The following is a 144,179-nucleotide window of genomic DNA, read 5'->3' on the forward strand; positions in this document are numbered from 1 at the left end:
TTCTCTCAACACTAGCCCTCAGGCTCTGCTGAGGCATTCTGATGTTGAGATAAAGCAATGAGAGTTGATGAGAAATATAGCTTTTTGAGTTCAACTGTTTTCCCATTCATGTTAGTATAAATTAACAGCTCCTATTGGCTTTAAATCGTCTGCATCATTAACTGAACCCTCAGCTACATAGCAGGAGTTTCATCTCCAGGGGATGGATGCGTTGATGCAGTTAGCATCAATCTCTGGAGGTGACCCTCAGACCACCAGCCTATGGTGATTGGAAGCTGCCCTGTAGCATTGGGATCATCTACCCTGGGCAAGGTTGGCATAGGGTCTCTCAGAGGAAGTGGGGCAATTTGTTGGGGGAGGGGGACAACTATTCAAACTCCCAGAAAACATGCCATAGTAGAAATAACTTTGGTCCAGGAGCAGAGAGACCTGTGTTCTAGGCAGAGCTTGGCTAGTGGGTGACATTGGCCAAAATCCCTTTTTATTTGCTGATTCACTACAAAGAGCTGGGTTCTCCAGCTCCTTCATACCAGAAGTCATAGAATCAAAGTGACTCAGGATTTAGAGCTAGAAGCAAAGTTGGAGCTCCTTCATTTTATTTTTAAAATGTTTTACTGATGCTTTAAAAAAGTCAATACCATCTTTTCCAACACTGCCTCTCCCCACCCCCACCCCTCATAGAGCCTGTAACAATGGAGAAGCCAAAAAAAAAAAGTGGTGCCGTTGTCCATATCTGACAGTGCTTACAGCATATTGTATGGGTGGTCTCCCATCCTTTCCTGAGAGAAGGGGCTTGGATTTCATCATCATTCTTCTGGGCCCAAGCTTGGTCACCTGCATCCTACTGGCTCCTAGGGTTGTTTTCACATATGTTGTCATGTTTGGTTCTGCTTTCTTCACTCCATCTGTTCATACAAATTTTCCCATCATTTGCTCAGTTCCTCAAATTCAATATTTCCTACAGTGCACTAATATTGTACTCATCTGCCACTGTATTGAATCAGTCCCCAGTTATCAGGGACCTGTTTTGCTCCCAGTTTCTTGCTACCACAAAGTGCTGTTTTGAATATTTCTGTGTGTACAAGATGTTTCTATTATGGACCCTTGTCTTACAGATTGGGAAATTGAGTGTCACAGATAAAAATGACTTGCCTAAGGTGATGTAGCCAGCTAAAGACAGGAACTCAAATTCAGTTTTTCTGATTTGAAGTCTACTGCTCTTTCTTGTAAGAATTTGATTTTTAGCAGTGGATTTCCCAGGATATTCCACTGTAATAGTGAGTGGAGATAGGAGTTGTTTTATGGCAGCCATTGAGTAGAAGGCTGTTGGCTGTGCTCCACTACAACAAAAACCTCCTTGAGGCTTTACCAAAGCTTCAGGAGTGCTCACAGGGCTCTGGAGCTAGCTGCTGGGGATGGTAGAAGAGCTGAAAGGATAAATGGAAAACACGCGCTAGTTATTTATTACCAGCCGTCAAAGACAGTAAGGAAACTGGGCTTGGAGGAGAGGCACACAGCCTGCACTCTGGGACGGGAGGGGGAGATGCTAAAGGCATTTATTTAGCCTGATCCATCTAGAAGTGCATGTTGCCTACTTCTAGGGGAGGAAAGGGCAAGGCATCAACAACAGCCTGAGTGGGTCAGGGAAAGAGCTGAAAATGCATTGATTAGCACCATAGCCCTGTTGGTTTGGGGCAGGGTAGTAACACTCCTCCTACCCCACCCACAGGAAGAAGTGACAGTTGCAAATGACAATTGTAACAGAGGATACCAGTAGGTTGGTAAAGATCACCACTCCCCTTCCCCGAGACTTCCCGGACCAAAGCTCCCTTCCCTGACTGGAGCTGCCCTGGTCTCTCTCCAGAAGGAATAAAAAGTGGGAAATGATCATTAGCTGTCACAGAACCCCAGAAGAACCTTGAAATTTGGGATCGTGAAATTAACAGAATTTTGAAGTAAAAATAACGGCCATTTGAAGATGCATGGCCAGCAGGTGGTGCTACACTCACAAGAAACACTTCCTCCATGTTGAGTTAATATTTCACAGAAATAACAGCTGGACAGAAGATCTAGAATTAAACTCATTATTTTAGATGAGAAAATTGAGGCTCAGAGGGGAACACATGTGTACCTATCAAGTGACAGAGTCAGGAACCAATCACAGGCCTTTTGATGCCGGTTTTAAGCGTTATTTCTCCTGCCACTGCCCATTGATTGGCATGACATACATCCCTATGGGCTTCTGCCATTAACTGGTTTATTTTTATTCCCCAAGAAAAAATAAGGGGCAGACTTGAGGACCATTAGCTACAATATATAAACCTGTTCATCTATCTCTGTTTTGAATTATACAAATTTCAAAGACTGACAGCATATGTGGGCTTCCCCAATCTGTGTTAATCTGATAGGTTACACTCAGTTTCATAGTTTTAGAGAGGAATGAGATCCCTGAGAACATCTCATGAATCCGATGAACTGAATGCAGGTTGAAGTATCCTTTTTTCCACTTTACTTTTCTTGCTTTTTAAAAAATAACATGGCTAATATAGAAATGCTTTGTATGACTTCATGTATACACAATTGATATCGCATTGCTTGCCTTCTCAATGGACGGGGGAGAGACAATTTGGAAATCATAATTTTATTAAAAAGAATGTCACAAATAAATAAATAAGGGGAAAAAAGAAATCACCTCATTCCATCCTTTTTTGGGTGAGGAAACAGACCAGAAAAGTTAAGTGACTTACTTACCTGAGACCACAGAAGTAATAAATGGCAGTCAGAATTTGACCTCAGGCTCTCAGATTCCCAAACCCATATGAGGGAGTTGTCAAGGATGATGGGGATTTGGAAGGTTAGAGAGTCAACCTCAGTGAGAAATTTGTGTGGGGTCCACACTGTTTATATAGAGGGGACAGAACTAGGAGCAGTTTTGCCTCCCAGACTCTGGTCCACAGTGCCCACTGTTCTAAAATCAGGCTCAAGGCTTGCCAGTATGTTGGGAACCAAGGATAGAAGAAGAGTCTCCTAAGGAATGGGGGTAGGCTTCTAATGGGGGTTAGTCTATAGCTTTAAAGCTTTCTTCCATTTTAAACTCAAATTAAACATATGGAAACAGAGGTAAAGGGGAGAGGGAGGCAGGGTTTACTCAGAATGAGTTTGGGGAAAGGTTGGTGCCAAACTGAACCCCAGGTGCAGCTTGAGATTGAGAGGGGATTCTAATGAAGGACAGATAGAGTCATATTCACCAGGATGGACATGCACACATATTAACAGCATTCCCTATTATCCCCCAAAGAAGCTATTGTAATATATGAGAACAGTCTAGGGCAGAGTCATTATTAAGAGTTTGGGGAGGCAGAGGATATTTTGGGAGGTGGGACAGTAGTGTTATTGGTGGTAGAAATTTGTGCAACACAATGCAGTGATTTAAAGAGACCAGAAAGAGTCAGGGAAACTGGGGGTTTGCATCCTGGCTCAAATACTTCCTTGCTTTGGAATGGAGTACATCATCTTCTTTTCTCAGTCTTAGTTTCCTTACCTATATCTTACAGGCATGTTATGAAAAAAGCAAAGAAACAGCTAAATCTCCTAGACCATAAGCTTCTTGAGGTCCAAGGCTATGTCCTCCATACTTGAATACACATTTTCACTTTTACCTCTAGAATCTTTAGCTGGGCATATGTTGTATCACCTCAGTGAGAAGTACGCTCCTTGGAGGAAGAAGAACTCTCTCTTGGCTTGTCTCTTTATCTTTGGGGTCCATCATAGCAACTTAATAAAAGTTCAATTGAGTAGTTTAACAAGCTCAATAACTTCTCCCATTTCTGTAACACCTTAAGGTTAATGAAGCTTTCCTCATAACAATGTGAGTGGGACAAAGATTTCTGTTCTGATTTTACAGATAAGACAACAAAACAAGAGGAGGGGAGCTCAGGATCATCACAAAGCTAGGAAACGTCAGAGCATAGCCTTAAACCCAGGTAACTCCCGAATCCTGAAGGCACCTTGGATAGCACCACCTTGTGGATTCAGGTAAACATTTGCTCCTTAGAATAACCTTGATCTAACCTAGAAGCATTATCAAGCCTCCAGACAGACTTGCTTTCAACCATCCAAAAAAGAGCTGCTTCCTCTTCTTGGGGAATGCGTATCCAGCCTCTCCTTGGAAGGTCTTTCCCATGAGGGCTGGAGGCAGCTGGAGATGACTTCAGGCACTGATATCAAATTGTTATCTGGTTGTCTGGCCTCTTACGTGGTTTTTAAAATAAAATGTGCATGTGTGCTCGTGCACGTGTGTGTATGTATATATATACATATATGTATACATGTATATATATATATATTCCAACCTGTCCCTGCCTCCCCAATATCCCTAGTGCCAAATGCAATCTGGCAGCTGCTGAAAATAGCTCTGAGCTACAGCAGGAAGCCCCTGAAGAGTCAGCAGTACTGCATTCAGCAAGGGGAGGAGGGGAGATATTTTTATATCCTGGGGGGGGGGGGGAGGTGTGGGTGTGAGATACATAGATACTTCTTAATTTCACTGACCTTGGTATGCCAAGCTGCTGCTGGGGCTTCTCCATAGCTTGTGCTATGTTCAGCAGGACATCTGGCTTATGCACTGAGGTGGTAACTCCCCAAAATGCTTGTTACAGGATGACAAGCGGGAACAGTCACCATGCAGGAAAGGGATAGTCAGTGTGCAGAAAGGGCAGTCGTTCCCCAGCCCCATTTCCCCAGCATGCTGCTGCGCACTCTGGGAAAATGGATAGCAGCTAAGCTCACGGCTGAAAGGTCAAAGAAATACACAGCACTCGGTGGAAAATGCTAAAATACAATTTAATAGAAATCAGTAAGCAAAACTCTCAGTGGCTTTTTGACAAGGAGCTGGTAGGTGTTTTCTAACCTGTGAGGGCCCAGGCCAAGAAAAGGGTTCCAGGGCACACACATCCAATCCACCTGAAGCTTCCTTATAGCAAGTCCAAGGTAGATTTCTGTGTCCCTGCTCAGAGGTCTTCTGACGGAGGGAGAGTCCTTTGGAAGCTCAGGCTGACCCCTTCAAACTCTCCTGAAGTTTTAATTAACAAGTCCTTAGCCATAAGCCAAACTTTTAATTCAGAAAAGGAACCACCTGATTAAAACAGGGCAGGATGGCCCAACCCACACTGCCCCCCCCCACATACACACACACACACACACACACACAATCAGTGCACAAGAAGAAGATAATGTCATCTTCCAGTCCAAGAAAGGACCTGAGTAAGGAGAGATAAAAACCAAATTTACACATATATGCATAGAAAACAGTTTTCTCCCTGGGTTTGGTTAAGACAAAGGAATTTAGCTGGTATTCTGTCACAGTGACATTTGGCCAAGTTGGAATGAATTAAAAGCATCCTTCACCACCAGGCCTATCTTCAAACCCACCTAAGAATCCCCTCATCCCAGCCCCACCTTTCAGATAGAGAGACAATGACCAGGAAAGCCCCAGAACACAGGTTTTGTGGGTAAACCCACAACACTCAAGATGAGTGAAGAAACATTTGGAATCATCCGGGACTGGGGTAAGGCAAGAGGGCTACAGTGGTGGCCTCCTCTCTTAGAGTGTCTTCTAGCTGAAAGGGTCCTTTGGGACAAGCCTCAGAGACACAGCAGAGGAAAAGCAAGTAGCTTTCCTTCCCCGCGCAACACCTACCCCCTTCCTTCACTCCCCACCCAGCAGTACCAGACAATGTAAAGAGAATGAGCATGGCCTGAAGGGAAATTCTGCAGTCCAAGTTTTTAAGAGAGAAGGAGAAAAAGAGGAAGAATGAACAGAGAAAGAAAAGAAGCAGAGAGGGGGATAGGAAAGTAACCACCCATTCAGAATTCAGGGGTCTCAGACGCTGCATGTGTGCTGACCCTTAGTCATGGCGGAAGGTGTTTGCTCTGAAGCCTAGGTCCCTTCTCCATCTGCCAATTCCCTCATCTGCATGTGAGGGCAGAGGGGAAGGGACTGAACAAGTACAGAATTTGGAACTCTAGCTTCGAAAGTGGAGAATCCATATGGAAACAGTCCTGAAAAATCAGTGTGGTTAGGAAAACCCAGAAAAGTAAAATGAGGGAGAGGAAAAAGAAAAATAAAGCCACTTCTCGATGAGCTCCAGCTCCTCAGGGCATTTTGCTTTGCAAAGGTATTTCAAACTAGACAGGTAGGTACCTCTGTCCTTGAAAGGCTACCTGGGGAGTAATGGGGGCACTGAGGTGAGAATATTCAGCCCCTTCCAAAGAGCCTGGAGAATCACTCCCCCCACCCCCAAATAACTAACTCCTTCTGCTACGCACAGAAAAGATCAACTAAAAACTTTGGCGAACCTTCTCTCTCTTGCCTTGGCACATTATGGCTAAAGCTATGGAGTTCCAAATACCATTATCATTGCCACCATTTCTAAGTTCAATGTCACACTTTGTTAAAACAAAACAACCCCTTTTCATGTAAAAGGTCAAATGCCCTAAACCCTAATAGTCCTGAGTCTTGGCAGAAACCCGAATCTGTCCTTGCTTTGCTTCTGCCAGGCCTGGCTCCCCAACTGTACGAAGCTTAGCCTGAGTTATGCCCCAAGGAATGGGGGAAGATGAAGTCGGGAGCTGGGCTGCCAGGCAGCACTCACTGCCCACTGGCCCCTAAGTCCTCAGGTCTCTCTCTCGTTCTTATTGGTTGTTGCAGCCTGTAGAGGATGTGGAACCACCAGCCTGCTTCTTCCGTCGTTTGTTAAGAAGGCGGTTGTTAGAAGTTTTCAAGTCTTTGATTTTCACCTGGTCATAATCTACCCGCATGGTGGCCAGGGCACTGGTCATCTCTTCCTGCAGTCGGGAGATTGAGATTGACAGAAGGAAATGGGTGCACTTGATACCATATTAAAAAAATTATTAAGAAACTTTAAAAAAATTAATGAAAATCCATCTTTTTTCTCTCATTGAAAAAGAAAAACAAAACCTTTTTAACAAAGCAAAACAAAATCCCAAATTGGCCCCGTCTCAGAAAAGATTTCAATCTGCACCCAGAACCCACCGCCTCTCTGTCAGGAGGTGGGCACATGGATCTGTTAATCCAAGGCCGTGAATCTATCTAGAAAGGGGCCTGAGGAGACACAGAGTCTAAATCTATGTTCAGCAGATGAATATTCGAAAATAGCCGGGTTCCTCTGCAATCTTTTCTTCTCTGAGTCAAGCATTGCCATCCCCTTCATCTGGATGCTGTATGACATGGCTGATCTCTGGCCAATGGTTTGCCAGTGTTTTAGGATGTCAGCAATGCCATCACTTGTTCCCTGATGGCTCCTTGGAGGCAAGGAGCATATCCCTTTGAGCTTAGTGCCTGATGCATATTAAACTCTGAATAAATGCTTACTGATTGACTGAATGATTGGCTCCTCTAGGCAGGATCTTATGGTGTTCCTCTTCTTAGTCTAGGCTACCACAACAATCTCCAGGCCTGTCTCAAGACCTTCAGCAGACACTTACCTAGAGCTGGGAGTCTGGATCTGTTGCCAGAGAAAAGTCAACTGCCCAGCCCACTCTCCAAAGGCTTGACTAGCTAGTCCCAAAAGTAAGATTAGACTACCGACTAAGGTCCTTTTCTTAGCTTAGAATATGGGAGGCCCAGCCTTTCCCCCTCAAGGCCCCATTTCCCTGGGGGGTGTAGGGGAGAGACAGAAAGACAGACCTTTACTTCATCCCAGTGGTCTTTGTCTTCCTGCAGGACACGAGCAGTGTGAAGAGGTGTCTGTGGTACCACCATTGATTGCTGGAAAAATCAGAGCACACGGATTATCTAAGCTAGAAGGGAGCTCTGAAGGGATCTGTTCACCCCTTTTTTTTACTGGTAGGTCAATGAAGGCCTGGAAGTGATTTGCCCAAGGTCCCATAGCTTGCTGGTGGTAAGACCAAGTCTGAAACTCATACTTTCTAGGTTCTTGGGATGGGATTCTTTCTATTATAACCCTCTCCCACCACCACCACCCCTAGCCCCATATATGTATTATCCCACTCCTCTTCTAAGCATAGTCCAGGGAAGGTCAGGTCAACACCTTCTATTTCTTAGCTTGGATCTTTGGTGTTTGCCCCAGTGGAAGAAAAAAGCCAGGCCCTTCTTCTTGGCTCTTGGGGCTGCTAAACCTCCTAACTTCCCCCATTCACTCCTTGCTCCCACATAGGACTCAATGTGCAGGGATGCTTAGGGCTTATTAACAACGCCCAAAAGACTGAGCATGACTGCACTCATTTCTCCCTCTTATTGAGACCAAGTTGCATATTTCCCTACCTTGGCCAAGGATGAGGGCAAAGAGTGGGGCCTGTGCTCCCAACCCCAGAACATAAGAGAATGTTAACTGCTATCTTTAGCATTTCTCTTTCTTGCCATGAAGTGAATATGGATCTCTCAGCCTAGGGATGTGAGTACTCAACGGTATTTTGAGTCACTCCCTTGCTGAAAGGTGAATGAACTCACATTAATCCAAGGATGGTTCATGAACTGAGCAATGGTCATTCTTTCTGTAGGTTCTGTCTTTAGCAAGAGTCGGATCAGCTGCTTGGCTGGGAGAAAAGATAAGAGAAAAAAGGTGATAAATGAGAAAGTAAAAAGAGGGAGGGGAGGAAGAGAGAGAGAGAGAGAGAGAGAGAGAGAGAGAGAGAGAGAGAGAAGAATTCAAAGGAAGAGAGTGAATGTGAGACAACAAAGAATGGAGAAGAGAGAAGGAAAGAAGAGGCCAGAGAGAAAAAGAACACAGAGAAAGAGGAAAATGGTAAGAAGAGAATGAAAGAAAGGAAGGAAGGAAAGGAAAGAGGACTTGTTGATCAACATTTCAATATTGTGCAAACCAGGTTCTCCTTTTACTCCTCCAAAGACTTCCTTGCTGGGAAGCTACGGGAAACCTCTTGGAAGGAGGGAGAATAGTGCACAACCCATAACATGAGTGACCAGGCCAAACATCATCAACTTTCACATGTGAATTATTTGCAGAAAATCTTTAACCCTGAGTGTGTCTGGCCTTCTCTTCCCAGAAGAATCTGCCATCACTGAATACTTTCAAATTCTATTGGATCAAAAAAGCTAATCTGCTTTTAGCCAATAATCCTATAACTTAGTCTCAAAGGGAAAATCTATGATTTTGGTATAACCTCCTGCTCTGGACCACCTTCATATCTTCCTCCCTGACCCCTACTTCTCTTGAAAGCTTGAAAGTAAAGGTAATTTGAGAACTGCTTTCTACTCAGGTAGTGTGCACAGGGGCTTCCCATGAGAAAGACACACACACACACACACACACACACACACACACATACACACACACAGAATGTTGAAGGAGACTGGATTTGCTAAGTAAGGATCATGAGGCCAGCTGGGTAGACTTAAGTGGCAGCTGCCCTCTCCCCCCTCACCCCACAGGGTAACCCAGTGTTAGACTATAGATAGCAGTGGCCAGGGTTTCCCCTAGCAACTCCAATGCCCGACTCTGTGGGAGTGAGGAGGGATTAGACCACAGCCTTGGGCTCCAAGGACAGGATGCTAAAGTCTATCCGAGAATGTCAGAGCTGGGAAGAACCTTAGAGATCATCTATTCCAACTCGATTTAATAGAGTAGGATAGTGAGACCAGAGAAGGGAAGACACCAAGTCAGTGGCTGAGCTAGGACTAGAACCCAGGGCTTTTTCACACTATACCAATTGCAGATACCATGGTCTCAGCCCTTGGTGACTCTTACATGGGGTGCCGGGGCTATTCACGAATGCATGCTTTCTTATATGGTCAAATAAATGCTGTTATAACTCAGTTCTGGTTTAGCCTCATGTTGAGTGAATTCCCCTGGAAAACAGATTATATAAAGTCAGTCAGTCTAGAAAGCTGACATGAATTGAGATCTCCCCCACATCCCCCAGCCAGCTGTATTATTGAAGGGCCTGCAGCCCCACTGAACCATGCACAGCATTAAGCCCGTGCCAGTTCTACTCCCAGTAAACAAGTGAGAAACAAAGCCACGCATTCCTATAGTGCTTTAGACTTTCCCGTCTATTGCCTCTTCTGATTCTCACAACGCCCGGTAGGGTTAGGTGGGGCAGATATTATTCAGTCATTTCCATTATGTCCGACTCTTTCTGACCCCATTTGGGGTTTTCTTAGCAAAGATATCGGAGTGGTTTGCCATTTCCTCTTCTATCTCATTTTACCGAGGAGGAAACTGAAGCAAACAGGGTTAAATGACCTGCCCAGGGTCACAAAGCTAGTAAGGGTCTGGGGCTGCATTTGAACTCAGGTGTCCCTGACTCCAGGTCTGACTCTCTAGCCCCTCACTGTGCCACCCAAGCTGCCAGGGAGGACAGAGGCAAGTGTGATAGTGGAAAGACCACAAGACTGCCCAGTTGTTAATGCTTTCTCTCTCCTCAAACGACTTTGTCTTAATTGGTCTGCTTTCATATTGTATCCTCCAGTAGAATGTAAGGCCCTTAGGGTTTTATCTTGGTTTTCTCAGTGTTTTGCACACAGTGAATGCTTAACAAATGAAATTCAAGTTCAAATCCCAGCTCTGCCATGAAATAGCTCTGTGAGCTTGGTCAATTGTCTGCCTTTGTAAAACGAGAAAGTTGGACTAGATTGTGCCTATGGCCCCTTACAGTTCTAAAGTTCTATAATCTATTATTGCACTTATCAGATGAAGAAACTGAGGCCCAGAGAGAGAGGAAGCTATATACCCAGCCACCCAATGAGCTGGAATTGAGAAACAGGTGCTCTGCTGGGCTAATGGCATTTCCACTCCACCTCGCTGCTTCTATTTTGAGTTGGCATCCTTGGTGGCTGTTCTGCTTTTAAGCAGAAATTACTGGTCCGCCTCCATGGCCCTTAGAGAAAGCCCACCAGACCACATCCCCCACCCCAAGGTTCAGAATATTACAGCTGCAGCTCCAGTGATCGGCCTGGGTGTTGGAGGAAGGAAGATGCTGAGCCTTTGGGTCCAGCTCTTTACTTAGCTTCAGTAGTAGTTCTAACAGAGAGCAGAGGGTGGCCTATGGGCTATTTCAGCAGAGCATTCCCATTAAAGCAGACCATCCCTTAAGTTCTTTGAGAGCTGAATAAGATATCTGCCTGTTAAAAAAAATGTCTTTTTCTCCAGGGCATTAAACATCTGCTTTCCCCAACCCAGCAGTCTCAGAGGAGAGAAACTTATCTCAAAAAAAAAAAAAAAGTCATCAATTTACTCCTAAATAGTGAGGATGAGTTATGAAAGCTGATTAAATCAGAAAAAGGAAACCAGAGGAGCCCAGTCCCCTAAGGAGCTGGGATTCTTAGCATCTGTATGCTGGCTTTGTCACAAACTTGCTGTGTTACCTCAAAATAATCTCTTTCTGTCTCTGTGCCTTGGCTTTCTCTTCTGAAAAATGAAGGGTTTGAACTGGATGGTGATAATATCATTCACACCTGTAGAGTGTTCTGAGATTTGCGGAGAGCTTTGCTCACAAATCCCCTATAAGATAAGAGGGGCAAACCATTTAATCACCAGTTTACAGATGAGAAAACTGAGGTTAAGTGATTTGTTTCTGGTCACAGTTAGTGTCTGAACTGAACCATGGCCTCTCTTGTCTTCCCAGTAATCCCACTCTGGGATCCCTGCCATCCTTCCAGGCATTCAGGTCTGTGACTTCAACTCTCTTCCCTTCTGTCTCCCCTTCCATTTTCCCTCTCTCTCCTTCCCAACCCCACAGCCTATCAGTTGTGGATTCTACCTCGTTGGCATCTCTGGTATTCATCCCCTCTTCTCCACTCCCATGGCCACTCTCCTAGTTCCAATCCTCATCACACCTTCCAGTAAAATGTAAACTCCTTGAAGACAGGGAATTTTCATTATTATCACATCTCCAGAGCCTAACACAGTGCCCGGCACATAAGAGATGCTTAATAAGTGCTTGTTGAATGATCTTACAATTCCAAGGATGTAGTAATCATTATGGCAGCAAGGGAGGACAGTGCACAGAATGCCAAGCCTGAAGGCAGGAGGAGAAGAGTTTAAATCTGGCTCAGGTACTTACTTTGTTGCCTCAGTTTCCTCATCTGTCAAAGAGGGATAATGATAGCACCTACCTTGCAGGGCTGTTGTGAACATCAAAAGAGATAATAATTGTAAAGCACTTAACACAGGAACTGGCAAAAAGTAAGTGCTCTATGAATGTGAGCTAGTGGGACTGATTATTATAACTGTAATAACTGGTAGGAGGTAAAATACAGAAGAGGGGCGTACCTTCTTCGGAGACATCCGACCACTCAGGATTGGGAAATCCATACTGTCCCATCCGAATTCTTCTCTTCATGCCAGGGGAAATGGCTTGGCCAGTATTGGAGTAGAATGGAGGAAAGCCGCAAAGACTATGGGAGAAAAGACTATCAGAAGTTGTTAAGCTTATCTCTGGGGAGGGGGGTGCGGGGGGGGGGGCGAGTTTGGAACATTGGTGAGTAATACCCAAAGAGCTGATCTGTAGCCCCTTCCATGACCGCTCACCCAAAGAAGCACATTTAAGCAGCTCCAGCAATGGGCCAGAAATGGGATCCCTTAATAATAATATAAACATTTGGGGATTCGACTTGTTTTCTTTGGCCCCAGAAGGCTGAACTAGGAATATCTGGGAGGGAGTTGCAAAGTAGCAGCCTTTAGATCTAAGAGAAACCATCCAATCAATCAGAATTATCTGAAAGTGGAGGCAGAAGGCTCCCTAGCACTGGAGATCTGTGAGCAGAGGCTGGAGGTAGGTTCTCTGGGAATGCTGCAGGAGGAATTTTGTAGAGGTATGGGTTGGTTTGGGTGCCTTCCAAGGCCCCTTCCTGCTCTTCGGCCTTTGATTTTGGTCACAGGGGAGCTAAAAGTTTCACAGTTATAAGAGTTTATAGGACCTCCAGCTGGAACGGAGCTGAAAGCTCATTTAATCCAAGCCCCCTTGAGAAGATCCATCCCATTGAGATAAAGTGACCCGTATTATTGGGTCAAGAGGTGGCATTAAACAGCCAAACTGGAATTTGCACCCAAGTCCTGTAACTTCCAGGATAGTACTCTTACTAGAGATGGTGAAAAGAAAACCAGGACATGAGCTCATATGCAGACCATTTCTTAGACCAGAAAAGCAAAAAGAGACTCATTAACTTGGGGAGGGTGTGTACAGCATCGAGGCACTGGGAAATGGAGAAGGGTTTTCCAGCTAAGAGGAATGGCTCTCAAGTACCGTCTAGTCTTACTCTCTCATTTTACAAATAGGAGAATTGAGCCTCAGAAGGAAAAGACACCAAAATCACCCTGTTCATTAGGAATACAGAAAGAATTAGAACCTAGATCTTTCCGACTCCAGGTCCATGATGCCTTACGCTACAGCAAACCATTACTTAGTTCAAAGCCCCATAGAGTTAGAAAAAAGAAGGGAGAGGGAGGTGGGGGTGAAATGGGGAGAAGAAGGGGATGAGTAAGAAAGAAACAGCAAAGGAAATGTGGGGGAGAAGAAGGAAGAAGAAAGCACAGGCAAGAAAACAGAGGAGAGAAAGAGAGGGGAAGGAGAACTGTTGGACATGGGAAGTACATTCTGAGCGGAAAGTCCCAGGGCTGGCTCCCATACTCACAGGATGTACATGATAACTCCAAGTGACCACATGTCACATGACTTGTCATACTTCTCAGGACCCAGGACTTCAGGGGCTAGAAGGAAATGAAACAGAAAGGATGTCCCATGAGCCTCCACCCCACACATGCCAGACAATCATTCATGCAATGGGACAGGCTGTCCTTGAGGAGACAAACCCCTACTATAGCCAGCAGTCAGGGCCTGACAGGGCTGTCTGGTTTTGAAGAAAGAGAGGGAGGTAGGGGTTGTCTCCCTCCTCTGATTGCATGCCATATCATATACCTCTTAATAACTAGTTATATTTTTCTTCTGTATTTAGAAGCAGTTGTGGTTTAGGGAAAAGAAAACTGGATTTGGAATCAGACTAATCGCTAGCCTTCCAAAGGTGTGCTAAAAAGCAAAAAGCTTTCTGTTATCTTGTGTGATTCTCACAACAACCTGGTGAGGTCGATGCTATTACTTAACTTCATTTTACAGATGAGGAAACTGAGGCAGGCAGAGGATAAATGACTAGGCAAGGGTCATGCAGCTATTAAGTGTCTGAGTGAACTCAGGCCTTCCTGACTCCCAGTCCAACACTCCATCCATTGTGTTACCTCATCAGAAAACTAGGCCCTCTCATTAGCTGTGTCACTTTGGGCAAGTCACTTTCCATTCTACACCTTAATTTCTGTTCTTCCTGTTCTTCCCACTGTCCAGGGCTGCTACAAGAGCCAAAGGAGGTGATATACGTAGCCTGGTTTACAAACTATCAGGTGCTATACAATGTCAAATGAATATCAGTGCTATTTTTTGGTTCAAATTTGTATTCTATTTTCCTGATTCATCTCTCACCTTCCCTATCAGACCGTAAGCTCGTTGAAGACAAGGAATGGGTCTAATTTAATTTTCCCCTGCTTCCCAGCAGGGATTTGGTGTACTTTGTATAGTGAGTGCTTAATACATATTTGCTGAATTAATTAATGAAAGCATCCAGAGGAAATGAGAAAGACACTGAACCTTGCCCAGCTGGGAAACCTGTTTTTGACTTCAGTCCATGCAGCGTCTCTCACTATCGCCAAATTTATGCAAGAATAGGGAAGGGGGGAAATAGGTTTAAATATAGAAAACCTCTCCTCTTCTCAGATAAGTGGCTCAGTTAGAAGGCGATGCCAAGAACCGTCTGTTGGGGCTGGCTGACGAGAAGAGGGATTCCAGCTGATGTGCCAAGTGGCTGAGGGGGAAGGGAGAAGGCAGAGGTGGCCTGAAGGAAGCTGGGGGGAGGGGGGAAGAGTCCTAACTAGGCAGGAAGGTGTTGGCCCACATGCCCATAGGCTCTAGGGGGTGGGAAGGGGAAGAGCAGAGGGAATTAGGCACAAAGGACCCAGGCCCCAAAAAAGGAACATGTAAATCTAATTTAGTAAATATAGATTCCAAGTCAGAGAACAGAGAACCAAGTAAGATAAGAAATGACTCCCATTTCTAGGGCACTTTTAAGGCTTCAAAGCACTTTTCTTCATCCTTGTCTGGTGAGTGATACAAATACTGTTATACCCATTTAGCAGACAAGCAGTCTCCAATGGAAGGTGATGCGGCTGAGTGAGGCACAGCCTTGGGGTCTAGAAGAGCTGAGTTCAAATCCTCCAGCTGCTCCAGTGTGACTGGCAACTCTCTGAGACTGTAAATTCTAAGTGAGTCTGCAACTGTGAGAGGTCCCCATACCATGAGCTCCCTACATGGAGGAAATCATAGGAATGGCCTAAGGGTCGGGGGGTGGGGGGTGGGGGGAACTAACTGAGGCTTGGAGGAACGAGTGGTCTGCCCAAGTCCATCCAGCTAAGGGACAGAGGCTGTCTTCAAACCCAGGTTTTCTGACTCAAATCTCTTCTTGTGTACACTCTGCTTTCTCTCAATGAAGCAAACATGTCTGTTGCTCCGGGAGTGCTCTACGAGCATGAGCTGGTCCTAGAGATATTCTCGAGGAACACACACCTTAAAAGACAAAGCCTGAAGTACCTTTAGGGAATTCTTTTGCAAGGAGAAGAAATCTGTAACACACAGCAGTGGCCCCTCATCTGAATCTGTTCAGTAAAGTGGTTCTTCTTTGAAGAAGGTTTTACTCCAGGGAGACTCACTTGTCTTTCTTTGCTACCTTGGTTTCTCCAAGTAAATGTATCCAGCCCTTCATCAAGCAGCCTGTGTGTGACTGACCCCCTGCCCCTGCACTTCTCCTACAATCATAGAACGTATGAGCTACACAGTGTTTTCATAGCTAGTACCCAAAAAGAACTTCATAGTGATAATGAGATGGTTAAGACTGCTATATCCATTTAACTGCTAAGGAAACAGATTCAGAAAAGGGTAAGAGATTTACTCGGTCACACAGCAAATAAGCATCAGCTAAGTGGCACAGTGCCAAGTCTGGAGTCAGGAAGACTCATCTTCCTGAATTTAAATGCAGTCTTACTCACTAGCTATGTGACCTTGGGCAAGTCACCTAACCCTATTTGCCTGTTTCCTCATCTGGAAAATGAGCTGGAGAAGGAAATGGCAAACCACTCCAGTATCTCTGCCCCAATTCAGGTCACAAAGAGTCACACAACTGAACAAAAAAATGCTTTCCCCCCTAAACATTAGAGACTATTGCACTGAACAGGCCAAGTCAATGCTAGGGAAAGCTAAGACATGGAAGGGAAGGCACCTTTTCTTAAACACATGAGCACAGACAGAAATGTTCTGGGAATACTGAATCATGCTCTCCCCAAATACCAATGGATTGGCAAGGAATGAGTGGGTGTTGAGGGGATGGGAAAAGCCTGTTGCTCAGAAAGTCAGAGTTGAGGCTGAGGCCTGACCACCCCACTTTGTGCTTCCCTTTCCCCCACCTCCACCTCACTGAAACTGTTGGCTCAAGAAAAACAACATTAAGGCCTCAACATTACAAAGGCCTCAGTTGCCCAAGCTTTCAATACAAATGCAGAAGCAGACTTTTCTCTGCAGAATGGCTATGGACTAAGTCACCCCATAGCCCACAAAAACTGCCCAATAGGTTAGAAGAGAAGGAAAAGATGAGTCTGCCCTTGTAGTGAAAAGAATACTGAGGAAGAAATTGGGAGACCTGGGTTCAAGTTGTGATTCTACTGCTAAATAGCTGAGCAACCTTAAGCAAGTATCCTCTCCTTTTTTGGATACCCACATTTAGAGAATCCACCCCAAATGTTCACATAGACTATTTGTGCCTGACCCGTGGCAGGGCGTTCCAAGCTCGCGTTGGTCTGATCAGCCACAGTCGGACACACTGAAACTTGACTTCAGCATAGTGACGTCATTTTGGTCTTCTTTGATGATGGAGAACACCAACCAACCAACCAATCTCCCTCCCCCACTTCTCGTCGCCAGAAGGAGTTTCCTGTCCAGGTCTTATTTTAGGTAGAATCCTGTGTGTTTTTCCGAATATAAATTTCAGACAAAAATTTTAAAGTATGAAAAACACAACCCAAGTTTGGTGTTAACCCTTTTGGCTGCTGGGATTCTTTTACCATGTTTCAAAAGCATGATTCAGAGCCAGGATTTTTCTTATTTGTTTTCCAGTTATAGTCCTAGAGACAGACTGTGTCTGTTTTCTGAGGACCAGCCTCAGCTAAGTGAGGAGAAACTCAACACCAGAAAGCTAGCCATTTGGTAATGAATTCTTTGGTGATAGCAATCCATGAACCCAAGAAAGTTCCCAACAGCTGTTGATCTGGCATGGTCCTCTCAGCTGCTCTGAAAGTAAAGGTGGCAAAAAAGGGACAGGGGGAAGAGGGACCTAAGAGTGCTATAGCTTTGGACTGTCTATAAACACTACTCCAACAGCTGGCACACTAAATGTGAGATCTGTCCAATAAACAAACTGAAGGAGATCATATCAACCTTGACATTCTCACTCTCAATATAACCAGGAGATAGAAAAGCAAGTTGCTGAAAAATGAAAGGATGGCTTCTACTTGGAGAGGAAGATAAAGAGGTGGGCCGAGTTGGTTTTACCACATGCGCAAAAATAACAAAGCAAGAAAACATAATTTCATGGGATACTCGGGTTATCTCTAGCAACCCAGTCCCCAATAAAATGTATAAGCAAAAAGAGCACACACAAAAATAAACAAAGATAGAGAGAGAAGTGCCTTAGACCAAGTATACAGAGAGATAACTGTGCTGGGGCCATATGGATGCAGCCTGCCTAGTCTTCTTACCTAGGCTGAGTAGATAGCTTTTAGAGCTGGTTCAGCAGAATTCAAATCTTAGTCAGTTAAAAGGGGCTGTTAAATTGGGAAAGCTGCAGACCCTACGGTTCTCTCTCAAACAAATGTCCATATTTTTATCATTGCTCTTAAGGCAACGCTACATGACTTAAAATCATGGAATCCCACAGTCTCCAAAGAATTAGTTGCAGGTTACCCAAAGGACCAGAGAGAGGCCACAAGTCAGACATGGACAGGCTGCAGTATATTATCAATAAAGAACGGTCCACCAGAAGTGGCATAAAAGATCTCACCCAAGAAACCTCTGACTGGGAAAAAGGTAGGCTAGTCATGCAGGACTGGTGTGTGAGTAGCCGATAAGACAGTCTGTAAACTCCATTAGTACTGACATGAAGGCTCCAGGCAGAGGGTTTATGGGAGGACATGATCAAAGGTTGCTTAGGATGAAAAGGTGTGGATGGTTTTAGATTCTCCATGGTAGAGGGACAATCTAAATGAGTGAGAACATCAATTCACTGAAGTATTTTCAATCACAGGAGCCCAAGTATAGAAAAACTTTTCTAAAACTCTTCTTGAAGACAGAGCCTTGGAGTTTAACCATTTGACCACCCCATGATGAGTCATATCTGCCCTAAATGTGCTACTCTGGCATGTGCTTAGCACCAAGACAGCAAGGGGGGCAGGCAGAGATAGGTCAAGTAGCTGATATTTTAGGATCACAGCCTGGTCCTCTCTGCCTTAGTTTTTGGGGAAGGGGAGAAACATTCTACATGAAAAAAGAGTAATGGATTTAGTCAGAAGACTTTGGCTCATATTCTTAATCAGCTATCTAACATCTCTATGACAAGTCATGTGAATTCTCTGGGTCTCACTTGGGGGCTAGATTCCAGGGGCTCCAAGTTATCTTCCAACTTTAAAACCCATGATCTCATGACTATCCTATGAACATTCTTCTCTTTGGCAGGAGGGACCAGTAGGGGGTTGGTTGCTTGGGACTCACCCACATAATAGGGTGTGTAGCAAGGCGTCTGGAGGGCATTCTGAGTGGTCTCCTTGGCAAACCCAAAGTCTGTGAGCTTGAGCACTGAGTCTTGCCCTTTGGAGGTATAGAGGAGGTTTTCTGGCTGTGACATGAAAGGAAAAAACAATGATGTAACAGAAGTAGGAAGACATTTCAAAGGAGCAAGGGGGTGGATCCCAAAGCCATACCATAGATCCTCCCATCACATAGGCGGGATGGGAAGGAAATAGATAGAAATCCACTTAGACCCATGACTATGAGCTTAAGCCCCTCCTGGATGTCACTCATAAAAATCACTTCTCTCCATTTCCCTAAAGCTGTCACTAATAATAATGGACAGTCCTTTGCAAAGTCTGCTCTCTTCCCATTGGGTCCCAGGTCCCTCTGGGCTCACTATCTGACACTTAAGTGCATAAAAGGTTAACTAATAGTGTGATGCAGCATCTACTACTAAGAAGAGCATGGAGAAGGGTTTCAGATAGGAGTACAGGAGAAGGAGACATTACCCAACGGTGGGGGGAGTCAGAGAAGGCTTCCTGGAGGACAGGCTACTTTATCTGAGCATTACAAGAAAATAGGATTTAAAGCAGTAGAGGGAAAGAGTGCTCCAAGCAGGTAGCATGGAGAAAGCAAAGACATTCCCAGAGGTGGGAATGCAAATGGTATGGAAGGGGAGCAGTAAGTAGAATAGTTTGGTTGGAATAAAAGGTAGTCTGAGCTATATACAGCATGAGATAAGGATGATTACTGTTCTATGGGGTACAAGTGGGATACTGCTACAGAACTCTGTTGTACTTACATGTAATATTGTGATTCAGAGTTATCTGTGAACTCCAAGAGGGTCTTTATAAATACTGTGTAACTCCCCATAGTTCTCTGCACATAATAGGTGTTTAATAAATGATTGCTGAATGGAACCAGATAGGAGTCACATTATGGAGGAGGCTGATAGTCAAAAGAGTTTGGATTTAATCCTGTGGGTCACAGGGAGCCACAAAAGATTTGTGAGCAAGTGGTATGGTGATACTTCCCAGGATCATCCTCAAGGTGATCAAAATCTATCATCTCTTGCTTCTATCTCACTTCTCAAGTGGCTGGTAGGTCTAAAGATGATGCCTACACCACCCTTAAACCTTGAGAGGGTTGAGACTGTTCCAGGGTTCCTCTGGCAGTTGGCACATTGTGCCAACCATCAGGATTCTCTGAGTCTGACAACATTCTGGAGGAAGGGTGCTCTCACCTTGACATCCCTGTGGGCAATGTTCATGGCATGCAGATGCTGGATGGCTGTACCAATGTCCCTCATGATCTCCGAGGCTTCTGGAGGTATAAGTGTGTTGGTTTAATTCCATTTATGAAAGGTCAAGATTAAGCTCAATTCTCTGCCTCCCCCTACCTTCCAAACTCCCAATATTATGGTAGGGAAACCCAATCTACTCGAGACAACACTGAGACTGTTCAAAGCAGGCAAATTAAACTAAGCTCCAGCTGCTGTATCTAGCTCTGTGAATACAAAGGTCAGATAAGCCCCTTCACAGGCTTGGATGCCTTCTGGAACATATGTGAGGATTCCACAGCAACAGATATTCACCAGAAAGTAGAAATGAGATGACATTCACTCTGGGGATAAGTCCTTAGATTGACCCTTGGTGGAGAGTCAATCTCATAACCCATTTGACCCAGGATCCCCATTCTGATGGGGATACCCAAAAGAAAGTTTGTGGAGGCCAAGGATGCTTACATAAGAAAGGAATGACCAACAAACACCCAATGTTTCACCATATTAGGGGTTTTTCCTCCAGGGATATATCTGAACTTCTCCCTAGCTTGCAACTTTTCAGACCAAAGGGGTCTGAACAATTGCATGGGCTGAAATAATAGGATAAGAGAGTTTAGGTCTGGAGGAGATGTTGGATAAATGATGCTCCGTCCTGGGCTTTAGAGTAAAAGAAAAGATAAGGGGGAAGGTGGTTCACTCTGGCCTGAAAGTCAGAACTTTGAAGGGCAGTCAGAAACTGGTACTCTCCCTGGGCTCTGTCAGAGCCTGTGAGATATCCCATACCTCTCTCGGTGAAGGCCTGGTCGCCTCGCTCCTGGATTCTGCTAAAAAGCTCACCACCTTCCATGCTGCAAGAGAGGGAGACCTATTATTGAATGCTAAGTAAGCTGAGAGCAGGAGTACTGTATGCCCTTTGTTTTGTGTGTTCTTTTCTCTCTGTCTCTCTCTCTGGGAAGAAGAAACTTCTCAGACAGAAGACTGAGAACATCTTGAGTCTTCTGTGACAAGCAGCTCATTTTCTTTTCCATTAACAGCATCTGTCCTCAAACACCTGGTGTGCATGTTTCCTTTGATTACAACATCCTGCATCACAAACTACCTATTTGACATCTCAAACTGGAAACTATGGAGACATCTCAAACTTAATGTGTGTGAGAACAGCTGAAACTAAATATCCCTATGACTGTGGAGGGCACCACCATCCTTTCAGGCAGCCAGGCCGACAGTGTCAAAGTACATCTTTGACTTGTCACTTTCACTCATCCCAGATCCAATCATTTGTCAAATGTCATCATTCCGACCTCCACAGTACTTCTTGCATATGTTTCCTTATCTCCACCCATACAGCCACCATTCTAATCCGGATTCTCATCCCCTTTCCCCTGCCAATCTCCACGCCAATCCACCCTATACACAACCACCAAAGTGATTTTCCTAAAGCCCAAGTCTCACCACACCACTACCCTCTTCAATAAACTTCCAGTGACTTGCTATCACCTTCAGGTGAGACTGAAATGAAGGCTTTTTTGGCAATGAAAGCTCTTCGTAAGATGAGTCCTTCCTATTTTTCTAGTATCCTTACATATTAGCACCCTCTACATTCTCTACAATCCAGTCATTTTGGCATACTTGGTGTTTCTTATGTACAAGGTTCCATCTTCTATCTGTCTGTTCTCTATGATTAGAATGTTCACCTTCCTCACTTCATTCTCTTAGAATCCCTAGTTTCTCCTTTAAGAGTCACATCAAAGCCATCTTCTTCAGAAAGCTTTTCCTGCTCCCCTAGTCCCTCTAGAAGTGGGCACATTCCCCTCACAATGTATCCTGTATTTACTCTGTATCTTTATCATTTCCACATATGAGCATCACTAGATGTAAACTCCCTGAGGGCAGGGGCTGAGTTCAGCTTTTCTTTGCTAGCACTTGGCACAGTGCCTGGCGCATAGTGAGGACTTAACAACTGCTTGTTGATAGATTAGTTTGATAGATTAGATAGATAGATGAAGGGCATGGGGAAAGCAGAAGAGGAATGAGGAAGGATGATGACAGTGAGGCTGGGCTTCTGGGGTGGTAGTTGGTTAAGGGGAGAGGGGTAGTTTGAGACAGTTGAGAGCCAAGCAAGAAGCGAGGAAGAAGTGGGTCCAGCAAGTTATGAGGAGATCACAGACTTGGGGATAAAATGTCAGGTCAAGCCAGTTCAACCCATAACTGAACCAAAGCTCCCTCCACAACATACTCAACAGCCTCTGCCTGCAGACTTCCAGAGAAGGGAGACCTACTAGCTGTGCAAGTGCCTCATTTCATTCTGGAATGATCCTTGGAAACTTTCTCCCTACACCAAGCCTACATCTGTCCTTTAGCATTTTCCACCAACAATTCAGTTCCTGCCCTCTAAAACAAAATAGAACAAGTCTAATTAATCCCTCATTCATACAACAGCCCTTCTGACACCTGAAGATAGCTCTTATGTCTCCCCTAGAGAAGTCTTCTTTTCTGCTGCATAAACACTGTCAATTCTTCTACTGATCTTCATATGCCATGAACTAGAGGCCCTCAGCCACTTGAGGGATGTCCTTCCTAAACTGGGGTACCTGAAGTAGAACATAATATTCCAGAAATTGCTAGAGTACAGCAGGACTAGACAATATGCTTCTCTCCTTTTTAAAAATGTTTACCCTTTTTACATTTTAAACCAAATCATTTATTGTTGCATTCTGTGTATGAAACAGAAATTGATGAAAATTTAGAAATAAAGATGTAAGTGTCTGATGGAAGCAGAAATCTACATGACTGGCTAAATTCTTGTGGAGGCTTCACAACCTCTCTCCTTTGAATAGTGACAGCTACCATCACATCGCAGCACTGGCCAGATCCACAGAGAAAAACTGGATTAGATCTCCTGAAGTAACATCTTACTACAGGAATGAAGAGACCACTGGGGAACCTAAAAGGATTTGTACTTGAAGATCTCTAGTTAGAAGGAGATCATGCAGCAGATTCTACAGGTAAAACTATTTCAAATCTGTTATAGTTTGAAAAACCTTCACATGACTGATCCCAACCTCTGGCTAGAACTGCCTAGCACCCTTCTTCACAGCAATGATATTAGAGCTGCGGCCAGGGTGAGGGTGGGCTGGCTGGATTGGCAGTCAGTAGGGTTGGGGCTTGCTTGCTCATTCTGAACCACTCTTTCTCTTACTGTAGCCTCAGATCACAATATTTCTTTTGATCTCCGTATCACACTGTTGAATCATATGGAGACCTTTCCAGGAAAAGTGACATCCATCTTGATTTTTAAACCCAAGCTTAATAGTTTACAATTATCCCTATTAAATTTAATCTTCTTTGACTGGCCCCAATATTTTTAGGTCTTATGTCATATGTTAAAATGTCTGGCCCATCATCTGAATTTGAATCATCTATAGATCTGATAAGCATATCCTTATGTCTTTATCCAAGTCACTGAGAAAAAGGCTGAGCAGCAGAGGATCCTGTAGAGACCCCTGTGGTACTTCACCAGAGATCTTTGAAACACTAATGACTACTCTTCAATCAGTTTCACATATGTCTATTCCCAGCATCCCATTCCCTCCCTCCTCCCCGTCCAACAAGAGTGGCATGCAAAGTCTCAAGAAAGGTTCTGCTAACATCCAGGTGAGCCACATCTATGGCCTTCTTCCAGACCCTCAATCTAGTGACTCTTTCTGCATTATGACCTGTTCTTGATGAGGGAACGCTGGCTCTTCGTGACAATCCTTTACTTTTCTGGATGTCCCTTAACCATCCTTTTAATAATATGCTCTCAAATTTTTGAGGAATTGAAGTCAAACCTACAAGCCTAAAAGTTTTCATATTCATTTTTGTTCTTCCTCTCCTTTTAAAAATCATGACATTTGCCCTTTCCAATCCTATAGTGTCTCTCCTATTCTACATGACCTTTCGAAGATTGCTGGGAGGAGTTCATTGACTGAATCTGCCAGATCAGAGGGTGCTGCTTATCAGGTCCAGTGATGGAGACTCCTCAAGACCTGCTAGGTTCTTCCATATCTCCCTGATCTCATCTGCCTACTTCACCTAGGTTTCAACCACTAAGTCATTTTCTTTTTCTTTCTAATTCTTTGCCAGGCTTGCCTCATTGTGATTTAAAGTACCTCTGACACTATTCTTATAGGGTCACCCACATGTTTCTATTTCCTGCTCTAGTTTTCATCTGCCCTGTCTTTTTACAATTCAACTTGCAGCTACATTCAAACTGATCTTTTTAGACAGCTCTTCAATTTCCCTTTTCTTCTCCTCACTGGAACTGATTTGCCTTGTTATCTTCAGAATTTTATTTTTGAGGGTTTCCCATCTCTCCTGAGCTAACTTCCCCTAGAGAATTTTAGGCCATGGGATCTGCCTCTGAACCCTTGGGAATCTGTTCTTAAAAATTCAGAAGATATAAATGTTAAGTCTTATATGCAGGTCCAAAAAAAATCAACTTTACAAACTACAATATGGGGGAGGCATAGTTAAGACAGTAATTTTGAAAAGATCTGTTTTTGTTTTTTGTTTCCCCTCCCTGCCCCCCAGAGGACTGCAGATTCAATAGTGCGACACAGCAACCAATAAAACTAATGAAATCTTGGACTGCATGGAGAGCTTCCAGACGATTGTCAACTCTATATTACACCTTGGTTGGACCACATATGGAGTTCAGTTTTAGGTACCTAAGTTTAAGTCTGCTCTCCCCCAACACTAGAGGAACCCAGCTGGGCAGGAGTTGGAATGAGCTTCAAGACCAGATCACTGAAATCTCACCATTCCATGACAATAAGGAGACACCTCTTGTTATGGTGCATGTTTTCATACACGTCCACGATGCGTACAATGTGAGGTCCACCTGAGGCCTGCCAGTGATGCTCCACTTCCTGTCGAGCTTTGGGACTGTCATACAGGAGCTGGAAATGAAAGGAGGAGCACAGAGAGGTTCATACTGAAGTCTTCCCACTGCCCCTGCTCTCTCCCTTTCCCTAACACCTCTGCCAGCTCTCTGACAATCTCTAAAACCACAGGTTTCCCCATGGCAACCACCTCTTGTGGTCCTCTCAGACCACAACAAATCTTACCCTGGACCCCACACAGCATTTCTCTGAGACACTCAGCATGGGGTGTTACACATTATATTTATCTATTTTAGCATCTTAGCTAAACTTCACATATCACCTGGTGCTCTGTACATAATAAATATGTGTTGAAATGAATTTCTTCATTCCTTTCCAGACTTCTCCTGATTTTCCCCTATTTTCTCTACAATGTCCCCAAAACCTCTTCATCCTGGAAACTAATTTTCAAAAAAAATTTTTTTAAATTAATTTTTAGTTTTCAAAATTCAACTCCATAAGATTTTGAGCTCCAAATTTTTTCTCTCTCTCTCCCCTGCCCCTACCTCAAGATGGCATGTAACCTACTTAAACATTCATATTAAACATTTTCATATTAGTCATATTGTAAAGAAGAATTAGAACTGATGGGTGAAACCATGAGAAAGAAGAAATATCAACAAAAAACAAAAAGAAAGAACGCATCATCTGTGTCGCTCTGTGTTCAGTCGCCGTGGTTCTCTCTCTGGGTGTGGACACATTTTCCATTATGAGCCTTTTGGAATTGTCTTAGAACCATGTCATGCTGAGAGGAGCCAAGTCTATCAGTTAGTCCTGGAACAATGTTGCTGTTACTGTTACAATGTTGTCCTGGTTCTGCTCACTTCACTCAGCATCAGTTCATCTAAATCTTTCCAGGGTTCTCTGTAGTCTGTCCGCTCATCATTTCTTATGAAACAATACTATTCCATCACATTCATATACCACAACTTGTTCAGCCATTTCCCAACTCATGGGCAGCCTCTCACCTTCCACTTCCTGGGCACCTGGCAGCTTATTTTACCCCTGAAGTTCACACACTGGAAGTTCCCCTCCCCAGGTCTCTTTATCCGATTGGCTGGTTTCTCCAAGACCCTGCACTTTAAGAAGGACAATGAGGCCAGCCATGACTTCATTCCTCTCCAATCTGGCTTGTTTTTGAAATCTTGGGGCTTAGCATGGTACCTGGGCATGGTATCCAGCACTTAATAAATGCTAGGTTTGACTTAAATTGGTTTGGACTGTTCTTCCAGGAATAGGGAGAATTTCCACTGAATAATCACAACTCTTTGCATCTACAGGAACTGAACTTGGGGCTGGAAGATGTGGGTGTGAATCCTTGCTCTGACACATACTGGCAGCGTGACCTCCTCAAAGGCACTTAATCTCTATTGGCTTTAATTTCTGCATGTGTGAAATAATGCATATACATACATTCATGTGAACTTTGATCATCATTATCATTCTGGAGCCAAAGTCAATGACACTGTTTTGTTATTTCTTTTGTTATTTCTTTGCTAATGCCTTGATAGTACTTTCATTGCTTGAGGAGATGGGAACAGGTCTGGGAGGGATCTACAAGCATCAGAATACAACACGCTGTAGTAGAAAGGGCCCTGGTCTTGGAATCAAATGAGCCGGGCTTCTGTCCCAGCCTCAGAACTTACTAGCTGAGGGATGTTGGGCAATTCACCTCATTTCTGTGGGACTCAGTGTCTCCATCTGTAAAACGTAAATAATAACACGTGTGACCTGCCTCACTGGGTTGTGTTGTTGTTCAGTCATTTTTCTGTGACCCCATTTGAGGTTTTCTTGCCAAAGATACTGGAATGGTCTGCTATTTCCTTTGTCAGCTCATTTTACAGAAGAGAAAATTGAGGCAAAAAGGATTTAGAGACTTGTCCAGAATCACACAGGTAGCAAGTGTTTGAGGTCAGATCTGAACTCAAGAAAATGAATCTTCCGGACTCCAGGCCTAGCACACGATACACTGTGCCACACAGCTACTCTGGGTTTTGTGAGAAAGGCATTGTTATGAGTTGTATAGTAGTCTATATTGCCTTACATATGTATTGCATATGCGCACATGTGTATGTATGTATGTGTATGTACATATATTTGTATATATAAATATATTTACATATACACACATTGTTATAACACCTTACACTTTTTCTATTGCTTTGGAGTCTCAGAGCAAGCCTGTGAGGTAATTAGTATGGTGTTATAATCCCCATTTTATAAAGAAGCTGGAGCAGAGAGGCTATGTGATCTGCCCAAAGACAAATTCCTGACAACAGTCAGGAATCTTCACTGGTTCTAAAAGCAGACCTCTTCCAGAGGCTTTTAACTTCCCAAAGTATCTTTCCATCCATCACCTTACTTTATTCTGTAAAGGAAACAGGGCAGGAACTATTACCTCCATTTTACAGATGGAGAAACCAAGGCTACAGAACATGAAGCCACCTGCCATGGGTCACACAGTGAGTTAAGTAGGCCTCCTGACATCAAGGTCAGGGCTACCACACTGCGCTGCTGCTGCCTGCATGTTTTGATCTGGTTTGCCTTGTGACCGAGGGAATGTATTGGTGACGTCTGGGGACACAAAGTAAGCTACGTGGATCTTACTTACGTGGAGATCACATCCAAAAGCCTGGCCTCCTGCTGCAACCAAATGAACCGAGCAGACCCAGAGACACCCGGCCAGTGACTCCCTCCTGGACCCCAGATGTTATTCTGTCTGATCATCTTGGGAGACGGAATCAAACAAGATGAATTTAATGGGGATAAAAAGTCCTTGCCGGGGTTTACAAAATATAAGGCAAGCAAGTACAAAATGGGAAGGAATGATTAGCTAACAACTCATGGAAAAGAACTGGGGGTTTTGTTGGACTGCAAGCTCCACCTGAATCAACAGTGGTCAAAGGCAGTCAAAAATGCTCTTTAAGGCTCAGGTTTCTCCACCTCCCACAGAAGGGCTAATCACAGGTGTTTAGGGCCACTGGTATCCGGAGAGGAAGGGATCTAAGAACCCACCGAGTCTAACCCCGAATTTTCACACCCTCTGAAGAGGGTCACATGGAGCTGGAAAGGATTAGATTCTTTTCCGTTCAGATTATTTCATGATCCTACTTGCCTAATAGATAATGATCTCAAGTTAGAATGACCTCATCATCAAGGTCAACGTTCAGATCTAATTCTTTATCTTAGAGGGAACTGAAGGTATGGAGAGAGACCTGATTTATGGTGGTAGAGATTCTAGGGAGAAGTAGCAATAATTAATATCAACAGAGGTTTCTACCATCTCCAAAGCAATGTATTATAATCTGGGCTCAGGATCTCTCCCAAGGACAATGGCTTTAATAGGCTTTTTTTTTCTTTTTTAGATTACTGGCTTATCTTCTGAACCTCAGAGAGAATTCTGCTCAGTGAGCATCAGTACCCACTGTACTGTGCCAGGCAAGAGATACTGAGGCGCAATGGACTCTTCTTTACCAAAGCACTGACCAGCAAGGAGGCAGCCATGGGACCCTGGGAGGTAAAGTCACTTAACAAAGAAGGAATGTTTATCTCTGTCCTATTGGCCCTTTCCTTCCCTGGTGACTCATTTCTCCCAGCACATGAAAGGGCAATGCCCCACCTCAAGAAACCTGCTGTGGTTGGCTACTGATTACTGAAAGAGAGCAGGTCTGGGATGGACTTTGTTTCTCCATTCCAGGACTGGTTGGGGGAGGGAGGATCTTCACACCACTGCACTAGGAAAAGAAGAAAATCTTATATTTCTACAGACTTTATAGTTGGCAAAGAGTTTCCATCACAATGACTCCAGGAGTTTGACAGAGAAGATTCTATCTCCCTTGCATATGGGGAAACTGAGGCACAAAAAAGAGAGATGACTTCCCCAAAGTTAAATGCCTAGCAGTGGCAGAGCTAGGACTAGATCTTAGACCTCCTGACTTGGTCTAGTGGCATTCTTTACATCATGTCATGAAGACACGCTAATCTAGATGTCCCCAAACAGGCCAGGTGAATCACACTGTTGTGCACTTGCTCAGAATCCTCCCCCACTATGGACTGCCTTGCTCCTCCCTGTCCATTTGATTCACCCCTGACTGTCTGAAGAAGTCCCAGTTCCTCCATGAAGTCTTCCCCTAACTTGCAATCTCTCCCTTCTCTGAACTCCTCCAGCACTTCTAGTCTCTGCCATAAAGTTTAGCACTTATGTCATAGCATGTTAGAACTGAGAAGAATGCCAAATCATTGTACACAGGATGTCAGGACTAAACTAGATCTGGATTGAATCCCGTCATATTATGAATGGGGAGCAGAAGCCTAGAGAAGTGAAGGGAATCTGCCCAAGGTCATATTTTATGACTAAGTTAAAAGTTGGACCTAAATCATCTGACTTTGGGGGTTCCGTGCTATGTTCCCAATACCATGTTTCCTTATTCTCTGTTTCATATGTCAACATGCATTTTATTAGTTGCTTGTTATATGCCAGGCACTGTACTAAGCAATGAGAATGCAAATACAAGTAGAAAAAAGGAGAGTTCCTGCCCTCATGGAACTTATATTTTAACAAGAGTCCTTTCTCTCTAACTAGATTGTAAAAGTGTTCCTTGAGAGCAAGGGATGGGCAGCTTGGCATAATGGAAAGATCTCCAGATTCCCAGGCATAAGACCTGGTATGGAGACCTAGCTGAGATATTTCCCAGTTATGACTGTTGGCAAGTCATTCCAAATCTCTGAACCTCAGTTTTCTCATCCACCATAAAATAGGGGTGAAAACATTTACATGACTTAACTAACAGGGTTATTGTGTGGAAAGTGCTTTGTAAATCTTAAAATACTATAGAAATGAAAACTGTTATTGGTAGATATCTTTGTATCCCCCAGACCACCTTGGATGGTCCTTGAATACATTACAGTTTCTCAATAAATATTGCTGGACTGACTGATTCCAAACAGGAAATTAGAATGAGTCCAAGTTCCTCAAAGTTTCTTCCCTAGACCTATGCACCACCAGTCCTTGTACCAGTGACTTGATCCATACTCCAGCTGTGCTTATAGACCACAACTGACAACCACTGGGAAATCATGATGGTGGAACCTGCCTCTGATTTCAATACCCAATTCCTTATGCTTACACCACCAGTGTTCTATGACATATATTTTTCTATTACAAAAAGAATTTGGATTATTTTTGTCCTGAGAGTGGTTTGGGAATTTCACATCTCCCTTAAGATTCTCAGGCTTTTGTCCCCTACCTTATCCTCATAGCACTAGGAACCCTGGGAGAGAGGATTCATTAGCTTCACTGGAATTTTGTTTCCCGTGACAGGTATGCCACACGATACCACAATTTCCCTTTTACCTAAGAAATGAGGTGGCACAGTGGGTAGAGTGCCAGGCCTGGAGTCAGGAAGACTCTTCTTCCTGAGTTTAAATCTGGCCTTAGATGCTTGCTGGCTGTCTGACACTGAGCAAGTCACTTAATCCTGTTTGCCTCAGCTTCCTCATCTATAAAATGAGCTGGAGAAGAAAATGACAAGGCTCTCTAGAATCTTTGCCAAGAAAACCCTGAATGGGGTCACCAAGAGTCAGACATCATTGAAATGATTGGACAACAACAGTAAATACTCATTCTGAAGGGAGGCAGAGGAACCGTCTGCATTTCTCCTCTGGACAGTGAAATCTCTACTCCCTGTCAGCCCGCCTCCTCCAGGCACCGAGGCCACGCTGCGAAGAGGCACGAGGCATTACCATACCCAAGGTGGCAGAGCAGAGGACAATGTTACTGCTTTTGGTCAACGTCCATGGCAAGACTTACCAAATGGAAAGAAGAGACATAATGCAATCTGGGAAATAAGTTATAAACAGGAAAACAAAATGTGACAGTCAGTAACATTTCAGTTAATTCCAGACAAGGAGTAATCAAATGGAGACATCACCATTAACTGTATAAATCATTCCCACTCTAACTGGAAAAATGGTCCATGCAAAAGAGAGGTTCTAAAAGTTCCATAAGTCTTCATGTCAGAAGGGAGTAAGTCACTTACATATCTTCACCTTGTCTAGCTTTCTAGAGTGAATATTTCACTATGGTGAGGACTTTTGCTTTCATCAGTGTGAAGTTCCCTTCACCAACACATATTGCAGCCCCACTATCCCTGAGGAGCCTCCATGAATTGCTGCGGAAAAATAAATGTGTCACCTGATAGCTAATCCTATAGCAATGGGTCCTGGCTGGCAATCCCATTCCAAACCCATTCTTGAAGTTTTTCTAGCATGTGGAACCTACCTGAACTTTTCATTCCACCAGCAGATCCTTAAAGAATTCAGGCTCACCTCCCTGCCATGTTAAGGCACCCAAGGAAGACTTTAATGGTGAGACTTTAGTAGAATAAATGCTGCTTAAAATTACCTATGAAATTTCTGGTGTGATTCAGATGAATAGGGAAAAATAATGTGAAAGTCCTCGGGCTCAGAGGTTTCCCAGGCTCAGGTGAGCTACACTGGAGGACAGTGGTTATCTGTCATATTTGGTATATTCTTCTTTATGCATGTGTCTCCCCTGATAGAACGTTAGCTCTTCTGAAGACAAGAATAGTTTCATTATTATTTTTGTGTACCTAGTGTCTAGTACAGTGCTTGGCACATGGCAGATGTTTAATAACTGTCTGGTGATTTATGGTGGTGGGGGCATGATTTTGAAATGGATTCCCATAATGACTAATTAATCTGAGTATGAGGAATATAAGAATGACTGGCCAGAGAGAGAACAAAAGGGTCACTTTTAAGTATCCTGTCATATCTAAAAACACTATATCCTAGATAAGCACCTTTCAGACAAAGCAGTTTAACTAAAATCTCCATCATTAGCCTTTTAATCAATGACTACCTTTGAGAAGTGATCTAGGTTTGCCGTGTGAGAAATTTAAAGTTGTCAACAGCATTTTCAGAGAAAGCCTATCATTCTGTAGTTGGGGCAGCTAGGTGGTGCAGTGGATAGAGCACCAGTGCAGGAGTCAGGAGGACCTGAGTTCAAATCTCACCTGACACTCACTAGCTGTGTGATTTTGGGTAAGTCATTTAACCCTAATTGCCTCATCCTGGATCATCTCCAGTCATCCTGATGAATATCTGGTCACTGGATTCAGATGGCTCTGGAGGAGAAGTGAGGCTGGTAACCTGCACAGCCCTCCCTCACTCAAAACAAAGTCAATTATAAGTCATGTCATTATTTCTCTGATAGCGTGGTCTTCTTCGGCAATGAAGGATGAACACACACATCATTCTGTAGCTGGACTGAGTACCCAGTCAGATGGGTGGTTTTTGGGCTGACTCTCCAATTTATTTAAAGATCTGAATACAGACCCACAAAAGAGGAGGGGGTGTCTATCCAGTGAAAGGGGATCAAAGCTCTACCACAATTAACATTGTCAGAGTACTGAGGGGCAAAGGAATGTCTTTTTACAGAAAGTTCTATAAAGCTTTCCAGACTTACAATCAATCAATAACCAATTCTCTCTTCATAAAGTATTTTTTTATCAAGTCCTTTCCCCACAAAGAATTTGGGCTATAGCTTTGTCACTAAAGAGATTTGGAGAATAGTCTGTAGGTTGCCATTTTTTGTGTGGTGGAACTTCAAAAACATTCTCCTGATGTCAGTGACTATGGTTTTTGTGATGATGAGGAAACAATTCCAGGAAAGCACCAGTAAAATGTCTGCTCAGATAGTTAAATATCCAGGCAATGATTCATTGGCTCCTTATTTATAGCCTACTGAAAGTGGCTGAGTTCCTTTCCAAAAATCTCCCACTTCAGCTTCTAAATAATTATGGTGCTCTGTTCTCAGCAGTGACAAGAGTGAAACTGCTACATTTGGACTGCCTCACCCAGGCCTGGATTTATTGAGGCAATGGCACTTAAGGAAATGAAATCTAGAAGTATGGTTGGACTGACCAAATACAAGTAAGAAAAACCTACTGGTTTCCAGTACTGGAGCCAGCACAATTTAAAGGCACTTGGGAATTTTTTTTAAAGTCTCAAAAAAGGGAAGATTTCAAAAGAATGAAAAAGAGGGGGAAAGGGACAGTTCCAAATGAATGGTGGTATTATTACCCCTCCTCAAAAAGGTATTCAAGACAAAATTCAAAAGGAAATGTCCATTTTCTCATCTCTAGAAAATCTTTATAAGAATGGTCTACATATGTACACAGGGCATCCTTGATGAAAGCATGAGAAGGAAACAGGAAGGCTAATGAAGATAATTTTCTGTAGTAGATTCCATCTTCAGAGTAACATAACTGACTGAAAGGTATGGAGAATACAAAATTGTACTGGGTCTAACATTTGTCAATCACCAAAAAAAAAAAATTGTCCTTAGAACAAAGGACTTTAGGCTTTTCTTAAGACACTGTCTTTCCCACATATACATTAAAGTTATGTGATGCCATGAGACTATCTCTGTTGGAGATAGCTCAGTCCAGTCATCTGCTGAGTATCAAGTGAGGCATGAAAAGGAGACGTAAGCTTCCCCAAAGTCCCTAGGTCATGGAGGATATCCTGCACCAAATCCAAATAAGAGAATTTCCTGGTGATAGAAAGCTATTTATAGATGCAACTGTTTGTAGAGCATAATGTGCTGATTATACTCAGCCTCCAGCATGCTATAGGACTTGGTCAATGAGATCCATGGTTGTTGAAAGGAGTGGTCCAATAATCCACATTGGAAGAACAAACCAGACGAAGCAGATTCACACAGTACATGTATGTACTACATACATACATGTAGATAATGTATACATACACACACATATACATACAGACTGATCTGTAATTCTTCAGTTTAGGGAACTCCCAGGGAGGAAATTCCTTCTATCAGTGCAGATCAGTTACTGCCCTGAATCTTAGACTTTTGAAGATTTGTCTGGGGATACTTAAAGTGGCTTGCCCACAATTACACTGCCAATATATGTCAGAATCCAGACTCAAATTCATGTGTTCCTAACTCTGGTACTGGCCCTTTGCCCATGTTGCCTTCTGGTGATGTACATTATCTCACATACATATATGGACACCTATGTATGAATATACATAGATCATATCTTGGATCGGTACCACAGGTAAATCATAAACTCAACCCAGAATGGCACAGGAAGTGACAAGAGGATTAAACCATATTTAAGAAAATGTCCAGCACTTTCAATTACCTAAATGTGAGCTGATACAAAAGCACATCTTTTCAATGCCAATATTCTCCTGAGGATTCTATTTGGCTCCAAATCATAGGACACTCATGATTTCTGAAGACTCACCCTTGTAAATGACCCAATGGCAGTGTAAAGACACACAATGACAATGTCCTGCATGGAGAAGCAACAGAAAAGATGCCATCAGGGTTATTTATGAATGGAAAAGTAGGTCATCAAGTCACGTAGGAAGGGTGAAAAGCAACAAATGGACTATTAAGTGCTGGACTGATAGTCACAAGATCTAAGAAGTCAGAGAAGTTTCCACTATAACTGGTAGAGAGAGTGTTCACACAACTGAGATCATGGATCCATTGAAGTATCACTGCAGAAGGCAAAGACTCCGAACAGTAGTCTTTCTGGGATGCGACAATAAAGATGGTGGGAAAATGTCATTAGTGTAAAAAAGAAGGAGCTGGTGAGAACCATCGGGAAGATGCTGTTTATCCAGGGAGGTGATGCCATGACATGCAAGTGAAATGGATTTAAGCGAGGGAGGGTTGGGCAAAGTCACCATCCTCACTGTCTCCTCCACAGCCATCTGTGTCCAATGGCCAGATATGGATCAGGAAGACTGGGGATGGCCCAGGATGCAGAGGAAGACCTTGGCCTTTTTACGCTAAGGTCTTTAACGGGTTTCAGTTTGACTGAGACAATGCTCACTCCGTGATTAGGGCTAGGTAAGAATGAGGCTGAGAATGGCTTCTTTACCTAGCTCCCCTCCCCCATAAAAACTATCAGTCTGTGACGGGAAGCCCCTCAGGGTTGCTGGTCAAAACAGAAACCACTGCTACTTTCATTCACTCTGAGCCAATCAAGTACCAAACAAAGAACACTTAGTGGAGTTTGGCCTTCGACCTACTGTTGGCCAATCAATGAGAGCCAGAGTGATTTGGGCAGATATGCTGGAAGAGAAGGAAGGAACATGGGGGCAGTGGTGGAGTATGTGGCCCTGGGACTCCATAAGTCTGTAGATTCTCTGGTTAGAAACTTAAGCATCATGAGAGTTTGACTCCAAATACCAGAAGCTCACTGCCCCATCAAGTGGCTTTAAGTTCTGAGGTTATCACCACTAGAATGAGACTTTCTATTCTTACCTATGCCGCTAACTACCTGTAATGACAGGAGCCTCAGTCTACCCCCAATAGCTACATGAGGAAGTGAAATTGAATCAATACTGAGTTCTTACTATGTGCCCAGTCCCACGCCAGGCATTGTTGAAGATACAGAGGTATCAAGAAAAATAACATCGGCTCTTAATGAACTCATACTCAAGTTAGGGAGACATGAATCACACACAAAATTCAGAAAAGGACGTTGGCTTTGTGATTGTGAACAAAACATTTAAACTCTCAGAGTTCCTGGCAACTCTACCTCTACTGGCAGAGAAAGTTCTTCAATGGCAGTTCCTATACCAAAGAAATTCCTAGTCCAGTTTCTACCATAAGTTGCAATCTCTCAAGAGGCTTGCCAAATCCTCCTCTATTTACCTCCTCAGGTTGGGAGAAGTGAAGAGGGAAGGCTGTCACTTGTCTTGAACAGGAAAGTGAGAGGGACAGTCATTAACGCCCTAGAAGAAAAACAACTCAGTAGCCACAACTCATTGCACACATATTCCATGGATAGGGGTGACTTCTGGCATTTGCTAGAGTCAAATGCCAACTATGTAGTGCAGACAGTTACAGAACCATGTAAACAGTATGTGATTGTGTGGCACAGACAGTTAAACCGTTTCAAGAAATATTTATTAAATATCTTATTATACTAAATTAAATTATTAAATATGCTATGTCCAGATCATTGCAGTAGGCCTCTGGGGAGAGCCACAGTTTAGATAAGCTGTCATTACCCTTGGGAAGCTCACAGAACAATATTTAAAGGCAGCCCTAAGTGCAGTGTGGGATAGGAGTTAGGTGGGATAAAAAGAAAGGGCGAGGCCAGAGTGAGCCATGGGCTTCCCTGGTCCCTAGGAACACAATAACAAAAGACCAGCCACTTAAGTCATGCCTAAAGACTACTTGAAATTGTAGGAAGAGATTGATAACTAGCAGAGGAGACCAGGGCTTTGTCTTAGGCAGGTGGCATGGGAGGGGCACCATTGCTCCTTATCCAATCCTGAAAGAACATTTCCTCCTTGGAGTGGCGGTCATTCTCCCACCCTCACACTGGAGCCCTCACTGACCTGTGTGTTCTGCTATTACCATGTGGGTACAGCCTAGACTCTCTGGGAAATAGGCAGCCCTCCGCCCACACAACAAAACACAGGGCTGAACTATCCGAGGGCAATGCTCTTCAAATCCTCTCTCTACACCACTGAATTTGCCTGAAGCACAAGAATTCCTCATTACAGTGAGAAGTCCCAAGCAGGTAGCACCATCAGAGCATTGGCAAGTCCACCTGGAATCTTCTGCTGAGCCTGAGGCTATCACAACAACCTGACAGGAGTAACCTGGGGGACAACATGGTACCAAGAAGATTAAATGAGGCTCGCCAACCAAACTGCGCGATGGGGGTCAAGGGAACATGAGAAATAACAGCCTCAGAGGAGCACCCAAGGGACAGCTTCATTGGTGAAAATGTATGTTTGCTAAAGGATTACTTAGAACCACTGGCCTCCCCAGCCCATGAAGAGCTGGTGAGCTTCAGCTGGTACTAACCAATTACACCGATAAGAGCTCTATGTGTGATAGCTAGATACCCAGTACTCAGAAAACTCTTCTGGTGCTTCCTCTGGCTGCTACCCTGGTCTAAGAGGGTTCATCTAAAGACTCAGAAGTACAATGCATTCATTCATTTGTTCATTCATTCCTTTGTAAAGGTAAGAATACTACTTTACATACTGTGTGGTGCCATTTGAAGGGTGCTGGAAATCCCTGTCATCCTCACCAAAAAAAAATGCCTTCCCTTCTTGCCCCCACCCCAACTCCTTCCCACTTGTCCTAGTGCATGAAATTCCACCATTAACAATTCATTATGGTTGACAGAATGATAGTTCACAGAACTGGAAAGGACTTTAGAGATCAGAATTTATTTATTAATAATTATTAGGTCTGATAACGTCACCACCACCCCTTCTCCCTCCCTTGTACTCAATAAACTTCAGTGGCTTCCTCTTACCTTCAAGATCAAATACAAAACTTTGTAATATTTAAATTTCCCTTCACAACCTGACCCCTTCTTACTTTTTCATTCTTGTTACACGTCAGTATGCTCCATATACCGATAAGAGCACCTCGTTGGAGCAGTGGATAGAGCCCAGGGTTTGAAGTCAGGAAGATGAGTCTTCCTGAGTTCAGATCTGGCGACAGACACAGACTAGCTGTGTGACCCCGGGCATGTCACTTAACCCTGTTTGCCCCAGTTTCCTCATCTGTAAAATGAGCTGGAGAAGGAAATGGTAAATCACTCTAGTATCTTTACAAGAAAACCCCAAATGGGGTCATAAAGAGTCAGACATGACTGAACAAAACAACATATACCCCACACTCCAACTACACTGGACCACTTGTTCTCTGCACATGACACTCCACGCCTTTGTACTGATACCCCCTCCCCGCCTTCAAGTCCTGGAATGTTCTGGCCCTCACCCCTTCTTCTTACTTTCCTTGACCCTCTCATTTCACATTGCTTTACGCCTACTTTGTGTATGACTTGTATATCCATAGTCATTTACATGCCCTCTCATCAGTTAGAATGTTAGCTTCTGAAGTGAGGCACTGGTTTTATCGCCTGTCCAGAGTAAACTCAGCTCTTAATACAATGCCTAACATACAGTAGGTGCTTAATAAATGCTTGTTGACTGACTAAATGGTGATCTGAGTGGGCAGTGGGACTTTGCTGACTTTAAGATGCTAACTCAAAGAGTCTATGATTTTAAGATTCCATGAAAGATTTGTCATGGTCCCACATCCAGAGAATGAATCCATACAGGGTGCATACATGGGGAGATCACTATGCTCTTAATGCCTTCCGGCCAGAGTGGCATGATCACAGAAATCGGTTGCACAGACCTGCTGACAACAGCCTGGATGGACTCCTTGCTTTGTCCACCCCACATCTGTCTGCTGGGTTCTTCATCCTCCCCCTCTCATCTTGGCATGGTTGGGAATGCAGCTTTAGTCATCACTTTCCAGTCCTGCCAGCAAGAACTATTGGCAGGAGTGGACAGCTAGGTTTCTCAAATAAAAGGAAGCTTTCGATCTACCACATGAGGGGGAAAGGAAGCCTTCCAACTCTCAGAGAGGAGAGGCTATAAATGAAACTGTCTTTGCTGGGAAAAGGTATTTATGAAATGAATTGCTTAGTCATGACCACTAATAAGATATAGCCCCCTTCCTTCCAGAGAGGCTTCAGACATATCATCTTGCCAGCTATATAAGAGAAAGAGAAAGTGAGAGAAAAAAGGTGAGACAGAGAGAGAGAGAGAGAGAGAGAGAGAGAGAGAGAGAGAGAGAGAGAGATCATAATATAAAAGAGCTCTTTCCCCATTCTGAATCTCAGTTTCCTCATCTGTCAGAAAGACATAGTTCAGTTAAATAAAAGAGCACTGACTGGAGTTAGGAGACCAGATTAAATTTCTACCTCTGATGCTCAGTGCCTGTGTGACCTTGGGCAAGTCACCTAAGCTCCCAAGCCTCAGTTTCCTCATCTACAAAATGAGGATGGAGGACTAGTTGGTTTCTGAAATCCCTCCCAGTTCTAGACCTTTGATCCTAATGACCAAATGGACTCTGAGGTCTCTTCCCTTTTTAGATTTCTGTTTCTGGAATTCTATGATCCCTCTGGGTCTTGGTCATAATTCGTGGTTGAGTTAAGTAGACACCTAAAGATATTAAATGACTAAACCAAGGTCACATAACCAGATGTTTTTCCCTCCAGCTCACCATGCCCACAATTAGATAATGTCCCTTAGAAGGAGTGAAGAATATGAACTGTATCACTTGGCATCACAGAACCACAAGCCAGAAGAAGCCTTTATTTTCATTTAGTACAATTGTCCTCAACCCGCTCTGTGAGCAGGGATGGACACTAACAGTCAGAGGCAAGACAGTGACTCGCTGAAGGTCATACAACAAAGCTAGTGGCGGGGGCAAGCTGTCAGTTTGGTGTTGGATTTTCAGTGCCAAGAGCTTCAAAGGACTCATGTAAATGTTTGCCGAACTGAATTAAGTCTCCCTACAGAGAGTTAACACAGATGCACCAGGGGGACCGGAGACTTTTAATCTCATTCATCTGCCCTTCTGAAACGATGGAACAAGGCTGATGGAACTAAGAACCGTTCCACTCTCCCTCAAAGGAACAGGTGAGGGAGGACCAAGAGAGTCTGGGAGAAGAACAAGAGTTCTTTGTGTCAAAGTTCTCCTCAGCACCTCTCTCCTTCCCCACCTCCCATAGCTTAAAGGGGCAGCTTCCTCCTCCTAAGCCATGTGTGTGGAAGTGGGGAGGGGGCTTAGGTTCTAAAATGCCTTTGCTCCTGCTCATAGGATCATGCAGTAGCCCACACAGCTGGAAAGGGAAAGAGCTTTTTAAGGTTATAATTGGTAGAATGTACAAAGGAAGAGCAGGATTGTATCTTATACACACGTATAATTTCCTTTGATGTTAGTCTATACTTTTATGTGTAGTCATTTGCACATTTTTATTATTTTTATGCAAATTAATAAACATATAACAGAAAGATCAAATAATAAATATGTGTCTTCAAAAAGCAGTTGTTATAATGCCTATGTATAGCCTATTAACCAGAGGGAGGGCCCCATAGGACTTCCATTAGTACATTAGGACACAGTGTTAATTAAATGAGCACACTACCACCCAGGAAGTCACACAGAACATGGCAGAAGGAAGATGCAGTACGCAGAACATACTTGAGAGCAAGAACTGTTCTCTTTGTCTTTGTCCCCTCAACTTAGCACAATGCCTTGAAATGGGTGAAGAGGGGATTGGGGGCACAGGTGAACAGTGTGTACGTATAGTTTCATCAGTAAAGGAAACTCAATGCAGAAATGCATAGTGGTAGCTAAGCCAGAGTGCCTTACATGTAGTAGGAACTTTATAAATGTTGCATTGGACTGGGACAAGAAGGGTTAGGAGAAGGAGGGTGGCAGGGTAGCAGTAATAGGTATGTGGCAGACAGGCTCTGAATGAATTCAATGAGAGAGAAGGCCCAAGTAAGCAGCCCCGTCCTCCTCTTCCTCCCCTTCCATCTACCCCATCAATCCAGTGCTTTGGGCAATGGAAAGGAGTGGTCATTTTCATTATAAGAGAGTCTGTAGATTATGAAATAACCTGATATGTACTTATTTCAGCTGAAAGAGGTATAGAATTCTAGGCATGCCATCAGGGAGAAACCCTGACCCTTGTGTCCTTCAAGCTAAACAACTTCTCCCTGGCTGGGGATGGTGGTGCAGAACAGTGGAGAGGGCCTAGGGAGGATACAGCCCAAGAATGCCAAAGAAAGGGATAAAGGGTCTCCTGTACACCAAAATATTTATAGCATCATTTTTTTATAGTAGCAAGAACTGAAACAGAAAATATGCTCATTGATCAGGGAATGGAGAAACTAATTTCAATATGTGTATGTAAGAGAAAACTAAGATATCATAAGAAACGATGAATATGAAAAATACAGAGAATCTTGATCAGATCATACAATGGATGCAAAACAAAGGACACAGATCCAGGAGAACCACCACGGCAACAGCGAATGATGTGTCCTCATCATGATCACTTCTGATCCCGAAGCAGCAGAAAAGACACCTCCCTCCCTCCTTCACAGAGACGGGAGGAGAGCACAGCTATGAAATACTGCACGTGTTGTGAGACTTGGCTCATGTGGCAATGAGTTTGGATGAATTAGTTGCCCCTCCCTCCTCTCCACTCTTTTTTAAAAAATTTTTTGTTACAAGAGATGACTTTCTGAGTCAGGAAGGAGGCATAGATTTGGGAAGTTTAGACAATGTCAAAACAAAATATATCAATAAGCATTTTTAAAAGACCTGAAGAGGGCTTTAGGGATTTAGGGATGAATTTCCTACAAAATTATTAAGGAGCATCCCAGAGATTATTTCATTCCTCTTTTGCTCTCAACACATCCCCACTGAGACAGGATATTCCATATACTCATGCTGAGAGGGGTAATGACTTACCTAAGGTCACGAAAAAAGCCAGTCACGGACCAAGGACTGTGCAGACTCCCAGGCTGGCCCAGCCCAGCCCTGCCCTCCCTATTAAGCCTTCCTGTTTGAGTAGTGTGAGGTGGACAGACATTCTCCCATCAGGACTTGATCTGAAGCAGGCTAAGAAAGAGAGATGTCTGCCCCGAGGCCTGGGAGGGTCTTCCATCCTTCAAGATTCAGCTCAAACCTCACCTTCTGCAAGAAGACTTTCCTAGTCCTCTTTAATCTTAGTGCCCTCTTTAGGAGATTCTCTCCCAAGTACACTGTATCTCCTCTGTACTTAGTTGTTTGCACCTGGAGGGGAGGGATGGTTTGTTGCTGTTTTTTTCCACTTTCTTTTTATTCTCAAATCTTAGCACAGTGCCTGTTCATGACACAGTTGTGTCTGACTCTCTATGACCCCATCTGGGATTTTCTTGGCAGATACTGCAACGGTTTGCCATTTCTTCTCCAGTTTATTTTACAGCTGAAGAAATTGAGGCAAATAGGGTTAAGTGACTTACCCAGGGTCACACTGCAAGTAAGTGTTTGAGGCCAGATTAGAATTTATGTCTTCCCAACTCCAGTCCTGGCACTATCCACTACACCACTTAGCTACCCGCCTGCACATAGGAGGCACATGAGAAATGCTAGTTGATTGCTTGACAGTTTGTAAAGCACTTGGAATATATCACCGTACTGGAGTTTCAATGCTGTACTCTTGGAGGTAAGTACTGTAGTTATTATCATTCCCATTTTATAGAAGAAGAAACTGAGAGCCGGAGAAGTTAAGTGAGTTGCTCAGGGTCACACGGCTAGTGTGGGATCTTTGGTGGGATTTCAACCCAAGTCATCCTTACTCAGTTTCACTCCAATTTCACATCTACTCATCCCAGTGGACAGAGGGTAAGACGGTAAGTTGTGGTCCCTGGTGCTAGTTCTGCCCATTCAAGGAAGGTGCTGGTCTAGCTGCAGCTAGATGGTATGATAGATAGAACACTGGCTCTGGACCAGCTGTGTGAGCCTGGGCAAGTTGTTTGCCTCAGTTTCCTCAACTTTAAAATGGGGTTAGTAGGGGAAAAAGACCCACATGTACAAAAATATTGATCGCAGCACTTTTTGTGGTGAAAATTGAGGGGACATCCATCAGTTGGGGAATGGCTAAACAAGTTGTGGTACATGAATGTAATGGGATACTATTGTATAAGACACGATGAACAGGTGACTTCAGAAAAACCTGGAAAGACTTACATGAACGGATGCAGAACCAGGAACACATTGTACACAGTAACAGTCACACTGTTCAAAGACGGCTTTTGACAGACTTAGCTCTTCTCAGCAAGGCAAGGAGCTAAGGCAACTCCAAAGACTCATGATAGAAAATGCTATCCACATCCAGAGAAAGAGCCATGGAGTCTGAACGCCGATGGAGGCGCACTGTTGGCTCTCTTTTCTTCTGTTGTTTTGCTTTGCTTCTTCTTTCTCAAGCTTTCTCCCATTGGTTCTAATTCTTCTTCACATCATGACAAATGTGAAATACATTTAATATGAATGTAGAAGTTGAACCTGTATCAAACTGCAAGCCATCTTGGGGAGGGGGAAGAGAAGGGAGAGAGAAAATTGTAAACTCAAAATCTTATGGAAGTGAATGCTGAAAACTAAAAATAAATTATTTTTAAAAATAATAAAATGGGGCTAATCATAGCACCTAACTCTTAGGATTGTTGTAAGGTATGTGCGAGGCACATAAGAGACTTAATAAATGCTTACTTCATTCTTTCTGCAACAATACAAACCCACATTTAACTTAGCAGGCCATCTGATGCTGCACCTTTAAGGGCTATAGGGAATAACTCATCACACAATCACAAACTGGCCCTCTCCCTCCTCATCTTACCCACACTTCCAAGACCTTCAGTCAAACATGGAAGGAAGCCAGGGCTGCTGCCCCTCCAGTGACTCCCAGCTCCAGGCTGGGTAACCCACTCCAGAAATAGCTCCTCTAACTGTCTTCTCAGCTGTGGCCAGGAAACACAGGGGAGAAAGGTGAGGAGAAAGTTGTTTTCTCCCAGTTACTGAGGTTCCTGATCCAATTACTGAGACATTAATGATTTGATCCATTGGCTTCAGGCTTGCTTTCTATAAGATAAGAGGGATGTGGTCTGATGGAGAGACAGGATGAGGTGAACTAGAATGGGGGGCCAGCAGGCAGACAGAAAGGCTTCTTAGTGCCCCTAAAGAGATACCTTTACACTCCACAAACCCCCAGGCTCCCAAAAGCTATTCCTGGGGCACTCAATTGCCCAGTATTGATCTTTCCACACCAGAGACGAGAAAGAAAAGGACCCCTGTCTGCCATGGTAGAATCCTAAAGTGAGATAGAACTGGGACAGTGTGACCTTCAATGTCAGTTATGAAAAGTTAACTAACCTCTCTTATTCACATGCAAATGGGAAACACTTAAAACATTTTATATATCTCTCTCTCTGTCTCTCTCTAGGTGTCTCTCTGTCTCTCCCTCCCCACCACTTCTTCTGTTCTATCAGTGTCAGACAGATTCTGTCAGCTAACCAAGGAGAGTCTACAAGGATGGTACAGGTAACAAAGTGCTTAAGGTCAGCACTTCCCATCCCATCTCTCTCACCAAAGCTATACTGCTATTTCCAGAAAAGCTTTATTTTGGAGGAATTGTTGGAAGCCTCAGCAAATGATTTTGTGAGAAAAAAAATCAGTCACCCAGAAAAAAAGAGCTTTCTCTTTTCTTGGGACTGACTGTATTATGGCAAAGAGAAGGAGAAACTGTTGGAGGTGGGCACTTGTCAGAACAGCACAGCCAAGACTGAGCTCTGGGAGTTTCAATGAGAAAGTAAAAAAATGATTGGGCATGGCAGGTTGGGGGGGAGAGACAGGGGGAGAACGAGAGGAGGCCAGGCAGGACAGACAGACAAAATGCGATTGATCACCACATGCATGTTCTGAGTAAAGGTCTTGCCCAAGTCCTGTGCTGCATCCAGGAGGATGGAATTATTCCAATTCCTGAATCTCCTTCTTAGGCTACCTCCCCACTGCCACTCTTCTAGAGAGGGCTATATTTAGGAAAAGCTATTTCCCCACACAGATTAAAATAGGCATATCTCCTTGCCACCAGTGCCTGGATAAGAGGAGCAGGGGGTGGGGAAAGGGCTTTCAGCTTACAATGTCACTATGGATTTTTGGCTCCCCCACCTCAAAAAAAAAACCCCACTATATTAAATAAGAGTGATTACGTTCTTTGCTTGGAAAACCATAAGTCAAAATCCTTACAAAGCTGTAGACCAGCTACAAACCTCTGCATGTTCAGACACATTGCAGGGGGAGCCATTTCTAGGACCCAACTGCCAAACTGAACAGAACTGGTTCTCTCCCTCCCATCAAGCCTTCGGGCTGTCCACACTCCAGGTGGCTGGCAGCTCCCTTTCAGCAGCTCCCTTTCAGCAGCTCCAGTTTCTCTGGCACCAATGTTAGAAAAGGCGGGTGGTCCCTTATTGGCGAGATGGAGTTAAACACTCTCTTCTCCAACCCACCAGAGCAGACTCATCTTTTCAAAATATCATTTTGGGGGTACCGAGGTGGTGCAGTGGCACTAGGCCTGGAGCCAAGAGGAGCTACATTCAATCTGGCCTCAGATACTTACTAGTTTAGCTGCATGACCCTGGGCAAGTCACTTAATCCCAACAGCCACCAAAAAACCCATCACTTTTAATGACGCCACTCCTCAATTCAAGAAAATGTAATCACTCCATAATGCTGATCACATCACATTCTAACTCCTCAACCTGGACTTCAAGACCTTCTAAAATCCAGCCACACCCTAATCAATCTAGCCTTATCTCTTTGCCCCCTCCACCCCTCCCCCCGCCCCCCAACGTGGTCCACTCTAGAATCCATGACAGGCACACGCTGCTGTCTCTGACTAAAATGATTTCTATATTCCTCTCTGTCCATCCAAATTCTATCTCCTTCCAAAAAGTCTTTCAGAACTACCTAGCACACAAGTGGGGAGCCCCCTTGTCTAAACCTACTCCTTCCTCTTTGCCCTATAATCACTACAATATCTCTTGGTCTTGAATTATTCTCTACTTGTTTAATGTGTATGGGTCTTGGCCTCCACACAGGAGGTTAATTAAAGGTCTAGATGTATGTCACTACCCCAGACCTTCAGCGTGAAGAAGCACACGAAAGATGGAGGGGAAGTGAAACAAACTGGAAGAGGGGGAAACTTTTTATGCCAAGTTTTGCTTTGGGGGGCCTGGATATTAAAACTATATCTCTGGTAGAAAACTATACTCAGTGAATTTTGATAACCAGTACATTAATGAGACAGTTTGATGTCATGGAAAGAACACTATGTTCTAAAATCAGAAGACGTAACTGGCTCCCTAACTTGTTCAAGTATTCTGTTGTTTTCAGTTGTGTCTGACTCTTCTGGACCCCTTTTTGGGGTTTTCTTGGCAAAGATACTGGAGTGGTTTGCCATTTTCTTCTCCAGTTCATTTTACAGATGAGGAAAACAAGACAAACAGGGTTAAGTGACTTGCCCAGGGTCACTCAGCTAGTAAATGTCTGGGGCTGGATTTGAACCCAGGAAGATGGGTCTTCCTGACTACAGGTCTGGCGCTCTGTGCAGTATGGTGCCATCTAGCTGCCCTGGCTCCTCTATTTACTTTGGCCAATTCTTTCCATCTCCCTGGGCCTTGGTCTCCTCTTCTGCTGAACAGGAAGAAGAATTTACTTGCACTTATGACCTCCTGGGGTATGAGATAATGTCTATAAAGTACTTAGTAATTTAAAGCTATAAATATCAGGTATTTTCAGTTGTTCCTTTCAACCAGAAAGTGTCATTCTGATCAAATTACAGGGAGTGGAAGAAAGGAAGGATAGAAGTCCTTAACAATCAGTTAGGTTGGCTGAAAAAAGGCCAGCCCTAGGCTTCAGTGAAAAACACCTAAGAGGTACAGTGGATAGAGGGCCAACTCTGGAATCAGGAGGATCCGAGTTCAAATCTGGCCTCAGATACTTACTAGCTGTGTGACCCTGGGCAAGTCACTTAACCCTGTTTGCCTTAGTTCCTCATCTGTAAAATGAGCTGGAGAAGGAAATAGCAAAGCACTCCAGTATATCTGCCAAGAAAACCCCAAATGGGGTCACAGAGAGTTGGACATGATTAAAAACAACTGAACAAAAAGCTGTCAATGATTTGCTCCAACCATCCTTGGTGTGCTCAGCCTGGGTGTTCCCAAAAAGGTCAACGGATTCCCAGAGGAGGGTCACATTAGCCTCCTGGAGACAGACAAGTTCGCATCCCCTCAAGGTCAGGTGGCAGTCCCCCAGAGAGATGGGTGAGGGATCTTGTGCATCAGCAGAAGAACAAGAAGTCTAATTTGGGATGGCATTTCTTTACACACCCCACTCTTTTCCAAGCTTTGGCAAAAAGAGTTATTTTGAGAGGACGCTTCTGAGCAGCCACTCCCCACTCCCTTCAGCACCTCTTTATTCCTGCCCCCTCCCCCTCAGTTCTCTTCTGCTGCCCCCCAGGGCCCTGGAGCAGAGAGCATCACTGGAGACTAACCTTCTACAACCCTCATTCGTTACACTGCTCTTTTCTCCCATGTGTAGTCCCTCCATCAGTTATGTCTAGCTGCAGTGAGGGACAGTGGAAAAATCATAGTAAAATGATAACAAGTAATAGCAACCACAATAACGATAATGTAACCACCATTTACATGGCACTTTACAGACTGTAACGTGCTTTACATGGTATTTCATTTGATTTTCAGTACAACTCTATGAGACATATGTTATCATTCTCTCTACTTTACAGATGAAGAAACTAAGGCCAGAAAAGGTTAAGACTTGTCCCAGGCTATAGAGCTAGTAAGCATCAAGGGTGGATTTTGAACCTGGGTCCAGCTTGAACTCACAAACACAAACACACACACACACACACACACACACACACACACACAATCTGTATGAGAAGAAGCAGAAAAAGGTTTATTTCAACTCCTACCCGGGACACAAAGAGCAAATGTCAACTTGCAGTGAGAGGGAGAAAATTTTCTCACTTGGAATCACTACATGAATGAAATAACAGCTCAAGTCTAAAACTAATTTATGTACATATGTGTACATTTAGTTGTGTCTGTGGGCCGTTGTTCAGTAGCCTCACGGCCCATAAGATGCCAACATAGTCCACAAGGCTTTCTTGGTGAACATACTGGAGTGGTTTGCCATATCCTTCTCTAGTGGATTAAGGTACATAGAGGCTAAGTGACTTTCTTAGGGTCACACGGCTAGTAGGTATCTGAAGCCAGATTGAAACGCAGACCTTCCTAACTCTGGTCCAGAGCTCTGTTGAGAAACCTAGCTGCTTCTCTGCCTCTCTCTCTCTCTCTCTCTCTCTCTCTCTCTCTCTCTCTCTCTCTCTCTCTCTGTCTCTCTCTGTGAGTGTGTATATATATGTATGTATGTATGTATGCATATATATATAAATGTACATATATATGTATGCATGTTATATCCTATCTGTTTGCTGTGCATTCTTCATTTCTGAAGAGGAACGCTGACTTCAAGGGTGATGTCTTGACTTGTGAGTGAATTGTATTTCAAGCGAGGCAGCTGCGTAGTCATCAGCCACACTATCCCTTTCAGAGTCATCAAAGTCCACTGGCAAGACAAGTCAGGATGACCGACAATGGCCTCAGATGATGACCTTGGCATTTTCAAAGTCTGCCCAAGCTCTTCATGCTCCACTGCACCTGCTTCAGCCGCCTTCATGGCTGTTGGAACAAATTGTTCTCATCTGCCCATTCCCCTGGGGGAAGTCTTCACATGCTTGAAGTAGACACCACCAAATTCACAGATGGGTTTGAGCCTGCCAGTTACCCTCCACCTGGTTTAGCCTATCTGCTGAAATAGTTTTACCAGGATGTGGCTGCTACCCATGCTACAGCCTCTTGGGGTCAGAGGTGAGAATTGCGTAGCAGGTGGATGCCAAAGGTGGATGAGGATCCCTGCCATCACATTTAAGGTGCTAGTCCTCCCTGAACATCCCCTATCTAATATAAATTAAAGGAAGATTTTCATTTCTGTCTTTGTATGCCCACCAGCAAGCTCTATGTCTAGCGCATACTAAGGGCTTAATCAATGATAGTTAAATGACTTCATCCATTCATTCTCTGTTCCTCTGATGACTCTCCTTCCTCTAGGCAAGGTACTCTAGGTTTATGTTCTCTTACTGAAGACTCTGTTCCTTCTTATTCCCTGATGCACATGATCACAGAACTCTTTTTTGGGCCTTCTTTCCTCGTCCCTCATAGAGATCCTCTTTGGGTTCAGTCTTCCAGAAAAGATAAGTAGAGCAAAGATCCTTCTATCTGTAAAGCTTCATATAGTAATTATCTTGGTCCTGTAGGATGTCATTCCAGCTAAGAAACTTGAAATTAAACTTAGATCAAAGCCAAGGCCAATCAGAAAAGTGATCAATGCGGATGAGCCCCTTCCCCTTTTTGGATCTCTCTCTCTCTCTCTCTCTCTCTCTCTCTCTCTCTCTCTCTCTCTCTCTCTCTCTCTCTCTCTCTCTCTCTATATATATATATATATATATATATATATATATATATATATATATATATATATATATATATATATATATATATATAAAATGGGAGCCTTGGGCTAAATGGTCTGAAAGACCTTCTGGTTCTAAGATTGTGTCCTCTGACTTTCCTCTTATGTGACTGCTGTGTCCTCCTGAGAATCAGACAAGGATGCATATGCAGGTCACTTTTACTTCCTTTGGAAATGGGCATTTGTAATCAACATTATTAGTCTATCCTAAAAATTGAATAAAAAGTAATATGGGAATAGCAGAAGGGATAATGGTCAGGATGTAGGAGAACCAAGTTCCAATCTTGACTCTGCCTTTCCCTTCTTGTCTGACTTTGGGCCATCACTGACCCCTTCTTGGCTTCAATTACCTCCTCAGTGGTGTGGAGAAGGCTGAACTAGACAGTCTCTGTGGTCTCTTCTTGTTCGAGAATTCTATGACACTGTGAAGGAGGAGGCAGTGCATTTCAAGGCCCTCCTAAGTCTGACAGAACCTGCCTCTCCAGTCTTTATTTCATATTGTGCCCTCGGTGATCTCATCAGATAAGACCACTATGTTCCCTGAAGGACCTCTCCTACCTTCCCGACCTCGCTCACATTATCTCCTATGCTGGGAACATTCTTCCCCTTCCAACTGAACTGTTAAATTCTTACCCATCCTTTAAAGTCCAGTTCAAATGCCATCTCCTCCTTGAAGCATTCCCTGATCTCCCTGGTTCTGTAAAAATGGTTACCTTTAGATTTCACATTCATTTTCTCTGATCATGTACAGTTGTCTACTGGGTTTTACTGCCTCGAGGACTATATGCTCCAAGGGGACTAAATGTTTTATCTAAACTTTCTATCCCCCTCCAGCACCTTCTATAGCATTTTGAAGATAGGAGCCCCTTAATCCATGTCTGCTGAATGAATAAACAGAATCAGGAGCTCTGTGTCCTGGTCCTAAGCTCTGTCACTATGGGCTGGGATTTGATCTCTAAGGTTGCTCCCAGCTCTAAACACCTAATGATTCTATGTCTAAAAACAACCCACCTCTGAGACTCCCAAAGGTGCCCTCACAGTTCTCAAATAGGGCTTCTGGCCATCCTACCCCCTTCCAACCCTTGGCACCCAGTTTCTCAAGGACTTCCTCTCTGTCTTCCTCTCCCCAAGGCTACTTGGTTGCCTTTTAATTAAAAGTGTCCACAAGATCCTCATCTGCTGGCCAGACTGGCAGACTTCCTCTGCCACCTCCACCCCTTCCATCCTTTCATATCTTCTCAGCTAAGCTCACCTCTCCCTCAATTAAATCAGAGCCTCTGGCCAAGTTTCATTTAGGTTTTAGAAGAAACACCTACTTCTTCCGGGGAAAGTGGGCTGTTCTGAAATTCCCTCTCCAAATGGAGAGGTGATGTCACATGAAAGAATTGGAGACTCTGGTTTCTGCAAAAACCTGGAATAAAATCACCTCCTAAACTCCCAGAGGGCTGGGCCTGGATCTTCTCCCTGGTCCCCTTCCCTCATGGTGGCCAGCACCCACCTGAGCTCACAGAGACTGCTCAGTGAGGACCAGCTGAACGCACAGAGAAAGTTACGGAAGGACTGAGGAGCAGGGGGTCTTGGCCTTTCTCATGACGAGATCAACCCTCTCCGCCTCTCCCCGCCGTCTCTCTCCCTTCACCCCCCTTGGCTGCCATGACTTATCTTCTGCACAAGCATTTGATCATTGCATTTGTTCTGGCTTCCTTCCCACGAGGGGACTTTTTTGGCAAAGCAACCAAGGATGGGTTCTCCTTTAACCTCGGTTACTCTTCAAATGTGAGGGCTCAAAACCACCAAAGGGGAATTAACTTTCTGCACATCTGTTGTTGTGGGATAGTAAAGGGAGAGGTAAGAAAAGGACAGGAAGAAGTACTTATTCAGTGCCTATTATTGTTAGGCATAGTACTAAGGCCTTTACAAATATTTTATCATTTGAGCCCCAGAACAACCCTGGGAGTAAGTGCTATTATTTTCCTCAGTTTAGAGATGGGGAAACTGAAGCAGGCAGAGGTTAAGTGACTTGCCCATGGCCATACATCTAGCAAGTCTAAGCTGCATTTGAACTCAGATCTCCCTGACTCCAGGCCCAGAGCTCTAGTCACCATGCCACTTGGCTGCCTGGAAGGCATAACTCTAGTAAAGGCCTGAATTCTACACCGACTCCACTCAGGTCATCTGCAAACTCATTTTCCCTCAGCACATCCTGGGTTTTCTCTCCTCAGGATGTTGTGAAAATAAATGAGGATTGAAGACAGTAAGGTAAACTCCCTGAGGAAGGAAGGTGCTGTGCTACGGAGGCCCGGAGACAGAAGGCCTTCAGGCAAATCCAGTGTCTGCTTACCACCTATGGGGCTTGGAAAGGTCACCTTCTTTCCACATTAGATCCATCAGGAAGGATTTTTCATTTGAAGTAACTCTTATTTTGGCAATACTCATGATATAGCACATTGAGGTCTACAAAGCACATCTGAAATACAAGTCTGCAAAGTACTGAACTGGGATCCGTGATGAACAAGATAGAGGAGGAGACATTTGCTCTGAACCTCAGAACCTTTCCAAAATAGGAATTATGCATAAAAGATAAAGCAATTTCACCTGTCCACATAGTATGGGACACCAAGAACACTTAACGAGATAAAAACTGAAAGAACTAAGAAAAGGGAAGGATAATCCCTCGCTCCTCACATGCTCACTCCACACCCTCTCCTCCACCAGCCACCATGGACTTACAAAGCTGCCACAAAATTTAACTCTGCCCCAACTACTTCCCCTCTGTGTAGTGCCCTGGAAAACCAAATGGTAGAAGCTTACTCTGGTTGGGATGGCAATGCAGCAAGCTCTCTGAACTGCAACAGAGCTCAGCTCAACTGCAACTGAGGCACAGAGGGAACTGGGAAGGATGTCTACATGTGTGGTTCTCCACTAAGCCTGGGAAAGAAGGCTTCAGCATCGAGGTGGGGCCAGTTTTGTATCCCTGAAGCAGAAACCAATTCCCCAGTGAGGGAGGAAGCAGAGACATCTTTGAAGTCCAGCCACCAGGTAACCACCATCAAAGAAATCAGAAAGTTAGCAGTACGGGAATATAAAGAAAAAAGACTAAAATTACCAAAGATCCCAGGAGGAAGAAAATTCAGTTAAAGATCTTGGAACATGAACATAAAATGCTTCCTAACCAGAAAGATACTAATAACAGAAGGGAATATGGCCTGCAGATCAGCTAAATGAGTCCAGACATTCATGAACAAATATTGCAAGACAAAGGAAAATAGAGCACCTGATGAGGCAGAGGAACCTGGGGATTCCTAAGAAAGCGTGGAACTATAGATGGAACTTCCTGAATGGCTTAAAAGAGAAATGAGAACTGTGAGATCAGAATTTATGGCCTTCAAAGCAGAAACAATTGGCAGAATTGAAAAACTTGAATCCACAGTGGCAAGCCTCATCAAAGAATCAAGAGGAAACAAATGATTGAGAATTCAAATACAGTACGCAAGTGAAGAACAATCCAGAGGAAGAGGAGGAAAAAAGCAACGTTAGATAAAAACTTGATCACGAGGTGAACAAAAGGCACTGATGACAAACACAGGACACAGAAAAACAATTCAAGGACACATCTCCCAAAACACGACAAACCAAAAGACTTGAACACCATAATAAAAGAATCAATATAAGAAAAACTTCCCAGAGCTTCTGATTATAGAAAATCAAATGGCAATGCTAAAGTTCCACACATCAAGTCTAGGAAAGAAGCCTATGCTGTCAGCCAAAGAAGTCAATAAGCATTTATTACGTACCTGTGTGCCAGATATTGTGCTAAGCTCTAGAGATAGAAAAAGAGGCAATAGATTAGTCCTTGCCCTCAAGGAGTTTATAATCTAATGCTGACACTGAACAACTAGAACACTACAGAAGTTTGCCTTGATCCGAAGGAATTTTCAGGACAGGGAAATGTCAATCACTCAACAAGCATTTATTGAAGGACTTACTAGTGCCAGGTACTGTACTAAGCACTGGAGATACTACGCAAGCACAGGGGACTTGCAACGTGTGAGTTCCAGAGCTAAAGTGACCCTCCAGAGTGAAGAGACTTCTGACCAGGTAGAGAAACTCTCGAGTTCACCCTAAAGAGGATTAAGACACGGCTAGCATAGAGGTTTCTGGAAATGGCTTTTAAGAAATGACTTAAAAATCACTTCAGGATGAAGTATATTAATGGAACTGAGCTAAACCAAAAACCCTTACAAGAGGAGGAGGAGGGCAAGCTACGTCTTACATGTGGTGTGGTGGAGGCGAGGGATTCTCAAGCAGGAACTAGAGTCTGATGCTCTGTGAAAGAGGAGAGGGAGGGATAACTGAGAAAGAAAGGTCCCATTGTACTAGAGAAGGCTGCAAGATCCTGAAAGTCCTTGAAAAAGTCATCTCAGTGCTACAACTTCCAAAAGCCACAAGTGTGTAACCACTTTACCCTCTTCCTTGAGAAAAGTTTTCCAACTTCTGTATTGAGGGATGTCTTTCATCAGGAGACCCATCTCTGCTTTTACAAGGTGAGTCAGTGGTAAAGTAGGGTTAGTTCATTTCATAGCCAAATCCTTAACTGTACAAAGCACAGCTGCATTCCTAACCCCACCCCATCCCTACTTTTGGATATCCTAAGAACTCCAATTGAACATGTCCAAAACCAAACTTATTATTTATCCTTTTTCCATCTTCATGATTTTGATCAGTCCTTTACCCTGGTCTCTTGGGTTGAAAACCTTGGTATAACCTTTGATTCTTCCATCTACTTCACTCTCATGCCCAATTGGTTGCCAAGTTTTACTGATTTGACTTCCACAAGAAACAAAATTCTGCTCTCTTCCTCTCAGTCTACCATCACCCTACTCCACCTTAATCATCCACTTAGACTACTGCAATAACCCTCTTAGCAGACCTTCCTACCTCCAATCTGTTTCTTCCACAAACCATCCTTTATCCCAAACCATCCTGCCTCCCTCCCCACCCCCCATCCCCAACATTGTTCACTTCTCTGATTCCTTTGTCATTTACTATTTTTTATATATACATTATATTAGATTATAAGCTCCAATAAAACAAGAATCATGCTTTTTTCTAAACTGTACAACCTCTCCCACTCCCACACCCACTGAACAGCTCTCTGGACATGCTAGGTCCTGAACTAATTTGCAGCCAGATTTTTCCTGGTGTCCAAGGAACGGCGAAAGCAGGAGGGAATGTGGACACTCATTCAGAAGTCAGAGATGGTCACGAAACTATTACTGACCAGAATCCCAAGGCCTTGAAGCCAGTGTTTTCTTTTGAAGCATCCCTGCTTATCAAACTGGACCCTGCTGATCCTTCCCCCAGAGCCAGCCAGGGCTCTGATGAGCATGTTTAATATTAGGATGGTATCAAATCTAGCTTTTCAGCCACATGCTCAAATTACTGGCTCAGCCCTGCCATGTTATCCACTCATATACTCATTTTTCTTGGTTTCCATCCTCGTTCAGAGGGAGATAATTGAAGCAATTTTACGAATATGGATTAGCTGGCCTCCTTCCAGACCAAATCTCATTTCATTAAGTTCTGACCACGTCCCACTCTCTCTGAGTCTCCCTGTCTCTCCTCCTTAGTAACACACCAGCCCTGGATTTGTAAATGGCAATAGTGCCAGTCAGTTTCCAGTTTCCCAACATTGGCTTATACATGTTACATATTATCTAACAGTAGCAAGTTTAGAAGTTCAGGCTAGCTTTCCCTGACGTAAGAGAGATACAAAGTTTAAGATACTGTCTCTTCCCTTGTGAAGCTCATATTTTAGAAGGGGGAATAAGACTCCAAACCACCTTAGATCTTTAAAGCTTGTCATAGGTTTTAAAGCTAGGAAGGATCACTGGAAACTTTTCCATCTTAGTCCAATCCCCTCATTTTAATAATAGCTAGCACGCATATAGTGCTTTAAGGTTTGCAAATCCCTTGACAAATATTAAATCATTTTATCCTCACAACAACCTTAGTTTGTGGGTGCTACTGTTATGCTCATGTTATAGATGAGGAAACTGAGTCAGAATGAGGTTAAGTGTCTTGCCCAGGATCACACAGCTAGTAAATGACTGAGGATAGATTTGAACTTGGTCTTCCTATGTTCACATTCGGTGCTACCTGGCTGCCTCCATATTATTTTACACATAAGGAAACATAAAGCCCAGAGAGAATTGTTTGCCAAAGGCCACACAAGTGATAAGTAGCTCTTCTTTCTTCAAATCTAGTGCTTTCTCTACTAGAGAGACATTCTAGGCTCCTTCTTTCATTATCAGTTAGTAGGTAGTCTAGCAATGTAGCATATTTATATAATTGTGGGAAAAGGGAAGTAAGGAAGCAGATCTTCCTCAAAAAAAGGAAGTCAGAAAAGGTATCACAACACAAGATAAAAGATTTGTGGATAATCTATTATTTCTCCATTTAGCCAGTAATATTCTCTTTTTGTTAGATTATATGTTACCGTCTACTCCTCAAGTTCCTCCCCTCTTCTGCCTTGGTCTGGTAAATAGGCCAAATTTGAAAGTCGATAGCCCAGCTCAAGGTAGAAAATTAAAACATCAAAACCAAAAAGGGGCTTGGAGATTGTCTAATTCAACCATTTCATTTTAAAAAGGTGGAAACTGAGGCCCAGAGATGAAAATGAGTCATTCCCACTAGGCCACTAAGAGGAAAGAGATCGGGGGCATCTTAATGAAGCCACTGGGCCTTATGCTTCCCACAGTGACAGATACCAAGGCTCATTCTCTAAAGAATCCCATTCTTACTCAGAGCCAAACGTCTCAGGTCCAAAGGCAGTATGGGGAGGTCAAATGACTTAAAAATGGGAACCAAACATGAGGAGAGAGCAATTTCTGCCTCTCCTTGACTACCCTCCCCTCCCCAATCACAGGATGAGATCATTGCTTTTGCCTGCTTGCCAGGAAGCTCTGCAGGGAGATATTCTCTGCTGGTATTACCAGCTCTGCAGATGGCTCATACACAAGCAGGAGGGAGTGTCAGAGAAACCCTGAAGTCAGCCTATAGGCATGAAATGTTATCTGTCTTCAGGAGACTTTCTAAAACTTCCCTGGTGTCACTCTGAAAGGGGTGGGGGGAGTCAGGCTCCAAAAAGATCTTTATATAAAACTCTATTTACAGAAAAAAGCAACACACACATATACTTGTGAATTTTCAAGTTTTGCTAAAAATACTCAAAGTTTGCTTCAATTGTGATCCCCACAATCTGGACAAATCTCCACTACTCACTCTGCTGAAAACAAAGACAAGACCCCATATGCTTCCCCTGCTAATGTCCCTCCTTGGGAAGGACAGGAAAGGTCTTGAGCCTGTCTGAGCAGATGAAAAGGAAGATGGGAAAGAGCAAGAAGAGAAGGGGGAAGGGGCAAGGCAAGGAGGGAAATGAGAAAAGAAGAATCGGGAAGGGAGGGATGAAAAGAAAAAAGAGAAGATGGAAAAGGAAAGAGGGAATATCAGGAAGAGAAAAGGAGGAGAAAGAAATAAAGATGAAGGGAAGAAAGGAAGCAAAGGATGGAGGGAGAGAGGAGGCAGACAGGAGGATAAAGCACTGCAGACCTGACTGCACCAAACCGGTACTGAGTCTCCATGCTCTGGCGGAGGCTTCTTGAGTCTCCCACAGTGAACTTCACCTCAGAAAGCTAACTCACTATGGCAATGAGGGGCTGCTCTGAATTCAGCAAGGGCCAGCTGTTTGTGGCTGGAGAGGCTGGGCCTGATTCCTCAGAGCTCCTTCCCTCTTCCTTCTTTCTCGCCCTCTCTCCTTGATTCTTTTCTGCTTTCTTTCCTCCTCTACAAGTCAGAGATTCTTAACATATTTTTGTGTCCTGGACCCCTTCAACAGTGTCTGGTGAAGCCCATGAATTCCTCTGAATCATGGTTTTCAATGTATAAAATAAATGCACTGGATTACAAGGGAAACCAATCCTGGAGAAATGGTCATCCAAAAATTCAGAAACAAAAAAAAGTTCCCAGACCCCAAGCTAAGAACTGTGCTCTCTGGGGAATTTTCACGGCAATGAGATTAGGAGTTGGCAGCTGAAATCAGAGACACCATGCAGAGAAACTGGAGAGGTCCAGACGTCAGGGGGTATGGATATGCCCTCTGTTTCCTAGGGAGCTTTTCTTGTTTCCTACTCCCATGTTTGTTCATTCATTCAACAAAAATTCATTAAGCACATACAGAGCCCTTTGATTTTTGTTAGAAGAGATACAAAATTTAGTTAAAATATGGACCCTGCCCTCATGGAACTAGGAGACAGGAGGAGAAGACTGAGGCAAGACACAAAAACAGGGAACTATAATAAATAATCCAACCCTAGATTATTCCCTCTAGCTGCCTCACCTATTCCTACTGGAATGGAGGAAGTCACATAATTGGGTCAACCGGACCCACTACAATTTTGTCATCTAACTTCAACTGTACCCTCAGCAAAGCAGTCCTTCTACTTCTCTCTTAATTGATTCTTTCCCACTTTGCAAACAGGCTACTGTTAACCTCTTCTCTGCCAAAATCGTCCTCAGCAGAGGAGAAAACAATGGACATTTACCATGAGACCCTTCTCTTCTTTTTTCCCCCAAACCTTTTAATATCAAGCTGTCTTCCTTTACTACAAACTCTGGCTCTTCTTAGCAACACTAATCCCTCAACATGTGCCCTTGATCTCATCCCCTCTTGTTTTCTCCAACAGAATGTATCCCTCCATCTTCTCTTTTCTTTCTAAATTTCCACCTATCCCTTTCTACTGTTTCCTTTCTTGTTATCTTCAAATGTGCCCAGGTTTCCCTATTCTAAAAAACAAAAACCTTCACTAGATTCTCCCGTCCCCTCAAATCATCTTTTTATCGCCTCCTTTGCACAGCCAGACTCCCAGGAAAAGCTCATTGGCTGCTTATTGCCTGCCCTTACTCTCCTCTCACTCACAGCTCAGCCCTCGGCAAGGCTTAGAGCCTAATCATTCAACTGAAAGTGTCCTCTCTACAAAATGAACAAATTTAATGGTCTTTCCCAAGTCTCCTAACTGCCAAAAGCAGATGGTCATGCCTCAGTCCTCATCCTTCTTGACTTCTTTGCAGCATTTGATATCCTTGATCTTCCTAGATATTATTGATTCTAAAATATTATTTTTCTATGAAATCTCTTGGTTTTCTTCCTACCTCTCTGACTGCTCCTCAGTCACCTTTGCTGGTTCACCATATTTATTGCACCTTAACACTCTATAGGGGTAGCTAGGTGATGCAGTGGAGAGAGCACCATTCCTGAAGTCAGGAAGATTTCTCTTCCTGAGTTCAAATCTGGACTGACTAGCTATGTGATCCTGGGCAAGTCACTTAACCTTGTTTGCCTTAGTTTCCTTCTGTGTAAAAGGATCTGGAGAAGGAAATGGCAAACTACTCCTGTATCTTTGTCAGAAAAATCCCAAATGGAGTCATGAAGAGACAGACACAATTGAAATGACTAAAAAAAATACTTGGTCATACCTTTCACCCTCTGATTATCCTTTTTATACACACTCTCTCACTGCAGACCTCATCAGCTTCCATGGGTTTATCATCTCTTTGCTGATGATCTATCCATTTAGTCGTCCTTTGTCTTGAGCTCCAGTCCCATATTATCATCTGCTTATCAGATGTTTCAAATTGGATATCCCTTGGATATCTCAAAGTCAATATGCCCAAAACAGAACTCATTCTATTTCCCCTGAAACTCACCCCTCCCACACATCCCAGGTTCTCTCTGTACCACCATCCACCCAAATTTGTCATCTCTCCACTATCCTTGACTCCTCCTCTCTCTTCCAATAGATCTTCATTGTTTCTGTCTCTAAAACATCTCATATTTATCCACTTCTTACTACTCACACAGCCACCCCAGTAGTGAAAGCCCTCATCACTTCTAGCCTAGATGTATCACAAAACCTTCTATCTGATCTTCCTGCTTCCAGTGTTTCCCCATTCTCGTCCTTCCTTCAAAGTGAAAGTCAGTGTGATTTTCCTGAAGTACAATGACCATGTCATTTCCCTACCCCATAAACTTGAGTTTACTTCCACCAGGATTAACTATAAATTCCTCTGTTTAGGCTTCCTAGAGCAGATGACATTTTAGTTGGGTTGAAGCCAATTCAGCAGGTGTATCAGGGAATGGAACACAAAGGCACAGAGAATGGAAAATGTAAAACATTTTCAAGAGACAGTGATTCAAATTTGTCAAAGTATAGAGTACATGAAAGGATTCGTACAATATAAAAAAGGAAGGTGATACTTAATTATGTAGGGCCTCGAGTGTCAAGACAGAAGTCTAAACTTAACATTGAAGGAAACACAGAACTACTGGCAATTTTTGAGCAGAGAAATGATGTGACCAGATATCACCATAAGGAAGATTAATCTAGCAGTGGTGTGAATTAATCTAGCACTGGCTGAGAGAAAGCAGAATTTGAAAGATCTGATAGGTTCCTATTAAATGAGAGTGGTGGCAATGGAAACGGAGAAGAGAGGACCAGCTTGAGAATTAAAGCATAAGTGGAATGAACAAGATTCTAGCTGAAGTATGCTATCTTCCATGTTCTGTTTTTGTTTTGATTTGTCCTCTATCAAAATCTCTCATGCCCAGTCTTTCTTTAGAATCACAATTGTGTGTGTGTGTATGTGTGTGTGTGTGTGTGTATATATATAGCTCCTGAGCTCAAGGAGTCCTCAGTCTAGTGGGGGAGACATGCATACATATGTAGATTTATGTGTGTACGCATATACACATACATGCAAACATGTACTAATAATTGTATATACTTACATACATATGTACATATATTATGTGTGTGTGTGTGTCCCTTACTAGACTGGGAACACACCCTTTGAGCTCAGAATCAGTATATATAATGCCTCAAATAATGTAGGTACTTAGTAAGTGTTGAGTAGAATTGAACTCATTCCCCAAAGACATGGCAGAGTTTGGAAACAGAAGAATGGAAAGAAAGAAATGGAAGATAATTTCCCTAATTAGCAACTGGGGTGCTGGGGGGGTCTTTGAGATCAGTTCCTACTCTTCTGTGGCAAGAAAAGAGAGCTAGGCCTCCTACGAAGACATCAGACTGAGGATTTGGACCTAGAAGGGCCCCTGGAATGATCCAGGAAGGCCTTGCTGATGGGCTGATGGAGTCTACAGTGTGGACAGCTTTCTGGCATAGTTCAAGCCTCCTGTCTGAACAGTCGGCAGCTCTCCCAGGGAGGCTAGCCTTCTGGCAAGGCCACTTCAGCAGCTCATTAGCAGCTGGGGGAATCCCCAGGCAGATTTCCCCAGAAAAGGCTTCAAGCAGTGTCCTCTACCTCTCTGGTGCTGGATTTGGGCCAGTAGAGAGAAATGCTTCAGACCAGGCTGCTCTTTAAACATGGGGGAAGGTCCTCAGAAAGAGAAGGTCCTGTGGTCTGAGCTCCCATACTCTGTCCTGCTCTTCCAGAGGGAAGAGAGATACTTGTGATCTGGACGACTGATTCTAATAATCTAATAATGATATGAAATTGATTAAGCACCTATTAGACAAAGTAGAATGGAAGAATTAGAGCTGAAAAGGACTTTTTGGAGAATTTAGTCCAATTTATTATTTCGTAGATAAAGAAACTGGAAGCCGAAGGAAATTTTAACAACTAGAAACTGAGCTTCAGAGAGAAGGGACCTTCTGAGGGGCACACAGTAAATTCTGTGAGAATGAAAATGGGGGCAAGAAAGTGGGCAGCGTGGGAGCAAGAGCCCAGGTCCTCTGAGGCTTGATTCCAGTCTCCTAGGCTCTTGGACACCTAAGAGGGAAGGGAAAGTAAGGGGAGAACCGCTCCCCAAATAGAACCACCATCTAGCCTGACAGAAATCTGCCTGCCCAGCGTGCCATCTCAGAAGATGACTGGCCCTACCGTGCCATGCTACGCTATGCTCCTTCCCAGACTGGGCCTGGTGGTGTGGAAATGGCACAAACTGAGCCAGCCTCCTGACTCATGATGAAGGCTGGTCCTCAAATGTCCTAAGGACATTTAACCAATATGTGACATGAAATAGGGGACTTAGAGCTCAGGATCTGGAGTCCAAGTGTGTCCCTGGGCAAATCATTTAACTTCTGTTTGCCTGAACTTCCTCATCGGTAAAGTGGGAAGAAAACTAGCAGCTAACTCCCAGTGTTCTGAGGATCACATCGGATAATATTTGTAAAGCATTTAGCACAATGCCTAGTATATAGTAAAAACACAGGTGCTCCGTCAGCTACCACCACACCATCCATACATGGAACCATTGGTTACAACAAATGGAGAAGTTTGGAATGCTGTGGATAAGTTCACTTACCTTGGGAGTGTACTTTTCAGGGATGTACACATTGACAATGAGGTTAATGCATGCATTGCCAGAGCTAGCTCAGTGTTTGGAAGGCTCCGAAGAAAGGTTTGGGAGAGAAGAGGAATTAGACTGACTACCAAACTGAAGGTCTACAGAGCCATTGTGCTGACCTCATTGTTATACGCCTGTGAAACATGGACAGTCTACCAGCGCCATGCCAGGAAACTGATCGCTTCCATTTGAACTGTCTTAGCAAGATTCTGAGGATCACCTGGAAGGATAAAGTACCAGACAATGAAGTCCTTGCTCAAGCTGAACTACCAAGTATTCAAACTATGCTTCAGAGAGCGCAACTCGGATAGGCTGGCCATGTTGTCTGAATGCATGCAAAATGTATGATTGCCCAAAAAATTATTTTATGGAGCACTTGCATGGGGCAGGCGATCACATGGTAACCAGAAGAAATGATTCAAGGACACCTTCAAGGTCTCTCTCAAGAACTTTGGACTTGACTATGAAACATGGGAGACACTGGCACAGGAACGCTCAGCATGGCGTGCCCACATAAGAAAAGGTACTGTGCTCTTTGAGAAAAGCAGAATTGAGTCAGCACAAAGTAAATGCAGAATGCGCAAATTTGGGATATCCACCCCGAATATTCAAACGGACTATCTGTGCCCAACCTGTAGAGCATTCGGAGCTCATATTGGTCTGATCAGCCACAGTTGGACACACTGAAATTTCACTTTACAATGGTGATGTCATTCTGGTCCTCTTTGAAGATGAAGGACAACAACCACAGCTATTCTTCTTATTACTACTATTTTTAAGATTATTTGTGGACACAGCACCAGGCCTGGAGTCAGAAGGACCTGAACTCCAACCCAGCTTCTGATGTTTAATTAGCTGGGTGACCTTAGGCAAGTCATTTCACCTCTGTTTTGCCTCAGTTTCCTCTTCTATAAAATGGCAATAAAGACAGCACCTACCTCCCAGAGCTGTTGTGAGGATCACATGAGATAATAGCTGTAAAAGTGCTTATCACAACGCCTGGCACACTGTAAGGACTACATAATATTAGCTATTATTATTATTGAGAAAAAGGAGAAGCCTGGGTGAGGAGGGCAGAGAGGAAGCAGACCTTGATGTCAAAGGAAGGAAGCCTCTTTGCTTGAGGAATTCATGCCTGCAACAATAACCCTGTGCCAGTCACTTTGGAGCTCTCTGGGCCTCGGTTTCCTCTCTCTAAAATGAGAGTGCCTAGATTAGATCACCTCTAAGGTCCCTTCTAGGTCTAAATCCTAATGACCCCTTCTACATCAAAACTCATCTACTGTTCTTGCATACAACTAGGAAATAAGAAATACAGGTAATGGGGTATAGAAAGTTATCTTGCCCCACAGGACAAAAGAAAAGATGGGGATAAGGGAGGGGAGGGATGTTAGAAGGGAGGGCAGATTGGTGATAGGGGTAATTAGAATGTTTGGTGTTTTGGGGTGGGGGAAGGGGAGAAATGGGGAGAAAATTTGGAACCCAAAATTTTGTGGAAATGAATGTTGAAAACTTAAATAAATTAATTTAAAAAGAGAGAAAAAAACTCACCCTACTAGCCGGTCAAAAAGAAAAAAGGGTAAAAAAAGGGAGGAAAGGATCCACATGTACAAAAATATTTATAGCAGCTCTTTTTGTGGTGCAGAGAACTGGAAATCGAGGGAATGCCCATCCACTGGGGAATAGCTGAACAAGCTGTGGCATATGAATGTAATGGAATACTACTGTGCTATAAGAAATGATGAGCTGGCAGACTTCGGAAAAACCTGGAAAGACTTACATGAACTGACGCTGACTGAAGTGAACAAAACCAGGAGAGCATTGTACACAGTAGCAGCAAAGCTGTGCTATGATCAGCCATGACAGACTTAGCAAGACAATGATCAAAGACAATTTCAAATGACTCAGGATGGAAAATGCCCTCCACATCCAGAAAAAGAACTATGGGATTTGAATGTAGATTGAAGTAGATGATTTTTGCTTTTTTTGTTTTCGTGGCTTTTCTGTTTTGTTTCTTCTTTCATAATATGACTAATGTGGAAATATATTTAACATGATTGTATATGTATAACATATATCAAATTGTTTGTCATCTTGGGGAAAGGGGATAGGAGGGAGAAAAAAACTTGGAACTCAAAATTTTATTTAAAATGAAGGTTGAAAATTATCTTTACATGAAATTGGAAAATAAAATACTATTTCCCTAAATAAATAGATATTTTTTAAAAAAGAAAGAAAGGAAGGGATCCCAGCTCAATCCTTTCACCCTCCTTGCCCAAGGTTTCAGATACAAGTCAGGCAGGGTAGGGCTTGCTGGGTTGTTAGTGAGTCTGTGTTTCCCCACAGAGCTCTCCTCACACCCCATCCTGCCCTCCCTCTCCTCCCTCCCCTTCACTTCCTTAAGTCAAGCCCCTATTCTAATGCTCCGATGGGCAATCATCCTTCTCTGAGCATGAGGGTGTGGAAGCCAAACCTCCAGCTGTTGGCTTGAATAAGATACAGTGTTTCCATTGCACTACAGCTGTTGATGAGGAAGTCTCACTGAACACAATTTGTAGAATCCTGCCCTGGCTGCTGCTACTTTGTGTCACCCCAGCAGGTTTTAGTACCCATCCCCCCACATCCACACCCTTCTCTCCCCAGATTAGTAAGAGTCTCCATAGAGGAGACTGCAAATGGCCATAAACAACCCTCCACAGTACTTTCAATCTCTATATAGATGGGCAGTGCCCTAGATGATTCAAGGAGAAAATTATGTCTGGGGCCCACGTTAACCTCTTTTGCCAGAAAGAAGGGCCAGCTGGACCCCTGAAAGCCTTGGCAGAGCAAGCTTGTAATTCGCTCACATCGAGTTTAGAGCTACATCCTCTTTCCCTAGGCAGGGATGATTAATGGAGTCTGGAGGTCTGACAACCAGTCTACACCAATCAACCCTCTGCCCACGGCTGTGAATTTCTCTCTCTCCTTAGGCCTTTGCTCATGATGCTGTGACCAAGGAAAGACTGACTGGCACAAGTGGGAAATTAGAAGGAAATGTGTCCCCAGAGTGCCATCCTTCACCTTAAGAGTTATTAAGCAGACTTAATGCTCCCAGACTTACCAACAGAAGGTACTCAACTCCCAGGAGATTTAGAGTTAGAACATCCTTAGAAATCTGTCCAATCACTATACCCAAAGGATTATAAAACTCTGCATGCCCTTTGATTTAGTAATGCCACTACAAAGTCTGTATCTCGAAGTGATCAAAGAAAAGGAAAAATGACCTATTTGTAAAAAAAAAAAATTATTTATTAGGAACTCTTTTTGTGGTAGCACAGAATTGGAAATTGAGGGGATGCCCATCAACTGAGGGATGATTGAACAAGTCGTCATCTATGATTATAATGGAATAATAAAGTGTTATATAAGCAATGATTAGCGAGATGGTTTCAGAAAAACCAAGGAAGACATGTGAACTGATGCAAAGTTAAGGAAACAGAACAAGGAAAACATTGTACACAGTAACAGCAACATTGTAATAATTATCAACTATGAAAGACTTCACTACTGATTAATATAATGAGCCAAGAAAATCCAAAGGATCCATAATGAAAAATGCAACCAACTTCCAGAAACTGTGAGTGCAGATTGAAGCATACTTTTTTAAAACTTTATTTTTATTGCTTTTTTGTTGTATTTTCTGCAAGATGGCTAGTATGAAAATGTTTTACATGATTTCACATGTATAACTGATATATTGTTTGCCTTCTTGATAGGTCAGCAGGAGGGAAAGAATTTGGAACTCAATTTTTTTAAAAGAATATCAATAATAAATGATTGAAAAATTGAGGAAAAAAGAAATCTATCCATCCTCCTCATTTCAGAGATAAATTGTTCTATTATCTCTATGATCTTGAGCAAGTCACTCTACCTCTAGGTCTCAATTTCCTCACTTATAAAATGAGGGGGTTGGACTCAACGACCTCTAAGGTCCCTTTCACTTTTTTTCTTTTTTGGCAAGGCCACTGGGGATAAGTGACTTGCCCAGGGTAATACAACTAGTGCCTGTCAAGTGTCTAAGGTCAGATTGGAATTCAGCTCCTCCTATCTCCTGGGCTAGTACTCCATCCACCCTGCCACCTAGCTGCCCCCCCTTTCAGTTTTAAATCTAGATTCTATCAGACTGATCCCAGATAAGGAAAACAATTTACTCAAGGTCATACAGGTAATAAGCAGAAGGAGGACTCGAACCCAGAACTTGTGGCTTCAGAGCTTATGTTTTTCCATTCTATCCCTCCTGGATTCTTACTATGGGTTGACACTGGGGGAAGGCAAGGCATTTTTTAAAATGCTATCACTCACAGTCTGGTGGGGGAGAGAAAGGAAGGACATAGCCACAAATGGCTATAGTACATGATAAGGGTATCCAAGGAATGCCAACAAAATGCAATCTGAGGGAAGAAAGGCCATTACTGACCAAGGAAACATGGAAAGCTTCCTGGAGGAGGTAGCATTTCAGCTGGACTTTTAAGGATGGATAGGAAACTCAAGTGAAGAGCCACTGACATTTCTATAACATTTTTTGGTTTATAAAATGAACAGCTTTGGGTAGAGGAGTGATGTTATTAGAGCCAGGCATAAGGAAGCCCACTCAGGCAACGTATGAGGATGTGAAAGAAGAATGGAGAGGAGAAAAAAGGGTGAACAATAACAGTTAAGAGATTGTGGTAAAAGCCCAACCACGTGGTGATGCAGTCCTACACCAGGGTGGAGGCTGGAAGGATGTGGGGGATGGTTCCAAGGGATATGGAAATGGGCTCCCAAGTTGTATATAGTACCCTTTAATAAGGCTCAGAGGCAGGCTCTCTTTTTTCCTAATCCTCTTGAAGCCAATAGCCTGTATCTGTGAGAGGGATGGTCAAGGTTTGGGGTGAGCCTGAACAGAGTCAAGTTAATTGGCCAAAGTGGGGATTAAATTCATGTCCTCCATTTCATCAGAGAGAGGGTATGGTATAATGAAAAATAATATGGAGTTGGAAGATCTAATTTGCAGTCCTATACCTCCCACTTAAAAGCCACATAACTCGCCATAACAATAAGAGCCACTCACATTTGTATAGTACTTTAGGGAACTTTCTTTACTATAACCCATGGGCAAGTTATTGGTTCTCTCTGGGACTCAGTTTTTTCCTCTGTAAAGTGAAGAAAGGTAGACAGACTCCTGTTCATAATAGTTATATAATAAATGCTGCATGAGCTATCATCAAAACCACTTGGTACTGGCTAAGAAATAGAGGTGCAGATCAGTGGAATAGGTTAGGTACACAGGACACAGTAGTCAATGATTATAGCAATATACCATTTGATAAGCCCAAGGACCCCAGCTTCTAGGATAAGAACTCACTGTTTGAAAAAAATTGCTGGGAAAACTGGAAAATAGCATGGCAGAAACTGGGCATACAGCAACATCTGACAATCTATACCAGAATAAAGTCCAAAAGGATACATGGCCTAGGTAAAAAGGCTCATACTATAAACAAATTAGGGGAGCAAAGAATAGTTTATCAGTTAGATTTATGGAGAATGGAGGAATTTGTGACCAAACAAGAGATAGAGAACATTGTGAAATGCAAAAGGATAATTTTGATTACATTAAATTGAAAAGGTTTTGCACAAGCAAAGCCAATACAACCAAGATTAGGAAGGAAGCAGAAAACTGGGAAAGAATTTTTATGAGTGGCTCTGATAAAGGTCTTATTTCTAAAATATATAGAGAACTGAGTCAACTTCATGAGAATACAAATCACTCCCCGACTGATAATTTGTCAAAGGATATGAACAAGCAGTTTTCAGAGAAAGAAATTAAAGCTACCTATAGTCATATGAAAAAATGTTCTAAATCACAATTGATTAGAGAGACATGCAAATCAAAAAACTCTGAGGTACCACATCACACCTATCAGATTGGCTAAGATGACAAAACAGGAAAATAATAAATGTTGGACAAGATGCGGAAAAGTTGGTACACTAATTCATTGTTGGTGGACCTGTGAGCTGATTCAACCATTCTGGAGAGAAATTTGGAACTATGCCCAAAGGGTTGTAAAAATGTACATACCCTTTGACCCAGCAATATTGCTTCTAGGGTTGTATCCCAAAGAGGTCATAAAGATGGGAAAAGGACCCACATGTACAAAAATATTTACAGCAGCTCTTAACTGGAAATTGAGGGGATGCCCATCAACTGGGGAATGGCTGAACAAGTTGTGGTATATGAAATACTATTTTGCTATAAGAAATGATGTACAGGTGGATTTCAAAAAAACATGGAAAGATTTATATGAACTGATGCCGAGTGAAGTGAGCAGAACCAGGAGAACATTGTTCACAGAAACAGCCACAGTGTGCAAGGACTGATTTTGATAGACTTACCCTTCTCAGCAATGCAAGGACCTAAAACATTACCAAAGATCTCATGATGCAAAATGCCATCCACATCCAGAGAAAGAACTATGGAGTCAGAACACAGAATGAAGCAGACTATTTTCTGTTTTGTTATGTTTTGTTTTGTTGTATTTTGTTTTGTTTTTCTCATGGCTTCTCCTATTCATTGTAATTCTTCTATGCAACATGACTAATGTGCAAATGCATTTAATAGGAATGTATGTGTAGAGATCATATAACATTGCATGCCATCTTGTGGAGGGAAGGTGAGAAAATTTAAAACTTATGGAAGTGAATGCTGAAAAGAGAAAAATAAATTAATAAATTTGGAAAAACAACAAACAAATGCTTCATGAATACCTACTTTCTCTTCTAGTTCTAAATTCTATGATCAGAGACTTCTAGACAAGGACCCAGCTGTAGCAAAAACCCGAAATTCATACCAGAGCAAATAATGATGAAGAAATTCAGCTACAAACAACAGTAAGCGACTATGTTAAACCCAGAAATGCAAAAAAGTCAGCCAGAGGCTTAAAGGCAATAGTAAGGGGAGTCACCAGGAAAGTCAGTGCCAGTTCAGATAAACAAGCCTACAGCTTCCCAGCAAGCATGGTTCTATATCTGGGGGCAGCAAAAACAGAGAGTTCCCCCAATAAAGCCTCAGGGTAGCCAGGAGTCCACAGGAAGGGTTATGCCCTCTGGCTTTAAAAAAGGTAAATACTCTTAGGGTGAGGTTTTACTTTGGGGCTTAGTTTTTGTAAGAATGTTTGAGTGCCAGACCAGGACTCTGGGAAGCTGCTTTAAGGAGCTCCCTAGCTTTGAAAATCCAGATGTCAGTGCTTCCCTCTCTGGTAACTATGGTCACACAATTGGACCTGTCTGTTGAATTATGGTCAGGCAGAGGGACCCATGTCTGTTGACTTTTTGATTTCTCTGTATTTTCTCTGAAGTTCAGGGTGCTGACTCCTCTGAACTAGGTGAATGATACATGTGATTGATTAAAGTGATTGTTAACCCCTCAAAAGTTGCCTTTCCTTTTATGAATGCAGATCTAAGAACCTGTGATAGCAGGCCCCCTATGTATGTTGGGGGTGCTTACTGTTACAGGCTACTGTTTGCATTTGTGTTGCTTGATTCTGATTATTTCTTACAGAAGGTTTTTCTTTCTCAGTTTTTCATTGGAGGGGTGGGAAAGGGGAAGAGGGGGCTAGTAAAGTAATATATGAGAGAGACAGAGAGAGAGAAAGAGACAGACAGAGATAGAGAGAGAGAGACAAAGAGAGAGACATTTTTTTAAATGCACACTAAGGAACAGAAGGGTATTTGGGAGTAAGCATAGAATACAGAAAAGTAGGACAGTTTTGAAAATAACACAGGAAATTTAGTATATATATATATATTTAAACCAAATGCTATCAAATGCAGATTCATGGTTTCATATACAATCCTCTTTTCATGTTTTGTTGTATATATGGAAATGGTTTTCTTTGGGTATTTAAGTTCAGAATAAAAACTTTTTTTAAGAAAGTAAATTCTGTGACTCTACTGTTCTGTTAGCACTAGGTAACCACCAAAGGATTCTTTTCTATTGCTATCGATCATGTCTTAGAAAATTCCTAAACAACCTTTCCCCTCCCTAAAGGACATTCTCCCATGTCCCTTGTACTCTGATGTAAAGAATCTAGATTCAGTCCATCTAATTCTTCCATAACAGGTTTGCCTAGAAAGACAGCATCTTGCCTCAGAACAAAGGCAAACCCTAGAGGTTTGAGCCTCACCTATTTAATTCTGTAATACTAAACACACACACACACACACACACACACACACACACAGAGTTAACAAAGTAGGCCCTTGAAAGCAGCTTAGAGAGCAAAGACTCAGGGGCAAGCAGAGCTAGGAAGGGCCTTGGAGATTGTCTAATTTGATTCCTCATTTTACAGGTGAGAAAACTGAGGGCCAAAGGGGAGAAGGAACCTGCTCAAGGTTACACAGCTAGGCAGAAACAGACTTAGATTCTGATTCCTGATCCAGGGCTTCTCCCATTCTACTAGACTGTTAGAAAGAAGGAAGAGTATTTGCTGCCAAGGATCAAAAAGAAGTCAACAATACCCAGGTATGTAGGAATTTTTCGATGCTGGTAGGGGAAACTACAGAGAGAGAATACACAGGCATTTCCCCCCCTCCAATATTCTATTTTGTTTTAGTTCTAAATTCTCTCTCTCTCTAGCCTCTCCCTCACCCATTGAGAAAACAAGTCATATGATTACCCAATATGTTATGAGAATATTTCCATATTAGTCATATATATATATATATATATATATGGTCTTTTCAGAGATTACACTTTCCCCACTGGGTGGACAATAAATAAAGCTTAGAGAGGTGGGAAAAGATGAAACCTCTTCTATGCCAAATGTCAGAGCTCAGGTTCTGCTACGTACTATCTGTGCCACCTTGGTCAAATCGGGGATTTAAACTACATGACCTCCAAGGACCCTTCCAGGTTTAAATCTATGATACTGTATCAACTCAGTCTAAAATCCTTACCATTCCAATAGAGAAACTGAAGCCCAAAGAGGGAAACAGCCATGCTCAAGTCAGGACAAGAACCTTAGTTTTCAATCAATCAATAAACATGAATTAAGTTCCTCCTGTGGGCTGGAACTGTGCTAGATGCTGAGAATACAGAGACAGAAGTGAGACAGTCCCTGTCCTCAAGGAGTGCTCCTTCCACTTCCCCGATAAACAAATTCAAGATGAATAAAAAATAAACTCAAAGTGATATGGAGGGTAGCAAGTGGAAAAATAAAAAATCCAGAGCACTGGATTTGGGGTCAGGAAGACCCAAGTTCAAATGTAACCCTGGGCAAGTCCCTCAACCTCTCTCAGATTCAGATTTCTCATTTGAGGTGGATGGGGTTGGTCCTTCCAGAAATCTACGTGTAGAGCTAGAGGTAGAGGTCTCAGGCATCACAGGTCAGGAGAAGGAGAATACCTGGTAAAGAAGACAGCCTATACAAAGACACAGGGACAGTACATAGAATGCTGTGCAGGAGGAATAGCAAATACCCAGCTGAGCTTAAGGGCAAAGCTCATGGAGGGAGGAGAGGAGATTAAAGTGTAATCAGCCTGGAAAGTTAAAGTCAGATTATGAAGGGATTTAAATGTGAAGAAGAGTTTATATTTGACCCTAGAGGTAATAACTAAGAGTCAATGGAGTTCATTGACACGATCAGATCTGTACTTTAAGAATATTATTCTCTCCACCTTGTGGAAGACCGATCGAAGCTGGAAGATGGGATATGGGAGCACCAAATAGAGGGATGTTAGAAGAAGATGAGGCTCTCTACTCAGGATGAGTGTGGTAGGGTCAAGGAGAAGAGGGGAGATGCAAGTGGTGTTGAAGTAGGGTTGATGTGGAGGTGAGAGTGAGAAGTCATGGTTGACTTCAAGATTTCAAAATGGGCTCACTAGAAAAATCATGGTGCCCTCAACAGAAATGGAGGTTAGAAGGATGGAGTGAGTTTCGGACAAAAGATAACACTGAAATTGAGTTGTCCAACGGGAACTTTGTGCTGAGGGTACTGATGCTCAACACAGAAATATGAGCTATATATGTAGAGTCTAAAGTCATCTGCACTGAGATGAGGAGGTGAGAATTGAGAGTTGGGCAAGTTGATTTTATAGTCATGTGCACTGAGATAACAGGTGAGCTCAAAGGAGCTGATGAGATAACTGGAAGAATCTGTTAAGGAAAGCAACAAAGGAAGATCCAGGATAAGTTCTCAGGGTACACCAGCTCACCAAGGAAGTGACAAAAATGATGATCCTCCAAAGTAGTCTGAGAGGAGTCAGTTAGACAGGAAAAGAACCACAGACTGAGCAGGGAGGAGAAATTACCCAGAAGATGGGGGTGAACAGCAAATGTCAAAAGAAGTGCAGAAAGGTAAACGGAGATGAGCAATAAGGAAACCCACAGGCAGTCTGAGAGCGGGCAACTTCAGGTGAATGGTAGGGAAGGAAGAGGCTGTAAGCTCTCCCTCTCTGTTACCTCCACTAGGGACCCAACTGCTCAATTTCAATCAGGTTATTCTCCCTCCTTCCTTCCTTCCTTCCTTTTTTCTTCTTTTCTTCCTCTTCTCCCTCTTGTCTACAGGTGGAATCGTACACTTACATGTGGGTGCTCTGCCCAAAGGAATATAAATTTTGATTGATGGAACCTCACAAAAATCTTGGAGTTTGGGGGCTAGACTTTTTTTCTCTTATTCTATCTTTCTACTTATTCTATCATCTTTTTTAAAAAATGGACAATTGACACTTTTGTCCCATGTAGTTTCATTTATAATCTGTAGAAGCAGAGCTCTTGAAAATCAGACTTTGATAAAGCTCATTGGGATGCCTTAAACCCACCACTGGCTCTCACTGATTGGTCAATAATCAGTCCCAGCCCAAGCCTCACTTGGTCATTGTTCGGGTTTTGATGGCTCAGAGCATAAACAGTAACTATTTCTGTTCTGGCCAGAAACCCTGAAGGTCTTTCTCTCCCCGTTTGATTTTTTTTAAAGTAGGCAAACTACGCCATCTTTTGCCTCATTTGTTACCTAGCCTTAAATTACTGAATGGGTGTTGCCCCAGACAAACTGAGACCTAGGAAAGACCTTAGCTTGAAAGGGCCAAGGTCTCCCACTGCTTCTGGGGTAATCTCCAGTTGTCCTGACCTGTGTCTTGCCACTGGACTCAGATCACTCTGAAGAAGACAGTGAGGCTGATGACTTTGCACAGCTCTGCCTCACTTCAATCCAATTCACTTACAAGTCCAGACATCGCCCTCCTGAAGTCGCTGGTCCTCTGAGACCTAAGGGCAAACAACAACAATCCCCCTAAGTCAATCTCCCAACACCCCCAAACAGCAGAGTGCATGGAGAAAAGAGCAGAGGAAAGCCCCAAGACAAAACAGCAGTCAGAAGCTGAAATAAGTAAATAAGAGGATGAAGGTAAGGTTATTCTGAAGTCTTCTCTGCTGCTTGCTGGTCCTCTGTCATCTGCTTGAGGCTTAAGGAGATAAATCTCCTGGCTTCCTAGAAGAGAAGCCTTGCCTGTCTACAGGGCGTTGTTATACTTTAGCTATAAGCTAAAAAGTAAAAAAAAATGCAAGTTCCCCTACCGCCTGGACTTTGCTACAATTAGACAAAGTTTCATCTACTTAAGAGTTAGAAAGCAGTTCTGCTCCTCCTGGCACCGGGGGCCTCTGATCTGGGAGGCTGGAGGGAGTAAATGAGCCCATTGTGACACCGGGCTCCTTTCACACCATTCACTCTCTTTCCAGCAAGGGAGCTGTCTTTCCCACGTCGAAACCATCACAGCAGGGACTGAGGCCTGGCTGAAGAAAGCTCCTTGGGGGCTTCTTGGGAATGGCCCCCCGAAACGGTGAAGAAATGGGGATTTCCAAAGGGATTGGTCCTGTCCGAGGACAGACACTCTATACCGTCAAAATCTTCAATATCTTCGATCTCTTCCCTGCTGTGTTCCCTGGCCGAGCCGCCATCTACCTCCTACAGTCCTGATCGTGCTCTTCCCTGACAGGTGTTTGCGGAGCGCAAACTCATTGAAATTCTGTCCTGAGCAAAACGCAGTTATGGAGGGGCAGCGTGCTGCCAAAGCGTCATACATCACGCAGCACATTCTACGTGTCAATATCAATTACTTCAGAGTGTAATTAGGCAGGTGCAGGAGGTGGCCAAAAGCTCACACAGCCTCATGGGAAAGTTCCTGAGGGAGGATTGCTTTGGGGAAAGGGAAAAGAAGAAAACCTGCCTCCCTCCTTTACTACCCCCACTCCAACAAACCTGGCAGATACCAGATATAATGAAGCCAGGTAAGCATGAACTTTTCAGTCTGGCCTGGGAATCAGGAGACCTGACCTCTTGAGTGGGCCACTAACTAGCTGTGTAAACTTGTGCCAATCTTTCCCCTTCCCAGGGCCTCAGTTTCCCCACCTGTGAAATGGAGGGAAGTTACCCTAGATGACCTCTCAGGTTTTCTTCCAGCTCTAATGCTGGATAACAGGAATTTCTTGGACACAATTCCCTTTGGCAGTCAGACAAAGCCAAAATAGACCCCTTTTAAGAATGATATGCTTAAACACATAAAATAAAATCATAGGATCAGAAAGGAAACCAATTATATTAAAATACAGTTACCAATTTTTCCCCCCAAAACCCAAGACCTCAGGTTAAGAATTCCTGTTCTGTGCCAATGGTTACTCCCTCTCCTTTATAGCAGTTTCCTCCTAATTATCTTGTGACAAAGATAACACAAATGATAAGAAAGATGATGAATGTTGTCCAACGTGACAAAGGAAGGACAATCAAAGTCAATTCTTATCCCTGTTCTTCTGCTGCCTACAACCCTATTCAGTTTCATCCTACATAGGTATGTGTGGTGACCTTCCAGCCTTCATTTACTGGAACAGTCTTGATTTCACAAAAATATTATGCCCTTTAGAAATCAGTAGTTTTGGTCAGATTGGGCATTTTAATTTTTTGTTTGGAAAATATGGTCAACATATCCACATGACCAATAATCTCATGGGTAAGTTAGGCCTTGACAGATTGGGGAACCACATATCTGGAACCCACAAAGTTGAAGCAGCAGGAAGCAGATCTTCTACCAGAGCTACTGCTTCTAGGGAGTGAAAACCTCAACCCCACAGGAAATGATTTATTTGGGTGTTCACAATGCTTCTGAACTCTTTCTCTCAAAGACAAAAAAAGGATCCCAACTGAATTATCCTATAGCCAGGAAGGAGCTCTTGAGACATGCCACCATCCTACAAGAAATGGCTCTACAAAAATTACCCCAGTATTAGGACAGAGCTTCCACAATTGGACATCTAACAACACACTTGCCATCCAATCAAGGTCAAAAACCTTCCTGCAACTGACATACCAGGGTCCAAATAGACACCAAGTAATCTCATGACATGCAAGAGCATATGGTGTGGAAACAAAGTTCTGAACTGAGGCTCCCAAAGATTAAGAATAGTGGTGAATGGCAGAAGGTTAGCCCAATTAAGGAAGTTAATATAATTTAATTCAATTTAACAAATATTTATTAAGTACTTTCGGTGGGTGTAGAACATTGTGCACCCTCATGGACCTTATACCCTGGTAAGGAGATAAGACACAAATGCAGATATCTATAATATACAACATGAAGTGATACTTGCTCTAGAGAGGCAGTTGATGAAATACTACTATTGATAAATGCCATCTTAAATGTATAGACAACTAGAATTAGAAGGCCCCATGAGTCCAACCTACTCACAGAATGCTGTGTTTTTTATAAAGCATGTTTTACATTCATTATCGTTTGACCCTCACAACCACCCTATGCAGTGGGCAAGAAAGGTGTCTCAACAGGGAAACTGTGTCCCAAAGAGGGGAATTTCCCAAAGTCACACAGAGAGTCAATGGAAGAACTGAGACCAGAGACCCGGTCTCTCATTTCTAGCACGAGCATTTTTATTTGTTTTTTTATTTATGTTTTGCTATCAGGAGGCAGCGAATTCTAAGAACATTCTCCAAGGCACTAAAAAGGAAAAGAAATTGGATCAACAGCAGAAGAGACTTAGAATCATAGAATTTCAGTCAGCAAGTACTGACTAACCCACCACTGAAGCACGAAATACGAAGAAATGCGAAAACCCAGCCCTTGTCCTCAGAGCTTGGAAGGACCTCAGAAGTCCAACCTATAAGCGATAAGATACCCCACTGACAAATGGGCTTCTTGCTCCAGCCTGAAGGGAGCCACACTTCTGGAGAGCAAGTCTTAAGAAGAATGGGTATCACTGAGCGTGAGAATGGGACGGGCCCTCACCCACACCTGAAAGGAATTGCTCTCACAAAGGAGGGGAAGCCCCAAGTACACTGAGCAAACAAAAGCAGCCCATCGGCTTTTCTCAGACAGTTCTAAGGCTTAGAAAGTTTTGCTGGATACCAAAGCTAAGTGAATCCCTTTTCAAATTCCACCCACTGTGCTTAGTTCTGCCCTCAGTCTAAGCTAGACATGATAACCCTTTCATTCACTGAACACAGAGATCATGATTCCTCGGAGCCTTCTCTTCCTCAGGCTGAACTCCTTTGGTTCTTTCAACCAGTCTTCATATGGCATGGATTCCAGGCCCTTCACTAGCCTAATGGCACTACCTTAGAGGCAGCTAAGTGGTGCCATAATGCACAAAGCACTGGACCTGGAGATGGGAAGACTTGAGTTCAAATCTGACCTCTGACACTTTTTTGCTGGGTGATCCTGGTTGAGTCACAACCTGTCAGCCTCAGTTTCCTCAACTATAAAATGGGTATAATATGAGCATCTACCTCTCAGGATTGTTGTGAGGATAAACTGAGATATTTGTAAAGTACTTTGCAAACTTTTAAACTCTCTGTAAATGCTGGCTTTTATCAGAATCCTGGTTGACTTATTCTGAGCACTATACAGCTTATTGTCCTGAAATTGTGGGGCACAGAATTAAACACAATATTCCAGATGCAGTTTAATGAAGTCAGAATACAGCGGGACCATCACTTCCTTATTCCCAGAAGCTATGCCCCTTTTAATGGGTCCAACATGCAATAGGGTTTTGATTTTGGGGGGGGGGGTTTGTTCCCATATCAAACTAACAACTTGGGCATGCAGTCCACTTGAACCTCTAGATCTTTTTCCATAAACCACTACTTAACCATGCCTCCTCCCAACCTGTACTTGTAAAGTTGATTTTTTGTAACCATATAAGGGTTACATTTATTCCTACTGAATTTCACCTTATCATTTAAATTCAGTCTGTTAAGATCTTTTGGAGACATTCAGATCCCTCCTAACTTTGTCATCTGCAGGTTCAATTAGCATGCAATTTATGCCTTTATCTGAGATGCAGGGTTAAATCCAGATCCCAGGGATACTAGACTGGGATCTCCTGTCATAGTGACACTGAACTATGTATAATTACTCTTTGAGTTCTGCCATGCCATCCATCTGATTGCATAACCATCTAATCCATAGCCCTCTCCATCTTCTTGATAAGAATAGTATGAGATCCTCTATTAAACAGTTTGCTAAAATCTAAACGAACTCTAGCTATAGTATCCCCCGATCTGCCAGATGAGTGACTCTAATAAAAATGAAATAAGGTTAATCTGCTATGACTCACTTTTGACAAAGCTTTGCTGGCTCCTCCGCCCCTTCCTTTTTGAGATGCTTACCAACCCTCTTTGTAATGACCCACTCTAGAATTTTCCCAAGAATCAATCAATCAACAAGCATTTATTAAAGTGTGTGCACCAGGCATTGTGAAAAACACTTTTTAAAAACTGTTTTAACTTCTTGACCTTCAGGTTTTAAGGACTTTGCATTTTAATGGAGAAAACAAAATATGAATCAGAACATACAAGATAAATACAGAATAAATGGAAAATAATCTGAGAAATGATGGCGCTGGCAGCTGGGCAACAGGATCCTGGAGGAAGAGTCCCTTCAGCTGAATCTTGAAGGAAGCCAGGGATTCCAGAATTGGTGGTTGGGAAGGAAAGCATGGGAAAAATCCAGTTCAAAGGTGACAGGAGATGGAGCATATGGTGTGAAGCATGGCAAATGTGTATGACTGGATTGTAGAATGCATAGAGGACAGCAATGTAAAGACTGGAGAGGAGGAAAGGACCAGATCATGAAGAGTTTCAGTGCCAAAAGGCTTTATATTTTGTCCTAAGGATAACTGGGAACCACTGGAGTTTATTGGTGACATGTCTGTTGACAGTTCTGTGGGGAGAGACTTGAGGCAAGAAGATCAATTAGAAAATTATTCCAATAGTCCAGGCAAGAAGTGATAAGGGTATGAACAAGGATGGTGGCTGTGAGCGGAGAGAGGGGAACACATGGCAGAGATGTTATGAAGAAATTCCCAGATTTGGCAACTAATTAGATAGATGTGTGGAGTGAGGCCCCTTGCTACTTTCTCAGTCTTCTTGCACCTTTCTCCCCTCCATGTACTCTAGGCTCTAATGGTCCTCCTCCTGACTTTTTCACTAGCTGTTTCCTGTGCCTGATACACTCTCCTCCATCTCTGCCTCCTGGCTTCCCTGGCTTCCTTCATAAATCAGGTCAAACCCTACCTTCTGTAGGAAGCTTTTCTCAGTCCTAAGTCCCAGTGCCTTCCCTCTGAGCCCACCCAATTCTACCCTAGATCTTGCTTGTCCGGCATTGTCTACCCCATAAGTGTGGACTCCCTGAGAGTAGGGACTGGCTTCTGAACTTTTGTCTTTCTTCGTATACTCAGAGGGCAGTGCCTGGCACCCAGTAGGGACTTGATGAATGGTTGCTGATGACTGACTAACCAGATGGTCCTGAAGAAGGTTCCTTCTAAGTTTCAGAGTCTGGAATTCTGTGTGAGTTAAGCAGGAAGAAAAGATAAGTTTCAGAAGGAGTACAGATCATCTTTAGCTGGGCAGGGAGTGGGGAGAAGCAGACAAGGCTTAAGACTGAGCCTGGAAAGAAGGATAAAACTGGGGTCTTGGTGGCTCTCTAACTTGACTACACATGGAAAAAATGGGAAGAAGTCAAAGTATTTCATCTGGAAGTAATATTAGCAATCAGTTAGGTATTTATTTTATAAATGGGGAAACTAAGGTGGGATCAGGCAGAGCAGGGAAGGAGGGAATGTACAGGGATGAAGTTAAAGAATCTCTCCATCTGTTGGCACATCCTTGGCACCTCCATAATGTTCATGGAATATTCATCAGTCTAATGGAGTGAATACTCTTATGGAGAAGATCACCACAGACTCATCACTCTAGTATCTCAGACATCAGTGCTTTGCAGCGCAGCTTTACCTCTTCGTTCTACTCCTAGACTCCTCTTTTTTTGTCAATTCTCCTGAATTCTGCTGATCATAAAACTCTGGAGGATGGAATATCTTACAAATAATGTGTTAATATGGCCAAATAGCCATGGCCAGGTCCAAGCTTGTGACTTTACTAAGTCTTCTGCCATGACCTTCCTAATCATGTTAGCTGCTACATCATGGCTAAGTATTCCCTGGATGAGGGGTCTGGACTACACTGTCTCCAAGGTCTTCTCCAGCTCTCACACAGAATATTCTGTGTTCTAAATGCTGTCCTATCTTTCCTTTTCTATATTTCATGCCATGACATATCTTTTAGCTCTGACTATATTTCATGGTCCTTCTAAGCTCTGTCAGTCTGTATTCTATGAAAGCCTAGAAAAAAAAACAGTCTCTCCTCAAAAACAAAGCAAACAAACAAACAAACAAAAAACATAAGGAAACTTCTAAAGAAGCTGTGGAGTCCAGGAGTGGGGGATCTCAACAGAGGAGACTGTTCCCCACACCTTTTTTCAGGGGAAGTCAATAATTCCTAGAAGGAAGTAACTTCACTGACCACCCCAGACCACAGGAATAGCCCCCCTACTGTTAATTCAAAGAGCCCTGTCTATAGTCCTCATTTAATACATACTGCTTTGACTAAGCTTTTGAGCTGTTTACTTTTTCAGAAGTACACCAGGTCTATAGAATCTTAATGTTGGAAAGGACTTCAGAGGCCATGTGTGCGAACCCTGACTCCTAGCATAGACTTTGCTCCCTACCAGTAAAGCCCCATGTCATATTCTTTGTATCCTACAAAGAGCTATACACATGGTACACATTCAATAAACACCGATTGAACAAATAAATGAATGGTGTTTTCCTAGGAATCAGGAAGGAGCGTGCTAGAAAACAGCTTTGCCAGAGCAGAAAGAAGACTGAATCATAAATCCCCTTTGGGGCCCCAACTTCCCCATCTGGAAAAAGGGTTAAACAATCTTTCTCTCCTCTGAAATTCTAGGATCCATAAGAGCTTGGTATTGAGGAAGTTGGCAAGTTTATTAGCTGGATCACTAACTTGGCCATTTGCCCAAAAGGCAAATCACTTGAAGCTCTCTGAGGCCCAGTTAATTCATCTCCCAAGAGAGAGTTAGTAACTCCTAAGGTTATAAGGAGCAAAAGAGAAGTTAAGAGATTCAGATGTACATGTAGACATACATATGTTTTATATATATATGTATATATATATATATACACATATGTATAGATACATGTATCAATATCTCTATCTATCTATCTATCTATCTATCTATCTATCTATCTATCTATCCATCCATCCACACACATAAGAGGGAGTTTTATCACAGTTTTGGGTCCAGCCTCCCCAGAACCCTGAGCTTTTCAGGTCCTTTAGTGTACTGGATATGGCTTGGTGAGGCTTTAGTCACCTTAAAGATATTTCTTACGTTTATATGGCATTTTACAGTTTTAAATGCCCTCACATGTATTATCTCTTCTACGAGATAGAAGGATGTAGTGGAAAGAGAACTTTCCAGGGAGCCAAAAAGCCTCCTGGGTTCCAGTCCCAGTTTGGCCAATAATAATGCACCTTTGGTCTTAACGAAGTTACTAGTCTTTCCTGGGCCTCTGTTTGCCTACCTGTAAAATGTTAGCAGTATGACGATCCCTCAGGATCCTCGTAGCTCTTAACATGCACTGTCCTATAATCTGGGCATTGGCTCTGTCTGACCAATAGAACAAAGCAGATATTATTATCCCTGTTTTGCTAAAGAGGAAGAGGAAACTCAGAAAGGGAAAGTGACCTAGTCAAGGTCTTATAGGAAGTTAGAAGCAGAGATAAGAACCTGACAGGAACCTGTTTGCAAATAGGTCTTTTCACTGCTACCTAGGCAACTGAGTGGGAAGCACCCAGAAGGTAAGTTTAAACAGCCTTCACCACTAGGGGAGGAGCAAAGCTTCTGGGCCAAAGGGGTAAGAAGACTTGGAAACACCACCAATTGGGAGAAACGTACAGTGTGAAGCCTCTGACGGGACTGCCTCTTCCATAAAGGGAAGGCTACCTTGCCCTCAAAGAATCGTGTTCACTTATTGTCCAAAGTCCCTCAACAGAGGTTTATTTCTCCTCACTAAGTATTGCCCAGTCAAAGCTCCTCTTGAAAAATTAAATACTCAAATCACACAGCCATCTATCTTGCATTACTGAGTCTATGAGAAGACCTAGGGGGTGGGGAACCACAGCCATTGGGCATGGAAACTCCAGAGAATTCCTCTTGTCTGTCTGGTGGTTGCCAAGGGTACTGCCATCTCTGGGGACATCTGCTTTTGTTGATTTAATAATCAACTTGCTTTTGTAGCAGGCTAGAATCAACAGGTTTGTGAATGGGGGTGTGAGTGGGGAGGGGAAAGTGAGGGAGGAGAAAAAAGAGGATAGTGTAAAACCAGAAAGTCCCAGAAGTAGTGCCCCACCCTAGAGGCCCTCAGATAGTCTCATTTAGCCAGCAGTGTAGATGAGCTACAACTTGCCAGTAGCCACCGCACCCAGGCCCTGAGGCACTAAGGAAGGCTTAGCGGCTCCCAAAGCATGGGAAATTAAATGCTTGTTTGACTCCCTGCATGGACCTGCTCATAACTTCTACTAGCACAGGGAATATCCCTGTTTCTTTAATGGCCTTTAATGACTCACTTCAAAGTGATGTCATGTTTGACTACAGGGTGGTGGCCAGAGAGAGCTGGCATTGTCATGGGGGGAGTTGGGTTTCAATACTGCCTCTGCCATTGACTATCTATAAGACCTGGGGTAAGTCCTTTCTGCTCTCAATTTCCTATTCCTATAAAGAAGAGACTGGGCTAGATGATCTCTAAGGCCCATTCTAGGCGCAGCTGGTAAAGCAGCTAGAGCACCAGGCCTGGAGTACAGAAGACTTAAATTCAAATCTTGCCTCAGACCCATACTAGCCCTATGACTGTGGACAAGTCAATCCACTCTCTTTGCTTCAGTTTCCTCATCTGTAAAATGAGCTGGAGAAGGAAATGCCAAACCATTCCAGTATCTTTGCCAAGAAACCCCAAATGAGGTCATGAAGAGTCAGACCCAACGATCCCTTCTATATCTATATCTATAATATTACGATACCATGACAAAAGTTTCCATTATGTCCAATACAAAGATGTCTATCCATGTTGCCTCCCCTATGTCTCACTTGTATATACTGCATGCTGATAGAGCTCCTTGATATGTCCTAATATCATCCACATTCTCCCTGTTTCTCAGATGTGAAAACTGAGTCCAACGACCAGGAAAGCTTGGTGGAGGAATACTAATCTGTCTTGCTGCAGTTAACTCCACCAGCATAGCCCTTGAATGAAGACAGATTTTGGCTTCCAAAAAGAAAGAGTATCTAGCAAAAAGAGCTGCAGACTTGGAGTCAGAAGACATGGGTTCTGGTGCTAGCTCCACCACTTACCAGCTAAGTGACAATCTCTCTTATCTCTATTTCTCCATCTGTAAATTGGGTTGATCTTGTCTTACCTGCCTCACTAGGTTGCTACCATGAGGATTAGATATGAGAATGCATCTGAAAGCATTTTGGAAGCTGTAAAGACCTGTAAAAACAAACAACTATGCCAGCTTCTCAGAAGTCACTACTAATGTCAGAGACATTCTTCCTTATGGAGAGAAAAATCAAGAGAGGAAGAAAGTCTACAAGCTCCTTACAAAGCTAAGTGGGTCTGGGGCCATTTGTCTCCAGATGAGGCCACTTTCCTTAACTAATGGAGCCCAGTAGGGCCCTTAAGGTTTAGACCCAGCAAGGCTCAAACAGCACACAGAATGTAAACTGGGCTTTTAAGTACATACCCCAAGCACAATGGCTTTAGGCCAGTAGAGCAAGTCACCATTATTCAGCGGCAGCCTCCTGAATGAAGCCTGAAAGGTCCCAGGGCCCTGGCACCATGGGATGCACATGAATGGAGATAACAGCAGCGCTTGAACTTCATCTCCCCTCCCACATCCTCCATGCCCCATCTGGCCTGACCTCATCAACTGGCACAAAGGAATAAGGGGAACTCACTGTTCCTTCTACTGCCCCATATGAAGCTGGTTGTTGCCAGTAGCATCTAAGATGCCTTGAGCTGGAGGTCTTCAGGCAGCCAAGTCTTGTATCTTCTAGCCCTCCACATGGCCACTCCTCCAAAATTTGCACCCTACGCCACTCACAGTCCCCCTCCAGTCAACTTCCTCACTGTCTCACATACACTATACCCATTCCCACCTCCAAAAGCCAAGCTTTCACTCAAAATTGCATCTAAACACAGAATCTGAGAGTTTCATGGGACCTCCACAGTTAGACATCTAGTCCAACCTATACCACTATCACGTACCCAACAAGAGACTATTCAGCCCCCTCGAAGAAAGGGAAACCCACCACCTCTCGAAGTGGCCTTTTTTTTTCACCTTTGGACAGTTCTAACTGTTAGGAAGTTGCCTCCCACCCGGAATGCCCTTTGCCCCCTCATCCCTTCATTCAAAATAGGCTCATAATTAAGATTCCAGCTCCAAACTCTTCTTTTCCAGGAAACCTCCCCAGACTATTCTAGCTCACTAGAACAATAGCAAATAGTCCTATCAGGGCTCTAAGAGGACTCATCCCACCCTCACTCCAAGGCAAGGACCAGATCTTATACTCCCATTTCAATATTTCTCTAAGGTTCACATGGGACTTTCCCCACAATGCCCTGAGAGGTGGGAAAGTGTAATTCCTCTCCTTTGACAGAGAAGACAAGTGCAGGAGAGAGGGTAAGTGACTAACCTGAGGTCACACAGCTGGCAGGACTCAGTCAGGTCTTCCAAGACTAGTGCCACCTGCCTTTCTGCTTTCATGCTACTCACCTTCTAGATAACTTCAAATTCCTACAATGAAACTAACTGCAAGGACTGGACATGATGAAGATAGTGCAATAGAAAGAGATCTCAGGAAAGACCTGAGTTCAAATCCCACCACTGACACTTGGGGCAATCACACCCTCCCTGATCCTCAGGTTCCTCACAGGTAAAATGAGGGTAACAAAATCTTAACATCACTGTCCCAGGATTATTGCAAGGATGAAATGAAAATGTATGTAAAGTACTCTGGAGAGCCTTACAACCCAGTATAAATGCCAATTATTAGTAGTAGACTGTTTGCCTGCAAATATCTGTAAGACCTTCATGGGAAAAAGGGATGAGTTTTGTCCTGCCTGGCCCAGGAGGAGAGAAGAAGCAGAAAAAAAATGGGCAGAAGTTTCCAGATTTTTGTCTTAATAGAAAGCACAACTTGTTCAGAATGTTGAACTGCAACAACACTAATAACAAAGCTTATATTAAGCACATTGCGTGCAGAGAGCTCTGCGCTGAGCACAAAGGTGTTTGTTCACAATACAATACAGGATAAGTATAGGAAAAGGTACAAGTGTTAGGAGACAGCTAAGAAGGGAAGTGGTCATTGCTGACTGTAGGTGAAGGAGAGGAAGGCAGAGATTGGGAAGGCTTCTGGGAGGAGGGGGCATTTGAGTGGGTTTCTAGAAGAATAAGATAAGATTCAAGAGGAAAAAAGTGAGGGAGAAGGGCATTTCAGGAATAGGCAACATCGCTAACCAAAAGGAACCAGCAAGCCCTTGCATTTCTAATTCTTGGATGGGGATTAAATAAAATAAAATAATTTCTTGAATTTCTAACTGGTGAGGTCATTAACAAAAATAATGAAGTCAGAGGAAAAAGAAGATTGTAGGGGAGATACTGCTTGGGTCACACTGACTTTCAGGAACTCGGGACATACAAGTCTTGTAACAAAGGTCTTAGGGATCATGGACTTGTCGGTCAGGACCTACAATGGATCTCACAGGTCATCTAATCCAACCTCCTCATCTGACTGATGGGGGAACTGAGGCCCAGAGAGATGAAGTCTTTCTTACAGGCTGTAAGAGTCAAAGACGGGATTCTGATTCTGGAGTCAGAGCCTCGTCCACTAGCTCTCCATGTGGACAGAAAGCTAAGAAAGTCTGTCAGGGATGGAGCAGAGAGATGATTGCTGAAACCGTGCACTCAGCACCCCTGTAAAAAGAATGAGATGAGGGCCAAGGACAGAATACTGGGGAATGGCTACCTTAAGTTAGGAAGAGAAGGCAGTGAAAGAAACAGTGAAATCCATATGGCAGAAGAGGGAGGAGAGCACAGCGTTCCTGAAGTTGAGTGAATGCAGAGTATTCAGAAGGACGGACAGCTCCCCAGAGAGGTCACAGAGGAGGAGGCCACTGGATTTGGTGATAAGAATAAATCTACTGGTGACCTCTGAGAAAGCAGTTTCCATAGAGCAGTAAGGACAAAGGCTATAATACAAGTGGTAGAGGAGAGGGTGGTGAAAATAAAAAGGCATCAGGTACAGAATCTCTAGAGAAATTTGACCCTGAACAGACGGAGAGAGATGAGGGATCCAGAGGAGGCTCTTCTTTAGGATAAGGGAAGACTTAAAAATGCTTATAGACAGTCAGTAATGACCACTTCCCTTCTTAGCTGTCTCCTAACACTTGTACCTTTTCCTATACTTATTCTGTATTGTATTGTGAACAAACACCTTTGTGCTCAACGCAGAGCTCTCTGCACACAATGTGCTTAATACAAGCTTATTCTCCAGTGGAGAAGGAGAAACTGAAGGTGCAAGAGAAAGAGGATGGCAACCTGAATGAGGTCCAAAAGGAGGGAGGGAAGGCAGTGGGACCAGGAGTAAGGCAGGGGACTGTGTGACTGTAAGCAAGTCACTTCCCTCAATCTTAGTGAAGGATAGGGAGGCTTCTTCTCAGCCCCTGAATAACTCGGAGAAACTGAGGAAAGGAACTGAAGCTTCCATCTGATGGTCTCCATCTCCCTCCACAGTGAAGTAGGATGCCCTTTGCTTCAAAGTATGCATGGGGGTTATGGGAAGAGAATCCAGAGAGGCTCTTAAGAAAGCAGAGGAGACAAGAAGCAGTAAGAGGAAGCAGGCTTCATGATCCTCTCTGAGATTTCCTCATCTGCACCATGGGGATGTCACCATCACTACCTACTTCATGGGGCTGTTATGAAAAAAGGCCTCACTGGAGTCTGAAGATGCTATAGAAATGTGAGCCATTGTTAGGTGATCTGCTCAAGGTCACACTGCTGATAAGTAGCAACGTTGCGATTTAAAGACAACATAGCATTGGGAGTCAGGAGTCCTGGCTTCTAATCCCAGGTCTGCCATAAGTGAAATTCCACCACTTTGCTGTTTCATGGGAACACAGATTTAAAGGGGAAAGGCCTTTTGGTCCACTTGTACTTGAGAAGTAACTTGCCCAAGGACAGGGAGCTAACAAGTAGCATGGGCAGAATCTGAATCTAGCTTCTCTGATTCCAAATTCAGCCTTGTATCCACTGTACCATGTCCCCTATTTCTGTCTTTATAGTGAAAGAGCCATAATAAAGTGCCAAAGAGAAAGCTCTCTGATCAAGATCATTTATTTACAAGAGATCCCATCAAGCATTTAAAAGCTATGCTTTGAATATTGACAGGTTGGACCGCACGACCTCTTCTACCTCTGACGCCATAGGCTTCTGTGACCCCTTATATCATTTCCAGCTCCCTGACTCCTATTAGGGAGAGATGGGGGAGCAGGACCCACTGGCTCACTGTACCTGACCCTCACGGAGGAACTGATTTTGAGAATGAAGGTTTCCCTTAAGTTAAAAGGAAGGGTGGAAGAAAAAGGTAGAAAAAGAGCCAAGTATAAAGAGGAGCTGAAAATTTACAGACTGGGCTAGGGCTCAGATAATCCCTACCATGCTGAGTACTCAGGCAATGAGAGATCTGAGAGGAAGAGAAGGAGAGAGCCAGGTTACAGCTCCTCCTGGTATCCCTATAGTACATGGCAAGGAGAGGAGATGGTGATGATGGATAACTCCAAAGACAGGGTTAGTTCTATTTAGGACTTGGAGTTTTAAATAGCCACCGAACAGCAGGCCTCATTTCCAGAGCCATCCTCTTTATTACACATCCCTAATGAAAGGTTATGCAGCCTCTGACTTTTCTTTTCCAGAGATCTGGCTTCCAGTACTTCCTTGCATCTCTCTGAGAGAGATGAGGCATTCTTCTCCACCTGGAAGGGACAAACATGAGGGCAGAGAAGTAGAAACAGAAAATGGGATGGGGCCTTTGGTTCACACCCGGGGAAAGAAAGGACAACAGAAGGGAAGCCGTACCTGGTATGCTGAAGGACCCACAAGGTCAGATCAAAGAAAAAGAGAAGGGCTGGTGAAGTGGGAATATCTCAGGTCTGAGGCTTAGCTTGGCACAACTGGAAAAGGCCTATCTTCTCCAAACTTCAGTTTCCCACTTGGTAAAAATGAGAATGCTAATACTTCCACACTACCTACCTCACAGAGCTGCTATGAAGGGAATACTTTATAAACTAAAAGCAGGAAATACATCTGAGATGCTGCTGCTATGGTTAATGATTATTATTATTTCGGGCTAATACTTTGGAATTGTCAGGCTGAAAGCAGGAACCAAGAGAACTCATTTTGGTCACTTTCCTCCCCATAACACCCAATGCTGTGGCAGGTGGTTTTGTGGATCTTGTCCAACTTTAAAAAAAATATATCTCATTAAGCTGTAGCATGCAATTGTAAGGTTCTTTTAATTAGCTTTCATTTGCAAGAACCATTTGAAGTTGTACAGCCAAGAAACCCTGTGTCTGCAGCAAGTCTGCCATCACAAAATGGAGACCAGGCCCCCAGACTGCAATTAGGAGCAGGGATTATATCTCAGCAAGGCTCAGGGTCTGTTAAATCCACTCAAGCAAACAGTTATTAAGTGCCCACCATGGGCAATCCTCATCAGCCCTGCTCTCTCCATTTCCTGTACGACTGAATGCTTGAATCAACCCAAACTCTTCCACTGTGTTCGGGAGAGGTACAGGGGAGAAAGCAAAGGGTTTGGAATTAGAGATTCTAGCCCCAGGTCTGCCACTAATTCCCTGTGTGAGCTTTCCCCTCTGTGGGCTTCCTCGGTTCCCTCACATGTAAAACGGGGCAACTGGTTTCCACGATTTCCAAAGGCCACCCTTGGGAGATCAGACATTCTGGAATTCTCCATTTCCATTCTCCATTCTCTTGGGATGACTCCAAGAGCAGTGATGCCACTTCGATTTCACTGGCAAGCATGAAAAGCTAACATAATCAGACAGCTACTTGACAGTGGTCATGGCAGTATGATCCTACCCACCTTTTATAATGCCCAACACAAGGTACAGGAAGCCTTCCCTGACCACCAAACTTCTCTGAACATATCAGCATATTGGTTGTCCTCAGGGCTTTACCTGTCCTTCATTTTAAGCATTTATTAAGTGTTAAAGGGCCCTTATCTTCCCAACTAAGCTATGAGTTCTTCAAGGGCACAAGGGTGGGGCTGACAGAGCAGCAAGGATGCTCCATGGATACGGGTAGGGGTTGCTGCGTTGATGCTGGGGCTTGCTCCATCTCACCCTGGAATTTCCCTAAACACTTGGGGCCTTCCCACTCTAGAACATCTTTCTGTTGCGTCTGGTGAATTCTTTCTAGGGCCTCCACTTTGGGAATAGGCCTAGACTGGCCATGTTTTAAACCCCTCCTGGTTGTGATTCTGATTCTGGGGACCGTGTCACCATGACCCTTTCCTTTCAGCCCCTTTTTATGTGTTCTTATCCCACATTAGAATATGAGCTCTCGGAAGGAAGGGAATGAACTGCCTTTCCTTCCGTTTGTATTTGTACTCAGTCTTTAGCACAATGCCTGGCACAGAGTAAGGCATTACTAAATGCTCGCAGCTTTCCTTTTAGTGATGAGGACCCACTTTGGTAGGCCACTGCCAAAGCTAAAAGGAGCACTGATTCTCACTCCGCCCTTCTCAAGATACCACTAATTACACTGGAGTTGTGATTTAAAGAAGCCCTCTGGTAGCTTTTGTCTCTCCCAAAGTGACCCCAGTCTTGGCGACACGACCTGAAGGAACAAAGGAGAAACACAGTGGCTTATGTTCTGGTTTGGGGCTTTTTTGTGAGGTTTTTTAAATCGCTGGGACTTAAGTTTCCTAATTTGTGAAATAGAAGGGCTGCAATAGGTAATATCTAATCCAAACTGCATTTGCTCACCTGAACCAGGATTAAGGATAAGAATGAACAGTAAGGTGTTTATTTTGTGTATTGGATAGTTTTATACCTGTATGATTTTCTACGTTTTTTAGGGCAACTCTGTATAACGGTTCAGTTATATAGTAGGCTACATAGGTTTTTGTGGGCTGGCCTGTAAAGCCAAGCATTATTTATAATATTATTTCAGGAAAACATGCTTGAAATTTAAACAACTAATCTACAGGAGCAACCCTGAACTGGGGACTTTCTGCAAACAAGCTCATTTTACATAACATCTTTTTAAAAAGAAGAGGGAAATCTTGTGATTTTGTTTTTAAGCTACAGCTGAGCATTTGACTCTGAGGGCCCAGGAGAACCTCTGAAAAGCAATGCTACTTAACCGAACAAACGTTTCGTAAGCACCTACTCTGGGCAGAGCTAGGCTAGGCATTAGGAGTGACAGAAAGCTTAGGTAAGAAAAGGTCCTCACCACTGGAGACTTTATGGTCTGGGAGGTCCACTGTGTGTCTAAACAAACCAAACCCTCTGTGTTCTATATCCTAAGAGACAGAAGACATGTTTTTTCCTGTCCTGAGCATGTAGAATTGTAGGGTCAACTTGGGAAAGACAGGGACTCTCCAAGAAACACAAGAATCACAAACAGTCATTTTCTTAAGAATCTTCTGCAAAACACCCTAGTGTGGCCTGAATCAGATTAAAATGTAATTGAGAAATATTTAATAAAATAAGTAAAAATACAACACAACACAAATAATCTTAATTTGTCATTTTTAAGTCAGGATGCTGCCTGTAGGGACCCATTACTATTTGAGATTGATAGCTCTGCCCTAAACCATCTCTAACCCAAACTGAGAGCTGTCAAGTTGGGGAAAGGGAAGTAAATGAAGAAGGAATTTCTTTTCTGAGAGGATCTGGAACCACCACACACCTGAGCTTGTAAGCCCCTCTTAGAGGCAGCCCTCTATAAATGGATTTGGAATCAGAGAACTTTGGTTCCGATTCCAGCTCCAACATTTCCCATCTATGTGATTTGGGGCATGTCACCATTCCTTTGGGCCTCAGTTTTGTTATTTCATGAACCCTATGAAATTATCCGATTCATACTATTTGAATTTGCACTGCTTATTTCTATTGGGCTGGAAATAAGTACCATATTTTACATCATTATAACTTTGAATCATGAGAATTCAAATTCTTGAGATCACTTCATGAGATTCATTGTTTGCACTAATTGAGAGTGAACTGGCCACAATCTCCAAAGTCCTTTCCAGATGAACCTCAATATCCAGGTTGATCAATGGGTTATCCAGCCCTGGAGCTCAGCAGCAGTCTGGCAAAAAGTTAGGTATGACTAGACTGTGATGGTCCTCTCATTGGGGGCAGCCCTGCTCAGGGTTGCTGAGAGTACCGGAGGTCTCAGATCAGCCACTTGGATCCTCTTTGGTCTGTAATCTTGGAAAGAAGACTGAGGCAGGAATGGGAAAGGCTGGACTCAGGTCCCAGCTCTACTTACTTGCCTTGGGCAAATCACTTGACCTCACCTTCTCTCCGGTTTCCTAATCTCTAAAATGTGGGGGTTGGACAAGCTGATCTCTAGGATTCCTTATGATTCACCCACCCAGCTTCTCCTTTCCTCCTATCTCAGCCCAGGCAACTAAATATCAGACGTTTCAAAAGAAAAAAAAAAAAGAGCTCTTGGGACTCAGCTTTGAGGCAGGTTTCTCACGGGTTGGGCCACACAAGGATACGATTCCAGGCCTCTTCACTTCTCAGCCCTTTCTCCCTAATAATCATAGAATTTTAAAGCTGGAAGAATGCTTAGTCTACACCTCTCCCATTTTACAGAGGAGGAAACTGAGGACCACTGAAGCTAAGTGATTTGGCCTAAGGACACATTTGTTAGTAAGTGGAAGAGCCAGGACTTAAAAATTTTAAGAGCAGGGATATATTCCACTCTTTGTATTCATATCCTTTCATGGCAGCAAGGTGGCTGCAGCACCCAGCCTAGAGTCAGGAAGATCTTAGTTCAAATTTCACTTCAGACCCTTATTAGCTGTGTGACCCTGGGCAAACTACTTAACCCCGTTTGCCTCAGTTTCCTCATCTGTAAAATGAGCTGGAGAAGGAAATGGCAAACCACTCCAGTGTCTTTGCCAAGAAAACCCCAAATAGGTCACAAAGAGCTGGACATAACTGGAAAATAACTGAATAACAACGAAAACCATAACCCAAGCACCTCCTCACTGAGAAGTTTATTTCTAACTCTCCTTCAAAGCCTAGCCCAAGTTCCCTCCCCCATCCTTCAGGGAGCCCTTACTGTCCACCTCAGCTCACAGAAATCCTTCCTTCCTCTAAGCTCTTCAACTGTCTGCCCTGCCCCACAAGCACTGGGCACCCACAGCCTGGCACTGTTTAGCACATTTTATCTGTGTTCAATTCTTGTCTTTCCCATACACAGTAAGTTCCCTGAACACTACAACCACATGACAAACAATTCTCTACCTTCTCCCCTCACCCGCTACCCAGATGACTTAAAAAAGGGCTTGCATACGGTAAGGGCTTAAAAAATGACTTAGTGATTGGGCAAGAGAAGAGGAAAAAAGGAAGGGAGAGAGAAAGGGAAGCAACTGGCACCTGTTTCCTTCTGGTTTCTGGTGATAGCTAAAGAAACAGTAGCCTGGTGGTAAAGGGAAATTATAATTCTGTCTGAGAAGAGGCTGTGACCAGATGAACACTTCCAGTCATTGCAGTAATGAGGTTGGGCACTGAAGATTAGGAGTGCTGTCTTTGGGACCAGCTTTTACCAGTCACTTGGAGGTATCCTCCTGGGGAGCACTGAAAGATGAGCTTGACCCCCTCCCCCCCAAGATCTTATCAAAACACTCCCAAATTTCCTTAGAGTACTTTCTGGGCAAGGCCCCAACAGCACAAAAGGTCCTTTGGCTGTTCAGTTCCCAGAATGGAATTTTCAGAAGGTTAGCACTGCCAGATGTTACTACCCATGGCACCTTTATGGCAAAATGGGTGAACTCTCTGGGTCAAAAAGTAAGTCCTAGTACTGCTCCAGAATTAGCAGTAAAAACAGCCCCTTCGACCTTACAAAGGGTTTTTGCACAACAACCCTGTTAAATACGTAGTATACTTTGGGGAGGGATAGAAGAACAGTTAGAATTTGTGATTTCATCTGTGGAGGAAATCTCTCTCTACTAGCACAGATCTACACTGTAGATCCCTCCACTAATACAGATCTACATCTCTTTTGTCTTAAGAGAGTTGCCCGTGGATGCCACAAGGATGAGTGACTTGCCGAGGTCATCTGGCCATTACATGTCAGAGGCAGGCCTTGAACTTGAAGTCTTCCTGATTACAAGGTTGATCTCCCCACTATTCTATTCCTAAGCCCAATTTAGGGAAAAGAAAAAGAGAGACAGAGACAAAGAGAAGAAGAGATAAAGAGAGAGACAGAGACTTGCCCAGGGACATGAGACTTGAATTCCGATGCAGCGCTCTTTCTGTGACATCATGCTATACCTGCCCTTCACTATATTGAAAAGATTCATGATCTTGTCCATTTGGATCCTGTCTCCATTGCTGCAGACCACAGGCCCCTCTGCTTCAAAAAGATGGTTTTATCAGTTGTGGCCAAAAAGCAAAATTTCATTGCTCAAGGGGCTGAGCTTTCAGTGATGAGCCTCTCTAAGCCTAGCTAGGCTGGTCCACAGGCAACAGCCCATTCTGGGGCAAGCACTCATAGAATTATAAATTTTTAAAGCTAAAAGGGACCTTAGAGGGTACTGAGTTCAATCCCCTCCTTTGAAAAACAAGGAAATGGAGACTGAGGAAGGTTAAATTACTTAACTTTCTAGTAAGCATCTGAGGTGGGGTTTGAACCCAGGATTGCCAGTCTAGTGCCCTATACACTGTTCTAGAATAGGACCTGCCAACACTTGTGCTCAGTGTAATTATGAGAAGCCAGGGAAGGATTCTGGTAGAAGCAAGTAAGAATGATCTACGCTACAGAATACTGTAAGGTTCTCAAAGCCTCTACAAACATTATCTCACTGGATTCTATAAGACAAGGACAGCATTTATGACCATCCTTATCATGTTCAGATGAAACACAGAAAAAGTGACCAAAGGCACACAATCAGGTCAAAGGCAGGGGCTAGGATTTAAACTCAGATGTTCTGGCTCCCAGTTGCAAGGTCATTCTGTTGGGTTGGCCACCTCAATGCTAAGGTGCTTGGCCACTTTACTTTTTAAATCTAGGTGCTCACAGTACCTGATAGTCACACCCACCCAGAATTCTGATCCTGACAAGTGTCTTGCCTATTCCTGCCTACATGGTTAGCTCCTCCTGCTTTGATGGGGCTTGGGCGAATAGGAGAGGAAGGGGAAGAAGATACACTCACTGATTTTTAAAGTTCTCCCAGAGTACTTTGACCTTTTTTCTTAGATCCAATCCCCCTGCCTCCCCCCCCCAAAAAACAAAAAACTCCAAACACTTAAGAGAGAATCAGTTCAGCTCTGGTTTCCAGGGCAGAAAGATGTACTCTTTGGAAACTACTACCAAAGGGGAAAAGAAGTTCCCTACAGGGAAGGCTCCATACACAATTTTTATAAAGACTGCACAGCTCTTCGCACCAGCGAGTCTCTTACATCTACCCCTTCAACTTTGGTCCCACCACAAAGTAGTGTTTTGTTTGGTAAGTGCTTAACAACTGGTTTTCTTTAATTTAAAAAAAATTATGCATGATATGCTTTTAAGTGTAATTGGCATTATTAACATTTTCTTCATCACTTTCTTAAGATGAGACCATCAACAAATCAATAAATCAAGTCCCGATTTGTAGTGTTTGCCAGTTGCAGAGGTGTACATGCTCACACTGAAACCTGAACATTTAACTTTCTCTCCTGCGGGAGCTGGCTCCAAAAGAGCCCTGCACCTTGGCCACCAAACTCTGACATCCTCAGTTTGATGGCAGAAAAATGGTATCTCAAGGGTACAGCCAGCTCTGGTTGGTACAGGGCCCGCTTCTATCCTTTCCTTGTACACCTTTTCAGGATCCCCAATGACAACCACAGATTGAGTGCCACAATGAAAAGAATCACAAGATGTGAGAGTTGGAAGAGACCAGAAAGTATCATTTAATTCAATCACCTCATTATACAGATAGGAAAACTGAGGTCCAGATAAGTGCTTGCTCAAGGTAACAAGTCAGACTTAGGATTCAAAGGCAGGTCTCCTGACTTGAAATTCAGTGCTCAATCCATGAAACCTTGCAAGAACATACCAGGGGCCACAGGGTTTATACATCAAGAACCCTAGGCTCCAGTTCAGGAAGCAGAATACGGAAGCAACTCCTCCTCTCTCGTGACCTGGAGTTTCCTCAACCATAAACTGGGAAGCTCTACATCTATCTCCTGTTTCACAAGGTCATGGTAATGGTGACAATCAAATAATTTAACAGGGGGTGAAAGAGCTTTGGAAAGTTAAAAGATACCAGATGGAAACGGAACCATTTATGGAGAGAGGATGGTGTTGTCTACACAACCCTCATCTGGAAGGCAGGGAGAGAGAGTTCTAGCTCTCTGGGTTTCCTCAGCTAAAAATGAGGTCAATAGAGCTCTCTCTCTCCAACATTTGGCTCCACCCTTATCAGGAAGGACTAGCAGTGAGTGTACCAGCCATCCACTTTCCCTAGCTTAGATGAGGAGAACAAATCCTTCCTCCCTTCCACTCAAGTGACCCAGAGTCTCAGGATCTGGCTGCTCAGGATCCACAAGAAATGAGTCTCATCATACTGGGTTCTCATTGTTCAAGTCAACAAACAATTATTAAGCACCTACTATAAACAGAGCTGTGTGTTGGGTCCTGAGGAAGATACAAAGTCTATGGAAGTCTTTACCCTCAGAGAGCTCACAATCAGGGGAATGACACATACAGATAACTGTAATACACATGACATAAAATGTGTTCTGGAAAGATGCAGACAGAACAAGGCTAGCCAGGTGCCTTAGGAGGTCTGCCCAGCACTGACCTGCTCAGTAACTTCCAGGTCACTGCTACTACAGCCTTGACAAAGATGGTTCTGCATTGTCTTACAGTTCAGTCCTTAGGTGCTTAGTCTCTAGCTTGGCTGATGGGGCCTGCAGCCCTAAAAGAATGCATGTCCCCAAGGGAGATGGAATCAGTTCTGCTACCCCCATATAAAGAAAGTATCTATAAGCAGTTCCTATACAGAATGCTGCGGGCAGACAGGATGTGGAGGAGGTAGAGATGTGGTCCCCGCCCTCTGTTACAATGCAGTAACAGGAGACATGGGTAACCCAGGCAACAGGGAGATTGAAGGATTTAAAAAAAGGAACCAGCCTGATGTCTTGTAAAAAAACACTCAACCAGGAGTGAGGGGGCCTGGGTTCTAGTCTCAATTCTATCACCAACTTGCCCGGTGACCTTATAGAAGTCATTGCCTTTCTCTGGGGCCATTGCCTTCTGTGTAAAATGGGAAGGGTGGACTAAATGCCTTCTCAGGTCCCATCTAGCACAGACACTCTGTGAATCTGTGACACAGTGAGGCCTGTTGATCACACAAATGAGCCAAATCGGAATCCCTCAAACATGATCCAAGTCCAGAAATGAACAATGATATTATAGAAAAGGGATAGTCTCTAGGGTAATAACATCAGACACCGGCACAAGGGAAAACAGTGTGGCAACATGATCATCATTACAATAATAGCTAGTATTTATATAGCATGAGAAGCCCTCTATAAATATTATCTCATTTTATCCTCATGGCAACTTTGAGAGGAAAGTGCTATTATTTTTCCCATTTGACAGAGATGGCAACTGAGGCAGATTGAGGCTAAGTGACTTGCATAGGGTCACATGGCTAGCAAGTGTCTACAGCAGGATCTGAATTCATGACTTCTTGACTCCAGGTGGAGGGAGTCTATGCTAGCTAGTCCCTATGCTAGCTAATTTGGTAGAAAGCTTTGGATTGGGAGTCTAGACCACACAGGCTCTTTCACACACACTCCAGTTTCACTCCTTCAGTTGTATTTCCCAGGCTCTGCCACTGAATTACTCTATGACCTCAGACAAATCATTTGGATTTCACTTTTCTCCTCTGTAAAATGGAGAAAGGGAGTGATTTGACTACCTATCTCACAGTGATTATGGCAATCAGATCAGGTAACGGAAGTGAAGAACTAAGGTTGATAAAGCCCCATAGAAATAGCTTAAGTTTTACTTTTCTCAGACACACTAGGATCTCCTCTCCATACTCTATCAAGAGAGAACCTGACAAGTATTATGGAACGAAAAAACAGAGAATGTCAGAGTTAGAAAGGGCCTCCAAGAGCATGTAGTCCACCCATATCTCAACAGAAATGCCAGCTCTAATATTCTTGGCAAATGGCTATCCAGCCTGTTTGAAGATGCTCAGGGACAGGAACCCCACTATGGCAGCCCAGTGCACTTTTGGATATCATTCGTTCTTACAAAGTTTATCCTTATATAGAACTGAAATCTGCCTCTTTACAACTTTCGCCCATGTTCCTAGTTCTTCCCTCTGGAACCAACAGGAACAATCTAGGTTCTTCCACAAGACAGCCCTCCAAAACTTAAGGGCAGGCAATGGTATCTTCCTCAAATCCTTTCATCTTCAAGTTAAACAGCCCTAGTTTCTTAAACTGATCCTCATTAAAGCATACAAAGTATGCTACAAAAGTAGCTATCCCATCCTCTGGCAGACAGTGTACACGCTGGGGGAATGTGGCCACACTCACCTTCAGTGCACACTTCTGGCCTGTCACCTTGTGGAAGCATTCCAAGACTTTTCCATTCACACCCAGGCCCAGCACTTGTTTGGACAGCTTATAATCATCAGTCACTGCGTATTTCTTGGGTTCGACCTTGCCATAGGCCAGACTCCGAGGACCACTCTTGGCATTCTCTTGGATTCCTGTTCCCATGGCTCCCCCAGGGCCACGGCCTGAGGCTTCTTCTTCAGTTATCTGCTCCTGCCCCTCACCGCCAGGGTCCATGCTAGGACCAGAGAGCTTCGGAAATAAGGACCACAAACGGAGCTTCTCAGGCTGAGTCCCAGGTTAAGGGATACAGTGGTATGTGGCAGGGCTCATCACCTGGGGAGCAGAGGGAGAAGGTGTCAGGGCTGGGCTGAGAATGCATGGGTGTGTGTGTGTGTGTGTGTGTGTGTGTGTGTGTGTGTGTGTGTGTGTGTGTGTGTGTGTGTGTGTGTGTGTGTGTGTGTGTGTGTGTGTGTGTGTGTGTGTGTGTGTGTGTGTGTGTGTGTCTGGCTCTGTGTGTGTGTGTGTGTGTGTGTGTGTGTCTGGCTCTGTGTGTGTGTGTGTGTGTGTGTGTGTGGCTGGCTCTGTGTGTGTGTGTGTGTCTAAGAGCCGGGAATAAAAGGAGCTAGGGACACGAGGGCTCAGGGGTGGGGGTGGATGCCAGGGTCAGATTGGTGGAGGAGGGCAAAGAATGGGGCAAAGTGTGTACTAAGTACAGGTGAGGCTGAAGCCAGGTGTACCAGGGCCCAATGGAGGGGGAGAGAAAGGGCTCAGTGGATTAGCGAAGGGGGGCAGTGGGGGACAGATGTGCCTGAGTCTTGGGGGGATACAAGAGGGTCGGAGTTCAGGTCAAGGCCGGTCGGGGCCAGGGGAAGGGGGACGGGGCGGGATGGGTGGGGGGCGGAGAGCAGGGCAGAGGCGGGCGCAGGTGCGCGGGACTGCCCCAGGTGTGCCCGACCAGGTGCGCCCGACCAGGTGCGCCCGACCAGGTGAGGGGTAGGGGCGGGGGTTGGGGGGCCGGGAGGGGCTGGCTACCTGGTGGCGGCGGCGGCGGGCACTCCGAGGCTGTGCCGGAGCCGGACTCGGAGCCCGGGCCAGGGCGGCCGACAGGCACTGGCCTGGGGCCCCCACGTGACCCGCCCCGCGCGTCATCCCAACTTTGGGCCCCGCGCGGTCAGCCCTTAAAGGGGCAGGCCGGGCCCCAGGGTCAGGACCGGGAGGGGCGGGGCCTTCGGACTCGGAGTGGGGCGGGGGGAGACAGAAAGGAAACGAAACCCAGTCCCGAGCTCCGGCCCGCGCCCCCTCCTCACTCCGGGGCCCGAACCCCGGGCCTCCCCGAGCCCCGACCCGGCCCTCGCGGGGTTTGGCGTTCCGGAGCTTAGGGGAGATCAGAAAAGAGGGGGAGACGTAGAACAGGGCGGGAGAGAAGAACGTGCCAGAAATGGGAGGGGTCCCCGGGGGTCCGAGGGAAGAAGAAAGCTGCGCAGGGATCGTCAAGCGCTACCGAGGACCAAAGGCTGTAGACCTGGGGGATGGAGGGGAAGAGCATTAGGGAATACGAAGGTGGATCTCCCTTGCCTTACCAAGGAGGAAACTGAGGCCTGGAGAGGAAGTGAGGGACTTGACCAAGATCACATTAGTGGCAGAGCCCCATGGAACTCGGACAGTGCAGCGGCCAAGACCAGACAATCGGTCCATCGATCGTAAACAGTGGTGGTGTTTGTTTTTACTACCCCAGCCTGGCCGGTGTGTCTTCCTTCATCTCCTGTTGGGAAAAGGGTGAGGTCGGGAATGGGGGTTCGAGGAGAACCAGATGCCCCACCATGAGGTTATGACAGGCCTGTAGAAGAGGAAAACAGGGAAGACGGAACCGGACCCGTCACAAGAGGGGAGAGGATCCTAGTGTGGAGATAGGGTCTGAGTGGAGGGGGTCCTTCCTGTCCCAGCCCCGGGAGGCACTAGTGCAGTGGCTAACCCAGATGTGCCTTTGCTGCCTTCTCTCGGCCACCTGTGGGACTGAACTAGAAGGTACTTGGGCTGTTTCTCAGACTTCGATGCTGTTGCCTTGGGCAAGCTGTCGATATTAGCCATAGGTCGTATGATTTAGAGCTGAAAAGGACCTCAGAAGTCATCTGGTCCGACCACCTTTACAGTGAAGTAGACATGGAAAGAGAGGTGCTAACTTGCCCCAAATCCCACAGCCACTAAGTAATAAAGGAGGATTCCCACCTTAACCTAGGTTACGTTAAGTCTAATCACCATTTAGGAAGCCCTGGTCTTTTGTCTGCAAATCTTGAGCTCTTTCCTTAGTGCCCATGACCGGCTGGACACCTAGTTAAGGTCCCACCTCAGAAGGGGAAGGGAACGGATATTTACCAAGCAACTCCTACGCACAGTGCTAAATGCTGTACAATTATTTTCTCATTTGATCTTCACAACAACCATGTGAGGTAGCTGCTTTGATTATCCTTGTTTCCCCAGTCAAGGAAACAGATTAGTCGTTAAGTGACTTGCCCAGAGTCACACAGTCAGTATCTGAGGTCACATTTGAACTTGTGTCCCCACCCCACTCTTCCTGCTCTATCCTCGGAATCACTTGACCACCTCTGGGCAAGCTATGAATTCCTTGAGTAGAAAAGTTCTTGGTGTCTCTCCCCCACCCCCCATAGGTGGGAGGCACTGAAGGATTGTTGGTGGAATGAATGAATCTGTGCCCTCAGGTCCAGGACCTGTTTCCTCTCTCTGAGCTTTTTCCTCTTTGTTTCTGAAGCGTCTCTGTGTTACCACCGAGGGTAGCTTTGTTTTCTGGAGGAGATTGGGGAAGATTAAGTATCTGCCTGGTGGGTTCTGATCTCTCATTCAGCACTTCATGCTCATTAAGGTCCTTTACTTGCTTGCAAGAGATACAAAAATCAGTGAGACAGGTTCCTCCAAGGACTTCTAGTCAGAATGGGGTGTGTGGGGTTTTCAGGGAGAACTAGCATCTCTGGTGTGAGGGCAGGGCTGCTCATTCACCTTCGGTGCCTACCTGTCTCACCTCTGACTCCAAGAATCTATAGAGTGAGAATTACCCATGATCCTCACACCTGTTGGTGAGTTAGAGGGGTGTCTGCCCCAAGCATGTGAAGACTTTCCCCAGTGAAATGAACAATTTGTTCCAAAAGCCATGAAGACAATGGAAGCAGGCACTGTGGAGTGCTTAGGGTTTGGTCAGACATCAAAGACACCAATAGATTTATTGCTGGGAGGTCCCCTAGAGATCACCTGGGTTGAAATCCCATTTCTAAAGCTTATTGTGTGTGGGTCTCAGTTTCCTCATCTGTAAAACGAGCGGTTTGGACTAAATGACCCCTGAGGGCTCTCCTAGCTCTAAATCAATGATCTCATCTAACTCCCTTCATTTTTTGACATGGAAGCTAATTCACTGTGGGGGTGGGGAGGGACTTGCCCAAGGTCACACAGGAGGTAAATAAAAAAGCAAAGATTTGAATCCAGGCCCACCTACCCCAGAGCTATTACTCTTTTTAATGTGATGTATTTAAAAATGGTCAATGGCTTTGATGGGCAGAGAAACTGCTAGGAATGGTCAGAGGAGGGTTCCATTACTTCCAGGAGCAGAATTGATGTTTGTTGATGAGGGGACAGTTGAGCTGAGTAATTTTCAGGCTATGTAATGATTAAAAATGGGGCTGTGGTACTCTCTCCTGAAATGTCATTGGTGCAATGTGGGGGAACATTTCTGGAATTGTTGGACACTCTGTTCATACTAGTATTCAGATGAATTCTCTCCAACCCCCAATTAGGCAAACCTGATTGTGGTGTACTTCAATTTCTGCAAAACCGATAGAGACATATCTAAGTTTTCACTTATATAACAAACTGTTATTGTAGATTTTTCAGGATTATTCATTTTAGAAAACTGTCCTATTCAGGGTTTTTTTTTTTTTAGTCAGCAGCACCCTCTAGTGCATTTAAAATAGTATTTAATCTTTTAAAAATTGATTTGTAGAAATTCTTCTTACCAGCAGCACATCTGTTTTACAAAATGAAGAACTCACAAATTCAAAAGCCAGAATTTACAAAATGGGAAAAGATAGGCAATGTTTACTTGCTTTACAAAATGATTCAGGACATTGATTTCTTTGCTGATTCTTTAATTTATGAGAGAGAATTACCTGGTAGGGTTTTTTTATTATTATTACCTTTTATTGATGTATTTTATTTGTACATGATATTTATTTGTGAATACATCCTTCTTCACTGCCCACACTAAGCCAGTCAGCCCTTGTAATAAGGATTTTAAAAGAAAAAAATAGTTCCACAAGATCACCCAACTCATCTACCTGGTCTGACAGCATATGCAACATTCTAGCCACACCCATCTAATCTCCTAACTCTGCAATCGAGGGATGAGGGGACATCTTCTCAACTCTTGTCCCGCACCAAATCTGGCTATTTTCGTTATGCAATTTCATTTTATTCTTCTGTTTTGGTTGTTTTAGTAACTTTGAATATCATCGTTTTCATTCTACCTCCTTCACTCCACCAGTTTCTATGTCTTCTCATGCCTCATGTTTCTCTGAATTATTCATTTATCATTTCTTAGGGTACAATAATATTGTATTGCAAACATTCACTACAATTTTTTTAGCAATGGGCACCAATTTTTTTCTATTTCTTTGCTACCACAAGGAAGGAAAGAAGGAAATAAGCATTTATAAAAATTAAGCACCTTGCAAATCTTATCTAATTTGGTCTTTATAACAACCCTGGGAGGTAGGTGCTATTATGATCCCTCTTTTACAGATGAGGAAACCAAGACAAAGGCTGAATGACTTGCCTAGGATCACATAGCTAGTAAGTCTCTGAGGCTGGATTTGAACTAGCCTGACTGACTCCAGGCTCGGTGTTCTATCCACTGTGCCACCCAGCTTCCCACACACACACACAAAGTTGCCATTAATATTTTAGTATACATAGGGCATACCTTTCTGCCTTTAACTGCCTTGCTATGCCTAGCAGTGAGATCTCTGAGCATTGACATCCTAGGATATATATTCCCATGCTTTCAAGGTTTCCAATAAGAATTTATTAAGTACCAGTGATGTGTCAGGGGGCTGGGGTGGGGGTAGGGGGCCGGAAGGGAGAGGGGGGAGGGAGCTGAGAGGGAGAAGAAATGCAGAGACAAAATAAAAACGCCATCTTCAAGAACCTTACATTTTTCCTGGAAGAATACAATCTTTATACAGATAATTAAATGCAAAGTAATTTGAGGAAAGAAAGCTCATTAACAACTAGAAGGGGAGGTGGAGGTGGGGGGCGGGGTATGTGGAAGAAGAAAGATTTCCCATAGGAGTTGTCAAAGACCAACTTGAAGGAAGCTAAAGATTCTAAGGGGTGGAAGTAATGAGCAAGTTGGGGGAAATCTAAGGCCCAACAAATGAATTTTTTTCATTAGGACATCCTGTAGACTTCTGCAAAGTGAGTAATATTAAATGAGTCTTAGAAGGTAGAGTGGAGGGGCATGCCCATCAATTAGGGAATGGCTGAACAAATTGTGTTATGTGATTGTGATGGAATACTATTGTGCTACAAGAAATGTTGAGCAGCATGCTCCCAGGAAACCTGGAAAGACTTCCATGAGCTGATGCAAAGTGAAATGTACTATGTACAAAATAACAGCAGGATTGTAAGATGTTCAGCTGGGAGTGACTTAGCTTTTCTTAGCAATACAACGATCCAAGACAACGCCAAAGGATTTATGAAGAAAAATGCTGTTCATCCCCAGAGATAGTGTCTGAATACAGATTGAAGCATACTTTTTTGTTACTTTATTTTTCTTGGTTTTTTTTTTTTTTGGTCTGTTTTCTTTCACAACATGACATATATATGACTACACACGTATAACCTATATTGAATTGCATGTCTTCTCAACGGGGGTGGGTGGGGAGGGAAACAGCAAAAGAAATTTGGAACTGAAAGTTTTAAAAACAAATGTTAAAAATTTTTTTCCATGTAACTATGGAAAATAAAATACTAAATCCATTTTTTTTCAGAAAGAAGGTAGATTGGAGCTAGACTGCGAGTTTGTATGTCATCTTCAACTTTTTTTAACTTAATTTTTTGTTTAACAAGCATTTATTTTCACTCCTATCTCACTCTGTTAGGAAAAGGGAAAAAGGAAAAAAAACTCTTGTAAGACAGAGAGACAGAGACAGACAGAGAGAGAGAAACAGAGACAGGAGAGAGAGACAAGAGAGACAGACAAAGAGAGAAAGAGAGACGGAGAGACAGGAGAGAGAGAGACAGAGACAAGAGAGACAAAGAGAGAAAGAAAGAGACAGAGACAAGAAAGACAGACAAAGAGAGAAAGAGACAGAGACAGAGACAGGAGAGAGACAGAGACAAGAGAGACAAAGAGAGAGGGAGAGAGAGAGAGAGAGACTTAAGCAAAACAAATCCCCATTTGGCAGTGTTCAAATGTGTATGTCTTGTTCTTCATCTTGAGGTGCTTTGATGTCATTCCAGAGGTCAAAGGGAACTGTTCTAAGAGCTTCTAAGGAGCAGAATATGGTTAGATTTGTGCTTTAGGAAGATACTTTTGACAGCTCTGTGGAGAATAAATTGAAGAAACTGAAAGCAAGATGACCAATTAGGAAGCTGCAAGAGTGCAGTGAAGGAGTAATAAGGACCTAAACTCTGGGAGGTCCTTGAGTGTAGGGGGAGTGAGGAGAGATCTGGGAAATGCAGAGGTAGAAAGGGCATGTGTTGGCAACCAGTTGGATATGGCAGCGGGGTGGAGAGAGTGAAAACTCAGGGATGACTCCAACCTTGCCCTTTCAGGAGTAGGATGATGAGTTTGGTTTTAGAGATACTGAGTTTGAGGAGTATCTGGGGTGGGCGGAAGGAAGATTGGGAGATGGCCTGGTAGAACATAGAGCATAGATAGTGAAAGATGCAGAACTATAGGACAAGGGAGAGACTGGGACCATATTTGTAGATCAGAATGTCATCTTCATAGAGATGGTAGTTGATATCATGGAAGTGGATGATGTTACTAAGGAGAAGAAGGTAAAGAGAGAAGAGGGCAGAGGACAGAGCCATAATGAAGCCATATGAGTAGGATAATGAATCCTTAGGTCAATGAAAGAGACAGGGAAGTAGTGGCTAACAATTTTTTGAAGATGTTTGCATGTGTATGTAGTATAGTTGTGTACAAGGGTGTATCCATGCTAAATTTTAGACTCTTCCAAGTCAGAAACCATTCCTACTATTCATGGTATTTTACATTTCAGATTGTTAATTAAGCGTTTCATGAATATAGCTCATACCTCCCTCCTCTACTTAGTGTCCTTCATCGGGGTGTTGTAAAACAGAATTGTCACGCACACAGCAGGCGCTCCAGGAGGGTTGTTTTTATTGAAGAACAGGGTCCCGGGACCTCCCCTAGAGCAAAATCTTCTCCCTAAAAGACTTAAGAGATTCCCCCCCACTCTCTTCCCCAGAATTTGCGGGAATGTGCCTTAGCCCCCACCCAACCTCCAGGGTTCTGTAATGAACTGGCATTGATTCCTATCAGACAGATAGGATCTGTCACACACATTTCACACATTTTTTAAATAGCATTGACATAGTATTTTAAAATTTGCAAAGTGCTTTATATACATTATCTCACTTGATTCTCAAAACTATCTCCCCCCCCCCCCCCGAAATGGAAGCCATTATTATCCTTCTCTTATTTACAGACAACGACACTGAGACTGAGAAGTTAAGTAATTTGCCCAGGTCGCACAGCTAGTATGTGTGTGAGGCAGAATTTGAACCTTTCCAATGTCAGAACCAATGATTTCTCCATCCCTTTAAAAACTTTTCATAAAACACTTTGGCCTCTTGTGTGAGCTGATTTCTGATCCTCTCAACACCCTCTTTGCTTTCTTTTGTGGCCTCTTCAGGTTGCTATGTCTGCTATGTCTTTCCTCAAATGTGACCTTCAGAACTGAACACAGTACTTCAGATGAGGCTCGTGGGAGGGGACACTAGAGTGGGACCACTACCTCCCGTCTTCTGTATGTCATGCAAGGTAATGTTTTGTTTAATAGGCTTCTAAAGTGTTCATAGTATCTTAAGTTTGAAAGGAACTTCAGGGATCTTCTGGCTCAATGTCTTCACTTGACAGAAGAGGAAACTGAGGCCCAAGGTCACACAGCTAGATTATTTTCCTTAGAAGGAATGGTCATGAAATTTGGGATGACTGGTGGTTGTCTTTCATTCACACCTCCTCCCTTCCTCTAAGCCACAACCAGAGGAGAACATTAGTCACTACAAATCAATATTCAAATAGATCTATGAGCTCATCAGTTGAGATGTTCCCTCCAATTGTACAAATCACACCCCATTCTTGTTTACTCATTCCCCACACCTCTTGTCCATGTTTTCCCATAAGTTCACTGGGGGGTGGGAGGAGGATCTATTCAACATGCTGGAAGCCTTCCACATTTTCTTAACCACTCAGGGATACTCATGGAACCCTCTAGAACCTGTCATTTCTCACTCTTGCCACATATTCCCATATGATACCATCCTTTATTCATGTTCTTCCAAGTTCCTTTTTTGTTAGGCAGTGTATCTGCTCATGCCTATCCTATGTAAAACTTATTTTTAAACCCTCAGAGAGTAATGTATTTGTTCCCTATTATCTTGTTCCTTTCTGTTTCTTGTGAAAGTTTCTCTGCCTTGCTAAATTTTAATCTGGCACTTTTTACTGACCCCAAGATTCCTGAAAAGCAAAGACTCAACTTTTCAATATAGTATTACCATTTAACTGATGTTACTCTGTGATAGGGAGACCTGGAACACCATTGCCTCTGGAGAAATAAGATGGAGGTCACACTAAGAGTAAAGGAGAAGTGCCAGGGAGGCCCCAGCAGGATGCCACATATAACTAATGAGGAGTTCCAAAGAAGAATAAATGAAGGGATGTCATTTAGGAACTGTATGATAGGAAGGGAAAAGGCTGGCCATGGGCAAGAGCAAGGAATATCTAGAGGACAGCCATAGTGTTCTCCTTTGGTATCCTTGAAATAGTGGAGAAATGAAGGAAGTCTGCCTCCATGCTAGGTGAAACTCTTGGGATGAACTTTGAGGAATACCTGGACAAGAGTTAAACAGAATGGGCAGACAGGGATGGGTTGTGATCTGATTGGCAGAGGAGAGCACAGATCCATTTAGGTATTTGAGAACAAGGACTTTGTCTTGTTCGTCATCTACTATAGAGTAAAACAGTGTCAAGAATCCTGCAAACTCAGTAGAAATGAGTTGGCTGATCAGTTTCAGTAAAGTGTATGACTGTTCCCACATTTTTGCTGTTCAGTCATTTTCAGTCATGTCCAACTCTTTGTGACCCCATTTGGGGTTTACTTGGCAAGGATACTGGAGCGGTTTGCCATTTCTTTCTCCAGCTCATTCTACAGTTGAGGAAACTGAGGCAAACAGGGTTAAGTGACTTGCCCAGGGTCACATAACTACTATGTGTCTGAGGCTGGATTTAAATTCAGGAAGATGAGTCTTCTTGACTTCAGGATTGACACTCTATCCACTGCGCCACCCAGCTGCCACTTTCCATTTATATCTAATTCTAACAGATCTGTAAATATAACAGAAACTTGGCAATGTCCTCTGTAAAATGAGGAGGCTGGATGAAGTGATCTCTTCTAAGGTCCCTTCCAGTAAGTAAGCAGCTTGACATGCTGGTCTTGGAGCCACTTGGAAGATCTGAATTTGATTTTGTTCTCAGGTACCTCATCACTCTGGGTGAACCATTTGACCTTTAAGTTTCCTTATCTGTAAAACTAGCTACCTAAAAGGCTTGCAATAAGGATCAAATGAGACAGTGTAGGGTAGGTAGTGTTTTCCAAACATATTTTTTCCCAGTAGATGGCACTGTAGAGCTATAGAAAAATAGTCAGAAGTCAAGTAAAATGGGGAAGGGGGTAGAAATGATGTGAACATGGATGTCAATACTTTTCTTTATTAAATGTCTTATGGATGCTCTCTTAAAACAACAACAAAAAATAAATTCACTTCCCATTGGCCCCCTCCAGTAAAATAAATAAGTGCAGTCAAGAAAAGCAAATCAACACACATAACCTTTTTCTGATGCTTAAATCTTTCTTTTCCATTCAGGCAATGACCTTCTTTTCTGAACATTGGGACCAGCCTCCCACTATCTGAGTATTAAAGTAGAGTAGAAAATTATTGGATCTGAAATTGGAGAAACTGAGCTAAAATTCCAGTTCTCTACCTTAATTATAACCCAATCTTGGGCAAACAATTTCCTTTTCTGGTCTCATATACACAATAATGGGGTTAGACCACAAGACCCCAAAAGTCTCTACTACCTCTAAATCCTATGTTATTACCAGAGGACAAAGTAAATATTGAAAGAATACACCAATCACTTCCTGAAAGAGACCTGAACAGAGTAACTCCTAGGAATATTGTGGCCAAATTTCAGAGTTCCCGGATCAAGGAGAAAATACTGCAAGCAGCTAGAAAGAAACAATTCGAGTATTGTGGAAATACAATCAGGATAACACAGGATCTGGCAGCTTCAATACTAAGGGATTGAAGGGCTTGGAATGGGATATTTCAGAGGTCAAAGGAACTGGTATTGAAACCAAGAATCACCTACCCAGCAAATCTTAGTATAATACTTCAAGGGAATAAATGGTCATTCTATGATATAGAGGACTTTCAATCATTCATAAGGAAGAAAAGACCAGATCTGTATAGACAATTTAACTTCCCAAGACAAGGATCAAGAGAAGCATGAAAAGGTAAACAGGAAATAAAAAACATAAAAGACTCTCTAAAGCTGAACTGTTTACATTACTACATGGAAAGAAAATATTTATAACTCTTGAATCTTTTCTCAGTATTTGGGTAGATGAAGAGATTGTACACACACACACACACACACACACACACACACACACACATATATAAATAGAGAGTACAGGGTGTGTTGAATCAGAAGAGATGATATCGACACAAAAATAAAATAAAATAAAAATTAAGGGGTGAAGGAGGAAAATACCAGGAAGAGAAAGGGAGAAATGGAATGGGGCAGGCTATAACTAAATCCTATGTTATTTCTTGGTGCATTTGGTTGGGGGGGGGGGGGGGGAGTGACAAAAGCTTTCAAATTCTGCTCTCAGGAAAGGCTGTGGAAAAATAATCCTTAAATTTGATTGTTAATTTCTGCATCTCATCTTCTATTCATCCCCCATCAGTCTCTCAGCCCAGCCATTCTCTGTCACCCTTTTGGGGTAACTTCAATATTGCTACCTGTTCAGTGCTTCCTAGCAAGTCTAACATCAAGACACACCTTCTCAGCCTCCTTTACTGCATCTTCACCCAGATAACACTCATTTATCCTAGCTGTCCTCCAAGGCTCTGTCCTGGACCCCTGTATCACCTAGCTGTCCCTTGGACATTTCAAACTAGATGTCCTATCGGCATCTCCAACTCAACATATTCCAAGCAGAAGTCAACTTTCTTCTCCCCAAACACTCCACTCTGCCAAACGTTTTTTCTTACTGTGCAGGGCACAACCATCCTCTCTTTCACTGGGAGCCAAAGCCTCATTGTCACTCTAGACTCCTTATTCTCACTCACTCCACAAATGGAAGCCATTGCCAAGTCCACATTCTATGTCTACATTCTATGTCTACAACATCTCTTGTACACAGCCTCCTCACCACTCATACCTCTCTTCCTTCCCCTCCCCTCCCCCCTAGTGTGGGTTCTCATTACCTCTTGCCCTGATTATTTCAACAGCCTTCTAACTAGCCTCCCTGTTCCAGGATCTCCCCATTGCAGTCCAGTCATCACTCAGCTGCCTCGCTGAAATCCCTTAAGTATGGATATTACTATGTCAAACCACCCTCTCTCCTTAACAATTTCCAATGACTACCTGTTACCTCCAGGATCAAATACGTGCTCTTTTTGTCATTTGAAGCCCTTCATAGCTTGGCCTCTACCTATCTTTCCAGTCTTCTTACTCTTTACTCCATTCTACAAACTCTTTAACCCAACAACTGGACCATTGCCATTTCTCATAGCCTGCAATGCCTCTGCAGTAGCTGTCCTCTTTGCCCAAAAGGCCCCCTTGTCACATCTGCCTCCTAGCTTCCTTCAAGATTCAGCTCAAATCTTGCCTTTTGTAGGACATCTTTCCCAGTTCTCCCCAAGACTTGAGAATACTTTCCATTTATGCTGGGTAGATCATGCATAGGGGCATCTAGGTAGCACAGAGGACAGAACTCTGGACTTGGAATCAGGAAGACTCATCTTCATGAGTTTGAATCTCACCTCAGGACTTATTAGTTCTTTGACTCTGGAAAAATCACTTAGCCTTGTTTGCCTCAGTTTCCTCATCTGTAAAATGAACTGGAGAAGGAAATGGCAAACCACTCCAGTGTCTTTGGCTAGAAAATCCCAAAAGGGATCAGGAGGAGTTGGACATAATTGAAAACAGTAACAACAGAAGATCATGTCTGTGTGTATACATACGTATATATGTTTGTGTAATGCCCTCCCCCCACAACTCGAATATGAGCTCTTTGAGTTCTTTTGCTTTTCTTTGTATACCCAGCATTTAGTGCAATGCTCAGGAGCTATACTAAGTGCTTAATAAACACTTGTTGATATCATTTTTTTTTTTAATACCTAAGATAGACCAAGAGCAGTGTCCACTTCACATCTGGGAATTAGTTTCCCTTGGATCCTGGGGATGGGAAAATGAGGAAGTAGCCCACTTAGGGCCCTGGAGCTCAAATAAAAAATAATCTAGAGGACTCAGGGACCAAAAAAAGTTCCATCTTGAAAAGGCTCCCAAGGAGAGATAGAGCCATCTAATCACATCCCCTGGGATCTTCCAGGCTCTCCTTCTGTCTTCTCAGAATCAGGATTTGCTACTGCTTTGTGAATCTAGATGGACTGACTTTTTAAGAGTCATGATTGAATTCTTGTTCCAGCCATAATGCTCCAGCTCTTTGGACGGGGTTAAGAGCAGTATTTGATTTAATCCTATCAGCAAAAGGTTGCAAGGATGAAAAACATGACACAGTCCTTGCTCTCAAAGAGTTCACTATATATTGGGGGGGATACAAATATGTAGACAAACATGACAAAAGGGAGCATGTGGTTTGTGCGGATCCATTTAGGCAAAGCCTTAGGGGGTGATCAGAGAACTTTTCATGAAGGAGGTGATGTGAAGAACTTTTAAAGAATAAAGGTAAAAGCTTGGATCTTAGAACTTGGAAATCCTCTAACCAAATCCCCTTATTTTACAAAGGAAGAAACTGATTTATCAAAGGTTTCACAGGAACTTACTAGACCCCAGGTCTCCTGATTTCCAGTCCAGGCCAGGCCCCAAGACACTATGACTGCTTCCACTTCAACTCTAAACTCCAGGAAGATAAGGATTGACTCCTCTCTCTGGATCAGTACAGGCCCTAGGAAATTTCCCCTATCCACAGTGCCCACTCAAATGAGAGTCTGACTGAAAAGGACCAGTGCCAATGGGGATTGTTGGAAGGGTCTAGGTCCACAGAGGTGGGAAACCTTCTGCCTCGAGGCCACACGTGACCTCTGGGGGTAAGGAGAAGTGGGTGCAAGAAGCCTTTCCTACGTCCTCCTTATTTATTAGTGCCTCTCCTCAATTACTTCAGTCAGTCAACAAGTATATGTTAAGTATTTACTACGTGCCAGTATTATACAAGTGGTGAGGATACAATAAAAAAGAGCAAATCAAAGGGCTTATATTTTAATGAAGGAGAAAATATGAAAATAACTTGGTACTAACAAAATATAGAGGGTTTCCCTCTGAGAGGGGAGAGTACTAGAACCTGGAAGAAACTGGCAAAGGTCTTCTGCAAGAAGACAGCGTTTGAACTGAGTCTTGGAGGAAGCCAGGAAAGTCAAGGGGGGGAAATGAGGAGAGACAGTGTCCTAGGCCTGGAAGGTGGCCCATGCAAAAACACAGAGACAGCAGATAAAGTGTGTAAAGAGCTACAAGCAGGTCAGTGTCACTGGAGGGGAGAGTCCAGGGAAAGGTAGGAAGTGGTCACGTTATAAAAGGTTTCAAATGCCAGAGAATTTTATTTGTTTTATTGATCCTTGAGGTAATAGGGAGCTACTGAAGCTCAGTGAGTGGAGGACATATGGTCATATCAATACTTCAGAAAAACAGTCTTATCTATACTTTAGAAAAATCATCCTAGTAGCTGAGTGGAGTATGAGTTAGAGTGGGGAAAGACTTTGTAAGGGAGATCAGTTGAAATGTTATTTTGATAATCAAGGCAAGAGATGATCTATACTAGGATGGTGGCGGTGTGAGTGGAAAGAAGGAGATATGTACACGAGATGTGAAGATAGAAGCAAGAATTAGCAATGAATTCAGCATATGGGATGAGTAAGAGAGGGATTGAGTTGTTAGGAACTTAGAAACACTACGTTGGGTGGGTGGTAGTTAGGGGTAAAGGTAATGAATTCTGTTTTGGATACATTGAGGTTGAGATGCCTACAGGATATATAATTGGAGATGTCCAATAGGCGATGGGTGATGTAGCTGAGGGAAGAGACTAGAGCCGTATATGCAGATCTGGGAATCATCTTCTTAGAGATGGTCATTGAACTCATGGGAAGCGATGAGATCACCAATCAAGAGTATAGATCAAAAATGAAAGGGGCATCAGGATAGAGCCTTGACGGATACACACAGTGAACTTGCCATGGATTCAAAAACAGCAGAGGAGAATGAGGAGTGGTGAGACAGGTAGTGAACAGGATCACAAAGGCTAGAGAAGACAGTGTATCCATGAGGAGAGAATAGAGATCAAAAAGGATGAAGACTGAGAGGAGGGTGTTCAATTTGGAAATGAAGAGATTAGTAACTTTGGAGTGAGCAGTTTCAGATGAATAAGGCTGGAAGACAAAATGCAGAGATTTTAGAAGAAAGGGGGAGGAGAAAAAATGGAGATGTTGTGTAGATTGCAAATGGTTTTCTTAAGGAATTCAGCCATGAAAGAACTTTAATAGCTTAAAACTCCATGAAGGCTTTTGGAAAATCTTGAATAAAATGACTAGCCAGGTTTGGCTTGGTAAGATCAAGTGAGAGTTGTTTGTTTTTAAAGGAATGGAAGAAACATAGACTTTTTTTTTAAAGCTGCATGGAAGGAATCGGTAGATAGGTGTTGGAGCTAAAGAAGAGGGGGAGCAATCTTGTATCTGTCCTGGATATATTTGAAATTTCTTTATCTGTGTACACTGCCCTTGAACAGAAGCTCCTTGACAGTGGGGAAGTGTTCACTTGTTTCTTTATAGTTCCATTGCCTCGCACACACAGCGCTTGGCACACAGTAGATGGAGTTGGCTGGTCATTTCAGTTGTGTCTGATTCTTTGTGAGCCCACTTGGGGTTTTCTTGGCTGAATGGTTTGGCATTTCCTTCTCCAGCTCATTTTACAGATGAAAAACTGAGGCAGAGTTAAGCAACTTGCCCAAGGTTACATAGCTAATATGTGTTTGAGGTTGGATTTGAACTCAGGTCTTCCTGACTCCAGATCTGGGACTGTATCCACTATACCACCAAGATAGCATGGTACAATGGAAGGGTACTGGCTTTCCAGGCAGAGGCCCTGATTTGAATTTCAGCTGGGTTACTTATTTGGCTTGTGACTTTGGGCAAGTCAGTCTATCTTGAACTCATTATCCTTTTCTGTCAAACAAATCAATGGAATATCTGACCTCCAAAGGACCTTTCTTCCTTTGAGTAGATTTGAGGTATTGGGAGGAGGTATTTATTGGGAGGAGTAAGTATTTATACAACTCCTACTATGTACCTATCAGGCATTGCACTAAGCCCTTTACGAATATCTCATTTGATCTTCACAACAAATCTGGGAGGTAGGTGCTATTATTAGCATTCCCATTTTACTGATGAGGAAACTGAGACAGAGGTGAAGTGACTTGTCCAGGATCACCCAGCCAGTAAGTCTCTGAGTTCACATTTGAACTCAGGTCTTCCTGACTTCCTGACTCCAAGCCCAGTGCTGTCTCCACTCTCCCAGCTGCCTTCTAGGTCTGGTTGCTCTGTAACTCTACCTTGAAACGTGAATCTCAGCTTTATTTTCTTTACACCTACAAAATAGGATCACCTCGTTTAGAGCTGGGAGAGGGTTTAGAAAGAGTCCAATCTAACCCTTTCCTTTTACTGATAAGGAAACTGAGAGCCAGAGGGAGGAAAATGACTTGCCTAAGATCTCCTAGCCAGCAGATGTCAGCATTAAATTTCTTCTCTTAATCCAGTGCGCTTTTCTTCTCTATCAAGGTGTCTCCTAGGGATTCCTGCCTTATGAGATACTGGATGAAAACAAAGGGTATGCCAGGGACGCTGTATAGAAATAGGAAATTATATACAATTTTTTCTACAAATGCGTGTGTCACTGGCCCCAACATATCCTGCAAAAGAGCTGGAATCTATTGGAGAAAGACCTTAAATCACTTTGTGCCTTCCAGTCCTGAGGCAGTGAGTCCCTGGGGAGAAAGTGGGGGAGAGGAAGAGGGAGTTTTTCATTTTGGACCCAACCTTCAGCCCTATCCCAGAGGAACCAACTCAGCCTGGGCCAGAAGACTCCTGGCCTGCCTGCACTCATTACTTCTGGAGAGCTGGGTCACTGCGGAACAACCTCATCACATTTGGGCTCTCCTACCTTCAAACTCTTGGAAAGCCTAGTAGGCGTGTGTGTACCTTCTCACTGCTTCCACTGTATTCCCAAGCAGTTAAGCAATCTCAGTTCTCTGCACTGAGCGGAGCAGCAACACAGACAACTCCAAACTATGGAAAACTCCTTTCTGCTTGGTTTTGTGATAGGATTCTTCCTGCCGGGTTCACCAAAAGTGTTCTCTCCTTCCTTCCGCTGGGTTTATGGCGGTGGATTTGTTTTCTCTGAACTCAACAAGGACTGACAGTGCCTAGCAGGATACTCAGCACTAGGATGGAATGAGGAGTGGGAAGAAGGAAAGATCCGGACGAGAGATAATGTACCCACCTACAATCAGGGGCTGTCAGACGGATCAGCACCACTCGGCAGCTTTGAACCCATCCTAGACCTGCCCCTCTGTCCTCGCTCCCTTTTTGCCGCCTGGCCTTTTCTTCCCTCCCTCTCCACTCTCCCTGTTTTCTCTCTATCCTTTCTCTCCTCTCACTTTCTATCCATTCCCCCCCCCCCCCCCCCCCCCCCTTGGCTCTCCTCCTTCCGTCACTTTTCGTCTCTCCCTTTTTTTCCCCCTCTCTGCTGGGGCGGGGGCGGGGGGGAGAGGGAAGGGGGCGGAGGGAACCTAACTCCTGGGCGTACAGCCAGTGTCTCTGCGCTCCCATTGGGCGGCTTCCTCGGCTGGACCAGCCTCTCTCCGCTCCCATTGGGCGGCCTCCCTAGCCCAGCCCTGTTTTCCTGGAAAGTTCTTGGAAATCTATCAAAGGTATTTCCTTTCACCGACTCTGGTTAACTGCGGGCCAAGGACTTGCAGCCCAGCCCAGAGCTCAGCCCGAAGTGCTTCCATCGTTTTAGCCACTGGGTCCCGGGGAATGGACCTGCCCAATTCTTTCTTTCCTTAACGTTATCTCCTTGCCTTCTTCCTTCTCTCCCTCCCCTCTCGGACCCGGGCGCGCTCCGCCAGGTCTGCTGAGGCTGCTTGTCACTGTGGGGCCGTAGTCCCCGGGGCAGCTCGACCGCCCGCTCGCGTGGGTCTCCCTGTCCACAGGGACTCTATTTATACAACAAAGTATCTCTGCCTTTTTTTTCTGTCGGTCGGAACAGTGATGTGAATACATTATAATTCCCGGAATTCACCGCTTCCTGGAATAGATTAAAAGAGGCAAACAAAAGATTAGTCAGTGGTGCGTTTCCCCCTCCCCCTGCCTCCTCCTCCCTCGCCTCTCCCCCCTCCCCCGCCCCCACTCATTCTCTTTCCTTCCCCTCCAGCTCATTACTGCGAGTGGCAGGCACCGGGAAGGTCGTGTTTCCTGGGCTCCGGAATCCTCCAGCAGTCTTCGTCCTGGACCGGCTGCCCGACTGGCCGCCTGAGCCTCCGGCCTGGACCGAGGAGGAAGGCGATCGGACCCGGCTTCTCTCGGCGGGCTGCGGGAATCTTGAGCGCACTCCCTGGTCCTTTTCCTAGAGCCGACTTGAGGGAGGAGGCCACAGAATCAGGAGCCCCCACTCGAACCCGAGCCCTGCGGACGCCTGGCTGAAGGTCGAGAGACTGAGCCCGAAGCTTGGACTAACATTTGCCGGGGTTGTTCCCCGAGCGCCGCAAGGACAGCCTCTCTTTCCGCCGTACATCCCTCTCCTCGGACCCGGACAGAAGAGGCGGAGAGAGAAAGGACAGAGGGGGAGACCGCGGCTGGCCTCCCTGGAGCCCGACGGGATATGATCTTCTGCATCCACGGGTAAGAGACACCCCAGTCCCGTCCGTGTGGGGGCCACCATTCCCTTCTTTCTTCTATGTCCATGTCCCTCCCAGACCCCCGCCCCGCACGTTTGTCAGCGCTCGGGGAAGTCCCGAACGGTGTCTGTAGCTTCGAAGGCTCTGGGGTCCCGGGTCCCTTTCCAGCCTGAGGGGTTCCTCGCTCCCAGCCTGAGTGATTGTGGAGAGTGGAGGTAGGGAAGGCATGGAGAGCAAACAGCTCCCCTTTACCCCAATGCAAGGAAGGGTAGAGACTTTTCTAGGACTTGGAGAGGCGGCTTTCTGAGCAAGGCCGAGTAGAAAGAGGGAAAAACACGCCAGAAAAGTATCCTAGGTAGATCTGAAGGACACCTAGGAAAGTCCCATCTCGAGAGAAGAGATGGGACGTCCGTAAATCCCTTTAGTTTCCTGGGCCCGTAAGAACCCCCTTCCCCTATTTCTTTCTGACTGAGAGTGTTCTGGTCTGGTGGGAAAGTTCTGCACTAACAGCCTTAGTGCTGGGGGTCTTGGGGTAGTGGAAGGCGCCCTGCCCTGGCTGTGAAGACCCCACAGTTCTCATTGAGTGAATTTAGGCAAGGTTCTGCCTGTCCTTGAGCCTTAGTTTCCCCATCTGTCCTAGAGGAGGGAGTAGGACCAGATGCTTTTGAAGGTCCTTTCCAGCTGTTGATCATCTATTCTAGGCTTTCTCAGGTCCTCCTTGGGAGACGCTCACAATGTATCACCCTAGCTCTTATCTCTTTGGGGTAATTAGCCATAATGAGACCGGAGGAAAGCCAGGGAGACGCCTCTCTGTCCTCGGCATGATTTTCTTCTGGAAAAGAGGGAAAGGGTCATTTGATTTGATGTTTCCTATCACTAAAAGCCAAGACCTTTTCCAAATTGTGTTTCCCCTCCTTTGCCAACTTCCTCTGCCCCTTTCCAGGATTTTTTTTTTCTAACTCAGGACTAACAGAGAGAGGAAAAAAGCAAATTTGGAGATTGTAAAACCAAATCCTCCAGATTTATTGGTCTGTTACCTGACTCCTGATACCCCAAGTCTCTTTCCTATCCTTCCCCATCCCACCACGTAGCAGCCTGCCCTTCCTTTTGCACTACCCTCTTCTTCCTGGCACTGTGGGCCAGTGAAGAGTTTAGTAGAAGTCCAAGGAAGGCAGTGATGGCTGGAGTTTTGGGGATCATTGGTTGCTATCTCCCTATCTCCTCAAAACTTTTCTGCCCCTTAAAAAGTAAGAAAAGAAATAGTGAGAGATAAAGGGATTTTTCTTCTGTTTCCCTACCTTCCTCTCTCCCTATTTTTCTTCTGCCTTCCTTTTTTCTTCTTCATTTCCTTCCCTCACTCTGTCTTTCCTTCTCTATCTTCCTTTCCTTTCTCCTATCTTCCTCCTCTTTTTTCTATTTTTTCTTCCTTTTCTTCCACTTATAATTTTTCTTTTCTTCCTTCCATCCTTTCACCCTTCCTTTCTCCTTCTGGCTTTCTCTTCTCCTTTTCATCTCTCTCTCCCTATTTTCCTCTCTTTCTCTCTCCCTTTGTCTTCATCACTTCTGCACATTAGGGACAGCCTAGTGATTCTGGGGGTGGACAACAGAGATTTTAGCCACCATGACCAATTCCTCTTACTTTAACGGTCGCCACCTTTCTTTACTTATTACACCCCCTAACCCTTCTCCCTATTCTGAGAAAGTCCCAGTCCTAAACCTAGCCCTGGACCAACCTCCAGTTCTTCCTCAGCCCCAGTGAATACTCTAGGCCTCTACTCTTCTCCTCTGCCTTCCTTGGTCCCCAGGTAGCTTGCTTGGTTCTCTGGGTCTCAGACCTTAGTGCACTTGGTTCTGTTTCAGGCTTGGCAGGAGGCACTGATTGACTCCAGGCTAGGTTGGTAACCTGGCTCCCTTTGAGCTCTGAGCTCCTGTTGGAGCTCCTTGCTGTTTCCCGTAGTTCTCTGAGCTGCACTGGGGGAGGGGGGAGGGGAACCAGTTGCCCATTTTCCTGCCTACTCATTCTCAAGTACATCTGTCCACCTTTGAACTGTGACAACAAGAAAATTCTTCTAATCTATCCTGTCCCACTCCCAACTTTCCAAGCCCAATTCCATTCCTTTCCAGGAAGGTTGGATATCCCATCATTAGGCTCATAGCATCAATCTGCAGCTTTGCAGAGATTGTAGGACTCAGAGCCTTAGGTCCCTTAGAGATCATCTAGTCCAGAGGTTCCCAAACTTATTTGGCCTACTTCCCCCTTTTCCAAAAAAAAAAAAAAATCACACTGTGCCCCCCACCAAAAACCTACTTTCTTTAACCCTATAATTTTTTTTTTTTTTGAAATTTGGGTCATTTCATACTACTGCCCCCCGTAGATAATTTCAGCACCCCCCAGAGGGCAGTATCACCCACTTTGGGAACATATGAGTCTAGTCTAATCCTGATATTTTATATGGGGGAGGGGAGGAACTGAGGCCCAGAGAGAAGGAGGCACTTGCCCAAGGTCAAACCAGATCTAAGTGCCTAAGGTAGGATTAGAGCCCAGGCTTTCTCACTCCCAAACTACTGCTCTTCCCATATACACGGCTGATGCTCCCCAGCCCATACACTAGCTAGCATGACTAGACAGCTGAATGTATAACATAGGGGTGTGGTTACACCTACATAGGCATGTATAGGCATACTTATAGATCTATACATATGCAGACCCCTAACACTCCAGTGGAAACACATGATCACATATAATAAGAGCCTATAGAAATGCATAGTAGATCCATGGTGGAGTGAAATATCTGGGAATCCACATGAACATGCCTATAGGTGAGTGTACCTATCAAAAGCCATCCCCCATTCGAATGTCAGCTTCTTGGAGTATATGTGGTAGGCAGGTCAGAGGGATGGGGAGAGGCAGTCCCTCTCCCCAAAGCCCAGCATAATAGGAATAATGGGAGATACTTTAGAGACAGGAGAGATCAATATGTGTGTATTTCTGTGTGTGTGTATGTGTGTGTACATGTCTGTCACCATAGTATTCTAGGGAGGGGGATAATGAGGAAAAGGGTGGGTAAGCCCATCCCAAGGCGGTATCTAATCTCCAGATAATTTCTAGAAAATCCTTCTTTCTGGGTCTAATCTTCCCCTTCCCTCTCCCTGCCCCCACTCCATATAAAGCCATCAAAATTCCAGAACTTCTTCTTATCCTTCCTCTTTTTGTTCTTTCCTCCTCCTGTCATTCTTTTTCCACATCCTACATCTTTGCTGGATAGCCAGTATGGAGAAGGAGAAAGAGGTGGGATCAGGAAAGACCTGGGTCGTATTCCTATTTCGCCTCCATACTGTGTAATTACAAGCAAATGACTTGAACTCCCTGGGTCAGTTTTCTTCTCCTGTAAAATTAGCATGGGAAATACACCTGTCTCACAGTCCTACCTCCAACAGGGTAGTTTGAAGATCAACTGAGCTAATATGTACATATATGTGTGTATGTATATGCATCTGTATATGTGTCAGGGAGAAAGAGAGAGAGCATGCACATCACAAAATTTAAAGTACTGTAGAAATGTAAACTATGAATTTACTCTTTCCCTTTCCTCATGGAATCCTACAGTATCAGAACCAGAGGATTTTTAGAAATCTAGTCCAGAACCCTTATCTTACAAAGGTAGACACTGAAGCCCACAGAGGAATTTGCCTAATGTCACTGAAAAAACAATGACAGTGCCAAGAGTAGAACCCAGACTTCTTGAAGTTCAAACCAATGATCTTTTCAAAAATTCACTAATTAATTTTTGTACTTAGAGGCAGCTGATGGCACAGTGAACTAAATACTGGGTCTGAGGTCAGAAAGACCGAAATTCAAATCCGACCCCAAATAACTTACTAGCTGTGTGATTCCTGGGCAAATCACTTAACCTCTGTTTGCCTCAGTTTCCTTAATAGTCACATAGAGGTAATGTAGCACCTCCTTCCCAAGGGTGTTGTGAAGATACAATAAGATGATATTTGTAAAAGTGCTTAACACAGCACCTGGCATGTAGTACATGATATTTAAATGCTTATTTCTTCCCACCTAATAAGCATTTTTTTCCCCTCCTACCCACCTCAAAAAGAACAGGAAAAAGAAACCCTTGTCATATGCATAGTCAAGCAAAACATTTCCAGATTAGTCCTGTTCAAAAATATATGTCTCATTCTGCCTCTTGACTCCATCACCCAGGGGGTCATGGGTTCCACAAACCCTACATGGTATGCTTCAATTCTTATATTTTGAGCCATTAGAGGAATGAGAGTGGTGGACAGCCAAAGTGCTGCTGCACATATGATGGGGTTGGTCATGTCCTCTGGGAAGATGGCTGGGTCATTGCATCAATCATTTAAAGCTGCCAAACCAGTGTTCTTTCCAGGACGTTGGAAGGCCTCCTTCATCTTCCTCCCTCCTTTCCCAGCCCTTCCTCCAACTGTGTTGAATTCTCTTTTTCTTCTTTCTCCCACAATGAGGACAGAAACCAAGGCAGGCACCTGCCCAGGGGCCCCATCCTCACTGAACTGTCTGTCACATGGGGAAGGCATGGGACCTAGTGTGAGCTAATCTGGGGGCATCGAGAGGATGCGACACTTCATCACCTGAACTCATTCTCCCAGCAAGGGCTGCTCACACCTCTCTTCCTGGCTGCCAGGGCTTGAGACCTACACCTGTGCTGAGGTTATGAATATGTTTCTCAAAAGAAGTGGTTCCAATTTTTCAAAATCAGGCCTCAGCACAGTTCTAGGTCTCAATCCCTGGCAGCCCTGTGAGGAAATCAGGACAGGTAACCGTTTTATGAAAGGTCCTCTGATATAGCAAATAGAGTGTTGGACTTGGGAGTGAAGACATGGGCTCAGATCTCATTTCTGCCACTTTCTAGCTTTGTATTATAGGGCAAGTCACTCCATTTCTTCAGCAGTGTAAGGGATAAAATAATACCTATAGTAAGTACCTTTCTCATAAGGTTATAAGACGCACATGAAACAATACATGTAGTAAAGGCTTTGTGTTAACATACTCGTTAGCTGCTGAGGGCTGTGAGTTTCTCTGAAGGGAAATGTGTGTGTGTGTGTTCAGGGGCTCCACAAACCCTAGGGAGCATGCTTCAATTCTTATGTTTAGAGGCATTAGAGGAATGAGAGTGGTGGACAACCAAAGTGTTGCCGAGCGTATGATGAGGGTTGGTCATGTGATCAGTGATGACACAGCAAAGGGGAGGAAGCCAGAGAGGTTGTCCATGGGACCTTCCATTCACAACAGGGCATCCTTCCTTCTAGACCCCGTCCTTTACTGGAAGAAGAAAGTATTGGTGGGTTGACGGTAGCTGGGCTAGCTGAATTACCAGAGCCAGTCATGCAGCCCTTGTCTGTGACCTCCTTCCAAGAGGAAGAGGAGGAGGCAGCACCAACCCTGATGGAGAATGAGTTGCATCAAATTCGTGACCCAGAGGAAGACTTGTTATGCATTGCCAAGACATTCACCTACCTTCGGGAATCTGGTGAGTGGTCCTATCCCTAGAGATGCAAGCATCAGGCTCTCATCTGTTGAGAACCCCATCTGGGAAGACTCTGGCTAGGGGTCTAAGGACAGAGACTGAGGGAGGAGGAGACTGAAACAGTTCCTGACTAGAGAGACTCATAGGAGGGCTAGAAATGTCCCTACCCTCAGGGATATCCAAATCAGAAGGGAGTAACATGACCCCAGGTCCCAGTGAGGCCACAATCTAATGGGGGTGTGGAAAGAGGATATCCTGGGAGGATGTTCTTTATCTTTCCTTATATTGCACTAGAAATATCCAAAATATTCCAAATGTTCTCTCTCTTATCTGTCTGCTCTGGAAATGATACCTTATAGGACTGTTATGGCAAAAACCACTTTGTAAGCTTTAAACACTATAGAAATGTGAGTTATTAACGATGGCAACTCGACCCCTTTTCCCTCCCTATGAATGAGATTGGAATCTTTGCTGCTTCCCTGGGAGGGTCCCTTTCTCTCCTTGGGCCAGTTATATTTAAAATCAACAGCATCGGTTCTCTCTGCTCTTGGTCACCAGGTTGGTACTGGGGATCTCTCACAGCCGGTGAGGCAAAGCAGCACCTTCAGAAGATGCCTGAGGGTACCTTTCTGGTACGAGACAGCACTCACCCCAGCTATCTGTTCACGCTCTCTGTCAAGACCAACAGGGGCCCCACCAACGTTCGCATAGAGTATGCTGATAGCAAGTTCCGACTGGATTCAAACTGTCTGTCCAAGCCACGGATTTTGGCCTTCCCGGATGTGGTCAGCCTCATCCAACATTATGTCACATCTTGCACAACTGATGGCAAGAATGATACTCCCTACCCTCCCCCTGCCTCGCTCCTGCCCAGCCACAAGGACACGGTTCCCACAACGGCAGCAGTGGCAGCTGTGCACCTCAAACTCATCCAGCCTTTTGTTCGGAAGAGCAGTGCCCCGAGCCTACAGCACTTATGTCGACTCACCATCAACAAGCTCACTGCCGAGGTTGACCAACTGCCCCTGCCTAAGAGGATAGGGGACTATCTCAGACAATACCCTTTCCAGCTCTGAGACAGAGCCCAGTGTCCACCTGTCCTGGCAGACCTGGGAAGACCAGGAAGCCACCTTATCGTTTGTCCTTTTACAGAAACCCTATCCAACAAGACACAGACCTCACAAGTCCAACAGGTGTGGATTATGGTAACTACCTTTTGGGGATTGGGAATGCCCCTTTCCCTCTCCTCCTCCCCTAACTTCTGCCCATCCCTGTGGGGAGCAAGGTGCTTGGTCTATGTCTACAGACCTGGGAACCCAAGACCAGGATGAGAGTAACTATGCCTGAAGTTCCTGGGGGCCAGACTACAGCCATAGGACTGGACTCCTGTTTATTTTCCCGGCCACATCGGGGAGATGTTGGGGAGACGTCGTATTCCTCTTTTGCTGTGCCGGGATGTGGGACCATCCCAAACTCAGACTGGGGTTCCCCTCTGACTTAGTTACGTATGTGCCAACTACCTGAACCATATGGTCTTGGCTCCCTTTTCTGCCTTGGGGAACAGGCCAGAACAGAGAAGCTTACTGCCGATGCTCAGCCTTCTCCAAAGACAGGCAGTCAAGCCTGCTCACCACACACCACCCACCTCCAGCCCCACCCCCAGAGAACACTACCTAACTGGTCAAGCTTGCCAAGGAACGTTTCTCATCGGGAAAGAGGCAGCAGAAATTCTCTTTTCTTCCCTTGCCCTCCATAAGAATTACCAGTCCTGGTATACCATGGTTCTCACACCCATCAGTAAAGTCTGGGAAAGAGAGAAGAATGGGAGGCCACAGGAGAGAAGGGGATGGGCGCTTTGGCTTGAGGTCAAAAGTGACCCAACTGTTTTTTCAGTATTTATTTATTTATTCTTTTTGTTTGTTTGTGATTCAATAATACCTGAGCAGGGCCTAGATTCAGCAAGCTGGCCTCAGCCTGTTTCAGGTACCTGCTCCTCCGATCTGCAGGACTCTCCACAGTGTCCTGAGGTCCAATTCTTTTTTTTTTTCTCTGATGTGACAAAGTCCTTCTTCTTACATGAAGTCTAACCAAATCAGTGCCAGTAAATGAAGCTCCTCCCCCCCTTTGAGGACCAGTTCCCCATTTCCCTAGCCCTCCAGAAGGGGTCTTCCCCACAGAGATAGAAGGACCTTACCTCCACTGATCTGAATTCAGTTAAGGCTGAGGCCCCTGCTTCCATTCTGGCCCTCCCACCTGAATCTCAGACAGAAGCAAGTTGGCACACTCCGGGTCCTGTCCCAAGGTCCTGTCCCTGCCTAAACGGGGCTGGAGTGGCAAGCAGTTTTCTTGCACATTGATGAAAAGGCCGCTGGAGAGGCAGGGTCTTCAGGGGGTGGCGTGAGGGGAGAGGCAGGTATGCAGCAAGGGGTGGGTGTATTGGAATAGTTCACCTATGACTGTAACCTCATTTCCCAGGACCCTGGGAAGATGATTTAGCTTAGTTACACAGAGAGAATTGTACATCTGATTTACAAAGAAACTTTTTAAAAATAATAATTATTATAATAAAATCACTACTGTAGTGGTGTCCTTTTTCTAGTCTAATCCAAATTGGAGGTGGGGAGGCTGGGGACTAGAAAGCAGACCATAGCAAGCTCATTCAGAGCAGCTGGGAATATTTAACCTGATGAAAAGCAGGAATGGAGGGTGGAGGTGTGGCATGGCCTCTGCCTTCAAATGTCTAAAGAGTTTTCATGTGGAACTGAAAACAAACTTGTTCTATATGGCCAAAGAGGACAGGACACGGATCAAAGGGTAAGAGTTTTAGGGAGGCAGCTTTCCACTGCATAGAAGGACCCATTTCTAAGAGTTAAATCTCCAGTAATGGAGTGGGCTGCTTTGTAAGTTAATGAGTTCCCCATCATGGGAGTTATTCAAGCACAAAGTAATTAGACATTTCCCAGGGATATTGGAGAGCTTATCCCCATATCAGCTACTCTGAGGCTTCTTCTAGCTCTGGAATTCTTCTATGTGTAGGGCTCTGGGCATTTCAGATGGAGACCCTGCCTTTAGGCAGCTCGTGATCTAGTAGGGGGAATAAGATTCACATACATGTAATTACAATACAAAGACAGGTGGGATCAGGGCCAAGAGAAATACAAACCAAGTGTTCTGCTGAGTAGGCCATTTACCCTTTGCTTGAGGGAGTGGCATTTGATCTGGGTTTAAGGGTGATTCAACCAAAGGAGATGGGAGGGAGAAGAGAGCTTCCAAAGCAGAATAGGGCATCATCCCATTTAGCCGTAATATAGACTAGTAAAGAGAACTAGTGAGAGATAAAATTGAGAAGGGAGATTGAAGTCAGTTCATGGAGGGTCTTAAAAAGGTCAGACTGAAGAATATGGGTTTTATTCTGTAGGTAATAGGGAGCTATGAAGGGTTTTGAGAAGAAGAGTGACCTATTCATTAGGAAAATAACTGGTAGAGGGCTCAGCATAAATTGGAAGGGGAGAGAATAAAAGAAAGAAGTCCCCTATCAGTCATTAACTTTCATTACAGACTTACTATGCACCAGGGTACTATACTAAGCTTAAGAGATAAAAATTAAAAAAAAAAAAAAAGCTAAAACAAACCCTGACTCCACAGGAAACTTACATTCTCAATGTGTGTGTGTTTGTCCTTTGTTACCAAAGACCATGCCATCAGAGAATTAATGACATAACTTGCACTTGACTTTGTTTTTGAGTGAGGGAGGGCTGTGCAGGTTACCAGCCTCACTTCTCCTCCAGAGCCATCTGAATCCAGTGACCAGATATTCATCAGGATGACTGGAGATGACCCAGGATGAGGCAGTTGGGGTTAAGTGACTTGCCCAAAGTCACACAGCTAATGAGTGTCAAGTGTCTGAGGTGAGATTTGAACTCAGGTCCTCCCGACTCCTGCACTGATACTCTATCCACTGCACCACCTAGCTGCCCCTACATTCTTAATACATACATACAGAAGAGATAAATAGAAGGTAATGTAGAGGGGAAGGACATAGACCAGGGGAGGCTGAGAAGGACCTCCCATATAAGATGGCTTCTGGCCTCTCTTGAGGGGAGCCATGGATTCTAAGAGGCAGAGATGAAGAGGGTGAGTGTTCCAGGGGTGGGGACCACACCTAGTACAAAGGCTTTTTTGAGGATCAACAAGACAGTTAGGGAGACTCGTAGAGTGCAAGGAGGGGGATGATATGTGAGAAGATGAGAAAGAAAGGGAGATTCCAGGTTCTGAAGAGCTTTAAATGGAAAAGGAATTTATACAGGAAGTTCAAAAAGTTGAGTTTTAAAATATTACAGTTGAAAACTCAGAGCTACTCAGTTCAAAATGTCCAATACATAGTGGGTAATATGAGACTGGACTTCTTCATGAGGAAGGTTAAGGCTAGATATATAGACATAGGAATCGTCTGTATAGATATGAGTATTGAATCTATGGGAGTTAATGAGATTATCAGTATGTAATTTAGATTGGAAATAGACCGAGCTGTGTGGTACACCCACAGTCAGTAGGTATGGCATGGAGAGAGACCCAACAAAAGAGAATGAGAGGAGTGGTTCAACAGGTATGAAGACAGCTAAGTGAGCGGTGTCATACAGACCCAGAGAGGAGAAAATATCCAGGAAGAGTAGGCTGTCGACAGTGTCAAATGCTGTAGAAAAGCCAAGGAGGGTGTAGTTTGAGAAAAGGCTGTTAGATTTGGCAATTAGATTTGGCTGTTGTGATAGTCTGAGATAGGATGGGATGAGGGCATGGATGAAGGAAGTAACTCATAAACTAATAAATGCAAGAACTATGGTGAGAGAATGAGGGCCATTTTAAATAAGAAATAATCCTATTTAGTCCTACAAATGCCAAGCCCAGTTGGTTTCAACCCATGGTCCTTATTTGAGCCATTGTCACAATGTGACTGCTGAGGGGTCTTGTGGTCCTCATATCTCCTTCTTGGAAGGGATCTCTGGGTAACCCCTCTGCTCTACAGAGGAAACTGCTCCTGTTCATTTCCACCCATCCTGAGGTACTCAGTGGGTCATGGCAAGGTCAAGCTGTCCCCCTGATCCTTACCAGTTTTTTGGTTTGTTTTATTTTAAAATTCAACTTGATTTTATTTTCACAAAGATTCATATTCTCTCCCTCCTCATTCCCCTTCACACCCATTAAGGAAAGAAAAACCAAAACCCTGTTGCAAATACTATGTATAGTCAAAAAAACCCAAATTCCCACATTGACCATGTCCAAAAAGAAAATCTGTCTCAATTTGCCTTCTAATGTCATCACCTCTCGGTAAGAAGACTGACAGCATGTTTCTGGAATCAAGGATGAGCTTTAACTTGATCGGAGTTCTTAAGGCTTTCCAGTACCCTTGTCTTTGTAATAGCATTATTATTGCATACGTTGTTCTCTTTATTCTTCTCATTCCTCTCCATCTTCATTCATACACATCTTCCCAAGTCTCTCTGAAACTAGTCCCTTCATTACCTACAGCACAATAACATCCCACTCCATTCAGGTACCATAACTTGTTGTGGCCGTTACAGTGTTAGAAAGAGCAGTACCGAAGGACCTGCTGGATACAAAGAAAACCCAGAAAATGCTTTCCATCCTCATGTGGTGAATGCTTCTTCTCCTCCCACATTCCTGTGTCTCTGAAATCCACCCATCCCCTTCTTCATCTCTCCCCAGGGTTATCAGCGAGTTCATAGGATTTAGAGCTAGAAGTAATCTACATCTGGGAGGGGCCTTAAATGTCATTTATTCAAACCCCTTCATTTTAGAGATGAGACTTTTGGAGGGATCTCTAACGGAATTTAGAGGTCTTCAGTCTGAGTTCTCTCTTCTGTAAAATGATGACATCAGGTCTTATGATCTCTAGGACCAACCAACTCTGATATTCTATGTTCTACAGGCTCTTCTCATTCTGATAGTCTCTGACTGTTGATATCTAAGAGGCAGGTGGTGTCCTAGTGGCAAGTACACCAAACTTGGAGTTCAAACCCAGCTTCAAACCTTTACTAGCTATGAGATCCTAGACAAGTCACTTAATCTCTGTTTGCCTCAGTTTCCTCAGGTATATAATGGGGAAAAGATTAGCATTTACCTCCCAGGGATTTTGTGAGGATCAAATAAGATACTATTAGTTAAAAAAAAAGAGAACTTAGCACTAGATAATAAACGGTTATTCCCTTCCCCATTTAGGGACCCAGAAACCTCTAGAGTGGCATTCAGATTAACCTGTTTTACCAGTTTTAATAGCATCGAGTTTTGTCTGAAATCAGTCATTGGCACAGGATGTTAACCCCATGTTAGGTGTGGCTCAGTTCTCCCTCTATCGGGGTGTGGAGAGAAGCAGTATACAGAGACCCAAACTCTCTCTTCTTAAAAGTTTTTTATCCATTTCTGCATCAGGGAATGTAACATGTATAATCTCTTCTTATCTTGGAGACTTTTACCTTCTTAAAGTGCTTTATAGTTTATCAAACTTGTCTTCCAACAACCCTCTGAAGCAGGTAATGCCTACCCCCAAATTATAAAGGAGGGAACGGAGATGCATAAAAATAAAATGACTTGCACAGGGTCACACAGCTGGTGAGTTTCATGATTATGGGTTAACCCTAAGACTAGGATTGTTGCCAAGACAACCTCTTCAAACACCCTGGAATCCAAGAACAAGGGTGAGAGGGGTATGAAGTAAAACCCAGGCTATCTTCTCAGATGGCTTTTCCCATCTTTAATTTATAGCATTTTGAAAGTCCTTTTATATCCCTTTTCTCCTTTACTCCTCAGCCTATGACATAAACAGGGAGATTAATTAGTCTCATTTTGATTCATGAAAAAAGACACTGAGGCTTAGAAAGAGGAAATAACTCATTCATGGTCACACAGCTAGTTAGAGGTCGAGATGGGACCAGAACTCTCTGGTCTCTTAACGCTGAATCTAGAGCTCTCTTTGCCACTGCTCACAATGGCTAGAAAATTGCCTCAGGGCAGAGAGGACTGAATTCCTGGGAGGTATCCTCTGTTCACAGAATTTTAGACCCAGAAGACTTCTTAGGGACAATAATTTTACTCATTGGGAAACTGAGATGCAGAATGGGTCTCAATGCCTTGCCCAAAGTCACATAGTAAGTTAGTAGCAGAGGTTGATCTAGGACTCTGGTCTCTTTGAATTTAATGATCTAAATGCTCTATTCAGAATCATAGAATGTCAGCGCTGGAAAGGACATTACAGAAAATCTAGGTCAGCGACTTTCTTTTATAGATGAGAAAATAAAGCCTAGAGAGAGAGGATATAATTTGTTCAAGGTGATGTCTAGGTGGCTATGGTAATATGATGGACTTTGTTCCAGATACAGGCTATACAGTCAGTCAAAGACTCATTCTTTAGCATGAACCAGAGCCAAATCAGAGACAATTTGCCTTTGAAAGTATTTCTCCTCCCAATCCCAGCATGTTGCCGAAAGGCCCATTCAAGTGGGAGATGACCAACTCATTCTGCATGTAATCCCTTGATGGGGCAGAGGGTACCCGTCCAGATGCCTGAAGGGATACCCTGAGAGGCGTTACTAAGCATGATAATAAAAGAGTTGACAGCCTCCAGTGTAGTAATAATTCTCAACCTGGACTGAACCACTGCTACACTTCCTGAATTTTACTTCCTATCCTGGGTTTGACAACCATTTTTCTTAGAAGTTGCAACTGTGGCCTTTCCAAGTCTAAAGTTTTATGTAATACAATTATTCCCCTTAAAGAGTATTCTAAGGAGCAACATGACCTCCATCTTCTCTCTTCTTCCTCCCTGTTCTTTCTATTTCCTCAGACTTCAAAACTCGTTGTTTCCCCTCCTTCCCAGGAATGAAGCTAGCTATGAGTGAATGGAAACCCACACTGGTTCCTGGTATCTGCTGAGGAAATTGGTCCCTGTCTTTCCTTTTTTAAAAGAGATTTATTTAAATTAAAATCTTCTTTTAAACTTTTATTTTTTCAAATAAGGTCTTATTTTCCTACCTTCTTGTCTCTCCCTCCATGGGCACTTAGGCACCCATGCGCAAAAGAAAAAAAAAATCCTTGTAACAAATACTCATAGTCAAACAAAACAGGTTCCTGCATTGGATTGGCCATGTTGAAAAATGTATTTCTCATTCTACATATTAAGTCCATCACATCTCTGTATGCTTCATTATCAGTCCTCTGGAATAACAAATAAGTAAATTAAGTAATGTCATTTTCATTATATTGGTTCAGTCTACCTAAGAGCAATTAACACTTCTGCAATTATTTAGATGTGTCTTATTTTCGTCAAGGGTTTCATTGTTATGGTGCTGTAGTTCCTGGGTGTATTTTCATAGGCAAACTTCCAAGTACTTTATGCATTCTGTGGTTATTTGAAATGAAATTTCTTTTTCTGTCTCTTCCTGCTGAGTTTTGTTGGCAACATAAAGAAACGCTGAAGATTTAAGTGGATTTATCTTATACTCTGGAACTTACTCTGGAACTTGCTGAAGTTGACTTTCTAGTATTCTCTAAATAAACCACATCATTTACAAAAAAAAAAAATTGTTTTCTTTTTGCCTTTTGCTTATTCCCTCAATTTCCTTTTCTTGTCTTATTATTATTGCTAGCATTTTCCAGCACAGTATCAAATAAGAGTGGCAATAATGGACATCTTTGCTTTAACACTGATCATACTGGAAAGACTTCTAGTTTCTTTCTATTCTATCTAAGAATTGATAGAAAATACCATATTAAGGAATACATTTATTATTATACTTCAAAATGTTTTTAAAAATATAGGTATATTTTGCTAAACACTTTTTTCTCCTGAATCTACTGATATAATGATGATTTTTGTTGTTATTATTAATATGGTTGACTAATAAGAATAATAACTAATATTTATACAGCACCTACTATGTGCCAGGTACCATGCTAAGTGCTTTACAAATATTATCTCAGTTGATCCTCACAACGATCCTTCAAGGTAAGGGCTATTATAATTCTCATTTTGCAGTTGAGGAAACAGACAAATAGAGGTTAAATGACTTGGCCAAGATCACACAGCTAGTAAGTGTCTTAGGCTAGTAAGTGAACTCAGGTCTTTCTAATTCTAAGACCAAGTGCTCTATCCATTGGGCTTATCAACCAGAGAAAAATGGTTTGACTGGTATGGCCCATTTGAGGCTCCTGTTGGAATGCTGCTCTTAGGTTAAGTTTTCTACTTCCCTATTCTTGAACATCGAGGCAGCGCAGTCAGACAGTCCCTGCTAACAGCATTGTCTTCCCCTTGAAGTCACAAAGTTTCTTAAAGCTCTGTCTGGGTGGGATGGCATTCCTCTTTGGGATTCTTTGTCATTCACACACAGCTCCCTTTATAGTTTTCCCAGTATTTGACTAATGTTTTTGATATGTTGCTATTACTTCTTTGTTAATCTTTTATTTATATTTCTGTGTTGATATTCATTAAGGATGTTAATCTATTCTTTTTTTTTCTCTGTTTTGACTCTCCCTGGTTTGGTTCACGTCTTTTTTTCTAAGCCAAGGAGAACTAATGGGGAAAGAACCCCAAAGAGCTAGAGGTAAGGGCCCTCTAAAATTGGTTGGTTTGGTGTCCTCTCCTGCCTGGATTTCAGTCACGTGCAGAGGAAAGTTTTAAAGTTAGATACAGGAAAAATGTCCTGGGACAGAGCTGTTAAAGGGTGATGGAGGGAGAATTGAAGGGTGTCTGGGGATCTGTATGAAACAAAATGGAGCCTCAGGAGTCTGAGATTTAGTTAACTTCAAAATGCCGCTTAGATCACATGCTTGATCCCTGCTTCGTGTGGTGAGACTCCCGCTCTGACCCCAGCCGCAGAATGCACCCTAACCTTAGTCCCAGACTGAGCTCTAGCCCTCTTCATGACCTTGGCTAGGGTTCTAGCCTTCTCCCCCCCAGCACATATCCGGATGATGTGGTTCATTATAAGGATGACTGGTTTCTGAATAGGAAAGTTGCAGGAAATAAAGAGAAAAGAGAAGGTTTTCGCGTTCGATTTGAGGGGGTGGGACGGGGGCGGGGGTGCTGCACTAAAGCGCTGGGCTCTTGGAAGTGCCCGATCCCAGCCCAAACAGGCACTTCCTGGGCCCAAGAGCCAACTTCTCCAGGAAAATAAAGGCGAGCTCTCTGGAGATCTGGGCGGGGGAAGCACTGAACGCCCGAGCTTCCTGAGGGTGGGGATTCTCTGGAGCTGGGACGTTTACTATCAGGCCTCCCCATCTCCCTCCTTCCAGAGATTGGTTTTCCAGGGAATTGCCCCCCTGCTCTCACTTCTCTTCTCACGAAGAGGCTCCCTTCCAAGAACTGAGGGCCCAGCCTTTTGGGGCGGGGCGGGCTCCGGGTGGAGCGGCCAGTGCAAAGAGGAAGTTAATTTTAAACCAAATAGCCCTTGGTGGCCGCTTCTTAGGAACTCTTTGCGCAACGGCCGCTCTATCACGGCGTCCTGGAGCGAGGTCCAGCGGGCGCTGGGACTGCGCGTGGGAAGCAGTGGGCTGGAGGGGGAGTCTGGGAGGGGAGGGGAAGATGGGGACCTGGGGACTGCGGACAGAGCTCAAGGTCAAGGTCAAGGGGGATCCCACCTCCTCATCGCCCCCATTCTCCTGTGTCTGCCCCAACGGGCGTCCTGCAGGGCTCATGTCCAGCTGAGGTCCCTCTGAGATCTAAGAGTTCGCTTCCGCCTGGGATTTGAGGAATCTGGGTGAGACCGAGCAGAGGAGGTGTGACTGTATTTTTAAAAATAAGAGTAATAAACGAGTTAAAGTGAGTGCACAGGATCACAGCTCTAGTAGGGCCATATAATTGCTCAGGGGCTCCACTGACTTGCTACCTGTGTGTCCTTGGGCGAGTGACCCAGCTCTCTAGAGAGCCTCCTTGGCCTCACAGGTAAAAAGAGAGAGTTGAACTCGGTGGCCTTTGGGGCCTCTCCCAGCTCAGTGTCTGTGGTGCTATAATCTCCCTCATTTTACAGGGAAGGACAGGGAAGCCTGGAGACATTAATGACTTGCCCAGGGTCACACAGCACAGAGATGCAAGCCTTTCACCTCTTGCCTCCATCTCTGATCTCTTCCATGAAGCCTTCACTTTCTTTGGCCTCCATGTGATAAGCATATCCACCAACTAAATTTCCATCTTTTAAGACAATCTTATAATGTCCTATAATAATAACAGCCAGCTGTTAAAATATTAATCATAAGTATTTAAGCATAGCTAGCTATGTAGCTCTTTAAGGTTTACAGAGTGCTTTACAAAATCACCTCATCTTATCCTCACAATAACCCTGAGAGGCAGGTACAATTATTATTCCTGTTTGACAGATGAGGAAACTGAGACAGAAGTTAAATGACTTACCCAGGGTGACATAGTGTCTGAAGCAGGTTTTGATATCAGGTCTTCTGGACTCCATGTTCAGTGCTCTGTAGCATCAACAAAATGTCAAGGGCTTCCATCTCTATAATGAATGCTTATAACCCTGCCCCCCCTTTTTTCCTCATAAAAATTCTGTTAGTAGTATTATTCCCCATTTTCCAGAGGAAGAACAAAATTCCCACAAAATTTAAGGGACTTGGCCAAGGTCACATAACTGAGATGCATCAGAGCCAAGACTTGAACTCAACTCTCTTGACTTGGGGTTCAATGTTTTCTGTGTTGTACACATCTTTCGTGTTATTGTTTCAAAGTTACTCAAAGTTTCATTGAGGTCCTAGGACAAGAAGATCTCTAAGATTCTTTCTAGGTCTAATGTTCTTGCAGGACATTTGTGTTTGTATGTTTTCTCCAGTCACCCAGCTACAGCACCAATTATCACTTTCCCCCATAAAGTCAATCCTTAAATTCTGTTGTTTGTATCTCTACAACATTTCTCCCAAACACAACTCCTAGGCCTGTCACCCAGGTTGCCCTCAAATGCCATCTACTCCACAAAGTCCAGACCCTCTTACTGATAATGCCTTCCTCCCTCATACCCCACAAAAGACTTTGCCTATACATCTCTGATGCACTTGTCACCTAATATTGTGTGTCATATTTAGGTGAGGGTGTATTTTATCCTCACCTGGACTGTAAACGCAATGAATGAAGAGAAAGGATCATACCTAAATGTTATATTTTTCTTTCTCCTACTGGACAGAGCACACAACATTTAATAAATATTTAATATTTAGTAAATAAATAATGTTTGTTAAATTGAACTGAAATTGAGACCCATCCCCCCTTTTAAAATCATGAGTTGTCTAGAGCTGAAGTAGGAAAAAGGGGGAGAGGAAGGCCTAAAGAGACAAGTATTCTTGGGGCAGCTAGGTGGCTAGAGGACCCGAGTTTGAATCTGGCCTCAGACACTTGACACTTACTGGATATGTGACTTCGGGCAAGTCACTTAACCCCAATTGCCTTGCCTTACCCCAGTCAAAAAAACGAACAAAAAAAATCAAGAGACAGGTGTTCTTGGGGCAGCAATGTTTGGGTTGTAGTGGGAAAGAAAGGTGATTTCCGGAGGTTGTGGTAAGGTCTTAGTTCATCCTTCCTTCTCAAAGAGAACCAGTGGCATCTCTAGGGTGTTGTTTGGACTTGCTTGTGAATTGGATTGAAGTAAAGCAGAGTTGCAGAGTCATTAAAGTCCAGCGGCAAGACAAAAGTCAAGACAATTGGTGATGGACCTGGATGCAGTGGATGACCTTGGCCTCTCTGCGTTCAGATGTTAGAGAGAAAGCAGGAAGTGGGAGCCTTCTGCTCTCCCTGTTCTCAAAGTTGATTACATACATGAAGGGGAACAGAGGGAGATAAGGCTGGGAAGGGAGAGGTGAAGCACTTTGAATCCTAAAGATAAAAGAGAGTCACGAAAGGTCTCTGAACAGAATGACATCATCAAAGCTAGGCTCCAGGAAAAAGGCTAATCTTTCAGCATAGATTGGAGGCAGGTAGATCAATGGATCTGGACATAGCTAGAGTCCAAGGGAGAAGAGATGAAAATCTGAGCTAAGGTGAAAAGACACAGACCCAAGTGGAGACCCAAAGATGAAATCCTAAACAATGGGTAAATCAAAGAACAAGTCACAGAAACAGTAATTACATGAAAGAAAATTATGATGATGAAACAACACACCCCAATTTCTGGAAGGGGGCTGAAGTAGCTCTCTGGGAAAATCGTATCCCTGCAAACACACATGAACAAAACAGAAAAAGAGAGACTTAGTGAACAGAGGATGAATTTAAAAAAATGAGAAAGTCGACAAAACCACAATAAGCACAAAAAAGATATTAAAATGAGAAAAGTCCATTGGAAACACAAAATTATAGAAAGGATAAATAAAACTAAAATCTAGATTTTTTAAGATTAATAAAATTGATAGATCTTTATCAAATCTGATTAAAAAGAAAAGGGAAGCAAGTCAAATCAATATAGTGAACAAAGGGAAAGCACAGCAAAGGAGAAGAAATAAAAATAATTGCCAGAACCTACTACACACAATTATATGCTAACAAATTGAGAACATAAAAGAAATAGAATACCTTCAAAAATCTAAGATGTCCAAACAGAAAACCAAATTGAGACCTTAAATAATTGAATCTTGGAAAACAAAATATAACCATAAAGAACTACCAAAGGAAAGAAACAAGTCCCAGTAATGATGGATTAATGAATTGTCAAACTTTTAAAGAGTAACCAGTACCAATAATGCACAAATTATCCTCAAAATGGAGAAAAAGGGCTCCCTTTTATGAGACAAGTATAGTCCTACCTAATATCTAAACCAGAGAAGAATAACATGGAGGGAAAAGTACAGACAGATATCATTGATGAATATCTACTTTAAAACATTAAATAAAATTCTATACAACTACTATGATTCATCCAAGAAATCAAATATCCTGGCTGATGTTAATTTTTACCAAGCATGCAAGGATAGTTCAACATTAGGAAAATAATTGACATAATTATATTAAAAATAAAAACCTCCTAAATCACATGATCATCTGAATAGATTGTTAGCTAATTGGGACAAGAAAGGTGGAAGAGTATTTGATGTTGGTCCAGCATAGGATGAAGGTGACTTTGGGTTCTCAAAGACTGCCAACAGTGTAAAAACTTCATGTGACTTGGAGAAAGACTATGTGTCTACTGTCAAATCTACCTAAGTACTTGGGGAAAGACAGAGATTGGCAAATAGGTAATCAGTCTTTTTTTTAATTAATTTTTTTCAGTGAACAAACATTTGTATCCTCTCCTTTGGACTGACAGACTTAGAAAGGAGAGAAATAACACAGAGATAGAGAAAGGTAACCCTTGTGATGAATATGCATAGTCAAAGTAAATTTCTTCAGTGGCCCTGTCTAAAAAATGGTGTATCTTATTCTGCATCTTGAGTTCCAAGGTGATAAATTCTTTCAGCAATAGCAATTCATGAATCTATAGACAGAGGTGTTGCAATCTGCATCAGTGGAGGGGCTGATACTCCTAATGGCACCTAGTCTCTTCCTTCAGATAATTTACAATCTTCTAGGGGAAGAGGAAGAGCATGTATGCAGATAAATGTGATACAAGGTAAGGTGTAACGGTAAAGGGGAAGTCCAGATAAAATGCTCTAGGCGAATTTTGGGAAGGGACAGATCACTTTTAGGGTGAAGTCAGCCAATTTTAGGTGTTGGTTGTTACCCTTCATCCTCAGAGAGGACCAAAATGGCATCACTGTGTTAGAGTCATTTGCCTTTGTATCCTCTGTGGTTAGCATGATACCCAGAACATAGTACATGCTTAACAAATGTTTGTGGATTGACTGATTGAGAGAGAATTAGAAGGGATTCTCCTTTCAGGAGGTGCCTCCTTGGCCCCTGCATGCCTCAGTCCTTGGGTTGAGGCCCTTTGCTTCTGTGGAAGTTTTCTAGGCATCTGTGGAATTGCTTGGGGACAGCTAGGAGTGTTGGATCTTTGGACTATTTGGGGGCATATGGACAGAAGTATCACTTGTCTTTTCTGTCCAAAGCCTCTGAATTGGCCAATGGCAAGAGGAGTGTTCAAAGACCACCCATCTCTGCCGCTTGCCTGAAACCTTATCCTGAGGCCCTGTGTACGGTCTTAAAGGCTCACTTTGAAAACCACAGCCTCTGACGTTGACTTCTCCGATCTGAACATGCTTTTGCCCTGTAAAGATCTAGCCTCACCACATTTTAGGGGCAAGAATCAGTGGCCATCAAAACGTCCCCTTTTATGTCCCACTCCAATCAGTGAGCCAAAGGGGGGGTCTTCCAGTACACAGAGGGGAAAATTCAATTTGTCATAGACCCTGGATTTGGAGACAAAGATCCTTTGTGACCTTGGGTGAGTAGACCTCAGATTCCTCTATCTTTCCAGTGAAGGGGTTGGACTGAATAAAGTCTAAGTTCATCTATAGTTCTAAGTATTTTGGCTCTATGAACCTGAACAGAACAGAGAGGTCATAACTTGACAAAATTTCTCCAAAAGGCTTCTTTGAAAACATGGACCATCTTTATGAGGGAAGCGCATTCATTCTCTCTCCACCTAAAGCTCATTAGTTTATCAGAGCCTTCTTTCTACCTCCTCTTCAGTAGGAGGGGTCAAGGGCCAGATGCAAGGGAACGGATATTAAGGTGGGGAGCAGGTACCCAAAGGAGGTGTGGGAAAGGAGACAAAGTTCACCAACTTGGCTTGGAGAAAGATCTGGCCTTGATGAAGGAAAGAGAGAAGGGGAGGGACAAGGAGACAGTCTCCAGGGCACTGCCCAGCAATCCCTGGGTTTTTGTCCAGATGCCAAGTCTTGCCTTCATATATTTCCTGAGTGACACCAGAGCCTGGAAGGTGACAAGGTGATATCTTTTTGAGATTGATTGTGACTACAACTCTCTTTTTAGGAGGGGGAAGCAGAGGAAATCTGTCTGCTTTGGGAAAGAACCACAGGGAAGCCCCCGTTCAGTTTGCATGTCTGAGTAATTGGTAGGGGTGTGAAGGGATAGCCATAGACCCCAGGCTGGAAGCCTTGGTCGGCGTCTGAGACAGAGGTCTGGGGCCAAGTCTCAGCAGAGGTTAAGTCTGGGTCTGTGGAGGGGTGGGCCAGTGAAAGGTTGAGAGGGAGCAGGTCTGGAGCTTGGAGTCCCTGGGCAGATTCTGTGTCAGCAGTTTTGAATCTCATCCCTCCCTATTCTTTCCGCAGCCAACCTCAGATTCCCTTTGCCTCAAATGAGGTTTCTCCTTTTGCTCTCTTTCTCCCTCCACCCCAGACCCATTACCCTCCTACTCCCCACCCTTTCTCTTATTCCAGTTAATTGGTACCTAGAATAAATGCAAAGTTACTGACACTCTTACCCAAGAAAGGCTGCTGGTCGTAGTTCAGGGTCTACCAGTCTGGGAAGCAAGAGACCTCTGGTTTAGTCTGGCAGGGCTAGTATCCTGAAGGACTCTGAGCCAGTCCCTTTGTTCTGATCCTCAGTTTCCCCATTTATGCAAAGAAGGAATTGGCCTGATTTGGAATTCTGGGAACTTGTGACACACACATGCATATTCTCGGACACATACATGCCTGCCCCCACATATACACAGATATGTATGTGTCTATATACATATGTAAATAATTCAAACAAATATGCCTTCAGACATATGTAAATACATTCACTTTCATTCTCACGTAGAAATACACATACAATTTCACATATATTCAGACATATACCGGCCTCCAAACACATGCACACAGACACTAGGCAAACGTACACAGATGCATCTGTAGAGAGACGTTCAAGTTTAGAGATGTTCACAGTGTGAACATCCACACTCTGAGTTACCCACACACTCACCTGCTCTCGACTACCCCCTCCACGTACTTACCCATACATGCTCTTCTTCTTTTTCTACACACACACACACACACACACACACACACACACACACACACACACACACAAAATCACCGTGGCTATGTGTCGGGGCAAACCCGGCTGGGTAGATGCCCAGGGCAGGGGAGGTGAGGGTCACATTAGCCACTCTCCTTGGAACAGGGAAGAGAATTCCAGGAAGGCTTCTCTATGACCCCCAGTCCTGATTCCTAGAACTGGAATTCCCAGCTGCAGCGGGGCAGCTGCCAGCAAGGGCCCTTCTTAGAACCCAGTCCTCTCTGGGGCCCCTGCCCAGCCATCCTGCCTGGCCAGAGCTGCAGCCACCCAGGAGGGAGGGGAGGGATAGTGTTGAGAGAAGGAGGGTGAGGAAAGTTGAGAAGGAAGGAGCAGGGAGCATTGGAGCCAGCTTGTTTAGTATACCTTGGAAGCCAGCCTCAAATGCCATCTCCCCCTTCCTGGACTTCTGGCAACTTGGAGGTGGGGGGGTGGGGATCCTAAACCTCTATCCCTGTCCCACTGTCCCCTCTCCTTCTTGGAGAACTTTGAAGGGTGCCCAGAACAGGGTCCAGGCCCCTTCAAGTTCCTTGGCAGCCACTCCAGACTGGCTGGCAGCCTACCCCTTCTCAGCATCAGTTACACTATCCCCACTGGGTCATGCTGCCTGGGTGAGGGTGCTCTGGGTAACTTCAGGGACAGCTTTACCAACAGAGGGGAGAGAGTCCTTCACTAGGTCAGGAGACCTATATCCTAATCCCCTTCTCTTTTGTGAGTCTTAGTTTCCCCCAATGGTCAATTGAGAGGGTTGGAGGAGGGGATCTCTAAAATTCTTTTCAATTTTTAGATGTTATGCTAGAGTAGGGGATATATTGAGCCTGTTTGGTACTGGAAGATCTGAATCATAGAATCTAAGTTTGGAGGTAAAGAGATCTCAGCTGCGGTCTAATCTAACCCCATTATTTGACAGGAGGCTTAGAGAAAATGCCCCAGGGGAACAGGGTAGTGGCAGTAATTCAAACCCTCATCTTTTGACTCTGAATACAGTTCTTGTCCCACTCTACCCCAATGCTTGGGTCAGCGTCCAATTCACTTTGTGACCTGGGGCCCCTTCTTACTGGTCTCTACCTTCCCACTGTCCAATGGGTTTAGCATTCTAGACATAGAAAACACCTGGGAACAGGTGAATAGAAGGCTCCTACTAGCTGTGTGATACAGGCAAGTCACTGACTGCAGGTTGCCTCAGTTTCCTTATCTGTAAAATGGGAATAATAATCGCATTTACCTCCCAGGGTTGTTATGAAGATGGCGACATTTGTGGTATTCCAGGTGCTTTCTGCTCTTGTCTGTAAACATTTGTAGTAAGCTCTATCTAAATGTTAGCTATTCTTGTTATTCCATAATCGCTATAATAACTATATCCATGATCTTCCTTAATCCTAGTGCTTTCTTTTTGTCCTTTCTATCTCTGATTTGTACTGTGTGTCCTGTGTCTTGTTTGTACATAGATTACATATTGTTTCTCCATTAGATTGGGAGAGAAGAGAGTGTCTTGCCTTTCTTTGTACCGCCCCTCTTCCCGCCCCGTGCCTGACACATAGTAAGAGCTTAATAAATGTTTGTTGACTGACTGAGAGTGAAGAGAAAGAATTTATCACAGGTCCTTCCTGCATTCCTGATTCTTATCCCCTGACACCTTTCCTGCTCGGATCCTTCCCCGCCTTTGTGGGGTAAGAAGACTTAGGAAATAGAGCCTGAGGTAGGAACAGTGTGTATTAGATTATAAAGTAGGATAAATAGACTATACCTAACAAACTAGGTGGCACAGTGGATAGAGCTCCAGGTCTGATGTCAGGAAGACTCATCTTCCTGAGCTCAAATCTGGTCTCAGACACTTACTTGCTGTGTGACCCTGGGCCAGTCACTTCACCCTGTTTGCCTCAGTTTCCTCATCTGGAAATGGCAAACTGGAGAAGCAAATGGCAAACCACTCCAGTATCTTTGCCAAGAAAACACCAAATAGGGTCATGAAGAGTTGGACACGACTGAAATGACCAAACAACAACAACCCAGAAAGAACAGATGAAGAGGCTGGGAGTATACACTCTTCCACCCTGCCCCAGCTTGTAGCACTTTCCACTTGTAATCGTTTCCTACTCCTGTCCTGTATAAAGCTTCTTTGTATGCATTTGTTGTTGTTTCCCCATTAACTCTAAGCTCCTTGTGGGTAGGGACTGTCTTTTGCCTTTTTTATATCCCCAGAGCTTAGCACAGTACTTGGCACATGGTTGTTGTTCTGTCATTTTTGAGTCATGTCTGAATCTTTGGGACCCCTTTTGGGATTTTCTTTGCAAAGGTACTGGAGTGGTTTCCCATTTCCTTCTCCAGCTCATCAGACCAGGCGGACTCTAGAGTCTGTATATTCTCCATCCTGAGAGGGTAACAGAGACCAAGGAAAATCACTGAGTTTGATGATTCAGGACTGGACCAGGCATGGAAGCTGAACTTGTGAAAATAGAGGCACAGCTCTCAGATACTGAGACTGACTTTAGTTTGGTTGACTACAAAAACCATTCCTAGAGAGGATCCAGGATCATCAGACCTGGAGCTGGTGATTAAATAAGTAGCATATATCTGGCTTCTTTCCCTCCTCCCTAGTCCAGTGGTTGAACTGTTAGCTTCATCTGCCTTTCTCACAGTAGGTACTTAAGTGTTTGCTCAATGAAATTGAATGGGATTTATAGCCAGAGAGTCATAGAATCATAGAATTTAGAGCTGCAAATGACCTTTAAGATCATTTAATGATAATAACTATCATTTATACAGCCTTTTAAAACACTTCACAAATATCTCATTTTATCCTTGCAATAACTCACAGATGTAGGGGATATTATTATTCTCATTTATAAACTGAGGCAGGAAGAGGTCAAGGGACATCAAGGCAGAATTTGACTGACTCCAGACCCAGTGCTCTATCTACCATCTATCTATCTCTGTCATCTAATCCGATTCCCTCATTTTACAAATTGGGGGATAATGAGCAGATTGATTTTAGAGAAACAAAAAACCATGGAAAGACTTGCATGAAATAACAAAGAGAACGTCGTATACAGTAACGGCAATGCTCTTCAAAGAATAATTGTAAATGACTAAGTTCTTCTGAGTATTATAAATACTCAGATCAACCACAAAGAACCTGTGAAAGAAGATGCTATGTACCTCCAGAGAAAGAACTGAGAAATAGAAATATGCATATAATAGTATAATTTTACATAAGTATATCTACACATCCATGTTAAATGATGACCTCAAGTGCCAGAGTGGGGGTGGGGGTGGGGACAGGAACTTAAAATGGAACAAAAAAATAAATTAAATTTAAAACAAATTGAGGGAGACAGACCTAGAAAGGGTCGGAGGTCCATTGATGGAGGGATGGTTAGTGATAATCATTTAATATCATTTTTGGACTTCAATAAAGGCCGGAGCCTGAATTAATCAATCAGAAGAAGAGCCCAGACCTAAAAGCTTTTTTGTTCTCTGAAGTAAACTCAGAGAATACCTCTTCCTTTGTCAACAAGGCCAGTTGGGGCTGACTTAGCACTCTTTATGAGACCCTTAACCCAGGACACTAGCTTGAATAGTGGAACTTTTTCCTTATCTTAATATTTTGTGGACACATACTATGTTATGGTATGTTAATGGCAAAGAAAACACAGACATCCTGGTCTTAATTTCAATCGAAACTTTGTCAACTCTCTTATTGTATTTACAATTTATTCAATTAAGAAAATTCCTTTCTCATGGTATAGTAAAACACACATAGAGACCATAAATCTGAGGGATGCAGACATTGTTGGATTGTCCTAAAACAGATTTAAGCCTGGTCATCCTTGTATCAGACAGTCAGAAGTTTCCTTCTGACTCCATGATCAGGTATCTGCTAGCTTTATGGGAATAAACAATATGAATTTAACCTGTTTGCCTCTTTTAACCAAACTTTTTAGGTGGACATTAGTAAACACTGAAAAAGGAGGCAACAATCACAACAAACCCTCATGGCTTCCTTGAGAACAGGTTATTCCAGGTCAATCTTATTTATTTTTTCAGCAGGTTTCTGGAAGTGATATATCAGGAAGTGTTGTCAACAGAGTTTACTGAGATTTCAGCAAAGCTTCTTTTGTGGAAGAGGAGGAGCTTCAGATCACACAACAGCACAGTCAAGAAGATTTGATCAATTCTTTTTATCACTGGATTTATTAACTGAATCAACCCGTCATCCTGCTGTTGCATGTAGATACATCCTTAGCTGTGAGAGCACTGAAAGAAGATGTGGCATTGGGACGACACTTTGTTGACCATGTCATCAGTAAGTGAGTCAGTCAGTAAGAACTTAGGTGCCTACTGTATGCCAAGCACTGGGTATACAAAGAAAGGCAAAAGACAGTGCATGACTTCAGGGAGCTCACAATATAATGTCATCATCTGTTAAATTAGAAAGGCATCCTGGAAAGACCAATGGATTTGGATTCAGAGGCTCTGGGTTCTGACCCCAGTGCTGCCATCTAGGTGACACTGAGCAAATCACTTCCCCTTTCTGGAATAAATGAATGAATAAATCAAAAATTTTAATTAATTATATATGCTAAGAGCACAAATATGTTAAGAGCATATGCATTGAAATTAGTCAAGCAAATATCTTATATTCTAAGAGCTGGGGTCTCAAATCCCAAAGCAGAGATAGTTCTTCCTGTCAAGAAGTTTCCATTGTAATGGGGGAGTCAATGCCTATAGGGATGTGATGGCCAGGAAAAAATATTTTGACTTGGAAAATTAGAGGACTGAGGAGTGAAATCATAAGGAAGTAGGTGGATGCCTCTTCCCACCGGTAGTATTGATTTGATTATGGTTCCAGAACTGAAAAGCCAAGCTGTGGCTCGGGGAGAAGATGGCTAGGAAGTAAAATGCAGGAGCATTGCTGGGCCCTCTTAAATAGCAAGGGGTACATGAGGCCCTCATCACTCAGGGAACGTGGCAGGATCTTGGGCAGCAGCATCACAGAAGTCCAGTCATCCCACTGTATACAGCTGGCCACGTCTGGATGGGATTTTCCTTTAGTTCTAGGGAGGACATTTCAGGGAGGATGTGGACAAACTGAGCTGTGTTCAGAGAAAGGTAACCAAAGGGGTAAAATGCCCAGAGACTATGCTGGGCATGGCTTTGTTAAAGGATCTATGGGTGTTTAGCCTGGAGAAGATCATATTGCCACTCTCTGCTTTGCATCTGCTGCTTTACCTGGTTTCCACTCCATAAAACAAGACACCCTGTGCCCAGTACTATCCCCCTCTCCTCAGTGTGCCCTCTCCCCAACTTTCTGGCCTCCTTCCCTTCCAATACAGTATAAGCTCCTTGATGCCAGGGATTATCTTTTTTGTTGTTGTTGTTATTGTTGTTAATTGTATCTGTAGTGTTTAGCACAGTGCCCAGCCCATAGTAGGCATTTAATGGATGGATTAGAGCTGATTTAGGAGAGATATAATACTGTAGCCATATTCAAATGTTTTAAAGACAGGAGAAATTAGGTTTGTTTTTCTTGGTTCTAGAAGGAAGAATTAGGGACAATAGGGAGAAATTATAAGTAGGCAGATCTCAGTTCAAAACAACTCAAAACCTCCAGTGCCATTCACTTCCACTATATGCAAAGCTCTACCCAGAAGTTCTCAAACTTATTTGACCTACCAGCCTCTTTTCCAAAAAGAAATTATTCAAAGGCCCCCCTGGAGTTAGGTTAGGTTAATCCTCATTTTTATTCAAAGCTCCCCAATCGTACCCGAAGCTACTCCCTTCCAATGATTCTGTGACACCCCCCTCAGGGGGCAGTATCCCCCACCTTGGGAACCTATGATACTATTAGAATTATCCACAAATAGGGCCTGTTTCCTAGGATGGGAGTGTTTCAATCACTAAAGTGTTCTAGCCAAAACTCCAGAATCTCTCCGGGAAGCACAGGAGGGATTCTTGCATTGAGTAAAAACTTAGACTAGGTGACTTTAAAAGTTCCTTCCTCTGTTAAGATGGTCTAGAAATCCTATGAATCTTGGCAGAAAACTTGGAGTATTCTTGCCTTTAAGGAGGCTTTATGAGCAGCTGGTTGTTCCTTATGCCAGTCCCTTATTAGGTTTTCTGAGAAGGGGCTGGAGGGTGGTAGGAGTGGGATGCTTCTATGAGTTGACTTTACCTCTGAGATCCCTTCCTGGGCTCCAGAGCGGTGAGGGAAAACTACTGGCCATGTTACTCCATGGCTCAGCCTTGGGACTTGATCCATCCTTTCCTTCTCCACAAAGCAAATGGCTCAAGGTTTAGGGAGAACAAGGTGCCTGG

General features: G+C 43.7%; 2 protein-coding genes and 1 long non-coding RNA gene across 6 annotated transcripts; 2 read left to right on the plus strand and 1 right to left on the minus strand.

Moving 5' to 3' along the window:
• Positions 1–4,823: 4,823 nt before the first annotated feature.
• MAPKAPK3 (MAPK activated protein kinase 3) lies at positions 4,824–98,706 on the minus strand. 3 transcript variants are annotated; one of them, XM_072650496.1, is made up of 11 exons: positions 98,454–98,706; positions 96,850–97,206; positions 24,956–25,095; positions 20,939–21,003; positions 20,117–20,196; positions 18,856–18,979; positions 13,634–13,709; positions 12,273–12,397; positions 8,492–8,577; positions 7,709–7,789; positions 4,824–6,846 (listed from the first exon to the last, which is right to left on the minus strand). In XM_072650496.1, exons 2-11 carry the CDS (start codon positions 97,105–97,107, stop codon positions 6,694–6,696), a joined length of 1,188 nt encoding a protein of 395 aa, XP_072506597.1. In that variant the 5' UTR covers positions 97,108–97,206; positions 98,454–98,706; the 3' UTR covers positions 4,824–6,693. The 3 variants fall into 3 exon arrangements, with proteins under 3 accessions (XP_072506597.1, XP_072506590.1, XP_072506594.1); XM_072650489.1 differs by lacking the exon at positions 98,454–98,706 and adding an exon at positions 97,906–98,037 and having other exon boundaries at positions 96,850–97,122; XM_072650493.1 differs by lacking the exon at positions 98,454–98,706 and adding an exon at positions 97,906–98,017.
• Positions 98,707–102,865: 4,159 nt separating this feature from the next.
• LOC140531766 (uncharacterized) lies at positions 102,866–107,124 on the plus strand. Its single transcript, XR_011976431.1, has 2 exons — positions 102,866–104,950; positions 107,053–107,124. It is a non-coding gene; the product is annotated as an uncharacterized lncRNA (long non-coding RNA).
• A 7,153-nt stretch (positions 107,125–114,277) lies between these two features.
• On the plus strand, positions 114,278–123,471 carry CISH (cytokine inducible SH2 containing protein). 2 transcript variants are annotated; one of them, XM_072650497.1, is made up of 4 exons: positions 114,278–114,831; positions 114,917–115,383; positions 120,681–120,901; positions 121,457–123,471. In XM_072650497.1, exons 2-4 carry the CDS (start codon positions 115,364–115,366, stop codon positions 121,972–121,974), a joined length of 759 nt encoding a protein of 252 aa, XP_072506598.1. In that variant the 5' UTR covers positions 114,278–114,831; positions 114,917–115,363; the 3' UTR covers positions 121,975–123,471. The 2 variants fall into 2 exon arrangements, with proteins under 2 accessions (XP_072506598.1, XP_072506600.1); XM_072650499.1 differs by having other exon boundaries at positions 114,278–115,383.
• The last annotated feature ends 20,708 nt before the right edge of the window (positions 123,472–144,179 follow it).

The sequence above is a fragment of the Notamacropus eugenii genome, chromosome 1, assembly GCF_028372415.1.
Source record: "Notamacropus eugenii isolate mMacEug1 chromosome 1, mMacEug1.pri_v2, whole genome shotgun sequence".
NCBI classification, from domain to species: domain Eukaryota; kingdom Metazoa; phylum Chordata; class Mammalia; order Diprotodontia; family Macropodidae; genus Notamacropus; species Notamacropus eugenii.

Bases quoted from the DNA above. Each gene is read 5' to 3' on its own strand.
- CISH (XM_072650499.1), top strand. From the start codon at position 115,364: ATGATCTTCTGCATCCACGG. The intron at 115,384-120,680 runs GTAAGAGACACC...CCTTCCTTCTAG, and splicing joins ATGATCTTCTGCATCCACGG to ACCCCGTCCTTTACTGGAAG. The intron at 120,902-121,456 runs GTGAGTGGTCCT...CTTGGTCACCAG, and splicing joins CACCTACCTTCGGGAATCTG to GTTGGTACTGGGGATCTCTC.
- MAPKAPK3 (XM_072650489.1), bottom strand. From the start codon at position 98,022: ATGACGCGCGGGGCGGGTCACGTGGGGGCCCCAGGCCAGTGCCTGTCG. The intron at 21,004-24,955 runs GTGAGATTTCAG...CCTCTCTTGCAG, and splicing joins CTCCTTATTGTCATGGAATG to CATGGAAGGTGGTGAGCTTT. The intron at 18,980-20,116 runs GTGAGAGCACCC...TTCATGTCACAG, and splicing joins TTGCCCACAGGGATGTCAAG to CCAGAAAACCTCCTCTATAC.